The sequence below is a fragment of the Chanos chanos genome, chromosome 1 (assembly GCF_902362185.1).
Source record: "Chanos chanos chromosome 1, fChaCha1.1, whole genome shotgun sequence".
NCBI lineage: Eukaryota > Metazoa > Chordata > Actinopteri > Gonorynchiformes > Chanidae > Chanos > Chanos chanos.
This window is the reverse complement of record NC_044495.1, coordinates 18,648,122-18,792,300: the sequence shown is the minus strand read 5'-3', so window position 1 is coordinate 18,792,300 and position 144,179 is coordinate 18,648,122. Positions and strand designations below refer to the sequence as shown.

The window sequence follows — 144,179 nt, the reverse complement described above, 5'->3', positions numbered from 1 at the left end:
AAGTTCTTTCACCTTATTACAGGTGAATGACTTCAATCATCGCTATTATGAACTGTGAAAAGCACTAATATGATGAATCCCAAAGAAATCGTGAATTGATGGCTATTGATAAAAATATAATTAATTAAAAAAAGAACCATGCTTGGGTTTCATATACAAGGGGAAATGTTGCCATTTCAGTAGAGTGCATTGATTTGTGTCATTTGAAACCTTAGGGATAAGGATGTGGGAGTTGATGGACAGAGAGAGCCCTACACTGCTGAGTTGACTTGACTTAAATTTGTGCCTTTTTTCACACTGATTTCAGAGCAGGCTTATCATCTTGCCACATGGGCCCACTGCCTGAAATGCATGTCAGTGTCATTTCCACCACTGTCAGGCTCATTCTGTTACCCTTACCACAGTTGCCCTCACATTTTACGTGACATATACAAACAAACAGTAAGTCCAACCAACTAAATATTTGACTTTTAACACACTTGTTTATATATGTTACAGAAATGTATGCATCCAGAATGCAATGCTCTCTCCACAAACAAATTGTCAACAAGTAACCATTTTTGCGCTTATTGGGTAGGGTGCGCTTTGGGACTTCTTCAGAACTTCACAACATGTATGCTATTTCAGAATATAGCCATGGGCCTCACTGCATCTGTTCTTCATGTCCTCCTTTACATGTGACCCCATATGTTTCAATTCTAACGGAAAAAAAACTCAAATAGAAGAAACCACTGCAGGTGTACAGCTGGAATGGTGCTTCTTTTCTTTTTTTCTGTTTTCTTTCTTTTTTTTCCACGTTGCCTGTGCCCTCAGGCATTAAGATTGACGTGCGTTTAGAACTATGAAGATAGAAGTTCATTTTTTTTTAAGAATTATGGCTTGTTACATCAACACTACTTCATCAAGCACACCTGAGCAGATCACAGTTGCTTTCATAAATCATAAATTTGCCTCATTACTCAAATAATACTGGAGATAATTAGGATAATGAATATTGAGGCTGCTCAAAACCTTACTTAAACTGGGGAACTTGTGCACTTATTCCAATTTGCTGATGCAACCCTTCACTATCATAAAAATTTACTGTAATTAATCAACCATCATTCCTTTTAATGCTCAAAACTGAATAAGAGACCCCTAGATTAAATGAAATAAATAACTTGTCCATGCCATTGCCATATAGCAGTGAAGTCCACACTATGTCTGAGATGGTGTAACAGGGTCCAGATGGCAATGCTTTATAGCTTTAGGCAGCAGTTGACTTTGCTTGAGAAATGTACTCATGAGCAGGAGAAGATTCATATGCTGGGCTCATGTACCTTTCCTGTCCTTCTTTTGTGTGTGTGTGTGTGTGTGTGTGTGCTCAGGAATCCCCCTGTCCCTCTCATTTTTTGTGTTTTTGTAATGAAGTGGAATATAATGAAGTCAAGATGACATGGAGAGAACAGCACCAGGCTGAGGAAGACCTAATTCAGTAGCTCTTACTCCATCACACAGTGTCAGAGTACACACTTCCTAACCACATGCTACATGCCTGACAGAAGTGCTTGTTTCATTTGCCAGTAGATTAGTCAGGAGTTTGCCCAAGGAGGCTCTGACCAGACCAAAGATGAATAATTAGTCCCCCTAAGAGGCCCCACACATTTTTCTCCCTCTCTTTCTCTTGACATTCAATAACTCAGGACTTCGTTTTGTTCCCCACAGTCATTCTACCCTTTCAAGATGTGAACAAATGAAGCAGACATGCCCTGTTCATCTCCATGGACAAAGACATTTTAAAGATGTACTATGGATGAGCGGTGCAATGTGTCTCCTTTCTCATCTTCATCATCATTATTTTTCTCTCTCTGACTCAGCTGTGCGAACCGTTTGTTAGTCAGCTGGGAGGTGATTTCATCTGGAAGTTTACACTTTTAAGCTCAGCACTGTTTCACTGAATATGATTTTTTCTGAAGTCAGTAATATAATGAAATTCTGCAAATGTTTGTGTATGGCATCATTTCTTCCCATTGTTAATTTTATTTAAAAATAAAAACAAACTGTGTCACAAATACAGTGATAGTATTATTACGATTCTGTCATGGCATCATTAAAATCATAGAATTCATGTATGACTTTTAGAGATTTGAATCTGTAAAATCTTTAGAAATGCTTCCTCAGATTATGCGTAATAAAGCAGCTTCCATCATACTGAGATACTACTTCACATTGAATAACAAATGGAGAAAAAAAAATTTATGCCAGCAATGAATAGTTAATATACGTGAGTGAGTTCAGTAACAGGAGGTTGTCCAAATGATTTGCATCTCTGGCTGCCACTCTATCCACACCACACTGAAAAAAAAGAGACAATTGTCTGCTTTTTTTTATTTTGCGCAACCTATTAACTTTTGTGGGTACAGCAACTCTAAGAACTGTCAACCTTTTTAAAAAATGCATTATTTAAAAAATTCATCAGGGAAACCAGTTCTGTGCCACTCTACTGATTTTTGCCTCAGGTTTCCTGTTCTTCAAGAAGCAACAGTATTAAAACATTCAGCCATTCACCCAAAAAAGAAAGAAAAATTGCAAAACAATTTCTCCCCTGCCAAGACTTTATAATTGGGATCTGTCGTTTTAAGTTTAGAAAAATGGGCCTTTTCAAATAAGAGAGAACAAACTAAAATGATCATATAGGTGGTTCTAGATTAAAATTTCCATCCTTTAAGAGTTAAACACTTATGTTAGACAACATGCAGCAACAGTAGGTTTTGAATATTGATTTGACTTCACTATCACAGATATTGTGAAGTTTTTGTTGTCACCTTCTCTGACATCTCCTTTAGCTCTCCCCTGCTTTCCACATGACATTCTTAAAAAAGACCTCTGGATGTTCTGACAATCTGGAGAAAACTAGACTGATGTTTCCCCGAAATGTTAATCGAAAACACTGGGTAGCTAATCTATTTAGCTAGGTTCTAAGCTAAGTTCTCTTACAGCACTTTGTAAGCACTTGAATATTTTTCACATGTTGCATTTTGTATTGGTTCCAGAGTGTCTAAAGGGATACATACTGCTTATTTCAAAGGAAGAAATATGATGCTAGACCACAGTTACAGAGTTTAAGGAAAGGAGCAAAGCAAACACATTCGTGGAAATGGACTTCACATGAAAATGAGCTGCTCTTGAATCAACGGACCTTATTCTAAAATTCTTTCCTCCGTGGACAAGTCTGCTATGAATCTGAATCTGGCACGCACAGACTAACTCGTATGACCCATAGCCTTTACACTTTAAAATTTGAGCTACCAGGGGATCAATTAGCGCCTCTAAGTCTGATTCCCAGCCCCCTTATGTGTGCCTTTGCCTCTGTCATCCTCCTATCTCCTATATTTTCTTTTATATACTGTCTCCTCTCTCTTTCACCCCCACTTCTCCTCCTCGTCTTACCGTTGGTCCTGTATCAGCCCTCTCTTAGTTTGTTTTTCTCCTCTCTGTTTTCTATTTCTCTCCATGCCATCTCTTTCTTGCTGTCTCCACCCTCTTCCAAATTCCATTCCATCTCTCTCATTGTCTCCCTCCTGTCCATCTCTCTCTCTCTCCCTCTCCCCCCCCCTCTCTCTGTCTGTCAACTGTGATCTAGAGGGCTTAGTGACATCCGGCTGTAATCCTCAGTGGTCAGGGGAGATAGACACACTCACTGCACTCTCAGCAGCTCCTAATGATGCTTGCCCCCTGAGCACCAAGATCCAGACAGCCCACCCACAACTTCCAGTCTCTCTTCATCAGTGTGGATTCACGCACTGCACACTGGTAGGGCATGCTGACTATGGGCTGCACGGGGTCTTAATTTGACATGACAAGAAAAGCAATACAGTAAACAGTGCAAATCCAAGTTCAGCAGGAGCACTTTAGGCCTGAGTTTGATGAGATGATGGAAATTTGTCACAGTACTGAATAATTAAACAATCCCATTGGGGCTGATTCACTTTACTGTTATTGTTCTGCTCTGTTGTGCTGCACTTTGCTTTCATGACCATCAGTGAGAGGCACTTGATTCCAAATGTAACAGATACATTTGTGTAGGTAAAGAAATGCCGCATCACACCATTGTGTACTAAACAAAAACAACAGGACTCATACATCATCATTTCTAAGATGGGAAATGAAAGATTAAGAACCCATCGCAAAATCAAAATTCTGCTACAACAAAAGTTGTTTGGAAAAGGTGGAATTTTGCTTCTCCGAGTGAAAACGGCCCAATGTAACTGATTTAGCAATACCTGCACATGCTGTGTGGCTTGTGCTGCCTCCCAATTACTTCACTCTTCTCCGTAAACCTCTCAGGGCCGCTAACTTTGAGAACACACAGCGCTCTCACTGTGAGTTCTGCAATGGTGTTGAAGTTTGCTGGTGCTGTGTGATCACAAACACATGCACACACACACACACACACACATACACACACACACACACACACACAAAATCTCTCTCTCTCTCTCTCTCTCTCTCTCTCACACACACACACATACACACAGTGAGTGCAATCACACAGTCCACCTTGGCCTTGTTAGGACCCTAACTCTTGACCACCCAAGATTCCTGAGCAGCAGCAGTGATTTATAACGAATGCACCTAAATGCCTATCAGAGACTAGCCAAGCACTCATGTGGAAACCACATTCTCATTCCCTGAAGTCTTGGAGAGAGAGTAATGAGAGAGTGAAAGAAGTGAAACAGAGGTAGGTGGAACAAGAGGATGAGGGGGCATTGGGCTCCTGTCAATCCAGAGACATATATCTCCACAGACCCAGCAATCTTCCAGACACAGAGATGCTTATTAGTGAGGAGCATTAGTTTTCAATGCTGTGGAATGGCTGGTGTATTCTAGAGAGTAAGAGCTGAGCTGACATGACAAAGTATCGACTTATCTGGCACCATTTAACAAGTTGGGGCAGGGACCTTACCATGATTTTTCATGTTGGAAGAGAAGCTGAGATTGATGGCAAAGACAGTAATCGTCCCTGTAGTACGTGATACAGCTGTATAAATGCCACACTTGGGATCAGGCACAATGAAAACTGTTCTCTTTTGCAGATCATTTCCTCAGCTGAGTCTTACTTTGTTCTCTGGCTTATGCAGTCTAATTCCCAGTTTGAGTGTGTTACCTGATTTGCATCTGCGTTAACCTTTCCCACAGGGTCTACTCAGGATTGGACTTGTGCTGCTGGGCTGTTCGATACAACATACATCTGTGAAGGCCTTTTGCACACAAAGCACTACTCCGGTATGCAGCCCATTAATATTTGAATATTCATCATTATGGCCAAGGGTGCTGGAGTCTTTTGCTTTGAGTTGGCATTCAAGAGGACTGCTTCCATGGCTAACAACAATGTGTTCTGCCTCATAACACTGTACTGCTGCTTTGCTCTCTGAGCACTTAGGGCTAAACACGGTCCCTTGCCCCCACTCTCTTATTCTGAGTTCAAAACCGGAGCAGTCAACAACTAGTTTAGTTCTTTGTAAGAAAATTGCACTAAAATTAAGGACTACCTGAGAAGGTGCTGAATTCTCACCAAGGTAACTAACAGTGGTACGACCACATTCCATGTGAAAGTTGATTGTTTACTGTTCTGTTTGTTGAAAACTCAAAGCTTGTAACCTTCAAGGGAACATGGAGCAATAGACTCTCAGAATGTTCCATGCTAGTAGTAATAGCCTTGTTTCCCTTTTTTGTTTTTTGGAGCTTGCGACTTCTTCAAACAGCCATATAAAGAGAATACTGAATAGGCCAGTTGCAATTTAGACAAGCTTACAGTTTCCATTGAGTCTTATCATATGTTTAAAATATATTTTTTTGTATATATTTTCATCGTAACATTTGTACCTTTGTAGATTAGTTTTGTAAATAACAAAAATATTCATTTCAGTAATGACTGACCAACTCTTGTCCTTCAGTCTTTAGAGGGAGTAGTAATCTTAAAAAAAAAAAAAAAAAAAAGTTTATCAAAGTTTCTATGTTTTGACAAAGAGCAAGTTCTGCTTGAGTGACCAATCAGTGCACAAACATTTCATGTTCGAAGAAACTCAGGCCAGGGTCTGGCAAGTGTCTTTTTGTAGCCGTCAGAAAATCAGTTGTTGCTGCAGGAATTGTCAAAGCTTTGTTCCGTTCCTCTGAAGCAGTGGAACAAAATGAATGTGTGACTGTTTTGTGAAGATGATTAAAGCTAGCAGGGGGGCGAGGCTCCTAATTTGCAGTTAATTGAGGGACTTTGATGGCAGATAGATGTTTTTTCCTGCTTTTGAGTGGTGCTTAACGAGCTGTGTTGCCATGTTACTGTCACCAGAGTGTTGTTTCATACTCAGGCTAATAAAGAAACCTCTGGTTCAAGAATATTTGAAAAATGAATGAGAACTAATCATCTTTAAACACCCTATGCAATTTACATGACCATTGTGAGATATGTGGTGGAAATGTCAGTAAGTATATTCTAGTCCTGTATCATGAAGAAATTAAGCTTTTATTTTGATATTGAATAATGGCTTGTTGTCTATCAAATTAGTGTCTGTATATTCAAGTTTTTCCATTCAGGGAAACGTAGGCTATGAAGTGATACAACCCCATGCTGTTCTGTGTGATTTGGAGAGGTTGTTGGCTGTTTTGGAGTGCTGTTGTGTTGGCTGTCAGCCTTAAGGGAAGCCTCAGCGCAGTAACGCAGCTGTCAGAGCTGTGATCCTGCACCCTGAGGGCCAGGCATCATAGCCATTGCATCATCTTCCTCAACAGCTTAATCTCTGCTGTCTATACTTTCTATATCTGCTGTCTTGTGTGTCTGTCACCATAGGATATGGGGATCCACGTCACATTATCTGTTCATTTACTAGGAAGTATTTCCAGGCTTCTTGAGTGTTCGTAATGAATCATCTGGACATTTATTGGCACTTTAGCTCACCTATTCGATCCTTTATCATCTTGAAAACTTTCTTTTACTCTTTAAAAATCTCCCTCAAAGATCATTCAGACAATTGAGAATAAAAAGGAATTAAAGGTGCTTTTTCATTATTATTGTCAAGTTTCAATAAGGTGTGTTCTTATTCCAATAATTGAAACCTCAAATGAACACTCAGCCAAAATAAATAACTTATGGTACCTGGCAAGACATTTTGTGGCTAGCTTGTTTCCCTGAACAATTTGTGTCTGGAGGCCTTCTGTTTTTATGTAGATTCAGGATTCTTTATGTACCACAAGTTCCATTTATGAATGATATTAGTGGAAATGACTAAAGAGGGTCCACATAAGATTAAACTGCTTTACCCAGAAGTGCAGAAATGGTTCAGTGAATCATTTTTACCAGTTGTTTTATCAAATTAAACTTTTCATAGATTGTCAACCCATATTCAGTATCCACTATGACTGTGGTAACAATCAGCCATCTGAGTGTTCCTTAGGCACTATTATATAATCAAATCTAGATTCCCTCTTCCACTTAGGAATAATGAGTATTGTTTCCACACTTCGGCAATGGAGAAAGGCAAATTGCAACTTGCTTTGTGTGAATTAGTCAGTCATCGAGCATCTCTGATGCTTCATGTATTAGAGATGAAGCCCTCCTGGTTTATTGAACATATTGTATAATTTTTATTTGATTTAGCCAGAAGCATAACACAGCTGAAGAGGCTGGAAGAAAAGCCTCAGTGGAAAAAACAGTCTCCTTACCATGGCAAAGCATTTGCACAATAGCTGTAATAAAATTCTTGCACATTTATCCATACCCTATTTCAGTGTCTTGAAATAGTTAGAAGACTGTTTGTCTGAAGTTGCATAACTGACAGCATGAGTAAGACTGGCCCAGATGTTGGCTGTTTTGGGGACAAATATGGGGACAGATCTTTTAACATTGCTTTGTTTTATATCAGCTTGTGGTATAGGGTGCAGCACTAAAGTCTGTGCCGAATTACTCAAAGCTAGCGGCAAGTAGAAAGAACGTTTTTGCAGACCATTTTTATCATGGGTGAGTTCACTGTCTCGCCAGCCATCCGTGTGTTTAAAATAAACAGAAATTCAGTAAATGCCGATGCAGACTTAAAATACTGAATTTCTCAATCCTTGATTTCAAAATGATATGGGATATAAATCACTTATGTTTACATCTTTCATTTGTAAGGACAAACAGTCCACTAGAGACACAATTCAGGCATCTCTTTTGAAAAATATACTGGTAAATTTAGGTTAAGGATTATTTTAGTTAAGAAAGACTTAAGCTAGCCCATAGTTTCTGGTATCTCTGTGTATATGAAACGATTATATAAAAAAAAAAATATTGGAACAGAGGAAAATTTTTTAAATAATTTGCATTTTAGAAAGGGTAATGTTTTGTCTATAGTATTTCTTTGTACCTACATCGTAAGCCTATAACGAATGTAAAGTACATCCCATAAGGTACAGTGCATCACTACTGTGAATGTGCTCTCCTCTTTTTGAAGAGAGGAGACTAATACTGACCAAATATGAAGCATGTTTGCCACGCACCCTCTAGTCTTCTGAAACATCAATAACAGTTGACCTATTTTTGGGCAGGTCTATTTTGAAGGACTTTAGATTAACTCTAACCACTGATGTTGTTGACCTAAAACCTTGGCAACGGCTCCTTATAATCGTTACTGCGTTCTGTAGGTACAACATTTCGTATTTCTTATGTTCGTCCACCCACAGCATCCCTCCTCCAACTGCAATTCATCCAACCCTCTCTTTTGCACCAACTCCATTTCCGCCATATTAAAATGACGGGAGCAATAAGAGACCTGATCCATCATTGGGCCTTGCTCTCTCCAATCAATGAGTCTGCATGCTACCCTCAGCTTGCTCTCCAAACAATGCTGGCTACTGCACCACTGCATGTCTACACAGTGTTTGGCCATCAGCATGTATACTTACCAGGGCTGTTTTTCATTCTTTCCCAGCTCTCACTTCATTTGCGCTCTTTCACACTTTTCAGGGCTGGTCCACCATCTAATAGATCATAAATCACGACAATTTGGTGTTGAACTGTAATTTAAAATGTTACATAGGACTCTAGTCATGGAAAACACAATACTGAAGTGAACATCGATCCTAGTTTATTTGACAGAATTTTAGTGTAATAGCTGGAACTGAAACACATAGAGACTAATAGCTTGCTCAGGAATTTGAAGCAAATTCATTAATCGAAAGCAAATGTTTAACTGTGACCATGTTGGGGGAGGGGAGGGGGGGGTGTGGGGGGTGGGATTCAGTATTAATTTTCATCAGCTGGCAAATGGACAAAAACTCCCAATAACTTTTCCTGTTATGGCTGGAATCCATCTGTACACTTCTGAGCTCACTCACTTCCCTGCTTTCAGAGGCATCTATCACTGGAATCCAGACTCCTGTCACCTCTCTGCCCCCTTGAACCTTCATCCAACCAATTCCAAAAAGGGACTTGACTCTACAACAGCCACGACAAAGAAGAAAAGAGCTTCAGATGAAAGCCTTGGCAAACATTCTCGTTTTTGGCACCTCCTATTTATTGATTTCTTCATCCATCTCAATTTTTTGTGCCCGGAGAGCAGGAGTGAGCTGAGGCAAATTTGATGGGCTCGGGCTGGAGTTGGAGTCTGTTCTGATTGAAGAACCCCTGCATCTTTCTCCAGCTTGGAGTATTGATCACGAGACGGCACCCTCTAATGAGATCCTTTTCCGTGCCATGGTTGTGGAGGAGGAGATTGAATGTGTGTCACCCAAGCTGGTTACAGTCTGACTACTTCTGAATTAAAGGATTAAATGGGAATTCTTGTACTTATGTTAATAATAATAATAATAATAATAATAATAATAATAATAATGTTTAATACGTGTAGGTTGATAAAAACAGTTGTGAATGTGTATGTGTATATATATATATATCAATCAATCAGGGTTTCCGTTAGCCATTGCTTACCGGTTTTTGTCTGTAAAATTGATAAAAAAACGATAAATTAAAAACTTGCCCGTCAAAATGTCTGGTAATAATGCTCATTCAAAATGGCTTATGCGCATTGCAAGCTGCAAAGACACATTGGAGACTTTGCAGCAATGAAAAAAAGGAAAAAATAAAATGTTACTTGGTAGCCTATAGGCTACATTTGATGCCATGTAGGCCTAGCCTTTTTTAAAAACAGGCTACAGATGTTACAGGTTACAGATATTTCGCAATAGCCTACATTTTAGCGGCTAATGTTGAGGTTTTGCTCAATTGTTACTGTTCGTTTTTCTTAATCGTTACTGTTTGTTAAATAGTCAAACTGATTTGAGGTCGTTGTTATTCTTTCATCAGCCTAGGTGTACATTATATTTGCGTTTGTAACATAGACCGTTACTGAAACGTGACCTGTGAGTTTCAGATTTGTCTGGTAAAATAAATTCTTTCCGGGCTCCAGACCGGCAAGAAATAATCCTAGCGGAAACCCCGATATACATACATACATATATATATATATATATATATATATATATATATATATATATATATATATATGTATATGTGTGTGTGTGTGTGTGTGTGTGTGTGTGTGTATACATATATATTTATGAATCTATCTAGCTATCATATCTTATAAATATATACTATATACATTTTATGCATGTATGTATGTATGATGTATGCATGTGTGTGCGTGTGTGTGTGTGTGTGTGTGTGTCTACGTGTGTCTACGTATATATACACACATATATACACACACAGAGAGAGAGAGAGACAGAGAGAGAGAGAGATACATACATACATACATACATACATGTATGTGCAAATATGCACATTGATTTTTTTAAAAAAAACAAAACAATGTATTTATTTATTTATTTCATTTTATTTCAGTATTTCAGCAAAAAAGAGTTATATTGGTTTGATGGAGCAGCACAACTTACTGCCTCTTCATTCCAAATGCAATGACAGTATATGCCTCCCAGTGTTCATTTTGATTTGGCTTTTGCTGTGTGCTTTTGTCCTGTTCCACTTATTTACACATCTAACAGTGAATGCTGTTGTGATGTTCTGTTGAATTTCAGCAGCAACTTTCTTTGTTTTACAATATTTCTACCTGTGCTGAAGTTCATTCCCACCCATGACTCATAATGATTTTCAGAGTATCTGACTGACTGACAGTCAATTCTTTTGCGCTTTTTTTCATCATCTTTTTTGTGATGCATCTTTTCACATTTTTCTCAGTCCTGCTTCTGAAGCCCAACAGCTCTTCTCATTTTATATCTCTCCCTGCTCTAATACAACTGAATCTTTTCATCAGCTTATAATCAAACCTAGTGCTTAATCTGTAAATGGTGCTAGGGCACAAATTAGGTAATGCTATTCCAAACCTCCAAAGCCACATAATTATTTTACTGCTATGTTGGAATCAAACTAAAACAACAACAAAAATGTGAGTTCTGATTACAGTGACTACTGTAGACATGTCACAATCACAGAAAAAAAAAACACAGTTAGTGTAATGGAACACAGTATATTTTTAGACCCCGATAACATCATAGTTATACACTTCAGACCAAATATATGAGTATCATTAAGAATTTGCTCCTAACACTCACTGTCCCTTCTCTGTGTGGTGGCCAGACAGTGGGACTGGATAATGGAACAAGCTGATGTGCTTTACCATCGAGTCTGTCGTCTCAAAGGAGAAGAGGTTCTCCAGCTGGTGTTGCCCATGTCGCTCAAGAGCCAGGTACTGCATCAGCTGCATCATGAGATCAAGGCGTCAACCGCGCACCACTGATCTGGTCCATCAGTAGTGCTACTGGCCAGGAATGCACCATGACATCATGCAGTGGTATCAGGAGTGTGAACATTGTCAGGTAGCTAAAGGCACTCAACCTGCTGCCCATGCCTACGTGGGCCAAATCAAATTGCTTCTCGTCCAAATCAAATACTTGCTGTTGACTTTACCATGCTGGAGCCATCAAAGAATGGGATGGAGAATGTCCTTGTCATGACACATGTCTTTTTGAAGTACACTCAGGCAGTTCCAACCCATGATCAACGGGCTTCTACAGTGGCCAAGGTGTTTGGAGTTTGAGGGTAACCTCATCCAACAGCTCTGCAGTGTGTGCGGCACCCAGAAAAGCCACACCACTCCCTATCACCCAGCTGGTAATGGCCAGTGTGAGTGGTTTAACTGCATGCTACACAACCTCCTACGCACCCTGCCTGTCATCAAGAAGAGGGATTGGTTGTGCTACCTACCACAAGTGATTTTTTTCCTACAACACCACAGCTCATTAGTCTACCCGTGAGTCCTCATTTTTCTTGATGTTTGGGCAGGACCCTCAGTTGCCTGTTGATTTCCTCTTGAGCAGAGTGCAGGAACCTGTTGCAGGCAGCACCCATAATTGGATCGTAGAACACCAGAACCGGCTCAGCCATGCTTTTGAGGGTGTTACCAAACATCTGGAAGCTACAGCCGATCAGTGTAAGAAGCACTATCTACATGTGCGAGATGTTCCCCTGCAAGAAGGTCAGTTGGTCTACCTCAGAGATGTTGGAGTTAGAGGCTGTCACAAGATCCAAGACATCTGGAGTTTGGTAGTGTACAAAGTGTTGAGGGCCCCAGCAATGGGAGGGTTGGTATACACCATTGCCCCAGTGGACAACCCTCACAAGGTAAAGCATGTCCATCGTTCACTACTAAAAAGTAAATTCGGATCGTGTGACTGACTGCCCCTCTAGTGAGGCACCTCAAGAGATGGAATCCCCTCCAGTGGATGGGTCTTTGCTGGACGGTGAATGGTTTGTACTGGTCCCTGAACCTACTTCTGCACCAGTGGACTGCCAACCAAGTTTGCAGGCTCAACCCAGCCAGAGGCGATGGGGCCACCTCCTGTGAGCCAGCACCAGGCAAGTCAACTGTGCAGCTGATGTTTTCCCTGGCAACAGCCGGGCATCCCTGAGAGGGACCACCCGTACAAATGCTGGGAGGCACCTAAACGCTCATCACCTGCCCCAAGCAGTAGGGAGTAGAGCAATAGGGGCTATGAACTCTCAGGTACCTGTGCCTAGCCCTAGGCCTGACTCCTCCCCCAGCCAACTCCCTAATTAGGGCTAGGCTATATAAAGCACCTGGTCTTATGTACTCACTCTTTTTACTCCTGTCCCTTTGTCTCTGCTTTGGCTTGTGGTGTTTGGTGTTCCGGTATTGATCCCTTGATTTGACCTGTTGGCTGCATATGTTTTGTGTTTGAGTTCCCAAGGTATGTGCCCTTTACAATATAGCCAGTTATACTAATAAGCAAGGGACTTAAACTAATGATACTGTCTATTGTAGTTGTCCTGCCCACCCTGGAGTGATCCTGTGTGTTGGTACTCATACCAGGTTCGCCTGCTGCTGTTTTGCTAGTTTTGCCGTTGCCCTTGCTCTTTTGCCGTTGCCATCGCCACTGTTTTCACTGCTGTTTTATTCTTTACTTTGTTTAGCCTTGTGGTGTTTGAGCTGTTGGCGTTTGGGCTGTTATTCCTCTGCTTTTATTTGCCAAACCAACTGGATTATTTTATTTGTGATTCTTTTTGTACTAGTTCTTTTTTTTTTTCTTTTTTAGTGAACATAGTGCCATATTGTCTGTGAGGATTGCTGTGTTGCACCTGAGGTGATTAAGGGTTGCAACCCTGGGCACTCCTCATCGTAGTCTGCCTCTCCACTAGTGGCCTCAGTTCGTTTTAGTTTTGTTAGTTTCTGTTGGACTGGCATTTTATACATTTTTATGGTTTAACTACTGTTTTAGATTTTGTAAAGGCCTTTCGAATTGAATCTGCAATAAAGTGTTGTTTTTATTCATTCTTACGTTTTTGTCATTTGGGTTATTTTGGGGTTTTTTTTTTCTTCCCCAGCAGCTCCAGTCCCTGCTTCTTTGATTAATTTGATCCTTTCAATAAAATATTTGGTTTATTTTGAAAACACGTCTCTGTCTTGTATCAGTAACAAGTCTGTGTGCCTTATTTATTTCCAAAACAATACTGAAGGTTCCTAGAACAGTATTTCCTGTGGTGTAATTCCACAGGTGGTCGAGTCGGTCTTTTCTCCATTCTCCCCTTATTGCCCTCACCACATGAAATGTCCATATCTATGCTGGCAAATTCAGTTCAGAGTGTTTTTTTATTTTTCGGTACTTTGAATTATCTCTTTTTATGAAAGAAGAAAACAAGTTTTTATGTTATGTGAACATCTGCTTTTTCATAAGAGACCATTACACAAAATTTGCTGGCTTTAAGATGCGGTTGCTATCAGGAGCTACCTAATGTTCTGTCATTTTTATAACCTTTTTCCGTATCTGCTGTACATCTAAACGGAGGTCACAAACACACAATCTTTACTGTCTCCCATAAAAAAATAGTGTGTGTAAAAGGGAATACAGTTATTTGATCAGTTTTACGAATCATAGGCCTGCCCATTTTACAGACCAGGACCCTGTTTTGGAGGGATACAGTGCTGTTTCTCTTGGAAGAATTTTTACAAATAAGTGACTGAAAATAAAATATTTGGGATTCTTTCCTTGGAAGGGAAAGGATCAGCTGTCTCCACTGGCTGGGCTTCTTTATCACATCTACGTTTCATTAACTAACCTTAAGCCAACCTCTTTGCATCACCGCTGGTCAAGTTGCTAGCAGTATGGCTGTTGAACTAATAAACATAATGTTTTCACATTCAGAGATTTTAAGCCTCAAGAACTAACTGACAAACAACATTTTGACCATGAAAATTTAGAGTCCTCTTTAAATAGTAACCAAAGAGTAAAGACGATAATTTCAATCACTGTCACTGCTGCTATCAGAACAAAACAGTCACTGTGAAGACTTCATCAAAAAGTCATGCCAAGCACCATCTGGAGCAATCAAACCAAGATAGGTAGCATTTTACAGCCATGCTTTTGTTGCACTGACATTCTCCTTCCACCCTGCTTACATTACATTTCTGCAGACATCAGTGCTTTTAAACAGTTTATGCCAACACAGTTCAGCCTGTGGAAGACAGAAGATTGTGCTTACAAATTTTGCTCTAATTTCTATTAGATCTGTGTGTTTGTTTTAAATAACTGCAGTAATTGCACCTTAGTCAACAGAACTATCACTTGGTGCATTAAATATTAACAGCTTCTAACACTGCAAATGCAAACCTATTTCTAAACAAACCCTGCCTAATCCAGTAGCAACTCTTACCTCAACAGCACCGTAATATGGTCTTCCAAAAGCACCTTTTAATTTTCTGTAGTCCTGATGTGTGCTCTTGACCCACTACAAAAAGAAGAAAAAAAATCTGAAACTCTTCCCTTGGCTCTCTGTTAGGTGAGTGTAGCTCTAGACATAAGTAAAACTTTGCTGTAGACTGTGATAAATGTTTTTTAGCTGGTGTTGGTGATGACACCTTGTTTAAAATAGCCTGCAGCACTTTAGAGCTGCCTAAGGGTGGACATAATATTCCATACCATGCAGATGTTCTTCACCTGTGTGTGTGTGTGTGTGTGTGTGTGTGTGTGTGTGTATTTTAGATATTTCAAACTTCTACTAACTCTGAAATTTATAATCGCCTCTGCAGTAGTTACAGTTTTTAACATAGAGATTAAACACACTGCGGTAAGGTATTCATAGTGTATTCCAGTATATTTTGATAAAACATACAAACGTATTAAAGAAAATGATCCTAATAAGAGCATTTGTTTTTCTGTGACTAAAAGAGCAAAAATGATCTAAGACAGAGCATTACTATCTTTTCTTTCCTGTTGAGAGAACCTACTATTTTGTACCCTCTTGGGCTTTGACATAAATGACTTCCCTGTGCACTTCTGCTGATAGGATTGCTCTCTCAAAGTTGTGCTGAAAGACTTTTTAGGTCATGAAACTAGGTGAATCTATAAGCAACAAAAGCTATTGTCGCTCACAGGAACATGTGACAAAATTCTGGAATGTTATTGTAGAGATATCATATCTCTCACAGTGAGAGCTTTTGACAAGGACCTCAGTCCCCTTTGAGGACTTTGGCTTTTGTTTGGTATAAAGAGGACAGCTTGATGAAAGGGTGATCATTTCATATTATGTTTTTTTTTTTTTTAACATTTTAGCTTTATGAGCTATTCCTATAATTAGTACCAATTATGAACAGTGCTTTTTGCTATACTTTGTGTTAAAGTTTTGTTGCACCTCTAAATAATTAGACAGATCCTGTAACAACACAGGTTGAGAGGATTTTGCTGTCGACAGGCACAGGAGAATGGAGTGTACATCTTTCAACAGTCTAATAATTAATGATGCTCTCCAATTAGCAGTGTGCTGTAAAACTTGATATGTCTACTGTAAATACAATTCCTGAGAAATGATGCAGTCAGTTTTGTTATTTGCATATTTAGTTTGCTCTTTGGATGGCAAAAACTGATAAATAACATATTCTTCTGTGAGACAGGGAGGACTGGAATGAAGAGAAGGATAGGCAAACTGGAATGCAGATTAGAACTGGGATTTGGAAGTCATCGAGAATATGAGTTGGTGGAGATGGCAGGCTAATTATCCTATGTCCCAGAGTGAGAGCTGTAGGACCGGTTAATTCAGACATCTCACTTAATTCCCTGAAGGACATAGCCCTCAGTTCCATGTAAAGTGAAACTCACTGGGATCATTGCTTGGCAGTATTAGTATTTGGTTCACATCAAAATGTCAGAGTCTATTTAGATCTTGCAAAAGATATCGTCTTTCTCAGTTTCCTGACAACGGCTCATGAAATGTGTAAAACAGATGGTCTAAACTGCCTCTGTCTGAGCAATGCAGGTGCAAGTATATAGGACTTTCTCAGACTTCTACAAAGAAAAGGTAGAAAATCATCACATATATAATACAGTGATGTTACAAACCCAGATGCTGCGTCCAGCCATACTGACAGTCCAGTTCTGTAAACAACGATAATATATCTTACCTGCTGTGTTGTGAAAACTGCAGTTTTGTCAGTTGCTGCCCAATTCTGATTCTACAAACCAATTATTCCCCTCTTCACACCTCTAGCTGCTTTGCTAAGATCAGAGTTCAGATGGTTGTTGCTTTTTTTTTTTTTTTTTTTTTTTGCTAAATCATAAAAATCATAAAAAATCATACAAATATTTATCAAATAATGCTCCTCTGATAGTTTTCTACTATTACAATCATGACTATTTGATGGTAATTCTCTGATCGTAATTAAGTCATATCTGATCACAATTTTGATCACAGCTAAATTATCTTTTTAGCCATTCCTGGGCCCACTAGACTCTGCATTTTGGTCAGTGCCTTGAACCAGCAAGACTAGTACAAGGGACCACAGGCTCTGTAATAAGTAGGTGTGTTTAATTAGGTGGGATTGTGCTTGGTTAGGGCAAAAATGTATTTTATAGCTCGCCAAAATGAGAACCTCTGAGATAGATGAACAAATGCTTGTTGTAGAATTTCCACTAGCTTGGACTGACAACCATGTTGTTATTAGTCAGCTACAAAATGTGCCAACAGACTTTCATCACAGCTGTGATAGCAGCTAGCTATTTAGATAATTTGAATACATTTAACCTGCCTGCAAGATGAAGAAGACTAATTACCTGAGGAAGGCAGGGGATGATTTTAGGTATACCACAGCCACATAAAGGGGCATCAGCAACATCTTGCCATGCAACTTGCCTCTTGCCTCTCTCCCATCTCATCTGTGGTCTACCTCTGGTCACTTCATAATCTTGTAGGAGTTGAAATCTTTCTGTAGCTAATCCATTTTTCCCTTGTTTCTTTCCTTTTGGCCGGAAGAGAAACCCTGTCTCTGGTCACTGTGAACCGTGTGGTTGTTTGTGGAATATATGTCAAGTTTTCTGAAAACGTTAACTTAAAATTCACAGCAATGAATACTATATGCTGTATCAGTGACTGCTACCTCGGTTGACTACGAGAATGGCATTGTCTGTGATATTGTATCTCAAGAAATCCTTCAACAGACAAATCCAAAGGAAGTGTAGTCCCCTAAATATGTAGGGAATTAAGACACATATGATATTTTTAATGAACTTTAATAAAAATAAAATGTTTAAAAGTACTGCAAATACTAAAATGTTGATGGCATTATACAGTTGTAGCATGTTGGTTTGGATCTGATAAGGAATCTCGGCTAGTTTTATTATTTTATCTTGTATGGTATGCAGGCAAGACGTATTAGCATGACTGTAGTTCCTGTATTTTCACCATTGTCACTGGTTGCCATCTTTCTGAATGCGTAAGATTAATATTGATGACTCACATAAAATGCCACATATATCATGTACAACAACAATGTTTGTGGCTGACAGTTTGCAATATTTAAGAGGCTCAATTAAACCCAGATATGAGCATGGAACAATGAGCCACTGCATTCAGAAAAAAAACTTAACAGACTTTATCTTTTGGATGTAATACAGCAGAATAATTCAGGGCATTTTAAATCACAGAGGCTCAAGAAGATCAGTGTGTTATAAATAATGATGCAACTTCACTCAAGTTCCTCTCAAAATGAATGTTTGGAGTAAAAGATAACTGTCCTTCAGATTTACCCTTAAAACATATTAAAGAGATTAATGTCCTTAGAATGAACCATTCTGTTGTTCTACTTGATGATGCACAGTGGTGAAATCAGCTGTCACTCAGAGAGACATAAGCAGGAATGCCACTTCATCACTGTGTTTTAGTTCATAACCCTATTGTAATAAGAGTGTTGGAAGAGTATTATGAGTCACTCTGTGATGCGCCCTGTGTCTTAGGTTATAAACTACCTCACATGAGGAGTCCACTAAAACTAGCCTTTGTGGAAGGAGACATTTTGGGAGCTTTCATGCTTCTTTCTTCTTTGTGACAGAGGACAAAAAGATATGGGAGCTATATAAAGGGTTGCAGCCACATGCATGGAATCTTGAGTTAGTTGTTGCTGCAATTTTCTCTTTTTGTTTAATGTAATAATCCTTCATTTCAGCATGTAAAACTCTCAGAACATCTATTTGGTTCACATTTCAAGTTTTGCTCAGCATACATGACCACCAGAGTGACTGAACATTTCACTCCATGGGGTTTATTACATCAGGAAATAAATATTTGATCACAATCCTTTTCGACTTATATAAAAAATAGAATATTCCCAGAGAGGGCGTTTTGTTTGGTGGTCTTGAATTCTGACTAACATCAATTAGCTGATTTAAGCTGGAGCTGGACATGTGAGCTGGATCAATAGAGCACCTTGACAAAAGCGGAATCTCAGCGAATTTGATGGGAGACATGTTGGTTTTGATTCTATTATTAATGTCAAACAAGTACTCCATGTACTTACCTCTTCTTTCAGTAAAAAGCATCTGTTATCACTGTCTAGAAATACAACCAACCAAATACATATCAAAATGTATGTAAAATTGTCTTATGCAAGTGTGTGTAGGATTTTTTCCCACATTTCTGTTCAATGAATTAATGTTAGCATGACATCAACTTGGTCAGTCTTTCTTTTTTATAGTACTTTGAACATGTGCAAGTAGTCTGAAATATTAAACTCCTTTGGATCTAACAGCAATTGATTTCATTAATCTTACTAGTGCCATTCTCTTTTTAAAAAATCATCAGTGTGATACAACCAGTGAAGGGTATAATATCTTGGTTTATTAGGAATACTGAGGACAATTGGCATGGAGAAACTTAGTGAAACTGAAAAGGAAAAAGAAACAAAGATATCTTTAGAGATTTTATTGGCGTGATAAGGAGCCTTTTATTTCAGAAAACAAACCTAAAACGTCATGAGAAGATGAGCACACATATTGAAGGGGAATCACATTTAACAAGCATGAAGCAAATTTTCAACATATAAAAACTGAAATTATGGGCTGTCTGTGTTCATGGAGTGAGTGCCAAGTGAACAAAACATGGAGGGGATTCTTAGGGACTGGAAGAGTTTGTATCTGCTTTTATTTTTGCTTAAAGTAGAGATACCTGAGATGGTCCAAGTTTCTACAGAGTCAAAGGTGATCCAATTTTTTAGCCAACTAATTATGCCTGGGCAGATGATTGGTGCTCTTCAAAACATGCTTTGTTGGGTATCTGGGTGGAACAACTCTAAATTACACAACATCTCAATGCTGAAGTTTTGAGTTTAGATCTCAGTGTCACTACAAACTGGGTTAGGAATAGCATAAAACACAAATAGATGTGCTCTGTAAAGTAAACTGGATAGGGTATGCTCCTTGTAATTGGCTATCATTGTCACTGCGCAACTCCTAGCGTCAGTGTGGAAACTTCACAGTTGCAGGGCAGATTCAGAGAAAGTCATGAACCTCAACATATGCTCCATCCCTGTGGAGATGCTTGTAAGCTGACAGGTGAAAAGATATAGTGTCTGACCTCACTTATATCGAAGGACCCCAGTGTTAGTCCTCACCATCCTGGATTGGTCCTGGAGTGAATCATGCCACTGTGGGGATTTATGATGGTTACGGCTCATATGATAGTTATAACTGTCTATTCCAAATGAGTTTAAATTGGGTTTAAATAAAAGAAAGTGAATGACTTATTGGTTTCAAAAGCATGAGAATCCTTTGATCAGATATGCATATTGGAGAGATTCAAAGCATGCAAAATTAGGGTATGACGGTATGAGAAACTGCAGGACACTGGTTATTTCATTGAGTGATGGTGAAGAGACATTACTGGGACACCTACCATTCTGTCAGGTTTGTAAGCTTTGTACTGAAATCAGTCTTGTTTTACTATTGACCTTCATAACCTGGCAGCTCCTGACAGATTTCATTGAAGAACAATTTCGCTCTCAGGAAATTGCTCCTCATAGATAATAGCAGGCACTGCATTTAATAGGAATGCTTGAGTGTAGCAAAAGCCGGCTTTTTTAAAAATATTTGTTCAGATATGACTTGATAATCATGGAAGACAACATTTTGCAGTTTTGATAGCAGTTTTTCTCTTTGTCTTGATCTCTTTTGAATTGAACATCACTCCTATTAAAAATTCTACTCTCGCTGCATGGAAGCACAGCATACAATTGAATTTCTCATAGTGACTGACTGATAAATTCTTTCATCAAAAGCATGATTGTATTGGTAGATGTGTATCCATGTTAGACAACTGTGGCATGATCTTAGTTCAACTTTGCCAAAAGTTGTGCAGTGTTCTGAAATTATCTGTTGCCATAAATATTTTAGAGTTGTCTGCAGGAATTTCGGCAATTTTAGGATAGATCTGGGAAAAAAAAAGTTTTGAACGAGGGAATAGACTATGTTGACCTTGTAATAGTTTCTGTGCCTCATACTACTTAGTTTCAGTTCTTAGACTCACAGTGTACCAGAGTTCTCTCTAATCGGTCCTTTTAAGGGAAACAGACCTCTTTCACACTCGTCATGATTTGACTATAAGCTCTGTTTGAGTTTGTGTATTGTTAATACAACCCTAGCTGTATGCAGGCTCACATTCAGTGGAATGAGGTTTTTTTTTTTTTTCATTTTGTCTTCAGTGCATTTACATTGTAGGGAAGTTCATAGAGTTAACTAGTTATGACCCCAAATACACTGTACTCACCTGCTTGTTTTCTCATACTAATTATGTATTTTTTAAGAAATGTCTGTCTCTACGTTTTGCGTCATCTGTCTGCCATCTGCAGTTGTTGACTGCAGTCTCATCATCTGGCCGCTATATGCATCCTTTTGGCTGTATTCTGCTCTTTATGTTCCTCTGCTAAGGGTTAAGGTGAAAGGGTTACGGCTCCCTCTGTTAGGATGATTCAAGGATAAACTTGCTGAGCCGATTAAGGTGGTATCAGATGGACTGAGAGTCAAACTACAAAATGTTTAAAACAGAAAGAGAGAGAGAAAGAGAGAGAGAGAGAGAGAGAGAGAGAGAGTACTGAGAAGAAGGAATGTAACGCCTTGTACCTTGTTCACAGAACTTTTATTAATGAACAGGCCTGTCTCTATCTACTAAAGCCGTCTGAGCTTGATCGTTCATCAGCACAGTCTAGCACCATTAACTCTCACAAGTTCACATTTTACAGAACAGCCACCTCAGTCTGGAGGTGTTAGGATAGCACACCGTTCCTCCAATATTTGCATCTTCTTCAAACTCCAAGCTGCTCAACATGAGCTAATGATGCAACCCTCAGAGAAGAGTCTTATTTACATGATGATAGTCACAGCTACATACTCACTGAACCATCCGTGATGAGAGGTGAGAGGGACTCTGGCCAACACATCTGTGTTCCCCTGGACCTCCAGCCATGTTTGAAAAGTGAGAAGAGTAACACCATTGCAGTTCAAATCATGAATCCCACATGTGAATCCCACATCTCTTCTACGGTTTCTTGGGCACATTACTTAGGGTGTCCAGTGAGTCCTTCTGAATACGATGGAGGTCAGAGTAGTACTTGATATTGAAATTTTGTTACTCTTTGAACTATCGTACACTACTGACTAGATTTTGAATCCAGATGAATGTATTTTCAACAGAGATGGTCAGAATTAATCACTAAGTTTTGCAATAGCCAGTTTAATTCTATTTAATTCTAACTCTAACTCTAGCAGGTAAATTTTGGAATTGTGAACTTTTCATGTGAAGGTAATTGCAGACCTGAAAAAATTGACACAGTCAGATCACGGACATGGAAAACATACCCAGTGTAAATACTGGTACAAATCATTAAATCAGCATTGCTGGAATGATCTCAAAGTTTATTATCTGTTAAATCAAAAACATAAAGAAAGATTATTTGAAATAATCCTGTCTAATGAAAACAATCCTGTCTGATGAAAGCTAACTGTAAGGATGCCAAAATATGTGAGACTGTAGTGATGGGGAACATGCTAGACTACATTCTTAGGATTCTGTTCTCAAAATGGATTTTGTTGGTTTTGATACTAAAGGAGCCCCCAGATCTGATGGAGGCCCTGAGAGGCTTATGAATAACATGTGAAGGGTTAAAGACTAGTGGTCGATTAGTCAAACAGAGCTATGGCCTTTGATAAACATCCATTACTCCAGCCGTGTTTTGTGTTGCCTTGGCAGCACATCAAAGCCCCAGACATGCTGGAGAACTGTCAAGGGCTTTTGAGGGGATCAGTTATATTTACAGTACATCTGCAGCCATCCGCATTGATGGTCCAAAACAGCATAGAGGAAAAGGCAGGATTTGCAGATTATTTTTGTTTAAAGAAGAGCCGAGTGCCCACTACAGACTTAGGTCTTTATCCTGATTCAAGACCCAAAGATATGAGAGATAAACACCAACACAAATTTGTGTAGAACCTGGCATCTATTTCAAGTCAGGAGAGAGCCCTAACTGAGCCTATCACTTCAGTGAGCCCTGTAAGAGTTGACAGCTGAAATAAGGCATGACATGTTCTGTTTAGTGGGGGGTGAGGTGGGGGGAGGGGGCATTTGTTCACATCATGTTTAAATAGACTGGACAGGAGATTAAATATAAATAAAGCAAGCAACCAAACTACATCACTAATAATGCAGCATGTTGTGCTGAATTCTAACTGTAGTCGAGCGATGAGATTGTGAAGTAAGCCTGGAATTTATTAATATTGAAGTTTCACTCAATAAAAGAGCAAGACAGTTTTATAAACACAATTCTTTTTCACCCAGCATTCAAGCTGAATTCAAATATTCAAGATAACTAGTTGAAAGTAGCTTCAGATTCTTCCGCAAATTAAATGTCATGAAGAGAAACTGCAAGATTTTTTTAATGGAAATTTGTTTTATCTTGTTTTAACCTTGATTTTTTTCATACATCAAAAATGTTTATCTTTTGTATGAAAGTATATTAGAACTTGGCAAATGGTATCCTCTCAGAGTGAAATTTGCAACCCAGGATGTATCAAACTGTCTTGTCTGAACTTAAAAAAGACACTCTGTTGAAAATGAGTCAAGGGGAAAATGGGGGAGATAATGAAAATTGGAAGATGATTTAGTGAAACAGTAAGAGATCACGTCTAAGTAAGGTATGTGTAAAAACAAGGCAAGATGAGAATTTTGAATTGTGCATGATAAGCTATGCTATCACTGGTTTTAAGCATGGCAGTTTTTTCATCTGGTATCCACGTTTTCAATTAAAAGTATACACTGATAAATTCACAGATGTATAAAAAATGAAACTGATGATCAATATGCAAAGCATAATATAACATCAGTGTGTAATAGGCCTATTACTTTTCAAACCTTTCAATTTTTTTTTTTTTAAACAGCAGCAAATAACAGCATCAATGACTCTGTCTTCAACTTTCTGTGTAATTATGTTTTAATAATAGCAATTAACGGCAGGAAGAATCTTCTGCCTCGCGTGTGAAGCAAAACGACCAAACAAATAGTGTAAGAACTCCAGGTGAAACAGGACACAGCGCTCAGAAATCCATTCGCCGTCTAATGGGCCAAAGCAGCAGCAACATTATCCTAAGGAGGGAAAAGCGATGGGGCTCTGTGCACCATTAAGCCCCTGGTGTGTGTGTTGATGTCCATTGAGGAGCCCAGCACAGCTCAGCTCCTCTATCCTCCCACAGGCAGTAATTGAGAGGCATTCATTTCAGGCCTGGCGGCAAGGCGTTTGTCCCAGAACACATACAGCTTTGCTATCCGGCTTGTCTGAGGCATCTTAAAATGTTTGAATAGCTCAGTGGTGGTGTATTTTTAAGGATGGAGAAATTCAACAGAGCTTCATATTAATTAGCTATCAGAGTGTGCTTATTGGTCTTATTAATTTTTCCCTCTTTACAATGTGATTCTTTCAATATCAGGATTTAAATTTTTGTTAGGCATTAATGTACTTTGATGATATTTTGGATAATTTGACAAGCTCTAATTATAAGCGCAATGTGGTGCCTTAATTTTGAAGTTGAAACCAAACATAAAGACTGACATCTGCGTTTTCATATCATACTGGGAACCTGTCATGTTCCAAACAGTACCTCAGAAAATCTTACTAATTTTTTATGATGAGATATGAGGCCCACATCACATCATGAATCCTCTGACAGATATTCTCCCCCGAGGAAACTACACTATAGACTAACCCAAGGACAATTAATTCGCACAAAGCAAAAATTAGCACAAATTAAAGGACATTTGCTAAAACAAAGCACATTTAATGGAAAAAGTTTTGCTGCACAGTGTTTTCCTCATAGTGAACACTGAATACTATCTGCTAAATATGACCTTTAGTGTCAAACTAAAATAGGATTCTTAGCTGTTCCGCTTGTTCCAATTTACTCTGCATGAATATCTTAAATTTGTACTTCTCTGTACATTATCTTGGCAGTCATTTTTGGCTGATTTAGGCTCGTTTACTACTCATTTATTCTTGTAGAATCTGCATATTTGTGTTTAATAAAAGATATTGCTTTCCAGGGAGAGTTCAAAATCTTACACGGGATTGGACATGGCACATTTTAGATTTGGAGCTTATTATGTTAAGAGATTGTTATATAGCTGTTTCTCCTTTTAAATGATTACAGCCTATAAAGTAATACTTGGAAATATTCTTGAAGCTACAGGTGAATGAATTAATATTATCTTAAAATCTCATCCTCTTCCTCATCTTCTTCTTCTTTTTCTTTGTTATTATTAATAAAGAACTGAATGACAGACAAATAAAAATTCTAATAAATCAAGGAAACAGTGTTGGTGTCCAAGTGAAAACAAAACAACATTGCCTCAGTGACAAAAACAATGGAACAAGCTAGATTCAGTTTTGCATAATAATTGTCATAGTTTCATCTCCACTGAACTCTGGCCCAGTGAAGTCTGATGCAAACACCTTACACTCAAATTTTCAGTAACTTGATAACTCGTTTATAATTCCTTCAGATTATGCATGATTGTCTTATGACTTAATTTCCATAACTATGTTTGTCAAGGGTTTTTCAAAGAGACTGTTTCAGTGACTCTGCAACACCCATTCGCAATGTGTGTGAGTGTGTTTGTTTGTGTGTCTGCCCTGTGATGGACTTGCGACCTGTTCAGGGTGTTTCCCCACCTTTCACCCAGTGAGGGCTGGGATAGGCTCCAGCACCACTCAACCCTAATTAGGATAAGCGGCTTTGAAAATGAATGAATAATAGTCAAGAATTAATAAACAGTAATGTTCGTACATAGTCGTCTGTAGGTTCCTCATGAACACCATAAAGGCAGTCATTTAAAAAGAAAGAGATAATTGAAAAATCTTATATTTTTAGGATAAAAATGCCCAATATGATTAATGTTTTCCATCTCAACAAGGACAATACAGAGAATGCAAGCTTCCCCCAAAGGGAGAACACCTATGTATCATTGAAGATTTCAATGCCCTCTCATTCTACCATATACCCAGGAGAGCTGTTAAGACTCATATCTGGGCTATATGGCCAGTGTATCTGAGGATACACAGCACATTAAATCATGGAATGCTCTTTTTGATCAGAAACAATACAGACTGTTGCCAAGTCAGCAAGCAGAAGATGAGAGCAGTGATAGCATTTAATTGACTTTGGTTTGGGGAATTCCATTGGGAGCACATGACTAATGGATCAAGATTCCCTCAGGCAGTCAATCTACAAACCCATAGAAATGACTCTGGGACAGACAACTGTAAGACTCACTTTGCTGAGAGATAGAGAGCCACGGCCTACACCAAACACAAGCCTCTTGTAGATGAATTGCTTTGGGCAAATTTATACCTGATTTGTTGGCGGAACTGAATATAAAGTAGCTTGAAATAATGATGGATCTCCTGAATGTTGTTATCTTGATGACCCTACAAATCTTGGTGTTCTATATTGAATCATTAAGTAATTGAGTTCAATTAATTAAGTGTTGTCCATCTTAAAAGGGAACTTTAAACTGATAAGCCTATTTTATAATACCAGTCCTCACGGACATCATTTGAATTATTATAAGAACATTTATAACAAAATTTACAACTGCTGCTGGCTATGATAATATTCTGCATCAGCATAACGGATATGAAGGTTACCTACCATGCTGTGACTCTGTTTCTCTCACAGTAACATTTGCCTTTCAAGTATTTTCATATTAAAATGGTTGTAAGCATTTTGACAAGTTATATTAGACAAGAACATGAACTTGAAGTTGAAAGAATGAAATAAAACCAGATATTAGTGTTATACTTTGCAAACAAATTGGCAGTATTCAATGAGAGGATGTGCAATTAAGTATTTGCTTATTAGCCTTTGTTATAGTAGGAGAGCTAATCACTTTCTGCCAGTCCTGTTGATGAATGTCTGAACTAAGGTAAGATCAGGTGAATCAGTGAGGACAGGAAAATCTGTTGGGCCATGAGTGAACTTTGAGTGCCTTTGCATCCTTAGAGGATGTCTCATGGTTTCCAGATGTTATCTCTTTCAGCTGTCATTTGAACATGCACTGATAATTTATGGTTACTCTCTGGGTCATTCAGACTCATAATTTTACAGTTCATTGACTCTGACTGACATGAGAGCTGAATGGAAAGTTTGTCTGTTCACCCAAGGAGATGCACTTTACAAGTGAGCCAGATTGAATCCATTATCACAACATTTGCCCATGGCGCTCATACTATGCACCTTTATTTAAAATATTTCTTTGGATCCTTGTTTCTTGTCTGTTTTGACAGGTCTTAGGTAATGTAGGCTGTCCAACAAGGGGATGAAAACAGATTTTCTACCTATCTATTTTTCATTTATTTGTGTATGCTGGCAAACAATTTGACAGTTAATTTTCTTAGCCTGGGCTGATGCTGTTTTCATAAACATATTAATACTGCTGAGCAATTAACTACACCAGTCACACACCTGAGAGCAAGGCACCTAACAACTAAACTATGAAAGCTCACTTTCTTTTGAAGACTTTGCCTGACAGTGCCTCTCCAAACAAGTACTGAAATATGTGCTGAAGTTGTGCAATGACAATTTAAATTAAGGCCTTCTTGCCTCTCACATGTTGTGGTATGCTCATTTACCCCTTATATATTTATAGAGCAGTGGTTCTCAACTCCAATCCTGAGGGCCTACTGTCCTGCATGTCTTTGTTTTAACTCTTCACTATCACAGCTAATTGAGCTAATCAAGGGCTTGATGATTAACTGATCAGTTGAATCAGGTGTGTCAGTCCTGAGCTCAGGACAGTTAAAACAATGATGTGCGGGACAGGGGGCCCTCAGGACTGGAGTTGAGAACCCCTGTTATAGAGCGCTCAAAAACCTAATGTATAGCACTATGAAAAAGGGAAAACTAAAGTTTTAGGATTCCTGCACTGAACTGTCCGTTGGCAATGCACTTAGGAACTATGACTTATTGATAAGAGTTGGACTAAATCATTGAGTAAAGTCGGTATTACATGAGCTCTCTAAGTATTTGCAAGTGCAGTGTACATAAATTATGCTGGGCCTAAAAATTTCTGTCATCTGCTTGTGTCATGATGTTGAAATGACAAATGTCAGCCTTTGAATTTTTTGCAAACCATGAACCCATTCAGAAGTATTTAAGAGCAGGACATTGTGCATCTCAAGACAGTCTCTGTACAAATGACTACATTTACATTACTAAAGGACACAGTGTATTTAAAGTGGCATTATAACAATACTGTTGCTCAGCCTCTTTCCAAGTTCTTTGGAAAGAGAGGACATCAGTGTGGAGATAAGTTAGATCTTTACCCATCTCGTCTGACTGACTTGAGAACATTCATCTCCATAGAGTTTCCTTGTACATTAGAGCCACCATACTAAAAGTCTCATATTTAAATCACTGTTAAAAAGGATTCCACAGGTTTCTGACTGGAACACTCAGTTCAGGCACTGTCTGTTATTGCAGAGGTTCAAATCACAGTTATGCCACACTTTCCAAATGTGGCTGAGAGACTACAGGAACAGAACTGTACATGTCTCCCTTAGGCAGGTAGACTGGCTGGAGCCCCTTTCCCTCTCTTGTTTACAGTGATGCCTGGCTATCAAGCACCTATATAATTGTGAGTAGAGTTTAACAAATAGAGCTCCTCTCCAAAGCCAAACTCCTACAAACATACTCTATTGATTTATGGTACAACACAGTGTGTAGAGTGGAAACGTGTGATTGGCTTTGCATGTGAGAGAAGAAACACACTCAGGTTCATTCACCTTGGCTAAGGTGACTGCCATATAAGGAAACACTTACAGGCTCATGGGTCAATACATTTTTGCAATTCACAGTAAAAAGGCAAATTATTCAATTTGTTGAGGGGAACAGTGTTGACGATCATGCAACTGTTGTGCCCTTCAAATGCAGTGTTCTCACTACCCCTTGTAATATGGAGTGATATGAAGTGACATGCCTGGGAAACATGTCATTGGTAGAGAGACTGATGTGGAATTGACAGCAAGTGGTTCAGTGATTCACTTTGATGCCAACCTACTTGTTAACAGTATATTGAACTAGGAGTAGTGTGTCAAGGTCTGTCACCGGTGGGGTTAGATGTGAATTTAAACAGGTGGAAAATAATCAAAAGTGGGTTCGAAGACATGACCGTGAGGAGCAGAAATTTTAAAGGGTTTCCTGAAAGAAAGATGGGTCTGTGGAAACATAAGCCCACTCTCCAGATTCCCTCAGACCCTTGTTTTGTTCATTAGGACGAGGGATTTGTCGGCAAGTTGCAATGCTTATGTATAAGACAGCACAAAAGAAATGGCTGTCAAATCAAAGCCAGGCATTTGGACAGCCATTAAATTACCACAGGGCTTTCTGTATGGTTCACTTTGAAGTCAGTAAACAACACCTCAGAGTTACAAGACTACAAAATGTTCTTAGTCTTGCCAGTTCCCAATTTGAGCAGTGCCTTAAACTGATGGTTAGGCATGCCCTAGGGCCAAAATGAAGGAGAGGGGGCTTTCTTTGGATTCCTGAAACTGTCTCTCACTTGCTGGCATTCCCTCATATCAATTACTTTGTAGAAAATTCAAAGTGAACACGATCCATGGACTAATTTTACTTCAGCAGTAGTTTCACCCTAAGATCTTGTTTGAAAATGAAAAATGACCTTGTTTTTTGCAATTGTAACAGCTTCTATGTAAGGTTGTTTTCTTCCTGCCTTAAAATCACCAGGTGCAGTGCATCTTTTTCTTTTTTTTGCGTTTTAATTTACTGTGACCATGGCAATCAAAATGAATCAAATGAATCAATGTGTCTCAAACTGCAGTACTTTTCAGCTGCATTGTGAATGCCGCCACATGAAGGTCAAGTGCATCTCTACATCTTTTTCTTCTCTAATGCAGCAAATCGTCTCAACAGCAGTATTGAAGTGGTTCTGAATTTTAAACATTGATAGTATGTTCCCTTGTGTCAAATCCATCTTAATGTGTTATTCTATATGTTTTATCATCATCATCATCATTATTATTATTGTTATTATTATTATTATTATTATTATTATTATTATTATTATTATTATTATTATTATTATTATATCTGAGTAAAAGAGCTTTTGCTTGTATCAAAGCTTTTGCCTTCTTTCCTTTTTTTTAAATAGCAAAACCAGCCATTTCACAACAATTTTCGACAGCAATGCCTCATTATTGTACACTGTTCAAATGAGCATTATCCCTCCCATCTCAGTGTAGTCAAATACATAGGATCCATTTAGTCACAGTACGGCTCCTTAGTGTTTTTGACCAGTGCTCACAAAGTGCTGAATAGTGACTGATTAGTCGTTACCCAAGTAAAATTTTGAGAAATGATTGTGTAGAGCTGGGGCGATAGAAAATGGCAATTAGGTAGGAGGCAACTGGTAGGAACTGTCCTCACTCACTAGGAAGAGCAAAGGAGTCATTCTTCAAATATTTGCTAAACAGTACACGTAACCAGTCTAGATCTCTAGAAGATCAGCATGTCTAAATGAGAAGGCACCTAAACAGCATGTTCTTGTACCTGCAGTTAGCACCTAAAGTAATGTGCTGTGGAGCTCACCATCTGAATTACAATCGTGCTGTTCATTTTTCAACTCTTCCCTCTGTGTTGTGAGGTTTTGTGGGTCAGTACACTGCATTTTCACTTTCTTTTGAAAAGCGGTTATGTCAGTGCACAATCTGATAAGAATTTGAGTAAAGGTCAGTGGTTCAAACCACAGTTCTTCAGTCAGTAAACTTTGCCTGGAAATGTGGAAAAATATCTAAGAAAAAAAAAAAAAAGTACGCTACATAGCTCAACTTGCCTCCATACACTAGATCAGATTATGAATTAGCCCTTGTGATATGATAAAGACAATGTCTCAGTGCCAATCGCACAACCTGATGTACACCTGATGGCTGAATTATGCTATTTGTCATACAGAGGTGTGCTCACATTTACTCTTTTTTGTCAGGTTAAAGCAAAAACATAGTCTTTGGAAACCTCTGAAACTTTGACAAATCTTATTCTAAAACACAGATGTCCAAATTCATGAAGAGGGACTTGTCTGATTGGAGAGATTGGAGAGACCATCTGTCTAATTGCAGCAATTTGCAGAGTGTAACCTTGCACTAGCTTACCCTGGTGTCAAAACACAGAACCCCTCATATCCCCATGAGTGCTATGATCACAAAGTATTGTCTTGCACCAGTAGTTGGAGATATAGGTGCACACTAAAGTCACCTTTCCCTGTCCAATTATTAATCTGGAAACTATGGCAGCCCATTTCTGAATCTAACTGAGGTGCATGGAGCTGAATTCTTAGTCTTTGACCGCTGTCAGTTCTCTTCCCATACATATCCATTTACTCCAGCGTAATCTGTGAGATACACTGCTCATAATTTACATAAATATTGCCCACTTAAAATAGTACTAAGAATATCACGGATATTCATACATGTAAATAATAGTCAGTTTGTGGGCTAATTGATGAAAATCTGCAATCAAAGTCTAAACAAGGATAAATAAATAATGAGGCAATTTGACATTTATTAATTCAGAGAGAGGTAATCCATCATTAGAGTGCTCCATTTATCATTTCTCCTGACAAATGATGTCTCACCATTAAGCTCTTATTATGCCCTGTAAAAGAGCAGAGGATCTCTTTGAATAATGAGACTCAAACATCAAACTTATATGCTGAGCATTCAGTGGAATGACAGCACATTCCTTGTGTTGTAAAATACAATATGTGTGTTGGAGATACGCCATGTTACCTCTGCTTTCTTGGCAGTCTAGACACAGCGCCTGCCCTCATTTAGTAAAGGAATATTAATGTGTTCCATCATGCTTTCTTAGTCCATTCTTTCTTTCATTTGTAGTATGGATCCCAGCATAGTAATATCCACAGCCATTAAGTGAAACCCACGCTTTGGTAATTTATTTATTTATTTATTTTTGTCCAGTGGAAAAAAAATGTCTCTGTACTGGGGTTTGAAAGAGTTTGAAAAGAGACTAGGAACACAGATTTGGATTGAGAGGCTAAGTAGAAATGTAAAATTGTCCTGCAGCCAACCAGTTCCCTTTAGTTTGCTTTTACTATTGGTTCACCATACTTCATGCATTCTAGTCAAGTATACAGTACTGAGCTATAATGTTTACAATATGATTTTTGCGTTCCATCCATAATGAAATAACATAACATGTGATAAACATGCAACAAACACCTGTCCAATACATAGGCCTACATTCCCTATTCCAATCACTGGAAGATGAAATTGGCAGCATAAATATTAGTCAGTTTGTCTTATGGTGTCCATTTGCACTGTATTGATTAATCAGTAACATAACTATGCTCATATGGAATCTAATTATTTTTCCAGGGTCTATTGTTACCAGTCTGATATTCAGAGACCAAAAGGGGAAATTCAGTCTGTTCTTCAAAAAAACATAAGATATCCACCATATTTTATGGAAGGTCAAATCTTAAGAGTCTGAAGTGCATGTGTACAGTTCACAGAAACAGGCAAATGACCTAATGTGTCAAGGGGAGCAGTTCTGAAAATCATTCCACTGTTGTGTCCTTTAAATGCAGTTGCCTCATATGTGGATTGGTCACATGCCTGGGAAGCATGTCACTGACAGAGAGACTAATGCGAAATTTACAGCAAGTGGTCAAGTGATTCACTTTGATGAGGATCTACTTGTTGACAGTATACTGAACTGTAACTAGTCTCTCAGTGTTTAGTGGTTGCACAACAAGATGTGCTTTAAAGATTTATGCCTTGTACTGGTAGTACAAGACGTTTGATGTAATACTGGTTCAATAACTGCCCTTTGATTTTCATACACGTAACATGGTTTTATCAGTCATTCCAAATTTAGTTGTGAAAACACTGCAGGATGGACTCACACAGAAATTCATACACCTGTCTATGACAATTTAAACATTACTTTCCAAGTATTTTTGCAAGTGTCACAGCCTGCACCTCCATTTTGTTTTGTTCTGTCTTTGTGCTCCTGCTCTGTTTGTCTCCGCCCCTCACCTGTTCCTGTTTGTCCCGATTATTAACCTTGTTAATTTGAACCAATCCTGTGTTGCCCTGTTTAGTTTCTCCTTCTATTTAAGTCCTAGTGTTTGCCTTGTCTTTTGTCTATCGTTGTTTGTGTTTTGTGCACACTGTCATGCTGCACCTTTTTGTTATCGGCTTTTGCTATTAGTTTGCACATGTATTCCGTTTGTCACCTTCTACCATCGTGTCTTGCACTTGGGTCCTGCACCACACCGCCAGCGTGACAGCAAGCAATCTAAATGGTGATGATTGAACGAATTCAGTTTAGCCTATAGCTTTCTAAATGTATTTGATATTTTGGTTCCTTTTGCATATAAAGGTGTGTCAAGTTTGGCACTTAGGATCAGTGCATGCACTTGACTTTTGAATAGGAAATGAAAACAACACTATAGAGAGAGCAGGCTTCCTGTTGTCACAGAGACTGGGGTGAAGATGGAGGACATATAAGATTAATGTACAGAAATGGATCAACAGCTCAGGGCTTTGAGCCTTGAAAGCAGGACACTGATTCCCTGATGCAACCCGATAAAATTCCTTTCAAATGCTCTCTTACTAGACACAGTGCAATTCACAAGAGTCCCATGCAAGATTGTGAGCTACAGAGGAAATCACTTGAGCATGTCTGCAATTACATTACAGGTTTCCAGCATTCAGTCCATCAGAGTTATGTAGTAGGAACACCCTCAAGGAGAATGACAGTAGCCATAGTTCCATAATGAAATGCCGAAATGTAAGAGTAAAAGGGCTTCTGAATTCACCATGGTATAACCATGCATATACAGAGCGTAGAGCCTGTCCTGAAGCACACGTGACTTGAGGACTTGTAAAATGACTAACAAAATGACAGTAAAATACCACAAATAACGTTCTAGCTGCTCAGACAATTGCTAAACCAAGAATAGAGGTATACTTTGAACAAATTATTACATTTCCCTATTCTATTACAAGTACATCATATTATCATTGGCCTTCACGTCAGTAATGCAAAATGTGTCAATTCAAATCAGCCTCTGTGGGTCACTTAATTTCCATGACCGCACAGCTGCACCAGTAGCACTAATATGATTCCTCCAGTTTAAGGGGTGAAATTTGATTGTACATTTAATCTTATAATAAACAGTCTCTAGATAAATTATAACTGGATAATTCTGTTCTCCACTGCTGTGGGAATGATGGCTTCCAGTCTATCGCTATACATTTTGCAGCAGTTAATGTAAGATTACAATTGTTCCTTAAATAGTGGTCAGTAGTGCACGTTTCTTCATAAAGGATGTACAACAATTCCAGTAAATTAAATATCAATTTACAAACATTCCCTTGTAATTGTTAAAATAAATAGATCAACACTGGCAAATTAAATCCTGTAAATATTCATTCTCTTTGTGTTTGAAATGGGTAGGGAGCTCTATTTAGAGTTCATAATAAAAAAATATGTCAGATGTGTTTTTTGTCCAGCTTGACTCCACTCTACAGTTTATATCTTTCTATTTCAAGCACTCACACGGTCCTATAATTCTTTAACAATCATGAAAAAAGGATGTAAAATTAAGCAAGCATCATCATCATACAGTGATATTTCTGGACTTATAATGGAGTCTGGAGGTCCTATTACTAAAACAAACATATAAGCACTTAATGTACACCTCTATCTAGAGACTTAAAATAGCTGTATTAATGCACACCTCTATCTAGAGACTTAAAATAGCCGTATTAATGTACACCTCTATCTAGAGACTTAAAATAGCCGTATTAATGTACACCTCTATCTAGAGACTTAAAATAGCCGTATTGGATTTGAAATCTGACCATTGAGCCCTTGGATGATATACAAAGTTGTTCCAGAAGATAAATGCTATTTCAAAACTAAACATTTCATGTACATGAAACAAATATTCCCCATTGGACATTTTCAAATGCTCTTTCAACATCAAGAAAAAACTGCTACTCTCGCTTTTGAAGTATTTACACTACTACCATGGTAAATTACCTAGGGAGAAAAGATGGAGATTATCTGAAGACTGTCTGAATAAAGCTATTTTTGTGAATTAATTTCCCAATTAAAGCATCTGTGTATAATGCAAATTACCTGGCAATTATATTGTAATTTCACTGTTTCATTCTGACTTTTTTTTTCTTTATTATTATTTCTGATCTTTTACTTAAAATTATATTAGCTGAGGGAACCATGAAGCAACAGAAGCAATAATTTATAAATATTGCGACTGAGAGAGGCTATACTCACATGGGCTACTTAGACCATTTTCATCGAGGGTACCATTCATTTGGACTTAAAACCCTTGTAAAATTCAACTGGGAATCCATCACTACTAAGGGATTTCCCATTTTGTAAATTATTGATGCCATTTGTTATTTCATATGTGCTTATCTCTTCACCCAAGTTCTTTTTTCAGTCAAAATCAATAAAAGATTGGAAATTTGTGTCCTTATCATCATTGTTTTATTTAGACTGATATAACCTCAGATAAAACATTTTGAGTGCTGAGTTAATCTATAATGGATCAGTTGATAAATCATTTTCTGAACTTCTAGTACTGTCAGTTTATCTCTTGTCCTAATTTTTATTTGTCATACTAATGTCTTGCCAACAGTTTTCCTATGCTGCACATATTTCTTTTTTGAATTTAAAATTGCAGTATGCTCATCCAAGGTTAATCAATTCATACTCCAGTTTCAGTGTGTGCAGTGGATTACAGGCCTCGGCTTTTGTCTGTACAATGTTTTCTTTTTCTTTTTTTCACTGATAAATGTAATTCTTTGTTTAATTTCTTTCTCCTGAATGCTGAGTAAGACATAATACCTCCTCTCACATACATTTTTAAGGCTTCCTATATCACACTTGGGTATGTCTTATTGTCTGAATGTGATTATTAAAATCTTTCTATTTGACATTCAGATTCAGCACTCTTTAGTTACATCTCCCATGTTTCATGCATGTCAGCTTTTCCTTATTTAGTTATCTAATGTAACGTAGAAGCATAATCATGTGTCAATTTGTCTACTATCATTTACAGTGATATCTTGCATAGAAATGTGAAAATGAGTGTTGAGCACAGAGGACAGCTACGGCCTTATTCTCATTAATGGGAAAAGTTGTTTGATAAAGTGTCGGTTGCCATCCAAGGAAACAGAGCACTGATTCTTAAGAGACACCAATCAGCCAAAGGCAAAAAAACTGTGATGTGATGCATACAGTGGATGAAAAATCAACATGAGCCGGTGACAGGTGAAACAGGTTTGGAGCTCCACACTTCCATGATGAAGATGGTTGAGATAAAAATCCTCCTCCTTTGTATTTTTATAATAATAAAGCATGACAGAGCAGTGCTACAGTCATAAAGATGATACTAAGGAACATTTCCCCTTAATGACAATTATTCCTCCTGAGATGTTAAATCAATGGGGCACGCTCAGTCATTTAGCACTTACAGGGAATGGATGAGTTTGGCCTAAATTAGCGACTTCACTAATTAGAAAATGCATTGAGCTCATTAGGACCAGGGAGTGTTTATGCTTTCAAAGTAATCATAAGACAGCATTCATGAATCATATGTTGGCAAGGCCAAACAAACTCATTAGATATCACACGCACACCCATTAGGTGGCTTATATTTGCGCTTTAGAATGTTGTGCACCTTTCCTTTTGCCACCTTTCCTTTCACAGTAGATTTGTCACACTGTCATGTGATTTAAGAGTGTCACTATGAAGGGGTCTTTGGAAGTGGACATTTGCTTTACCTCCTGAATTAAACAAGGGGACTGATGCTGATTTGCTACTTAAATGCTGCTGTGCCCAATGAGCTAAACGTTGCATGTTTCCGGATTGTTATCTTTAGCATTCCCCTGCAAGGTCCTGTAATGGTTACTTACTTAATGTGTTGTTGCAGTTTGTAAGAATGACGGATAGGAGTAGTTATACTGATGCATCTGCAAAATGTAATGTACTGTTGCTATTTTGCACTGCTGATGCATTGCAAGACTGGAGCCTGTCAAATGAAAACAGATGACGAGACACTCAGGAAATAGAGTCAGTGAAGTGAAAGGAGAAGTTTACCAAACTATAGAATACTACATAAAATTACGTTCACTTCTGTAAAGGAGAGGGAAGGGACCTAGCGGCCTTATATCTAAGGAAGAGAGGGAAATCTTGTAGAGGAATTTAAACCTAGAGTCTAATCTTTCTCTAGTGTCCTTAGTGTCTGGTCCACATCTATTCACGGTGAATGGAGATGGCCAACTGTTTCTGTTTTTCCCCTCCTTTGGTCAGGAGCATGGGACATTTCTCATTAAATTAGAAAACTGTGTTGTGCAGTGCATTTTCTGTACTACACAGGAGTAGAAAAACTAAATCCAATGCCTTCCTGTTCAAATCCATTTGGAGATTTTAGAACTTTCATTTATTTCAGCAGGGATCAGTGGCGTGTTTTGTTTTTGTAAACAGCAGCTGTTGCATATGAATTATGTTACCATAAATGACCCGTGAGATGAAAAGCGTTTCCCAGTCCGTTTGTTTAGGGGAGAGTCTGGACACTGAAGAGGGTGTATGGATTTTGAGAAACAAGATGCTAAAGATGGGATTGGATGGGGATCTGAAACCAATCTAATGTTTACAATCCAAGATGAACCCTGCATTTTTAAATGCCTCTGGAATTACACAAAATGAGATGAAGACAATCTCAGTTTTGTTTGATAGTGTGTAACAGCAGGTCTACACAGTACCAATTTAGAGGGTCAGTGTTAAGGATAGCATTTTAATAGGCTCCTAATCAAGACTTTCAGAGTCACATGAAAGGAAGCTAGTCATTTCTTTCAAGCTCTGGGCTGAATGCTGAGATTCAACAAAACTAAAAAACACTCCTTGTTGCTGATGCAAATTTGGACTTCCCTGGTATAATCTCAGCTAACAAGGGGTGTTTCATTTAGAAATAAATGAATATATTCTCTACTAATGTTCTTAAAACACTGTATTTGATGACATAAGGTCTCACTGGAGGACATTAACTCAAGTTATTCACGTTTTTTTAAAACTTAAAATTACTCACTGAGCTTGTATGTAATATTTGCCATACTTCTGAATATTTTAGGGGCTTTCTGAGACAAGCAAGTATTTATCATGTTGTTACACTAAGCCATTGTAGTGTCTGTCCCAGAAGCATGAACTGATTGCTGTGTGTGTACTTCCTTTGGAAAAATGCTAATGCAAAATACAGACTGTTCTATGCTGGACTTTAGGAGTGGGACTGCTGTTGTCTCTCATCTGCTGTCATTTGTCACTCGTTTGGGGTAATACAGGAACATTAAATGTGTTCAGTCTGAGGCAGAATGTGTGGATATTACAGGTCAGTGAGGTTTGGCTAAAACCAATCTGATAAAGATTATTACTTTGCAGATGAGTTACTTTATGGTATTGCAGAGAGCTATATTACAATATACCTCATTAAGGATTCTGGGACTGATTTTATTTTGTTTGTTTCATTTCACTACCACACATTCCTTGTGATGATTTCTTTTAATTATATAGATAAACTGTACAGAGGGTAAAGTTTGCCTCATGTAAAGGATGAGATAACGTCATATATATATGTGTGTGTGTGTGTTTGTACACATGCACGGTGATTGATACACACACACACACACACACACACACACATATATTATATATATATACACACACACACACACACACAGTCATTGTTACAATGATACTATGTTACCGTCATTTTTTCAAAGGTGCAGATTTATCCAGATTCATAAGTTCTTGATGACCGTAGGAAAAGAAAAGAAAAAGAAAAAGAGTGGAAAAAAATATTACATTAACCTCATGAATGGTTGTTGCTCTGAAGATACTCCTGTTGGGAGGAGATACTCAGAATATCAAAGCGAAATGAACTACGACATGTTGAACATTTGGCAGATGGGTCCCTCCGGCACTCAGAGGCTATTTCAGTGCAGATCTCAATTAGCTGCTTGGCTGCTTTTTTCATCTGCCATTATCTGAGCCTATTATACTTAAAAATGAAATGGGAGGGTACAGAAGCTACATACACAAGAAAAAAGAGCTACTGGGTAAAAATTAACATCATGGAGCATCACACCTTCAAAAAGTTAACAAAAACAGCCCAGTAAATTTACTCACCCATTCACAGAAGGTATTTCATGACAAGAACTAGTCATTAATCATATGTAACAGAATAACTTAAAGAACTGAAGTGATGTGACAAAGTGAGGTCAAAGTGAACACTCTGGGAGGGAGCTTTTAGGCATTCCTGAACATACAGTGATTCAGTGGTCTTTTCAATGCTATTAGGAGATAAAAGCTGTCAAAATTAACGAACTCCAATGAACAACCATACTTTGCTATTACCTCTACCACAACATTGGTGCCGCCTACCCATGGAAGATGGTGGTGATCTTGAATTTTCTCCATCTGTAGATAATCCTTTGAAGGACTAACTTGGACTAATTGTAGAAGGACTAACTTGAAATTGCTTTGAAATGATATTGTCATCTCTCCCAGACACATCATCTTTCATATCCTGTTAACATTTTTTCCTTTGTTGAATCAACCTTTACTTTACTAACCTTGATGCAATGTGTTACCATACACCTCTGTGTGGCAAGGTCAAAACAAACCATGGTTCTGATATTTGGACAAAGCCAGTCCCTCTAAAGTAGTTTTAATGAATTTACAAATTCACTCCTGTTTAAATGCACCTTAGATGACTTGTTATCTTTTAAGGGGGTATTAAAGCTATGGTTGCACTTACTTGTTCCACAACATAAAAACATCATTTCTGTTAGCTGTTGTTGAACAAATCATTTCAAGGTGTAAGTTTTCAGTGTGATTTGTTAATTGGCACCAGAGTTAACTGTTGATTGCAATATAACGTAGAACAGCTATACATATGTTCACATAAGACAAACAATAAAATGGTGTGCTTGATTCATCAAAGTAACTAATCTTAGTTATTCAAATGCAAAAAAGGGAAAAGGTGAGAATATGCCCCTTTTTGATGTTAAGATGTTAATGAAAATGCTATTTTAAACTTCCTTTGTGCATGTGTTAGTGAAGCAATAAATGTTGGATTTAAAAAACTCCTCATGTGGGTAGATATTTTACATCTAATTTGCACCGATTTAAAATTCAGAAAAGAAGAAGTCCTGGTGAAAAAAAACAAAAACAAAACAGGCCACAATAGTTTGACGATACCTCTTAAGTTTTTATCTTGTCTAGTGTTGGCATTGATGCACTCTACGTGTCAATCTGCAAGAAACTATTATTCCTCTAGAGGAAACCGTAACAAGTTATGTGTTACAAACAACACCTTGTTTAAGAGGAAGGCCAGAAATTAGCAGCATACACAAAATGTAGGGTTTACAGTAAACTGCAAATTATTTCAAGCTTGTTCCTAAGTATATCAAATCATCCAGGCTTTGCAAAGTGCTACATACTGAAGTGGCACACTTAGCCTTTAATGGTTCAAAACAGTATGGAAACATTTGATTTAACAACCCCCCCCCCCAAAAAAAAAACATTATTGAGCAGAACAAGAAAATAGCTTCATAACAACCCTCAGATATCTCACTAATTCATTACAGTGCACTGTACCGTAGAGACCTACATAGAAGCCCTCATGGACTTTGTTGATGTAATAGCTTAAGAGACAAAGTAAAGCTGGCCTATATAGTATTTTGCACATTAATGTGACATGTCTATGTCATCTTTAAGAAATTCTGATCCTGAGTACTGATGAGGAAACACCAATGAATATGTAGTCTTTCTGAAAATAGAAGATTAATGATAAAACTTGTTAGAGCCATGAGGATTCAGAGGTGGGAGATACTACAGCGGTCTATCCATCAGTACAGACGGCAACAATAATTGTGCCTGCTACTCAGCTCTACCCTGTCACATTTTGAAGAGTGTCTCTCAACTTGTCCAGGAAAACAAGCAATTTCCTTTAAACATTTCATTTTCCACCTCCAGGCCTTTGTGTCAGGAATGTTTAATTTGCTATGCTGCTCAGGCCATCAATAATCATTTTTGCTAGAATATTACACAGACTGAATTGATTGTACCCCACATTCTTCAAAGTATTCATGGAAATTGCACATGGATCTATGAAAGATTTCATCTGAATGAGATGGGAAAAAGGTTGATGAATGAATTCAGTATTGGTTATCAGTTTTTCACGCTTTTCACTAAAAGAGAAAATGCCGGAATAATCAACTGTTAACAGCATAATAGTAAAATAGCTACTTTGACCAACATTTTGAATTTCTGAAGATTGCAGAATTCCTGAGATAATTGCTTTTCGAAAAATTAGTGCCCAAAATAGTGTCTCTTTCTCTCTTTAGTCTGTACTGTGTCTAATTAAACATATTTTAGTGGGTTTTGACTGACCCACTGCAGAGATATAGCCACACAAAAATGTCTGTTCTGATTAGTGTGTAAGATACTCTTTTTACTTACTGCGTAGCTGTTGTATCATTCTGATATAAATTCTTGACTTAATAATAATAGTACCTTTTATTCTCAATGATACATTTGATCTGTTGTATGAAGAATAAGCAGCATACTTTGTCTGAATCATACACTTATATACTTATGATGTTAGTAAAAATAACAATGATTGGACATACTGGTAATAATAGCTAGAAGTCAATTCTGGTGATAATCCTTGGAGAAGTGTTAGTGTTGCAGTGAATTTTCACAGTGATAGACTGAAAGGACTCCTCTCTAAAGTCCAAACTACACATGACCATTAACATCCTCAAAACCACTAATGGACCTACCCAGGGTTATAAATATCAAAGGCAAACCATGAATGTGTTCTCCCATTCTGCACTTCATTAGGAACCAGTCTTTTTTGCTTGAATGTAAAGGGTGCAGTTTGAACGTTATGGTACACTCTGAGCTCATTAAAATAGCTGAGAAGGACTTAGGACATGCAATGGGGGCAAAGCCACCCTCCAATAATAGCTAGGCTTAGGCCTTTTAAACCACAGCCACTCTTTTGGTTTCCGTAGCCAGCATTTGCTGTGTATCATTAACATACCATTCAGTACAGCTATAGCAGTGAACCTGCTTGTAGGAATGTCCTCTCCTGTTTTTTTTTTTTTAAGAGTTTATGTAATTCAGAGATGGTTAGATCCAGAAATATTTTAAATAATATTTTCCCCACTTTTTTAAAAATTACATTTGTTACTTACTCTTTCATATCTAATCTTTACACTTTCTTATACTGCTTAACTATTGGTATTGCAACAGCAGAGAGATTTGAATAATAAGGAAGCATAAAAAGAAAAAAAATCTGTAGAATTTACAGTGTAAACAATCATGACTTAATTAGATTTATTTGTACATGGTATATTGTTTTGTAGGTTTTGAGTAGTTATCATAAGAGCAACTAACAAAATCACTATTTCCAGCACTTGTTGTCTGACCTTGGTATTAGTAACTGCAATACTTTTGACACATAAAACCATTTTGAATAACTCAGACCCCTTTACAATGATTGACTGACTGCTTTTCAAGGTTCCCCTTCATTCACATTTTTCTCATTGCATCTAGCTGGACTTTGTTTAAGTTATAGTTTGTTGTAGACTGAACTGATAACAATTACGTCTGGATGGGAATTTTTGGTGTAAAGCTAACTTTGCTCATTTCAACAGAGATGAATGAGGTAAACTTTCTTTATGGTCCACACCTCTGAACAATCTAATCAAACACCCAATTTGCGTCACTCAAAAATAAATAGCAAACTGTGAATGCTTTCTGTCATTGTAAGAAAGTAAGGAGTAAGGGGTCATGTTCTATAGAAAATGTAGATAAAGGAAAAGTTGTGTCCCTGCATATTTAAAGACAGCATTGAGCTCATTCAGTAACACTGACAGATCTGAAGTCAGTGTTTAGGGTAATCACATAAAGTTCTGTGCTTTAGATGGAAGCCATCTATTTGCCTCTATATTATTGGATGATTGTGTGCCATGTTGAATTTCCTGTGGTAAGCTGCTTTTTGTCTCTGTTGTGATCTTAAAATGGCCCTTTTGAAGTCTTTGTTTTTGATGCATGAAATACCACTACACATTATAGTTTAATCAATTGTGCTTTTGGGAGGTTTCAAACCATACACAGCTAGCCATGTCCTCAATTACCCACGTGTCTCTGTGACATGTGTGCATGAGTTTTGTTTGTAGCTTTACCGTGGCAGACACCATGGTCACCTTAACAGTGTGACTTTGTTCAGAGTTTTTAGAGCCATTTTAGTGTTATAAATAAATAAATAAATAAATAAATGCGATTGTTTTTATCACCCAACCATGAATTATATATGACAATGTGACTCTTTTGGCTGGATGAGTTGGTCCCATTAATCATGTATGGCCATAAATCTATTACCTCAGCCCCCACCCCTGGAAAACGAGAAATGTAATCTGAGCATGAATACTTCTGCAGTTTTACTTTCTGTGCAGTAAAATGATTTGTTAATGTTTTGATAATATTTTGAAAATACAGAAAGGGTTTGCTGGAGGTTTGTGAACACTATTTCATCATGTAGGTAACCTTTTCAACAAATCTGATAAACACCTGCAAAGTTTCAGGAAATATTAGTCAGGCTAATGCACTACAACTCATATACAGAATTCATAACTGCATGCCGAAAAGAAAAAAAAGAAGAAGAAGAGAGACGGACCCTTAAATCTATAACTCTTAAATCTTAAATCAAAGAAAATTTTACTAAACTCTATTAACGTATATGTCAGTGTGTTGCCAATAGGCTCAGATCAGAATCTGCATTAAACCACCATGTGAATACTTATGGGATATCTTTATCTGCGTGCTACACGCCAGTACACCAAACTCAACTTGGATGGACCAAAAAAAAAAACTACTAACCTTCTTTTCTTGTCATGACACAATTTTCAACAGATCGTGTCTGAAAGAGGAGAAAGCTTCTTATTTTTATTACGTGATTAAAGTATAAAGGATTAGGCTGGGGTTAGAGGAGGTTTGCTGAATTAATCACTGACTGAAAAAAACAAATTTCCCTGTTTGAACTGTGATTGAGCAGCTGAGAGCTCACAGTTGACGGCCATTTGGATGGCAAGCCTGTCAGAGCACTGTGTTGGCAATGGAGATCAGCGGAGTTTCGGAGCCAAAGGTGGTCTCCCAGCAAAGGCCCACTCATCTGGGTTGCTCTGCTTTCTGTCACTCTGCATTCACCACATACCGTGCATCTGCTCTCCCTATTCTGCATTATGCTCTTGAATTATTAATGTCACGTCACTGGTACAGCTAGTGATAATTGGGCTAACCCTGACTGTACGGCATGCTTGGTTAAAGCCCTCCCAGATGGAGCAGTGCACTGTAAATGGATACTGAGATGTGACAACAAATAAAGTTATGCTTATTTAATAGTTTGAGTCTTACTGTGTCAGATTTCTTCCAGCTCTCTCGCTGTTAACCATCATGTTCAAGGATATCTTAAATGGTTCCTTTTCACTAAAGAATAGCTGCTAGTTATAGTTTATTTATTTATTTATTTAACTGCTCTTTAAATCCAGACTAATGCTCCTACACCAACTCTATTTCTTTCCATTGATTGTGGCCATAATTGATAAGATTTCGGTCATACAACTCACACGGAAAATTCAGTCTTCCTTATCTGCTCTGGACTGCCTGTTTCTTTTTTATGTGGTTTCTTTCTAATGTGACTCAAATGTAACTTTATAATGTGATATGGGGTTTCTGCCCAGGCTGTTTTGAATTCAAAGGCCACTCTATGTTGAGGATTAATTGAGTTTCTCTCCCTTAGTATTTTAACACAACACGGATTTTGTAATCTTGGGACTTTGAGCACTGCTTCCTGTTGTGATGTGTTTGACTACAATAACATTTTTTAATTAAATCAGCTATACCAAGGAGGTGATTAGAGGTTTGAGCCTGCAAACGTGACATGAATGCCCATCCACCCACTTTTCTACCCTCAAAACAGCCAATTGATTGCTTGCTCTGAGAATTTCGCAGCCTTTGAAAATACGTACAGATATTGGATCAGCAACATAATCAATATGTAATTACCTTTATCAAAAGTGTCTGGCCAGGGCATTAAATGGAGAATACAAAAAAAAAAAGAAAAAGAAAAAAAGAAAATAGTCACTTGTGAACAAGTTTTGTGTCGCACAGCTTTTATGCATTACTCTTGTTAATGGTAAACTGATTTTAGAGGTAACCAGCTTTAAAATAAATAAATAAATAAATAAATAAATAAAATTGCATGAAAGAGAATCAAATCTGAGGTGAGTAAGCAGAAGTGTAAGTACTACCTTTCATGAGTTCCCCCACCACATTCAACTCTCTTGGGACTTTTCTCAGTTTTTCTCTCTCCATCCTGTTCGTCATCCTTGTAGCATGAGGGATCACTTAAGTGCCTGAGTGGGGTGAAAAGGTGGCGAGGGGCAGGATGATATATGACTCTTGATATGGTCTCACTGACCTCAGATCAATAGTAGCATTGAACCCCAGAGTGCCCATAATCACCCCATAGATTAATAAGAAAGATAAGCCTTCCATGAGTCTCACAGACAGAGCAGTTTCAGTGGGACTGTGTCAAGTACAAAATTGGAAGAACTTGGTCTACAGTACACTGAGTGGCCGCTCACTTTATTTCACAGGGGGAAAAAAGCATTGACCTACAGAAAGAGTTTCTTAAATTGTGGTCACTAATCTAATTAGTAAAATCCCATTAAAAAAATAAAATTATAGTGTTTGGATTATTTTTACCCGAGCCAACTCCTCCTAAGTTTAAATGTGATTAATTGCTGTAAAGTACTCATTATTTTCTGTTAATTTTACCTTCCTTCTGAGTCCCAGTGGGGAATACCATGGTTGACACAATACACATTACACTGTCTTTATATGGTACTGTGAGAAAGGTCTGAAGTGGATCCTGTGGATGAAAGTGTGGTCACCTGCACTGAAGCTTTTCATGGATAGGAATGTTTTCACCTATTTTATATATATAAAAAGAAAGGTTATTTAAAATTTTGTTTTAAATTATTCTAGTACAGTTTCATGTCTTTCATGTCTTATTCTTATACATTTGTGTATATGGATCATATATATGTTTTGGAAGTTCTTCGGCTCATGAGTGGCCACACACAGACACAGACACACGTAGACACACACACACAAACACACACACACACACACACACACACACGCGCGCGCACACACACACATGCACATGCGCACACACGCACGCACACATGTACACACACACACACACACACACACACACACACAAACATATAAAGATCATCACACAGGTTAGGCTGTTGCAAGGTATTGTAATGATCATCTGGAACAAAAAAGAATCTACTGCAATCCTTTTGTCATCAAAGAGTTTGATGAAGTCCTGGAGCATCCCTGTGCATACCATACTCTTTGATGTATCAAAATGATTACACCAAAGAGTTGTCAAAGGGACATTTGTTTGAAATGCCACCGCTTAGATTCTGCATAATGTTTTACAGTTTAACTTATTTCACTTTTACTGTGTGCTGCAGTTTAACCCAGATTATAAATCAAGAACGACTAAAAAAGAAATGTCATCCCTCAGTTAACACTAATATGGTGCTTTCACTGGAATCATTGCTTTGGAATCACTGGCTGGGCAATATTGCTATCCAAAGCTCAAAGCATGATGGAAACTCTATATGATACTTCCCATGTATTATTAAGCATTTAGTCAAATCAATTATTTGTTTGTGTTCATGTATTTATGAGCAACATTGATCCTCAGACATTTCTCTGCATCGCAGTCTGTGCACTTAGAAGAGGACTCTGGTGTGAACTTGGCAAAGAGAGAATCAGATGATGTGGTATATATATTCAGTGGGTAAGTGGAAATAATATTCTTAGTTTTACCCTGAATATGACGAAACTAACTAAATTATCCATCCATCATAATGAACTGCTGGTGGCAACTGTGTACTTGGAAGCCAAAATAATTTTACACTTATTTAATCATCCCCTGCAATGCAGTCCTCAAAATTTTTCTCTCAATTTTTGTGCCAATTTTTCAGAACATTTTGGTAGATTTTTTTTCAGTCAACTTATGTGGATTTCACTTCAGTTTCAGTTTTTTTATACTTTTATAGTGAGATCTTAGACTAAATGACACTCATTCTCTTAAGAGGGTAGAATAATCTGCTCAAAAGTTTTGCTTGCAATGTGACTATATCCTATTTCAGTACTCTGTGAATGTATCAAGAGGCATTCAGCCCAGATGTGGTAAGGAATGTAATTTTGGGTTTCCATCTTGTCTTTGTGGTGAACTAACAATGCATCCATTAACTAGAACTTTAAGTGGGGGAGGGGTGAGGTTTTAGTCTTGCAAGAGATAGCATGAACATGAGGAATCAAAGAAAATGTTTTAAATGGAATAATATTTTGAAAATTAGTTAATTCTGACTAAATAGATTTTTTGGGAATTTGTCTTTTTTTTCTAGTCAAGTACGACACTCAACAATGACAGTTGTTGAGATCAAATGGATTTTTTCTTTCTTTTCGTAGAAACATCAAATGAAGAGAATACTTGTAGGCTGAACATGACTCACCATTAGAAAATCCCCCCAGGTGATTTACTGAAGTATCAACCAACTCAGGTGTGGTGCACTGGTATGGTCTTTGGCAAGGCATACGTTTGGGTCCACAGATTATTGTGGACCCAGGTCCTCAGATATTAAGGGTAAATATGCAAACAGGTAAATAACAGGCACATACACGCGCATACACGCACATACATGCGCATGCACACATACACACTCATGCACATGGTTTGTTGTGAAAGAACAAATAAGAGCTAAATCTTGGGTTGTAAAGCTGTGATGTAGTGGTAAGGTCTAGAATACAGCTTTGTAGGGTTTTGATTCAAAGGCCTTCATCTTTAAGGTCAAATATACCATGTAACCACATCTAGTTATGATGGAGCTCATGGCTCAGAGGAAAATGTTGTGCCTAAAAAGTCAAGAAGTTGTGGTTCAAGCCTTATAAGGTCTCTCACACATGGTTGAAAGAGGGACTCCTAATTGGGGAAAAAAGACACCAGCTAATTATGGAAGATCTGAGTAGATGGGGAAACACCCCACTAAGATAGGTGGATGTAGGTAAGATGACAGTATAGCACTAATCTAAAAGTAATCAGTCTGTAAGTATTGTCTCCCCTGCCCTCTTCTTTTTAAAATCAATATCTTTGTCTGAGTTTTACATCACCTGCAAGGTGACATGTATTACCATTTCCTCTTCTTCGGGCATTCTGAGTTTTGCTTCAGGCTAAAACGCTCAATGTATTGGCTTTACTTTGGTTAGATAGCCATGATGTTTACACCTAATGGGAATCGCCTCTTGCAGTGCCAACTATACATTTATCAGCAATTCCATTTGTAGTTTGGTAGTAGAATGCAGTCATCAATCACACATCTCATTGGATGTAGACTTACTACATGTATCTGTACGTGCATTTATGAAATTAAATCCACAACCTCACAGCCAGGAAGCATTGATTTCATGAGTGAGCCACAGACCTCTTCTGATTACAGCTGGTTGGTTTGGGGGATTTCGAACACCAACAGCAGGGATCTAGTTACAACATTATACTTCTAGGCTTGAAGCTTAAACCTTGATCCTCCATGTTTGTAAGGCTGAACACAGTTTTCAAAACTAAAAGTGTTTCTCATTGGAAATTGTTGAAATTTGGCTTTGAAAATAGTGAAATCTGAGCCAAAAAAACCCCCCTTGAAATTTTCAATTGTCCATGTGCACAGAACATGCCCTGAATGTAGCCTGGACATTCAGGGCATGTTCTGTGCACATGGACAATTGAAAGTTCAAGGGGTTTTTTGTTTCCCCAAATCTCTCCATCTCTGCTGTGTAGAGGCAGACTTGGTTGAAACGACTTAAAGTTTTTTTCTCTTGCTGGGGTAAGAGGCATGGAAAGAAGGATGAAAGATAAAAGATAAAATGTAGGACATAGAACAGGCAAAATTCAGACACATACGATGCTAAAAACTCATTAATTCACTGTAAACCAACCTCTTTACTAGCACCACTATCAAAATCAATATCATTCAAAAGACTACTGAGTGTCCAAGTCGATCGAGTCTCACAAAATCAGTTACTTCTCCTATCAGTGGTGCCGCATCATGCACTTTGAGAAACAGAAACATGAGTAAAATTATTTTCAAACATAAATCAGCCAAAATGCAAAACGTATTGTATTTATAGGAAAGGATGCTTAAAGTATTGGACCAGTTTTATAAATTATTGTTATTTAGATTAGCTGTCCTCACGTTTTTACAATGATGGCTACATTTCACAATGAATTTCATAGACTTGAAATAGGCTACAGTATGACAGAGACATAATTACTTAGAGCACATCAAACAGTGAATTAGCTTTATACTGTAAGAACATACTGACAAAGCTGTCACAATCAAACTCCTCTTTTAAAAAACACAACATGATCATGCTTTTTCAAATTCTTCTTCAAGTGGGATAATTAACGCGTTCAAGATTCTAGAGGAAGGAGAAGATTCTTTGTTTGAAGAACTCCTGGAGTTTTGTTTTTCTTTCTCTTTCATGGACTTTTATCATCAATTACAGATCACCTGACATTGGCACTATTGCCAGCAGAAGCACATTGATCTGCTTGAGTAAATGGCTAACCTTTAAATGGCGGACAGATGCCCTTGAATCGCTGCGTCTGTACCAGGCCTCCCCCACATCGGTTTTGCTATGCTTATGTTTGTGCCAGTGATGAACTTTTTTGTTGCAAACATCACAGTCTTTGCTATGGCTGGCCGAGAGGAGCTGAAGAATCACAGAAAGTCATTTATGTTGCCCTCCTCGTATGCTTAAAGCCTGTGGGTGTTCACCAGTGAACAAAACCTAGAGATAAGGAGAACCCAATTCAAACCACCCTCATTGATTTGCATGTGAAAGAACTCTGAATATAGTCTCTATGAAACAAAGAATCATCCATGTGCATTTGTGGCTCACATGGGATTAAATCTTGCTTCTTGTGTGCTTTCTTCTGCAATGTCAGGTGTTAGGTTTGTTAGGTGTTGTGTATATTTGTTTATATGTGTGTGTGTGTTAGTGTGTGTGTGTGTGTGTGTGTGTGTGTGTGTGCGCACGCGCATTTGTCTTTGCTGACTCACTGAAAGACCACTATTTTGCTGGGGATGTCTTCTCAAACTAGAGTCAAAATCATAGTCCCCACTTGTAAAAAAAAATGAATAGGTGCTTTTTAATATATAAGATATTGTCATTGTGAGCACTAAAGTTGTTTTTGGTTAAGGTTAAGGTTAGGGTTAGGTTGTCACTATTGTAATGGAAGTTATTGGAGGGTCCCCAAAATCTAGAATACATGGTATGAGTGAGTGAGTGTTTGTGAGTGTGTGTCTGTGTGTGGGTGTGTGTACTTGTTTTAGGAGGGGATTTTACTGAAAGCACAATATTCTACAATTTCATGTCATAGTGGGGCTAAAGTTCCCATGAGTAAAAATATTTTGATTTTTTTTAAATAAAAGATGTTGTTATTAATACAACTAAAAATGTGAAAGTCTTAGCATACAGGGTGTGTGTATGTGTATGTGTGTGTGTGTGTGTGTGTGTGTGTGTGTGTGTGCGTGCGCGTTCAAGCGTGTGGTTAAACATATGCATTTCACAGTGATTCATGTAAGCTGAGTTACTCACTTCAGTCATTTTTAGAGCTATGTGTACATACAACAGATTAATTTTTTCCAGAGCAACACTGAAATTTCTGTGTGTACATTGAATATAACACTGTACAAATGAACCATTAAATGTAGTAACATGTAAGTATACTTTAGCCATATGAACAATTTCCCTACTTTCGCTTAGGGTCCAATCAGTCTTAAATGTTTATATATAGTGACAGACACGGTAAGACAGTGATGCATTACTGTACAAAAAAATTTATTATCAGCATTAAAATCCCATAGCTGCTCTGCTCAAAACACAGAGGATATTGTTTCTCATTTTGGAAAAAAGACAGATAAAGACCTTATGTCAAAACACAATATGAAAGGGAAAGGATGGATAAGGTTGGAACTTGAATGATGAAATTTACAGTATCACATACTGTTCACAAGTTTTAAAGAAAGTTGGTGTACTGCAGAATTTGTGAAATGTATTCTTTAGAAAATTCCCTTAGGATTTGCTTTGATAGCTGAGCATCCACAGCAAAATTACATTATAGATTTTTTTTTGTATCAAGTGCACATTATAGGCCTGTTGAGGGTACTACTGTCCTGTTTCAGAACTCAATGATACTACAGAGTCCTTTTAATTAGGAATATCGCACAAGTCCAAATGTACATGTTTACAGAATCGTAAAATTAAATTCATTTTACCCATGACAACCAAGTATATGAAGTCGTACAGCATACTTTGTTTCATAATCACACCATGGCTCATACTGACTAGCACTCAGTGTATCCACTGTATTGACCATTGTACATGAAATATTGACAGATTGGTTTTTTTTTTCCACTCAAACATCTATGCTGTTTACATCCAAGGACAACCCGGTGCAAACAGGACATTATAGAATAATTCTGATAACATGCAACCAAGTATAGTCCAGAGAACCACTGACCAAAAGAAAACTCCCCTGATTCAAATCGACTCCTCAATCGTCACTGGAACAGTGCTTGCTGGATGACCACTTCACTGTATTTTCTATCTGTTACTCAGGCTTCTCTGCTGGAGTCTGCATGATTAGGAATTTTTAGTATAAACATAGCCACATATATCACTTGGCAAGAACATATGACAATAACATTCTCTGCATTTCACTCCTTCTCTTTATGGCTTAAAGAAAGGTTACTGTTTTAATGTTTTTATATAGGTAACTGCTAAAATAAAGGACATTACAGTATAAAATATATTAATTGGATGTTGTGCCACTATAAGACACCAGGATACCTTCAGTGTCCCATGGGATGGACTCTACAAGTGTCTGGAATGCTACTGAAGGGATGTGACACCACTCTTCCCACAAGCAACTGCATTGTGTGGGATCTCGGTAAATATGGTGGAAAACACTGTCTCAGGTGCTTCTTAAGATTCCCGCTTAATTGTTCAGTTTGGTTTGAGATCTGGCGATTGAGACCGTGGTATTTGGTTTACATCCTTCTCATTCTTGTTGAAGTGTTCAGAGACCGCTCATGCCCTGTAGATTGTCATCCTAGAAGAGACTACTCCCATCAGGAAAGAAATACTTCACCGCAGGAAGGTGATTACTAAGAATGGCCTTCAGTTTATTGACACTTACCTTGTCCTCTAAGGGATTGGGCAGACCTTGCTCATACCAGGAAAATGCACCACACACCATAGCTGCCGGCTTGTTGAGAGCAGTGTGTAAGATGACACATCTGATCACATGACTTTATTAGAACACTTAATACACCACTGTCTGTCGGCTTTGCACCAATATACCAGTGAACATTCATTTTTGGGGGGTAAATAAGGGACCTATGTACTGCAATCTGATCACAGTATCCCTCTGTGAAGTTCTTGACAGACTTGATGAAACTGTGTCCTCCTGCCCTAGATTGATATTTACAGTCAGTTGATTCAGAGTTGCTGAATCTTCAATCAGTGCACAAACATCATGTTTGAGCAGTATGTGGTTTCAGTCATATTTGACCAGAAATGATGATGTATTTCCTTAAGATTTCACCACAATAACTCTTATTCTGAAACACTAGCTAGTCAAGCAGTCTTCATTACTTAAGACCCTGCTAAGTTAACCCCAAGAATCACTCCTCTTTCAAAGTTACCTCAATGCACTTTCCATATATTTTGTATTCAGTATTTACCCAAATTTGTTTCTTTTATTTTTTAGTTACCTGTACATACACTTAGAATATCAACCCCCTTTTTCCTTGTTTCCCAGTCAAAATACTGATTGTCATGACAGACAACTTGTGCTTTTCACAGTAACGTTGTGTAGTATTACCTCCTTATGTTGTTTAGGAATGAAAATGTCCAGTGGAATCAAACTGGGATTCACAGGAATCTGAGAGGGTAAAAGGTCAACAAATTGGACAACTGACTATAAAAGCAAAAGAATGTCAATGGGGGCAAAAGACAAAAAAAAAATTTGTGATTGGGGATGAACACCACCATGCAATACTTAATATCAAATCCCCTCTGTAATTGCAAAACAATTGTCATATCTTGGCTTTCCACTTTCCCAACTCTCCAGTCCTCTTGGTTGCCAGGGCTTTTCCTCTCTTCTCAAATTGCAGGGGGAAAAAATAATAATTTCAGTATTTTGTTTCTCCATATTTTGTTCTGTGTCCAAATGATTTCTTTTTTCTCCACCCATTTAAATGGCCTACAAATGTTTCAAGAGATACCATGCTATAGATAATCAGAAGACATGAATGTTAACCATTGGGAGACTTCCTCAGCCACTGGTAGAACTGCTTCTCGTAGAGACTGTGCCACTTCACATTGGCCTCCACTATCTCCACAGCCCTGGCAAATGCTGCTGCAGCTCCTCCACCACTGCTCTGAATAAATTCCTTCAGCTGGGGAAAACAACAGAGACATAATAATATCTGACATCCCATTTCAAAGTTTTACATCTTTGTCTGCATCTCCTGATTTCCTTTTGATCATTTGAATGCTAACCATGACCTGCACATCTTTCAGAACTCTAATGTTGGAAAAGACAAATGTCTTCATGGAGAACTGCATCATTGTTGTTGACTTTGAAAATGCCTGAGTTTGTGGAGAGTAAAAGCACTAATGGCAATAGAGGGGAATATAATGTTTCAATCAGACAGGACTGCTATGTTTTCTTTTTTATTTCTCTCAGAGATTGCAGAGATGCAGGCATTTATGATACTTTGCCATTTTGAACTTCAAAAAGCCAAGTGAACTTCTACTGCCAATTAGTGACAAAAACAGGATTAATCTGAATGAATAACAAGATATGGATATAAACACTGCTCCAGGCCAAAAACATTGCATAAATAAAAACACTATAAATAAAGAGAGTGATGCATGATTACTTCTAAAAAGACTAATTATAGTTTCTCACGATTTTCATTATGTCAGTTTCTCTTAGATTCGCACTGTAACAGTGGCTGTTATTGTTCAAACCATGTGCAGGAGTTTGGTAGTGATCCCTTTCTGCATTAAAGTGATTTTCATCAGGTCTGATTACAGCTAAACACACAGCTTATCACACATTAAATATTACTTATACATCAATTTATTTTCTGTCAACGCTGTAGTGTTCTGTTTAAGGAAACAGCAAGGTGTGTGTAATATTGCTCTGGAATGATGACAGAATGTGGTGTGTATCTCTACTGAAGCTTTCGTATGGAACAGTCTGAAATAAACATCAGCTTTTTGCATCCCAGAGGCAGTGTCTGAATGCATCTAAATTCATGAATAGAGGAACAGGTCCAGATAATAGAGGTAATGGGTGGAAAAAACAAGTAACAACATAAGTAAACGCAGCTTGAAATGATTCTAATATATGGTCACCTGGAGTTAACGTATTCAGGGATAAACAACCAAGATCGTTTGGTTTTTGCTCAAGTCTCTACAGAATGACAAACAGACCGAAAAGGAAATTGGAGCAGTACGGATCTTCTACTGTATACCATTAGCCAGCAGATGGTTCAGGAAAACAGACTGAAGATGCTCTGTTCTGAAAACAAACTCACCTCACTGAGCTCTGACTCTGTATTCAGAAATTCAGTCACTCCGCTGATTAATTTAGAATTCATGAATAAAGCCTCTCCATACCTGCACAGGGGTGATAGAGGAGAGCTGCTCAGTAAACAAAGCTGCTTACAAACCACAAAGCAAGCTCACCACTTCAAAGTCAATAAAGATTTCTGATTATCTACAAAATACTTTCAAAGCAAGTATGAAAACTAGACACAACAACCTCTAATATGCTTTGGATAAATTTTAAGTTACAAAATAATATTTTATTTTAATATAACACTGACTTTGGGGAATACACCATATTGCCAGTATGACCATACATCTCCTTGTAGTTGAAATTTACCTTGAATTCAAAATGTCCCACTTCTCTCTGAAATACCTCCAGGCTAAGTGTCTTCCATGTGGATTGCGACCCACGTGTATGATGACGTCTATCACATCCTGATCTGGCACCAAATCAGAACTCAGAGAAAGATTCAGCAGCCTGTACAATAACAAACAGAAAATCAAACAGGGAATATCATATAAATGCTCAGCAGTTAGGTTAACATATTCACAAAAATCACAGCTAAGTCTATAGTGGATAAGATGATGTTACAGGGATGGAATGAGAAAACCAATTATTAAACCATGTTTTTAATGCTTTGAGTCAGTGCCCTTAAACAAAAGAAAACAACCTGAAAAGAACAAATTAAGCTTAGACACATCTGCTTGCATCAAACTGGTGCAAAATGTCAAATTGGCAAAAAGAGGCAGAGAAAGACATCACAAAAAAAGACACTGCCACAGTATACAAGTTTTCCATTTGCAATTACTTGCAGGGTAATTGTTTTGTTGTGGTGCTGAGAAATTAAAGACACCCTGACTCTTTCACTATAACTCTCTCTTTGAACTGTTTGAGCTGTGTGAGTTCATATTCCAGCTAGCCGCCTCTGTGGAACACACCAAAGTTTATCACAACAGAGAACATTTTCCCAGTCTTTATACTAGGAACGGTCAATGTGACTCCTTTAGGGGCCTGGATTTTTAGCAAAATGTTCAAACAGTTTCGAATCAATGCACTTAGAAGACAACGGGATGACTGTCAAGCCAACCAGTTCTTTTTAATAATTAATTAAGTGCTGATACGCAGTAATCACACACACACACACACACACACACGCATGCGCACATGCACACGCACACGCACACGCACACGCACACGCGCACACACACACACACACACACATTTTATAGCTCACTGTAAATGAGGCTGTCCAGCACTCTTGATGCTGACACTAGCAACACCCTGAAGCTGTGACATCTGCTGTTCCGCACAAGTAAATGAATACATGTTCTGAAGAACAGAGCACTTATTAGCCATGTCACTTTTAGCAAGTTCCATCTCACTCTCTTTTACATGTCTCAGTTATGGAGTCACTCCTATGCAGTAACACCCTGTCATGTTATTGCAAGTGATGTTTCTGAGTTTGTAACCATATCGCTGTCATGCATCTCCAAACATCACTGTAACTGCAGATCACAGTTGTGTCCCCAAGCCTCCAGCACCCAAACCAAACACATTTCTCACTAGCTCATACGGGATGAGGGCTGACAAACCGGTTTGCAGAGGGACACAATTTACTTCCAGGGTACAGATGGGACAGAAATCAATAGAAAATACCAACGGCCTATCTATCCAAAGTCCTGAGCAACATGTGCAAGCAGTGGAAGTTTCATCCCCATGGAAAGAACAGAGCATTTTTCTGGAGGCTGAGCTGAGTAGGTTTTCCACTCTGTGTCCACCTAATACAGGGCACTCTATGAGCATGTGGTCCTGTACCTTCACTCTTTGCTTTCAGCTGGTTCTTGAGCATGCTGTGTGGCATTCAAGTCTAGCTTAAAATCAATGAACCCCTGAAGCTGTCTACATTCTTACCTTTCCTCATCTACCCCAGCAGGAGGTCATTGCAGAGATGCAATCTGGAATGTTAAAACCCCCTCCTTTCTTTTTCTGCCGACACTGCCCTAAATGGTGCTACACTGACACCATAATTGTGGGTTAAGCTAGGCATGCAAGTCAGGTTAAAGTACAGCCACTGGGAACTGACTGTAACTAATTTAAAGTTCCCTTGAAACAAAGAAAGTCACTTCCTCATTTTGATGTTGATTGTATCTTGGCATTGATGTCGCTCAGCTTGAGAGGAAGGTCTTGGCACATGACACACCAATAACCAGCACCTATGCTGTGAGAGTGTGACTGTATCTAATTAGTGCATGTGTCTCGTTAGTGTCATAAGCATCTAGTTTTTTTTCTTTTCAAACACTCTGTCTGGCACTACATAATAGCGTCCTACACCATGCATGCTACAATCCTGCGAATGTTCTCCTCCATTGTTCTTCCCTCATCTAATATTGCACAGACTAATAATGGTTATTATTTCACAATGCATAGCAAAATATTGCTCTTTAGTATTTCATACACTCTCTGCATTAACCCATTTGACACTCTGTCTAGATAGAAATGGTAATAAAGTGTGGCAGCAACTTAACTGTTTTGTTTATCATTATACCATTCCCTGGACTAGACAGGCATCGCAGAATCGCATCATGACTTTCTATCTGACAGTCTAGCAAATGGGTTAATCATTTGTGATGGTTTTACTGATCGATTACTGAGACCGTATCAGGTGCGTTTATATTACAATTGCCTGTCAATCCAAAGAGGATCAAAGATGACTGCAAAAAAAAAAAAAAGTCATCAGACCAGTACTGTATCAGACAGACAGTGGACCCAACCAACGTCATTACAACAGAAATATGAAACGTAGGCTCATTTTAAAAGTTGTACAATTTTAGAAAGGTTTAAATTAAAGTCATTTTTAGCACTGTTGTGAAATGACCTCAGAAAACCTGCCAATGGTCTACTTGGCCTCGGTAATAAAACATACCGTAAGCTTTGTTACAAGTGTCCCTTTGGTCTCCCTGATTAGCATGTTAGCATCCAGCCCAGAGAATGGGAAAGAGGGACCTATTTGTGTGGCAAGGATTCTTCTTAAGTCTAACACGTAGGAATTTGGCAGAAAAAAAATATAAAGGCCAGTGTTAAAGGTATTAATCTGTACTAAACCTGCTTTCTGGAAATACAGACAAGCTGTGGGATTTCCATCATTAGTCTCCATGGCGGTTCAGAATTTGTCACTCCTCTCATTCTGCTATTGAAACCAGAGAGGATTTAAGGCACTATGGGGAGTTTGTCTGAGCTCCCTCTCACACCACTGAGAGGAGCTGTACTGGCAAAAGTGACAGGAGGTGAATGAGTGAACTGGGACCAAACCAAATTATTCCTTAGAGATGTGCAAGACAGGCACAGAGTGAATTATAGAAATGATTGGTGGACTATCCAGACACCTCTAGAGAAAAAAAGGCAATGGTCTCTGTATTACTTGTGCCAAATTAAATCACTCCCATGGCACTGAAATCATATATTTTTGTAAATTACTCAGGAGTTGACTACCACAAAATGGATAAAGACTCTAAGAACTAAATGGGTTTTGAGTTTGCTGCCAGGATTGACAGTGAAAAATGATGGACCAAAAATACGGATGTGACTGTCCAATAATCAATAACCATTAACGCCGTATAGACTATAGAAGAAAACAAAGAATCCTGCACCCACCGATTGAGCAAGAAGGTGTTATCACTGCAGGTCAAGGCCTCCAGAAGGACCTTCTTCTCAGAAATAGCAGTGGAAGAGTGGAATTTCATCCAGATGAACTCCCACACATCTTCATGCATCAGGGACACGCCAGTGCAGTAGACAATATCCCTCACATTGGGAGGAATCCTTGGGGGAAACATAAAGATGTTATTGTTCTGTGATGTGAAATCGTACAATAAAAGATTAGCTGCGTTAATAGTCATGATGGAAGAATTCTAAATGATAGGAATGAAACCACATTATTCTGCTCATTTCTTTCCAGTGAAATATCTCTACAAAAAAAAATTATTATTGCATATATTCTAGTTTTTACAAATTATCCATTTATAGTAAAGGAGCCAATTTTTTTTTTTATTCAGGCAGAATAATCTGTTATTATCTACTACATCAACCTCATTACAGTGAAGGAATGGCTCCCTTCAGCCAGTAAATCACTGGCCCAAAATGTGACAACAAATGTGGCCTAGCTAATTCATGCATGTCTGAGCTTTGTTCTGGGCTGTTGTTAATGATTAGTTTATTGGGGCATTGTGGTGCGCAATTACATTTTTTTCCCCCAACCATTCAGATACTCAGTGTACAGTTAAGCTCAACATCTTGAATAAATGTAGTTTTCTTTCTGTTTCAAAGGAAAGATATATCACTCAGTTTGACAAAATGGAAATGATCAAATTATTAGTTAAGTGAATGAGATGAATGGGACGGCTTAGGTCATGTTGTAAAGCTAATGTGGCCTACTCAAGACACGTGCAGCTTTTTGCCTGTACATCTCCAGCTCTCTACATCATACTGTCTTTGTTATTTTATTTTAAATCAGGATTTCATTTGCATGTTTGTAGCCTACACTGCACGTTTTAATCTGCATCTTAATACGAGAGCCAATTTCTTCAGTAAATGGAACAAAAAGGTTTGTTGCCATGGTGATTTTGTTCTCCTCTAGTCTAAACTTAAACCATCGACTTGGACATCACGGTAGGGTCAGGGAAGCGTAAAGCTAAACGCAAACGCGAAGACGAGCACAGAGCTTCTTTAAGAGAGCGAGAGGATTTGTCTCTTTTTGTTTCGTTGTTGAACTCAGAGGGAAACCATTCTGTTCGATATACCAGACCTTGTTACTGAATTTTAAGGCTTTGTGTCTCCAGTGCCATTTTACCAAACTTGGGCCAGGAGTTTCCAAAAGGTCCTGAACTATGCAAGCTAGTTAAACACTTTGAGATGTCAGTCAGAAGAACAAACCCAGTTGTTCTGAAAATTTACCAAGCATTCAGACACTATAATGTTTGCATCATATGAGATGGCATAGAAGTTTACCCAGAGTAAAAATCCATTAAATGAAGGCACATTTGTAAAAAAGTACTAAGATAATACTCTCTCCAGAATCAGTTTCAACACAGCACACAGCTGAATACTGAATATAGGGAATAAATCATGCTGAAACAACTGTATTTTCATCTTGAGAAACGCCAATATTTTGCGATTGCATTGGATTAGTCCTCTGATGTTCAGGCCATAGCTGGGTAGCCTGTGTAATACTTGGATGGCCTGTGTCAGAATATCACTACAGATGGACACTACCACTACATGAGCACATGACAAAGGTATCAAGGTCAAGGCTGAAACTCTTATATGGGTGAATAATGTCATCTGATAACAAATTACAATAAAAAGACAAAGTGTAGCTTTTATTAAAGTTCAGCTGTAAATAAAGACCCCTGTGCCATAGAGAGATTGCAACACAGTGCAAGCAATGTTTCGACAAGGAAGGGGGAGAAATGACATTCAACCCCCCTGAGGACCAAGGCATCAGCAAAACTGAACTTTTGTCTCACGCTCAGAAAACAATAAAGACCCTCTGATTTTGTATTATTACAAAGAGACCTTTGGGAATTGTTGGATACTGCAATGCAGAAATTTTGAGCTCCAACATATTTTATCAAATGGAAAGAGATTATTACACTTTTCGGTCCTTTCGATTTCAAGTTTATTTTGTACCGGCATTGGTTTTGTGGCAGTCTTGGTGGCATTCTTGTTTCTGCTATAATGCTGTTTAAAATTAGACACAACATCTAATTAATGGACATTTACTAGGAATGCTCACAGGGAAATATAAAAGCATTCATAGCTGTTCATAGATATGTTCTGGTGACAAATTGTATTCTGGATATTTGCTGTGACAAACTACTAGCACAGTGACATGGTGGAATATTTTTGTGAAGCATAGATGTTACAAGAATGAATGAAGACCATAGAGGGGCCTTTGAGCCATTATTGGCTTGAGATGATAAAAAGTAGTTCTATTTGGAGAACAGGATTTTGAGACCTTTGACCTAGCACACAGTGTGTGACAGAGACTTCAGCACAGGGAAAAAACACCATTTGAGTCAACATAACAGACTAAAACTCTGTATGGACCTTTGTATGATGTGTTTGCACCTCTTGTCCTTGGATTAAGTGGGCATTCTGAAGAGTGGGCATTCTGAAACGGTCAAATACTTCACATAGTACAGCTATTTCCTGTGGCTTGGTTGAAGTTTGAAGGAAACAAACTGGAACATAATTGTGAATATATTTACTTTTATATACATTTCTGTGCGTATGGTATCCCTTTAAATCAATGAGGTGCTGTAAAGGCATGGGCACACCTGACTATAACCTTACAGTGAGTGCCTCAGCACTCAGAGTGGAGACCAGCTCAGGTTTCTTCCAGAGTTTGGAGGCAGATAAATGTAGAGGTCAGCTGCCACACATTATCACCTTTGCCATAAAAAGGAGGGACAAAAGCATTACATTTTTATTGGGTGCTTATCCTTGAATATTGAATGGTACTGAAGCTTAAAGTGGGAGGCAGCAGGTCATCCCAGGCTGAGGGCAGAGGAGGACACATCTGGCAGAAGGCAATTGCAACCGTGACAAAGTTAACACAGGACAATTCCAAAAGTGAAAAGTGTAATAACACTTTTGGCAAGTCCATAAAGTATAAGACCTACATTTATTGCATAGTCGATACACCCTCTCCTTATTACGTTTACCAAAGAAATATTCCTGACTGTTTTAATCTGCGTGCTCTTATGCTTGGGTATATTAGTGTGATCAAAGGGGATAAAAGGAGTGAAGCATTGCTTACACAAACAGATAGCAGCATCACTTATCATACATATTATTCTTACAGAATACATTTCAAAGCTACACGTCATGAAATGTTGGCCTAAGATCAAATAGAGAGAGAACTAGGAGTAACACTAACCTATACACCTGAGTTATAGGAGAAATTATGTCTCTCTGAACACCCAGTCTATTTTGTTAGATACGTGGACTCAACCATTAGCATAATCAAACATCAGCCATCGAGGTACAAGAGTGGAGATATGTGAGAGGTGACAGAGGCATAGACCATGCAAATTTGCATGTAAGATTCTTTAAGGTCAAACTGCTTGTGTGTATGTGAGGACTGTAGTTAGGGCCCCCCAGCTGAAACAGGTGCTTATACTAAAATATGTGGCTCACGGGAGTGAAGGGATTGTTGCTGTGGGGTAAACAGGGACACTGAGATTACTGCGGCACATCCCTTAAGCACCACTTCGGTCATTACAGTTTCCTTGTGGGGAACTCATCTGTTTGCCATGGATTAGCAACATCACCACAAGCCTTTTGTAGAGCATCAAGGGAACGAAATTAGATTAACAAATCCTTTGTTTCCACAGGCACTTGGCATTGAATGAGGCAGTCTTGGCAGAGTATTTAAATGAGCGCTATTGATCCAATCTTAAAGTAATGTCAATAGCTCCAAACAACAAAAGTCGTCATCTACCAACATGGTATGACTCTAATGATTTTACCAACATTGGAACGACAGTGTCAGTGCAGCTCCTCAGAGTGAAGCTTCATCAACCCCCACCTATGTATTCTTAAACGTTGCTGCGAATAACCTCCTGGCCTTCCATTTTGGGTGATTAGCTTTTGTCGCTGACACTTTCTGAATTTTTGAGATTCACCTTAAATTGCTGAAAAAAGAACCAAGATTTCCCATGTTTGCTCTTAGCAGACTGCTACTCGGATTTTGTGAGTATTTATGTTTGTATGAGTGTGTGTATTCACTCTCTACATACCTGTTCTTGTTGGAAGAGATCCATTCAGAGATGAGAGCCATAGCTTGCTGGTGACAGTGCTTGTTCCCAAAACTGCAGGCCAGCATGATCACCTCTCTCTGTAACTCTCTGAGAATGGAAAGTTGGAAGGATGGATGAGAAGGAAGATAGAAATAGAAATAAAAATAAAAATAGAAATAGAGGTAGTTACAATAACAGGGAGTAAGAGCCAGGGAAATAGAAAGTGAGAAAAGAAAAGGCTGGGGCAGTTTGCTTGTGTCACCAGAAAATGTGAGGCATTTATGGGGCAAAGCCATGGTTTTGACTTACTCAGTTTGATAGGCTGCTTGAATGAAGGAGCCGTCAGAGGAGGTGGTTGGCCAGCCCATCTTATGATACTTTGGAGCTACTTGTTTCAGCACATAGGCCTGTATGTAGATAATTGTAAACATATTAGTATTACAGTATATATCGTTCGATAAAACCGTTTTGAGTGCAACAACAACAACACTGGATTGATACTGGATTTAAAAATGCAATTAAGAAAGAAACAAACCCTCTGACCCCACTTAGCCTTGATTGTTTTCTGACATACATTGCCGCTGCATGAAATGGGAGGACAAAATAGCTGTAAATTTGCTCAGAGCTATGAGAACATATGATTGTCTTGCCCCTCACATTGGTCTAGAAACACCACAGCAGGTAATTCCATGGCTAATTTACCATGGCTTCTCATTGAAGTGAGGGAATGATTAAAATTAGGCTCTGCCACACGAAAATTGATTTCCAAACACACACACACGCGCGCGCACACACACGCACACACACACACAGACACACACACACACACACACACACACAAGAGGGTGTTCCTCTCCCTAGTGAGAGGTGACCATGTTCATGTTTTGCCTGTTTGTCATGCTAATGTTAGGCTGTTTGGATTCGCTGCACGTACTGTAGTATTAACATCCCACAGCTGGACTCTTAGCATATCCCTTACATTCATGGGGTCCGGACATGATACCTTTGAAACACTTCACAGTCACTAATCTCCCACAGCTGTTTCCTGTCCTCCATTACCCAACTAAACATCTGTTTGAATAGACACTGTCAACAGATTCAAATTCGGGAGGCTGGGAGGCCTTGAGGATTATGTACACTCAAAATCACCACATACCTGCGCTCATCATTTTAGAAAGGGCCGAGAAGTCCATTACGAGAGATGGAGATAGAATGAGTTATGCAAATCTTCTATATTTTTCTCTCTCGTTTTACTGAATGCTACTTGTATTGTGAACATGAACACAAGCTTCTAGCTTGTCTGGCTGTACCTACTGCTGTCAACAGATTCAAATTCAGCAGGCTGGGAGGCCTTGAGGATTATGTACACTCAAAATCACCACATACCTGCGCTCACCATTTTAGAAAGGACAGAGAAGTCCATTGTGTGAGATGGAGATAGAATGAGTCATGCAGATCTTTGATATTTTTCTCTCTCATTTTACTAAATGCTACTTGTGTTTTGTGAACATGAGTACAAGCTTCTAGCTTGTTTGGCAGTCCCTACTGCTGACCAAAAGAGAATTTCAGCCCCCTAAAAACTTAATTTTCTCTCATTGAGACAAACACAGCATCCAGCACCGCTACAAAAAGACATGCAGCCATTCCATGCTGGCCGAGAATGGCTACAGTGTTGCTGCCCAACAAACGCTTTGGATGCAGATCAGAGAGTGGTGTGGCTGGTGTCCCTGGCTGTGTAGAGCTCCAGCTGAGCTGAGGGCTTCACCTACACTAAAGAGGCTGTAGTCCTCGGTGCGATCCAGTAGCTTGTCCAGCTGGTACAGTGCTCGGCTGGCTGCATGCCAGGGCAGGAACTCCTTCTCCTGGGGCAGGTAGCGGATGATCTGCAGAGGCACATTCTGAGGCAGGTATCCAGCTCTGCAGACACAGAGACACAAAGGACGACAGATTACAGATTTTGCACAGCAACACTCATAACTGACATTGTCATTTGACAATGGTACGAGTGCTGTAAAAGATGTAAAAGATCTTTGTTTTTTGGGTTTTTTTTAAATGCTTTGAAAAACAAAACGTTTTTGTTACTGCTCCTCAAATCACTGAATTAATGCTACAAGCAAGCTGTGTTGTTTCCACCCCCCCCCCCTTTATCAGTGGAAGAGTTATTATTTCCAGGTGTTTTCTTGTGTGTACAAGGAGTGAAACAAAAAGCCACCGTGTGTTTTAAGGGGAAAACAGCCTTGTAAAACCACTGTTGTATTCATTCTGCATAAATCCATAAAACATCAGTGGGCTTTGAAATAAAGGCAGAGGCACCAAAGGCATTGATCAAGCCTTTGTGCTGACATTGAGTGCAGCATATTTCATACGGTCTTTAGGTGCTGCTCAAATAAAATAGGGGAGGATAAGGCCATGGAGTATGGCTGTTCTAAAATTAGATTCACTCGTCTTCAAAAAGAGCTCATCATCAATGTCTGTTCGGTTCAACTCATCCTTACCTTTCAATCTTTCTCCTGCCTTTGGAAGAACTCATAACTCCTACACTAATGCCTTCCATTAGGGCATAGAAACAGAACGATGGTCCACATCCCGCTTGTGATATGAAGGAAATGATCCACTTCTCTCACGTTCATAAAATATCCCATGTCAGCATCACTATATCAGTGTTGTGTATGTGATTTTTTTATCATCTGACATGAGGTGTTTGTTAGTTGCATTCATCTTTAATCATTTAAGGATCATTAACATGCGTAATGATACATTCATAATAACAACCACAAATTAATATTTTATATTGTGAAAATCTTGTGTCCTTGTACCTCATCCACCCTGCTAAGCGTATGTTAATACTACACTTAGACACAATACTATCTGTAGGCATCCAAAACATTTATTGATCATTAATGATGCAGCACTTGCAATGTTGCCACACACTGCAGACAACAACCCAATGAAAGACACAGAGTGAGTGCCTTCATCAGTCAGATGTTATTGAAGATAAGATGACTGATGCCCTTTCTCTAGCAAGACCACAATACCATTTTATCTTATTCAGACTGTTGGTTCCTCGGAAATACTAGTGAGAGGTACCATTGAGAATCTAACATTGAAGGAGTCATATCTTGAGGCCATGGACTTGGTTACCACTCTCTGTTGCCTTTTCCTGCTTCTCACTGTCTTTGAATTATTCAGTTTGGTGAGCAAGAGGGGGTAGTGTTCATTAAAAATAAAAGAATACAACATTACCATATTGTCATCACACTGTACTAAAGTTTCTCTATATTCCACACAGCTCTAGATGAGTTCATTATTTTTGTGTGAGACCCCCTCCTGCAACCTCAGAGAGCTTGCACCATGCTGACACGTTTATGAAGCATTGAAGTCATTCATCATTCATACACTCATTCCTGTAAATGGCGCTGTGGAAACATGACAGAGTATGTGGATTACCGCTTTTGGCCAGCCTCTTTTACAGGGGCCACACTACATGTTTGAGGTTTTGAGGTGTTTTAACAGCTGGCTGCTATATAAATGATACATGTTTGTTTGAGGTCAAACATTCAGTTGCTGTAGAAGAGAGTGTTCCGGGGTTAAATTTATCGACACTCAAGTGTTTTGGACTTCCAGTACTACAGACGTTAACCTCTTAATCAGCCCGTAATTGCTCATTTTAAGAGAGATTTGTAAATCTTTCAAGAAGGTATGCACCCTCACTTGATCAGCAGTAGAACAAAGCCTCTGTGTTTATTTAAACAAACTGAAATCAGAGTTTAATACTATGCTAAGGAGACTCACTACTTTATAAAACTGTGCCGTGTTCTCAGCTATAAGATCAGCTCAGAAACCCTTGGAAATTATGAGCATGAACTCTGCTGCCCTATAATCCCACTCATCATCAGAGTCTCTTATTAGATCAACCCCACACATAGTCGAAGTACTAATAGTTTAAATATAAACAGATTCAAGTGATATCCAAAATACCAGCCAACATAATGACAAAAGTGTCAACAGGGCACTGGGTTATCACAAACTGGCAGAACAGCATCAGTGTACCATGGCACTGATTCTATAAGTTGAAATGGGAATCTACTGGAAGACTGTGATGACATTCTTTCATTAGAAAATCTATTATTTTGTGCCTTCTCATGGTGATGGAAAACAGCAAGAAATATGACTTAGACATCTATTTCTCTATGCATGGCAGCCAAAATGACCTGAGCTTGGGCCCAAACAGTTTTTATACACAACCTTAAGCATGATGGGACTTTGACCGCTTAATTAAATCAAAACTTTGTGCAAGCACCTGCTTTCAAATTCTTTGTATTCCTTATTTTCATGTTTCTGTTATTTTAACAGCTACCTGTGCTCTGTCAGATATAGCACTGTTTGCAAGGTTAGCCTCTAAGGATTTTCGAGTTAATACCATTAAAGGCTGACTATGTGCATTTTGAAATAGTGTTACTGTATAGGTGAAAAAAGTCTCTTGTGCTGTAGGAGCATTTAATTAGGCTGTAACACTTCAAGCAACTGGGAAAAGAGACATGTTCAAGCTGCCTCTGCCATCATATTCAAACACTTTCATAATGTATGAGGAATGTTGTCTACAGACACCCCTGTGATGGACACTCTTGATGCAGGCTGCAGTTGGAGAACCGCATCATCTTAAAATGGGTTACAAATAAGGATTTGTAAACTGCTACGAAATAAAGTGCCTTGAGGTTGAATTAGTCAAGTTGCTAGCATTTTCTCATCTTCAACATAAGTGGATCCCACCCACACCGGGAACAATCTTTATGTCTACCATCAAATATGAGGAAATATTCAGGTATTAAGCATTTCACTCAAACCAAAGACTCCCAAAGGGGTTTTCAAACTTAAAAATTGATCATGTTAACTTAATCAGTCTGTTTGTGGTTGTCAAAGTTTAGCGGGCTGACGAAGAAACACACTCCAAAATATTTCTCAAAGCGGCTGTGATTTAACTGAAGCATCATAGAAAACAGCTATAGCGAAGTCAGAGCATTTTATATTATTCTAAAGCCCTCATAATGCCTGTTAAGCCTCTATCTGCATTCCTATATACGGCGGTGCTGTCTGATGTGTCTATCATTTGATGTAGATGAAACTGCTGTGGCATGAACTGCTGAATGTAAATGAAAGGAGCTTAGGGAATTGGAGAGAACTGACCGGAGTGGATACAGGGCACAATATGTTCAAAGACACGCCACAGGCAAACTGTCAGCCACACAGGATTGGCCCCTCGTTATTTTATGCAAAATGTGCTTTTCATGTGGGGGTTTTCGATGAATGGTACAGGAACATATCTAGTCTTCCAGCCCTTGTTCACAATTCAGTCCTCAAACTCCTCGCCATTCTGTATGACAGTAAAAGGCTCAGCATCAGCATCTGAGTTCAGTGACTAAATCAAACCCTTAATTAGTCTCAGATGCTTTCAGTGTAGAGCAGGTATGTGTAAGGGCTTGGCATCTCTAGAAACTGGATCGAGAGTTGCCGCCTTGAAAGAGAAGCTCATCATTAGACCACAGTTTGAGGTTGGCAAAAACATTCAGCTAATACTTCCAAACTGACAATTTTTCAATAACACTTCACATACTTTAATTCATTATATCCAATGAATTAAAGCTGTGGTATTAAAAGAGGGCTCCCCGGGGAGTACTACTGTTACTGTTAGTTATGCAAGCTAACGACAAACGGCAGCCTCTGTGGATATTTTAACAGAGAATATAGCTACAGGAGTCACCCTTCTCTCACTCTCTCTCACACTCTCTTCCCTTCTCACAGTCTTTCTCTCTCGGGAAGTCAAAAGGGACACAGATGAGACAGAGGCTAATGATAGTGCCATGTCAGAGTCTCTTGATGAGCTCTTGGTAAAGGAGGTTCAGAGAGAAACTGAAGCTCTGGCTCTGTATCCCTCTTTCCCATTATCCATTTGCACAGCCAGGGCTGAACGGCCTCGCAGTGTGTCTGGGTTTGACAGGGAAGCAATCATGTGGTTTTCTTCAACAATGCCCACAGGCTGCTGTGGAATCCCAGCATGTTCAGCTACCTCTGGCCCTGCTTGTTCTCAAGACAGATCTGTGGAAACCAATGATATTTCAAAAACATTGACGGGCCGCACAACTAACCAACCCACCTGGCCAGGTTGAAGACGTCGTCAATAAGACCAGCCCTGTTGCCCACAGAGATAATCTGTGGTGAGAAGGGAGAGGAGAGAGCATTTTAGCAGCAAGACAGAGACAAAGGTGGAGTAGGTGGGAAGCTTAGCAACAGAGTAAGGGGAGGAATAATAAAAGGATGAATGAGAGAGGCAGGAATAATGGCTTACCGTGGGATTGGTCATCAGCTGCTCGATAAGAAGTCTCCAGTTGTGGAGGTCGTAGTTCACCCTGAAGTAGCCTGTCTGATTGATGTTGCCCAGCAACCAAGTCTCTTCGTCCAGCTTTCCCACTTTGTGTGTCTCTAAAAATAGTCATAAAAATGCGTGGAGCACGCATGACAGCTCATTAGTACATCTTCTGTGTCAGCCCTCCACACATTATCGTTCAGATTAAATGCGAGACGAATAGAGAAGAGCTACACACTAAATACACTGAATCAGACCAAATGTAAATCTCTATGGACAAGAGGAGCATGATGTCTTTTATGTTTTACATTGTTTGGTGAGTGTCTGTCCACCGAATCTGTACTCTGTACATCATGCATAAAAGAGAAGTAGATATACATAGTTGTACTTACTCTGATTATAAGGCTTAACACCATGTTAAAATTTGCAGTGCTAGAAAATATTTGTAATTTTAGTCTTACAATTCACCCATTTCAAAGTGATAACAAATGGACTTGTTGAAAGCTTTAAAATTCAAAGTAAATACTTATTTAGAGTATGGACAAAAACTAGATGATACCAGGTCTAAAGGATTAGACTTTTAGAACCAGACCATTGTGTTAATGTATATCAAATGGTGCTAAAGTTGCCTCTTGGTTGGATTTTTCTCTGTGTTGCTTGTAATAGTCATTGTTCCCACTTCAGTTTTCCATCGTGTACAGAGATGACTCCATTGTTCAACTGACAAGGGCACATTCCAGGAAAGGTTAGCAAAGAATGGGGCCATTAAATGGTGTCACAGCAAAGAGGACTCTCAGCACTGCCTTTCCACCACAAATTCAATTCCAGCTCTATGAATATAGCTCTTCGCAAATGGTGTGGCTCCACCTGAAGACAATTCGTCACTCCCCCCCCCCCCACCCCCCCTCCAACCGGAGAGAACGGATTGTAATTAAATGGAACAACGGAGGACACAAGGCTCTGTGAATCGGCAGGATTCTATGGTTTCATTTGATCACTGTCTCTTTTTCAGAAATGCACATTCTGAAATTTGTTGGTAATAGACAATATCTTCCAATTTGTCGATCGGCACAAATACAGCACTTCATACATATATCTAAAAACTATTTCTAATACTGATCAAGAGTAAGGCAGTCTAGTTTGATACCCTTAGTTTTTATTGATTGCACATGAGGATATTAACTGGTACATACCTGTTTTATTAGAGACCCAAATAATTGTCTCAGAGGATATGTGACTGGAATTTCCCACAGCCAGCGTTAAAGGGATTTGCCACTGAAAGCTAAAAGAGAGTGAGAGAAAGAGAGAATAAAATTCCATGTAGAAGGGAAAGAGAAAAGGAAATGAGCTGCAAAATTAATGTCAAACTCTGCAGAGAGACTTTTGTTTTGCAGTAACATATTTACTAAATCAAAACTACACAAACTAGAACAGCACAGAAAAATCTCATTTTGATTCAGAATTTTATTCCAGAGTTCTTTGAAATTCCTCTCCCAGTTTCTTTTGCAAACTGTGAAAAAAAATATATACACTCATCATATATACATGCATTTGTATACATACATGCACACACTTGCTGACATACATACACACACACGCACACAGATGACTGCAAACTCAAAAGAATAAAAAATTCACAATCAAACTGGGGAACTGGATTCTTTTCGAAGATGTCACAGTGTCAACTGGTATTTTGCAGATCTGTTATGTTTAGCGCTACTTTACATTTCGATGTTTATGTGGAGTGGCTCCTCCTCCAAGGATATGTAAACTCATCCCATAAAGCAGTGTCTGACAGCTGGTCCAATGACGCCTACCCCCGCCCTCATTTAGCTCCTGTCAAAATGGCCAGAACCCAGGTGGTCTTGGTCTGTTGGCTGCCAAGTCAAATTACCACAGACAGTCGGACAGTGAGCAGCGTAAAAAGACGGACCGCTGAGCACTTAATATCCTCTGAATAAAACCAGGACTCCTGCAGCTCCTCAGTATTCAGTGTCCCTGCATCATGCCTCTTAATTATTTAATTGCATCAATTATCTGGTTTGATGAATCCAGATGCCCATGTGGTCACTGGGCTCGGTCAACAGGGACCCAATGGCCGGAGAAAAATGGCATTGTTAAGCAAGCTTTCATGCACCACAGAAAATTGAACTAAGCATAAAACAAACCATTACAGACATTTTGAAAGGAGAAGCAGAGACTTGGTCAGGATTGAATATGTCAGTCTTTTAGAGAGGATTTGCACCATTTATAACATTACACTTTAAATGGGAGCCATTAATGAGCCAATTAGGCAACACAATAAAAACAGCACCATATGTTTATGTGGAGAACACATGGACAAAGCAGCATAAAGAGTGTGGTACATAAAAGCACTGAAAACATGCTTATAAGTCGTTCTAATGATATCCCCATCTGTCTACGTTAGACAAGCAAACGCATCCAGATATATTCATCCATCTAAATTCATCAGCATGATGGCACAGAGGAAAAATGCAAGGCTATTATTATGTCATCCAAAAATGGAGTGATCAGCCCTTGAAGGAACAGGGATACTATTAAACTTCCTTAGTCTGACTCCATTTTATGTTAAATTGACAAGCATTAATATTGAGTTATTAAGAGCTGAGCTCTTTAGGCAGATGATGTTGAAGGAAGCAGAGTATTATTAACAATATTGTGCTGTTTAGACAGTCACAAATAACAAGTATGCTTAAAATTGACTAGGATTTAGTTCATGCGAATGTGTCATGTGAACATTGTTAGAATGGTAACTTGAAATACCACCATAAATGCAGAGTGAGGGGCAGAAAACCAGTGTGGGCCCATGTGAGAGACATTACACCATTTTGACCAGCCAGTAAGACCATATCCATTACCTCCTTTACCACACAAAGGCATTTAACCTCATCAAACACCAGCCTCACACAGAGAATGACGAGTTATGCTGTGGGTTCCAGCCTTCCCTGTAATCATTGTATAATTGCATAACTAGAGGGAAAATGTAACTGACAAGTAACTGAATTATGTAATGCAGAAAAAATCAATAAGTGCCAAAAGGCTTAATTGCTATCAGTTTATAGAAAACAGCGTGGTCTGTTTTATTATACTGTTTGCTCTACTGCTATTGTAGAACCACAAACAGACATACGAGCTATCTGTTTGTGTGTATACTGCAACTATATCTTGTTGTGTACGTAATTCAATATTTGTCTGGAGACTAGGTGATGGTAATGACTGGGTGAACGGCTAAATAGACCTCAATCACAGGTGATGGGCATTGGCACCTAAGCAGAAGTACAGTATACAGGTTTTTACACACACACACACACACACACACACACACACACACACACATTTGTGGTATCATGACAGGTTATCCAAGATAATTAAACATTGCGCTATATGACTCATTTTTACCATATCTACTTGCAACATCACAATGCAATTTACTGGATTCACTTTGCCTTATTACCTGCTGACAGAAAACATTCAATTTCACCAAAGGCACCTCATGACGACATCTGAATCACTTATCATTGTGCATATGAACCTTTTTATACCATAATGTAACTCACTAAAACCTGAGAAATCGAGGGACAGTCATTATACCTCCTGTTGCATGTGTTTCCTCATCATACCCTGAAGGCATGGGAAAGCAAGCATTTAGACATCCTTTAAATTAAAAAAGAAAATGCTATTAAAGAGACATAACAAAACCTCATAGTCAGATATTCAAGGGTTGTAATTTCTACCAAAAAACTGTGGTACATTTCATATCTTTGGCCAAGGTCACTATACCTCAGTAATCTACACATGGACAAGACCGACAGCATGAGGACTATCATCAGACTGGATTGCTGATGTGCTCACAAAAGCATTGTGCTTTCAATTAGTTTACTCTATTTGCCCATATTAGTCTATGGATACTTAGAGGAAAATTTAAGTCTTTGAACTTCATGTTTGTGTCCTGACCATATTATCAAGAGCTAGATTGCATTTTTGGCCTGCAGACAACCTCTGCAATAGCAATAATGTCAGCAATGGGAGGGGGAAAAAATGAGATCAAGTGGTCGATTCACTGGGTCACCTATTCAACGCTACAGACCCATGAGATGCTGTAATTCATTTAACTCTCAGAGGTTTAGTGATGCCAACGCAGTGTACGTTTCAAATGGAAGCAAAACCAAATGACCCTTCCCCACTCCGACTGATATCAATCTCACTAATCACATGGGGATTCAATACAATTATCCATCAATAACACCACCTGATATGGTTTGACAGTTACCTGCGCACAACAGGATATGCATTAGTCTAGCTGGAACCCACCTGGGGAGCCTAACGTAATTAGTGGGAGTAATTGCATCGCCCCCATAATAGTCATGCATCTCTGCAGGTGACGAGGAAATCAATTTGTGCCTCGAACCGCTAATTTCATTTAGTATTTTATTTTCTACGTGACTTGGGGGGATGGGGGGGGTGGTTTAATTTTTTGGTATAAATAAAAATGGAGGGCAGGAGCATTTCTTGGGAAAAATGAAAGTTGTTAAACACTGTGACCATTACACACTCCACATTAAAGGTGTGGCTTTCTGATTTTGGAAAGTGAATAATACTCATAACTCAAGAATGGCTTTCATTCCTTAAATTGGCTGTACTTTGCTGCAACTTACATAAATCAGCGTGATGTTTGTCAACAATTTGACTGTACCTGGCTTTTCTTTGATGTATTATAGATACTTCATTGGCAAGCATTGTTCCTTGCAATCCTCTTGTATAACTGATGGTATCTACTAAATTATCAACACCAAACAGCTCAGAAAGACTTCAGCCTGAGAGAAAACTTCAAGGAAAGTCATAAAGGAAAGTACAGCTATGGCTGCAGATAACTGCATGTTTAATGTGCTGATAAATGAATATGGAAATGTTTGCAGATGTAACACATTTCAGAGCTCTAATATATAGTTTTGTGAACATTATGAACCACTCTCAAAACAGGGTTACTCAACTGTAGCTCTGATGGTTGATTGCTTTAAACCAAAATAACACATAACTAAATGTAACTTAATTCAAACTGAATGTTTTGCACAGGTGCTTAAGTAGTGTTATCACAGACACACATACAGACACCAAACACACACACATTCTCTCTCTCTCTCTCTCTCTCTCTCTCTCTCTCTCTCTCTCTCTCTCTTTCTCTCTCTCTCTCTCTCTTTCTCTCTCTTTCTCTCTCAGACACACACCACAAAAAACACACATGGAAACAAATATACTCACACATTATTAAAACAGGACTGGTCTCAAAGCGGCATCTATAAGATACAGTTTGAACGTGTGGACATAGCTACTTCTGGCCAGTCTGCGTCAATATGATTGCTCCTATCAAAACCATTTCGTAGGGTAAAAATGCTGGTGTATACTTTCCATAGTTTCAACACAGCAGAGAGTTATAAATCACTATGTTCTCTCTGGTATTCTGCAACATTTTCGACTGTGATGTTGAACTGGTATCTGAGAGGCAGTAATGTGTGCATCAGTCAAACTGGTAAGGGGAGGTGAACACTATGAAAGCAGTCGACTGAAAAGCTGAGGCAGGCTAAGAGTGTGGAAAATACGTTTAAAATGACCTCTCTGTCACTTTCTTGACAGACCAGTCCCTTTGTTGCCACCACTGTTTCTGTTAGGTTATTCTGTGGGCTTCCATAAAGCCTCAGCAAAGCAATAGTGGAGATTTTAACCTCAGCAAAAATTCTGAACCTGACACTGGCAGGTTGTTTGGGTCTCAGCCGAAAACCCCTCTACCTGAGGGTTTATGTCAGAGAAGTCCTCCCCTCCCAGCATAGCTCTTCTGTTGATTCGTTAACTAGTGTTTATTAGCGCTCTTCAAACCTGGGCTCCTACATGGCAGCTGTGAACAAGGCAAAGTTAAAATCAGGTAACATTGTCACTGTTTGCCTTATAGAGATGCCAGAGTTGGAGGCAGTGAAAGTATTTTTGAGTCTTATTTTCCAACAGGTCTCATAAACAATTGATGAAAAGCAAGCTGCAAGAGCAATATGGAGTCATGGTGTGTGATTATCTAAATTAGACGATAGTGGTCTACCATTAAGTAAAGATTTTTTTTTTTTTACCTCACTGGCTTATTCTCTGCACTGAAGCAAACTTTTTCTACTCTACAAAAAGGCAGAAATAAGTTATACATGTCCTTCTTTCTTCCTTAAGCAGTGCTCTGTTACAGTTGTACTTGATGTAAAATGAAGAATGAAGGTACATCCGCATATTTAGAGGATGACACACATGGGATTCTCTCACAGACTTAATCAAGAGGACACAGACAGACAGGGCACAAAGCATGACCAGTACAGACTTGCCATAGAACTAATGTGTGAACACTCAATGTAATAAAAGTGTGAATTATCCTTAATGTTTACACGAGTTACTTCTGTACTAATACCCAGAAAGGAAAACACACTTTTGGAGCAGATCAAATTAACACTCTGGGAGACACTGAGAGTGGTTAAGATTCCAGGTCGATTTCTGTGGTGCTTGTAGTCATGCAGACTCAAATAAGAATGGGAGATTTTCCAAATTAGTCCAGAGGCGATGCTGAATTATTCATCTCACCTTAATGGGGGATTAAACTAATCTATCTGCGAGTGGCAGGCTCATTTCACCATGGCAACATGGCAAGCAGATAGAGGGCATCTGGAGGTGAGGGGTCCACGTGGGTCGCTAAATAATAAATGCTGGGCCAGATCAATACTTGCCTGTTAGCTCACATGCACAAACATGCTATGGTAGGCACTGACTGGCAGGCTTGCTCTGATTAACTACTGTTGTGTTCATGACAAAGGTAGTCCTTTACAGATTAGCAGTGCCTTCAGCTTATTTTCTTCCCGCCCAAATATCGACCTCTCCTCCAGAGCATGGCCTGTTGTAAGTCTGTACTTTTTCCTCAGCATCACTGTCTCACTCTTTGTTTTCAGACACACTTTTCAGTATATCTGATCACAAAGGGCAAGGTTTCTAGTGGATGATTTCATTGCGGGCGTACAATACAGGACGCAGTTTTTTTTTTTCAAATACTTAAAGTTCAGCAGAGATATTTTAATAATCAAAATTTTTGAACTGGAACCCGCAACTAAATAAAAGAATCATAATACCTTTTGTTGAACAGTTCTGGGTTGTGGAGTTTGGCATCCATGTCATAGACAAAGTGCTCTTGGGTAATGGTGACGGTGTTTTCCAGGCTTTCATTGTTGCTGATGGTGACTATGGGGTAGCCCATCTGCAACGTCCAGCGGTCCATCACCTCTTTAATGTTAATGTCCTTCCCCTCTTTCTGCATGGCCTGTGTCAAAGGACATCACAGACCATCGTGTTCAAACGTGGAAGTGGAAAAACACAATAACACAAATTAATAGCAGATATTATGCATGGTTATTAGTTAGATTAGTCAAATAAAACTACTTGAAAAAACCATATGAGACCTACAAAACCCTGAAAACACATCATTTATTTACAGCCTGACTATTCTTGTGCCCAAAAATCTGACCGAATAAAAGTTTTAAGAAATGTATAAATTTAAAAGTGTTTGCTCTCCATACTATGCTTTGGGTTACATAGAATATAACATCAGCGCTGAGATGAAAAAAAAAAGAAAGAATAACAACGGTACTGTTATTAGTTTTGCATTCTTGTAATATTTATTATTTAGGGTGTCATTACACACGCATACACGTATGTGTTTTCATTTTTCAAACAATTCTACATTTATCATATGTAGCCATTCAAAGTTATATATACATTATTAAATATTCACATCTGGTACTCATTTGAATAACCAATGCAGAGTCATAAAATCTGACAGTCAATCAGTAAATGTGTCAGATAGTCGGTAAACTCTTGTCGGTTCCTGTAGTCAGCCAGCAAGTCAGTCTTTTAATAAATCAGTTGGCCAGTCACATACGCAGTCATTAAGTGTGACAGTCAGCAGGTAAGACATTACTCAGACCTTACCAACACATTGAGTGTCTCCGTGAGTCTATCAATTATTTAGCAAATGACTCACTGACTTGTGAAGCAAATTATTTAAACTTGAAGTAAGTCGAACATTACAGATGGACTTGCAGAAAACACCATAGTTACTGCCTAAGGATTTTCTACACTGAAGTGCAATCAAGCAGCAACTTCTGCATGACGGAAACTGAGGAGAAATCTGAGGGGAGGGAGCAGGAAGCTAATCAGAGATTTATGGCCTGACTGAGCTACTCACAGCTGGAGTGCCCAGGCCTCTACAGAGCAGACAGCTACTGTGTACTGGAATCAGGGGCAGCCTGCACAGCACCACACAGCACGAGCATAGCTGGCAACAATCTTGTCAAATAACAGTACCAAAATTTAAGCGTATCAGACTAGGACATCAAATGAGAGACAAAGTACCAACCAAAATGTTTAAATTTTTTTAAGAAAGATTAATGGATCACAAGCAATGAAGGCATTCCTTTCACCAAAAATGAATTAAGAATAAACACCGGCTGGTTTATTTACAGTGTCAACATTCTGCTTTAACCTGGCACAAAAAGATGTGTGAACACAGAGTGGGTCACCCTGCTGTGATAAAGGAGGTACAAGTCTCCCTGAATTGTTCCCCTATACATCTCTGTAATTCAGTGTAACTTACCAGCCTACAGAGTCAGAAAAAGAGCTTCTATGGTTGATTAACAAAGATCCAAAATTATTCTTTGCTGGCAAGTGAGAATGTCCCAAAATAATCCTAGATGTGAAACACACCACTTTAATTGAAAAAGTATAAAGACCAGAAAGATAATCAAACTTTTCTCTGCTCTTCTATTACTCAAGCAAGAACTACCACAGGACATCAAACGCTGATTATTTCTAGCTACTTAATGTCTCCTTAGAATACTGAAGTACACAGCAACTGGGGCTAAAAGTGTTTTCCTACATGGACCAATCAAATTTGTTCTCTGCAAAGTTAACAGCTTATTAAGATGGACTTGCTAACAGGGTGGTGGTGGGGGGGGGGGGGGGGGGGGTTGTTGGAGAATACAATAAGCACCAGTTAATATTGTACTTTTGCTACTGTAAATCTACCAAATACTAAATAGACAATCCAACGAAAGGTGCCTTCAAAATAAATTAATGTTCTGGAGTTGAATTTGAACACTAAAATTTTAGTAGCTATTGGCAACCTGTCAAGTTTGTCTGACAATATACTTTCAGCATCCATTCAATAAACCTTCCTTTTATTGTCCAGTGTCCATCTCCATCTCTCCTAGTAGAAAAGTAATTTCATATTCATTGGAGCTGAGATGAATGTGCTGTTTGAAATGGAGAAGAATAACTGATGCTGGTGTGCCCCCCTGGAAAGACCTGAGTGCGTGTTGCTGTACCTGGTGGACCTGTGGTGTTGGTGGGGTGGATTGGGGGGCAGGCATCAAAGGGGACTGTCACAGTCACTTACACATGGCCAACATTAACTTGACCAGATCAGACAAGCATGTAGCGGTCCCACACCCACAACAAATGGGATATTCTGCCATGGCAAGAAAAAAAACAAAAAAAACAAAAAAACAAAACGAAATGTCTTTTTTTTGGGGGGGGGGGGGGGCAAAAGACTAAAAATAGCTCAATCTTAAACTTTCTGAGTGTTGCCTATGGGCTAGATATCAAAAGTTATATACATTACATCACATGTAACATGATCCTAGAGAATGTTCAACTGAAGCACTCTGAAAAAGAGTATTAAAGCATGGTGTTTCAGCATATATTCTGTCATTCATTTTTCAATTCTAAACAGGCTATTTTAAAATCAAAAAGATATTTCTAAGTTTTACAGGCAAAATTGAATTAAATGAAACAGTTGAGATTAAAACTCCTTTCTTACACGATTTGGACTCTGTTGTAGGATTGAGTCTCCTGACAACTATTTTTACTCAGCCATAGTAATAGATACTTATTTCAGACTGCAAAATGACGATAAATTCAAGGCTTAAATTCTTGTTTGAAGAACACTCAAACATGAATAAAACATTGCAGAGACAATTTCTCAGCATGACTAAAATTAGTCTAAGTAAATGTTTAAGTCATTTCCTAGGTGATGCAGCTTTGTCTAAAACATATATTTAAAAATGCTTCAGATTTTGAATGCTTCAAATTATTCAGTGAAAAATCAAATGTCACCATCCAACTTGTAACTATTTCCCATTTGAAATCAATACAAATGTCCCCTCTTGTTGACCTGCAAATAATGTGTCATGCCTGGAATCTGACAATTCATTTTTCAGTCAATATTTTTTATCTTCATTTTTCAATTTCCAACTCAGAAATGAAAAAAACCTAAGAGCACAATGTTCATGGAGGAACTCAATGCATAATACCCAATAATTTGTTTTAAACCCAACAAGTGTGCAAGAAGCTGGCCAGGGTTAGATCAGCTACACGCTTACACATTCCAAACTCCTTTCAGAGGAAGAGTTATGACTCTTCTAAGAGAAATGCTTAAAATGAAAAGAGTTTGGGATTGCCACGGTTTCTGGGCTTAACAATGGGCTTTATGTGTGTGAAGAGCTGACATATTGTTAAAGTAAATTGGATTTTGTGAATAGCTAACGAATACGGAGAATATAAGTATTCATAAAATGATGGCATGTCAGAAGATACTAATGCTGCGTTTGCCAGTGCGCCAGAAATGGTTATTGAGAACTGAAGGGCACTCCATGGGTCAAGGTCAGTCCCATGAAAAGATTTTCATTCTTGCGCAACGTGTGGAGAGGAGAATCAGATCAGAGTATATCAGTGTGTGCTATACTTACCCTTCTGATCTGGTTAACTGATAATAACTCTTTAGAATTTGTGCATAATCTTCTTAAAATGTGAAAAATTCAAAGTACACTCAATTCATATGCAGTCAAGCAAGTTAGCTCCCCACCTGAATTGCTCCACATGGTTTATGGCTAGATATCAAATGCCTAAGTTTAGCAGACTCAGTTGGAATGGATACTGTCTCTATTATTTATCAGCTGTACGTCTCATGGTCCCTGAGCACAATTTGGCGAGGCGCAGAGACAAACATGAGAAGAGAACAACACACCTGCTTTTTTACCCTGGAGAGGGAACATCCTTCTTGCTCCTCTAAGGTATTCACATGGCAAAAAAGAAAAAAGAAAAAAAAGAAGAAAAAAAAAGAAAAGAAACCCAAGTGACCTATTACTTTTCCACGGACCAACTTTCATTCCATGACATAGACGTTTGACCTGATTCGAAGCAATATATGTTCATCAGAAAACATTTTTACCAAAACTGCAACAAAACTGTCATAAGCTCATTACTCTCATAAGGCCAGTGCTGTGTTTGAAGGTGTAGAGGGAATCTGTACTGGAACAGTGGAGCAGTGGAGCAGCAGACATGAAGTCTTCCTCTTTTCAGAATAGCTTTTTCAAACACTTCCACTCAACAAAAACTCATAAAATCTGACAGGCATGTTAATTGAGGCAAACTCAGAATACACCTACTACAGGCCTCTCATACAGTAACTTTGTAAATATAACAGATTTTGAAAGGGATCCTTGCCATTGTGTTTAATCTAAAGAAGGAAAACTGGGCAGAAACATTTACCAGCCTGGGCTGAACAGATTTACCACTGATAACACAACCCCTGCTCAGGTTAACCTAAATTAAAAAAAAAAACAACAACTCAAAATTTGATGTTGTAATATGTCAGTTCCTGCTCAACAAATTTCCTTACTGGTCAAGTCTGTTCACCCTACTGTGTGTCCACGATTTTAAATAATGCCAAACAGATACCTAACACTTTTTTTAAAATCATTTTTATCTAATCAACATCAAACCTTGCACAACGAACTGCAGGTAAGTGCCACTCCTTAAATCCACATTGCATTTGGACTACAGGTGGGACTACAGCACACATGCAAAATTTAACATTTTGAAATAGCCTTACTCCACTCTGACACACAGATCCATGAAAACTGATATAAAAATATATATGTTCTCATTTAATACATTCTGCTGTTTGGACCTTTAAAAAAGGAAAATCCTCTCATGAGCCACAGATCCAAATAATGGGAAATAAAGTGTGTAGATTCTATAATGTGGACTGAATCAAAATGGTTGTCTGCAGTCTGTGCGGTCTGATCATACCGTAGTGTTTTTCCACTGCACCTATCAATACAAACCAGTTTGCTTGGCCCCCTTAATGGCTGCTTACCCTTGATCTGTATTCATCACTGCCTTTTCCTCGTGTCCAATTTAACATGAAATTGGTCAAACACCTAGATCCAAATCATGTTCAAACCTATGTATTAATTACACTCCAGCCAGTGTGCAATTTTCAAGGAAGAGTCCTCTTTATCTGGTTGATCTTGAACACATGTCACCAACTGGAGTCAAACTAAATGAGCATAAAATAGACTGTGTACCTAATGGCTGAGCAGTTCTGAGTACCAATGACTGAGTGCCACAGTGCATGACCTATATGTAGAAATATCTCAGAACTTATGGGTGTTAGGTCTTTCAGATACAGAATGTAAAAGAACAAAAATAGTTTTTGTCCCAAAAACTGCAAGTTTGTTCACTAGCTGGCCTTATTCTGATGTTTGCCAGTGGTCAGTACCTTCTACATGACAGGACTTAGAAGAAGTGGCATGTGAAACTCTTACCTCAGAGAACTTGTTCCACAAGTCGTCCCTCGCTGCATTACCATACATGTGTGTCATCAAATAATCCTGCAACAGACAAATGAAGACGTGCCAACGTTTTTGATTTTTAATGTTTTGGATTTTTTTTTAGTTCAGCATGAAATAAAGTAACGTTGACTTGTGGAACATGTACTTATAGTTCTATGTCAGCATTGATTTAATTAGTCAATGCATAATCAATGCAGTACATGATTAGGCATGTCTATTTTGGTGTGATTGGTTACTAGTTTGGAAAAGACACTAAATCAGGCCAGTTACAGGACAGCTTTTTGTGGAGTTTCATGAGTGAATAAATTTTCCACAAAAAAAAAAAAAACTTGAGCAGAATTTCTTGAAGGAAATGAAGACCAGCACACTGGATGAGCCAAATACATTGTAATGAAAGAAATACCCACAAAACATGAATAAAAAATTAATGACCTACAGAAACGCTCCTTCACTATTGCTAAAGTAAACAAGAGTTGCAGACATCCTTAGGAGTACTTTTTATAAAATACACATACACACACTAAAAAAGCTGAACCTTCAACTCAAAAGAAGACGTCAGAATCGGAAGTAATGAGTTCCCAGTGGCCATCTCTGTGATACAGCTTTCTCCAAAAACATTTGAGAAGCTTCAGGTCAAATAAGAGATAAATTATTGCAAAATATCATATCCTCCGAACTTAAAACGAGGTAACAACATACATGGTCATCCAGTGATTTACTAATAAGACAGTTAACATTTCAAAATAAAGTTTAACTCTAAAAAAAACACAAGAAGCTGAATGTCTTTATTACCATCGTCTAACACACTACTCCAGCCTCAATGACTCAGGTATGCACCAGTGACTTAAGTCAGAACCCAGAGTGTGCATCAGCATTCAATCTGATGGTGCAGCTGAGAATCCTTCCTTAGGCCAAACATGAGAGCCAGATCATGTTTGAAAGACCATGACTTCAGTCCTCAGACAAATACACTTCTGCCCCCTTATTCTCAGGAATTTAGCCACCTGCAGTGCGGATGCAAATCAGACTGTCATGACACAGTAGAGCATTAAGCCCCACAGAGAGACTTTCTTACTTCTTCTTTACCTCTTGCTGTTGTTTGAAACACTCAAAGAAAGCTTATTCTTAGTCTGACAGACTTTTACAAAGTGAAGGAATAATTTTAGGCTTCTAAGACGCAACCTTGGTGAGTCTTTACACAAAATATTAGTGACATGTCCCCCTGCAGTTACTATTAGCCTGAAATATGCTCTGTGGAGGTGACAAAAAACTAGAAAAATAGCTCTAGACAGGCAGCAGAAACCTGGTGCTCTTTCTGACCTATATCTTTGTTTATTTTGTCTTAGTTTAATTATAGATTAGACTGTGTTTTCTGGTCTGTCTTTCTCTCTCACTCTCTTTCTGTCCCACTGGTTGACAGCTGCCTTTAGGCTAGATGACTAGAAGGTTCAGTTGTGCCTGAGGACTGGCTATCAGTGGTTTTTGGCGTCATTTTGACAATGATGATTTCTGATAATTGGCAAAGAGTAAATTAAATCTAAACATCACAGGAGTTTGTATGAAAGAGGCATTGGGGTTCAGTTAACTTCACTAAGCTCAATTTCAAATATTTAGATAAAAATGTGGGGAGAAAACAATTCCCATATGACTTAACACTTCTCATGGAACACATAACATTAAGTACACTTATCAGAATGTTTCACTTAATCTCTTTTACTTAAATGATCACTACGTTGCCTCCATTAGCATAATGACAAATAAAGAGGCAATTAAATGTTATCTGGCTCAGATGTATGACACCAGGTGAAAGCATTGTCCTATTATCCTACATTAAAGATTATTTATAAATATGGAGGAATTAATGTTTGCAACATTAAATGAACAATAAACTTGCCTCATCTTGTCTGAGCGTGTTTTAAACAAGTGTCAATTACAGACAAAGAATAAATTCTGATAAAGCAGCTCTAAAAGTAACTGAATTAATTAATTCTTGAAATTTTCAGGCTGTGTTTTGTGTCAGTACAAATATATATTCACATACAGCAATAAAACTGATTTACAGTCGATCTGATAGTATAATTACATGCACGTACACCTCTTTTCAGTCACACATCATCTGTTCATACACATGTACAGAAATTTACTTGGCTGTTTACATGGAAAAGAAGTTGCTGATATCCATACATTTGCATAACCAGCAGAGAGGCATCCGAGCCCATTTCAGTTTTCTTGTCATATGTTTAGTGTATGTGGCCTTAGACTCTGATTCAGTGAGGGAGCCACTATTTGCTGCTGTGACCTAATGCCTAATGCAACAAATACGCAGCACAAGGCACAAATATTCTTTTTACAGTGTGAAAGCAAATAAACGCACAACATCCGCTCATGCTGAGATGGTTTTGGATTACTCTCTGGGATTGGTCATGAGTCTAATTTTTTTTTATAGTCTAATTTCAGCGGAGAGGCTGGCTGATATTTCCTTATGACACTCTTCTGGACAGGCGGGAATGCTATAAGTTTGGTTAATCGGATATTACACGCAAATCTGACCTCATCCCATGATGCAGCATATTCAAATAGCTTAGCAAGAAAATCAAAAGATTGATCGCTCTCTCCCCTTATGTAATTGCTTTTTGTGCTTGCAGCTCTTTCAGAACAGGCAGAATGCTGTATAAATAATTCATAATTCATCCATCTAAATAAGCTGCCTCCGAACTGATTTAAAGAGAAATATGTATACAGTTTTGTGTTTAGGAAAGTCATTTTGAGGCAATTGAGGTAAATTGTTTGGAGAGGTTGTGTTTACGTCCACTGTACATTAAAAAGCAAAGGAGAACGAGATTATGTTAGGAAGAGGTGAGAAAACGTGATGAGCAGGAGAAAGAGAGAGAGAGAGAGAGAAAGAGAGAGAAAGAGAGAGAAAGTTGACAAAGGACTGCTGTTGTGCTGTTGCTTTGCCATTTTTGTCAGTTGTAAGGGCTTTGATAATGTCTTTAAATTGAATTTGAGGAGCATCTGGCCATTTCATCTGTTTTTAAAACACATTATAGGCCCACAAAGCCAGAGGCAAACTCAGAGGCCTTCTGTCTCTCATTCATAGGGGATCTTCAAAGAGCTGACAAAAGTTAGTTTGCTAGATGGATTCTGTGGAGTAAGCACCCTGGAGCATACAATTGCATTCTAAGGATGATGATACATTGAAAACACTAAAGTTTCTGCATCCTTAAGGCAAGAAAAAGACTTGTCCAGATTTCCATGACAGGAACTTATGCTCTATCACTTTCGAATTTCATAAACAGTTCTACAAACATTATTATGATGAGATGTGGAAAACAATTTGCAAGCAATTGATTGTGACTCAAGACTGAAATAATGTCATACCCCTGTCACCTGAAATCAGACTAGAGTGCACAGCACAACACTTGGAATTATATTGTTATTGTTAGTAAATTATTATTCATTTATTTCTCGGGTCCTATTATAAAGCACCTGTATTTACAGCTCTGTCTCACATTCAAGTAAGGGAGAGAGAAAGCGCTCAGCTAGAAGACACCCTCGGCAGGAGAGAAAGCAGTAATTGAGGTCAGGGTGTCAACTACTCCATGACTTCTCCTTTCCTTAGTCTCTCATTTAAGCATTCTCCACACCAGCTTGTCTGTTGGCTTTAATTATGCAGAAAATCATGGGAAGAGAGAAGCTTAAAAACCCAATGAAAAGCCCCCCTGCCAGGCTATAGGGAGAAGACAGAAGAGGGAGTTTCATTTTTGCTGATATGGGTGAATTAACATGTTGAATATTTTTGCCTACACTGCTTCTTAATTCAGCAAAGTGCTTCAGAACTGTTGGGAACCTCTGTATAAACACAACGTCCCAAAACAGGAACAGTTTAAGAACTCTTTAGCAGCTTCTCAAGACTGCGGTTTAATAACTGTATTTAACAGTTTCCTGTAAACACAGGGATTCTCAATACCATCGCTATGCAGAGTCTTTCTTTGTCTGCCTTTGGCTTTGATATCTTCTTCATTCTCTTGTAATTATAATCCTTCATAGAAGAGGAACATATTCCTCAACACTGTCTCCTTTGCTTGATTGAGAATTCTCATGGCGTGTTGTAATTTGGCAGGACATCTCAGTCCGTTCTGTGGTTTAAGCGGTTGCCACTGTGTAGGGTGCACCTGTCTGGATAGAGGCACAGCCAAGTAATGGAGTTCAGCCAATCTCACCAGTGTCCTCACCAGTTTCAACCAGACAGTCAGTGTGCATGTTTATGTGAGTGGTTGTACGAGTGAGAGACAGAGGTGGAGAGAGAGGAGAACTAAGTCTTATTAAATATAAAATGAATTGTATATCACAGACACGTCTGAGAAAAGCAAAACAGCCCCGGTTCATAAGAGAACTGAGTTTAGTGCCAGCACCTAATTTCTTTTCAAAAGTATGTTGTCTTCTTAAAAACAGACTGGTTTTGTAAATAGCCCTCATCAATGAATGCACACCAGGGAATCAGAAGTGCAATCCTGACTAAACCAAAGAGTGTCACCCCCCTCTTTTCTCTAGTATCAAGGGCTTTTTTACTTTTGATCTCCACTCCAGTCGTGGTCAGAGTTCTAATCAGAAGCAGTGGACATTCATCCTTACACTGTAAAAAGCACGTTTTAATTCAAATAAGAGAGACTGATTTGCCAATCGTGTGATACATGTACTTCAGAATGGGACTGAAATTATAGAACAACTATTCTAGAGCTGGACCACGTAATAGAACACAATTTAGAATCTCCAGCAGTGCACTCAGGAAACGCTCTTAAAAACCTCTTTGATCTTAGGTGTTTTAGCAGGAATATCAGATTGAACCAGCTTTTCTTGTTGTATAATTCTCTCCATTTTTATGCATACGGTATAAGGCTCATGGTGACAAAGTACTACTAGCACGCTCATGTTAAAGTACTTGTCAAAACAGTATTTGGAACAGACAGATCAATTTATAAAGGCTAACACCTTTCATGTTTGTCAAGAAAATCATTTTTTCAAAACTGTCTATATCATACACTACTCATGCCCTGAGCTGCAATTACGTTGCTCCACTCAACAGAGGTGTGCATTCACTGTCTTCCATGAAGAAGATGTGGAGATTAAATAAATGAAAATAGGTCAGAACACCTTTGAAAAATTTATAAGCACGGAAGTCGGTAAAAAGTGTAGTATGGAACATCTTGTAATTCAATAAAAACCATAATTAAAATGTATTATGCATAATTCACAAACACAGTTTCCTCATATGCATAATTTTCTAATATACATACAGTACATACTACATGATTAAGCACAGTAAGCCAAAAGGTGCCGCAAAGTAAGAGGGAACATAAAAGTCTGTGCTCTCTAAAATGACTCAGAACTCTGTAGTTGAATGCCCCACAAGTCGGAGGCAATCTTTCATTTCATTTGGTCCACACTTGAGGGGCTAGATGTGAAACTCAGCAAAAGCTAAATAACATATACAGCAGAAAACAGTTTTCAATGCTGTTCTTATGGCTTATCAATCCACTGATTTTCTTAAAATCAAACATGTTTTCAAACAGAAATTTACAGAGATAGGTTGTATGTAGTCTCCTACCATTTCAATAAAACCATGTCACTTAGCCAAATGTCTTAATTAGCCTGATATATAATTATATTACATTATTTAGTGAAGTAAAAAATATTGGAAAGATGTGACATTATGCACTAATGTGACTGGGTAAGGGGGAGAGAGAGAGAGAGAGAGAGAGAGAGAGAGAGAGAGAGAGAGAGAGAGAGAGAGAGATTCAAAGACTCACATTCAGACCCCGCTGGAATACTAGTTGTCCCATGACATTAGCCAACATCCGGATAAGGGCCGCCCCCTAAAGAAGGAAAGTAAAGAGTAATTAAACAACACAGTAACTTCAGGTCCATCTCAGTCTGATTTCTTCTCTCATCAATGGTGTGGCCAATAAATGTTTAACAAAGCCAAGGAGGGATAAAGCTGTGCAATATTAAATTGGTAATATTAAAATGTTCTTCCTTCATAACAGTGACTTAGCACCGCTCCATAATGAACAAAACATAACATGACAGCTTCTTATACAACTATACTTGTAATGTAATGCAATGCATAGGTACAAAGGAAAGCTGCATTTACCAAAGCAAACTCTTGCAGACAGGATATGACAAATCCAGGTTTATGTCAGATATGTATTGTATGGAGTCTAAACACAAAACCCATCTGGTATCAGAGCTCAGCGTGAGGTGAAATCATATCAGTCCTAATGCTCCAAATCCTCCTACTCTTTGTCCCTCTCTCATCTCTACTCAATCTACAGTTGCTAGTGTTGTCCCTTCTTAGTGTGAGGGCACAACTGATCCTGTGGCTGAGTTGGAGTACTCAGGGTCCACAGAAGGTCTAAGTGAAGAGAGATAAGTGAGCTCCGGGCTCCGAGTGAGAGCCTCACCAACAGCACCGTGACTGACATGGCTGGCAATGCGGGTGGACTTTTCAGATGGGTGGGCTGCTGCGGTGTGAGATAGGTCAACTCCAAAGAGTTTCCGCCCTCACACCACAGTAACAAAGGAGAGCGTTTCTGAGATGGATATCTACCAATATTTTGAAATGTTGTACTCCTGATGTGGCTGATTGAAACAATGAAACAATGACAAAGATATGTTTGAAGTAAGAAAACCAAATGCTGCCATGCTATAAATGGACAAGAATGGTTGACCAGCATTTTTAATTACTATCCAAATCTTGCATTAGTTCTCAGACATCTGGAGTCTGAGGATAAGCTAGCTTGCTTCAGTGGGTTACATAAAGTTGGTTATCTTGAGACAGAGATAATTAAAGAGATTTGAGCTGTTATTGTGCCACCACTCCCCCAAGGCTCATGCTTCTTAGTACCTTAATTCAAACCATTTCTCTTTCTTCAACTGAATACAAAAAAATGTTTTTATTTAACTGTTTTTCTCTGCAGGACAACTTGAAAGTGAAGTTGTTTCATTTTAGATAGCCTGCAGACAGAGTAATTCAAGGTTTATTCCAGGAACTTACTTGCGCTTTTACGGAACCTTGGGTGTTAATCAATTTTGGGGGGGCGGGAGGCATGACTTTCAAAAGCCCTATTAACTACACAGAAATATACCTATCTGAAAACAGTGACGGTGCTAACATCAGTCTCAGTTTCAACTACTGTATTGAGTCCTCAAGGGGTCAGATAAGGAATTTCATTGAGGAGTATATCAGAAATGAACTTGCTTTTTTATAGGCAATCCAGTCGAAGACTCTATCGATGTCTGTGGCCTCAAACACCTCCTGAGAGATAGGGTGGGAACTGGCCAGCCCATCCAACAACATCACCTCATGCAGGACATCAGTCAGAAAACGCTGCTTCTCCTGAGGAAGAGAGAGAGAGAGAGAGAGAGAGAGAGAAAGAGAGAGAGAAAGAGAAAGAGAGAGAGAGAGAGATTTGACACATTTTCTTTGTTGTTTTCCACAGATGTGCAATCTCTGAGCTCTGAAAGAAAACAGAATATTTACTCTGACTTTAGGGTCCTTCTGAGCATTTTTCAGTGAAGTACAGGGAAAAATAAATGCAGAGGAATAACCCAGCTGGAAATTTTTTTTTTTTTTTTTAAAAAAAAGCAAAAATTTTTTAAAATGCTTTAAAATCATAGGAATTCAATCATTTTAAAGAACTTCCGTGCGCTTATACTTTCAGTCTTGAACTCTAAATCGCATCAGGTTTAAAGAAAAACAAAACAAAACAAAACAAAACAAAGAAACAAAACAATACAAAAGAAAAAAAAAAAAAACAAGAAGCTTTTGACCTCCAAAATCCCACCACACTATGATAAAGTTTTACAGAAAAACTTTTAAGGGCATAATTTATCAGGAGAGGGGGCCTGCATGGCAAGGTTCAGGCTAGGTCAGAAGAAGGAAACAGAGCTGAAAGCTGAAGCTGCTCCATCTGGAGACTGTGTGCCCTCACCAGTCTGTTTTTAACAGGCACACTGAGAGCCAAAGGCATTTTCTCATAGCCGTAGTACTGTCTCCCAATGGGACCCACTCTAACGGAGAGGAGCTTCGGTTGTGCTAAAGGAAATACTAAATGCTCTCATCTTGGCCTTACAGGTTTGGGATCAACCATTATGCCATGGATAGTTCTATTCTTCTTTTTTACAGCCGTCTTACTTCAGAAAAACCACTGACAACACTGAAACTGCCGTTTGAGTCTTAAAAACAAGTTTGCGTTTGATGCTATAAAGTTCATTATATCCTTTGTATGAAAAATTCCTTCTCATTACTGTATTGGCAGCTTGATTAAAAATCCAGTTTAAGACATTAATCCAGGAGAATGGTATGTTTTAATCAGGGGATTTGGACTCAAGCAAATAATTTACCAAATGCATCCCGAAACAAATATGCCATTAATTAAATCACCAAGCACAACAAAGTTATTCTTTCAATAAAAAGAGACTACCTCGCCAACCCCTGAGGGCAAAGCCCATCCAGAAAGACTCAGCGCGTGATTTGACTATAAACATTTCGAAAAAAAATATTACATCCTCTAAGGCATAACCATCTAATGATTTCTCTGTTACTTAATAAATGTGAGATAATAACTTTGGATGCTTTGATCTCTATGAGGTGTTGTTCCTGTTTCTTAGGCACAGGTGTCAGAAACAATTCTTGTAATCAGAGATGCTTGAAAATGTACAGGTAACACCAGGTGCATCTGAGCAATGGATAGCACACATCATCAGCAGTCCCTACACTAAACAGCATATGAACAGTAAATTCTACAATGAGTCACTAGATCACCTTTAATGCCAACTGATATCTCCAGGTGGTTCTGACATGTGTGATGACGTTGGAGTTGCTCCAACTTAGGGGATGTTCACTTTTTTTGATACAGTATATGGGCCAATTATAACAATCACCTAAGTTCCATGCTGATACCTTATACATTTTTGTCAATTAAACACTTGGTCATTTTTCCATATTTTTCGTCAAAACTCTCCTTTTCCATAAAATGCATTGAAATATAACATAGATTACTATGTCTTTAATGGGGTGGCTCTTTTGAAATTGAATATCCAAATAAAAGCTGCCTTCCATATTGTGTTAAATCTGATTGATACTTCATCATTGTCGTTTCATACTAACAGGAGCGAGACCAAGTGTTTTCCAAATAATTGTGTCCTGTCTCTGTACTGGCAGAAGCTAAGTTGCCCACGTCAGAGATTTGTAGCTTAATATAGGGTTCCTACTGGATTTCAACAATAAAAAAGTAAAGATTGTATACTGAGAACCTATAAGAAAAATCCCTCTAAATATTTCAAGAAGAATATTTTCAGTGATAACACATTCAATATAACGAAGCTTAAGGGTAAGCTTAAGCCAGTCAGAGGGTTAACATGTGTTTCTCTTGTGACTCATGACTCTAAACCCAACACTCCAATACTCAAAAGCAATATTAGACATGGTCAACAACCACAAAAAAATAAAGATGTACTACATTTATCCATAATATCTAATGTATGTTACATCACAGATTTTCTTTCAAGCAAATGAGATACCAAAAGACAAAAAATACAGAAAAAAAGAATGACCATGTCTGCTCTGACAGAGGGCTAAAATATAGAGGGAGAGAAATATAATCTATACTGATGAAATTAGATGAACAGCACAAAATGGACTTAGTAAATCAACAGGAAGAACACACAAATCAATATTAAGGAGGTTTACTTTCCATAGATCCTAAAATTGATCCCTAGTTGTTGGCTCCCGTCTCACCATATTCCCTCGTGGCACGAAACACTCTAAACTGGCTCTGAAATAAATGAACGAGTCCCTTGGTATGAATCATCTACTTTTCATTACTTTTAAAAAAAACAACCAGCAAATGTAGGGTGAAATAACTTTTAATGGAAATATTTTCAAGGTACAATTACCTCTGGATAAAGCAGCAATACAGAAAGAAATTACAATTGCTTAATGGTCTAATACAAAACCAGTTTCTCTTCAGCTCTCTCTGTCGGTCTCATTCCCTCTGTTTCTCCCCCCCCCCCCTCTCTCTCTATCTCTCTGTATTTACAGTAGCTATTCAAGTGCAATTACCAAAATCATCTGAATCAGTTTGGAAGTCTGTGTCCTCATTAATAAAAATCAAACTGTCCCATATCAAACAAGAACACTCGTTACAAAAATCATGCTTGATGGATGCTCATTTGATACCAAGGTAAGAGTAAGTTGCATTATCAATTTTTTTTTTAACTTTACACATTTTGCTGTATTTCCATTGAAATGTTATGAGTATGAACATGATTTGCTTCAGCACCCTAGTGCTTCTGCTTAATAAGCGCACGAGTGAATCCATCCAACACACAATGAAAGGCTTGCATGAGACAGAGAGAGAAGAAGAAAGAAGGGCTATGGAAATGCACCAGCTGGCTAGGCAGTGTTGATGCTATAGAAGTCACATAACAGCGCTATAAAATTAGTGCCATTAGAGGAATCTCCATCTGGACCATATGTGCTCTCAACAGGCCTCTCAACACTGCAACTGATATTTCATTTGCATTCTATCTTACTTGCTACTGAACAACGTCAACTCCCTGCCTTCATATCTTACAACGGTGGACAAGGGCAAAGATCACAGCTCACACTGACCAAAGAGTCACAAATGAGACACAATTTGACTCCTTTTTGTGCTGAGCTTTAGGACCTGCTCAGTGAATTGGCAAGTTCCTCTAAGGGGCATCAAGGACAAACTTATATGGCATATGTGTAGATGAGGGCCAATATATCACGTAAAAAAAAAAAAAAAAGTACAGTGCAGATGTTCATGGGAGATGCAGTCACAAACAAGTGAGCAGACCTTCAGCCCATTAATCGTGCTGACAGATACACTCAGCCAAGTGAGCATTACACTCCTTCCATGCCCTAACTTACCTCCCATTCTGCTCGCACTCAATATCATCAACAGCACAGAGCCAGGGGATCCATGATAACCTCTTATCTATGTGCCAGTCAAGTGTGTCTATTAGTGGCCCTCAGATGTGAAAGATTCATTCCTCCCCAAAATGACCTTTTTTGAGTGGTACTTTGCTTGGCTGACATCACGTGTCCAGATAGGCTTGCAGCACTGCACTCCACACATACAGACATGAGCATACGAACCAGGTTTTGTGAGGGTATCCTGTTCATTGTTTACACGAAGCGAAGATATTTTATCTGGCATCTGGCACTGCTACTGACTTGAAAGTGCACTCAACCAAATTAGAACACAAAGTATCAAGGGTAAAGTACATAGCTAAGGCAGAGATAGTGCCTCTCTATAACTCAAGAGTTTTGAACTTTCCTTTTCAGAGTTTGCCCGTATGCTGTCTGGAATCTCTCTGGGTGATACCAAGTTCATCAGAGTTATCAGTGTACAACACCGCTCCCTTGACAGTAAGACTAAAATCATTTAGTAGCATTTTAATGATGGCAGCTTGGCAGTTATCAGCACCTGGTTTATGATCCTCCTGCTTTTCGGCAATCCTTCATCTTCCAGTCACCCATACAGCGTGCACTGCTAGCCACAAAAACCCATGTATTGAAACTTCACCTAAACATTTGTGTGTGAATATGAGTATGTGGTGTATGAGGGTTGAGGTGTATCTCTGGGACAGAAATAGCGCCCCAGCTCAATGTAAGTTCATTTCATAAAATAAATACGTAATTGACTGCAGTTACTACTGATAGCCAGAATATGGAACTGGTCGTAATGTGAGTCTAAATCAAAACTCTACAGTAACAACACAAAGAAGTGTGTATCATAGATCACAATGAAACCAAGCTCAAGTCCACTGAATGAAAAAACAAAAACAAAAACAAACAAACAAAACCAGTGATGTTGAATAGTGAGCCACTCTGTTGTATTTGTTATTCTGATGGTCTGCCTGTATATTTAATTTCATGAGCTAAGCTACAAGTACCCACCCCCCTTCCACGCACACACACACACACACACACACACACACACACACACACACACACACACACACACACACAATCCTGCTGCATTAAGTACTGGTACTCAACCAGATGGGTTCTTTGTCTCTCTTGGAATAGCATTATGTTGATTGCTAGTGTAGTGTTACTCTGAGACAGCACTAACACAGTGAAGAGGAACCGTTTGTTCACTTGCTGATTTCATGATGCTGCTCTCAGACCAGTGACCTAAGGAGAGATTTCACGGAGAGATATATAAGCGATAACTGGATAAATACACATAAATCCTTAAATAAATAAATGGATAAATAGAGGAGGACAGGGAGTACATCGTGTTACCATGTGCTCAGCATGTTGAGGTCAGATTGTTGTGTTGTGTTAAATAGTTAAGAAAAAATGCAAACAGTGACACATCATTTGAGATTTAAACTGAGAGTTATATCTACCAAATGTCATCTGTTTGAAGATGCTTCGCTGTAAGGCTTGAGAATTTCCATCAAACCTTCAGATGTTCCCACGATCTAACTTTCTGGTTATAGTTTGGTACATCACAGCCACATAGTGCAAAATAATAAGATACTATTAAAGTACATAGGTGATATAATTACATGAGGGAGATACAACAAGCTGAAGAGGCACAATGTGACAGCACTAACTCAACTGTTTTAGCTATCAGCAGATAGGTGGAATGTCATCTAAATATGAAGTAAACATAGATGTAACATTTGGCTGTAACAAGAAATTGCAGTACATCCTGCTTTTCAACACTCATAAATGCTTGCAGCCACTTATAAAAGATGTCTTCTCAGAGCTCAGTCCTATTAAATAGCTGGGTAATAACACAATCTATAAAGCTGAGCTTAGACAACAACGGAGAAAGACAAAGTGTTAAATGGAAAATGGAAAGTTCTTAATAAAAACTACCGAGGGGCTCTATGGGGGGGGGGAATGATGTTCATTCCTAGTTTTTGAAATTAGGTTATTTTCTTTATTATTTATTATAAAATGACACCTGTGAACTTCATCACAGGTGTCATTTTATAGATTTTGTTACAGTCGGAATGTGAAGTCAGACTACAGACTGCTCGTAATAAAGATTTAAACAGTTGGAACAATTTGTTCTTTAAAATCCCATCACAGTCCGTGCCACGCATCTGTGCCTCTGTTTGGTGTGCTAATTCCCTTGTGATGGAACCATCAAACATGTGTGCATTTCATTAACCCGTCACATTAGTGTGTCTCTTATTCAATCATGACTGTACAGAATGGCTGAGAGTAAAATAGAGGAAGACCTGAAGTGTTCTTCACCCCATTTGTAAAGGTTGTCTCAAAGCACTTCATTCCAGCTGTCTAAAAGCTGCAGATGTGAAAATGGTATGAGTCAGGCATTTCATAGACAAACAAACGATGTGCAGATTAGGTCATCCCAGTTCATAATCTAAGGAGGCAACACTGACGCTAGAGCATACCAGGAGACTTTGTCACAACACTGTTCTTCTTATTCAAATGGACAGAAATGTCCTGCTGTACAATGATAGGTACAGCAGTGTACATTTTTGTGAACATGTGATGCATGAAACGAGGGGACCAAAATAGACAGTATCCCCTATGGGCAGAATTGTATCCATGGGCAGAGGTGCCAATAATGGCTTTTACAGATCCAAAGACTAGTAACTAACAATGGGGATGATATGTAAGTGCACGATCCACTGGGTGACGACAGACCAGGCCATAAAATATCTTTTGACACCACACCAAACCTCTGTGAGGGCTGGTCAATATTTAGCCCGTAAAAAGTCAAGTGACTTCTGATTGCATCACGGCCAGTTTTTCACCAAACGTGCTACAGACAAGACCAGAATTAAAATGCTGTCAATAGGTAATATTTATAGAGCCTGTCTATGTTGTCATCAGTATCTCTTAACGTAAATTGATAATTTGAAGAATTGTACTTTCATATCAGCATATATTATACCTCAGTTATCAAAATGAAGTATGGGGAAAAATCATTAGTCAGTTGAAAATGACCAAAATTCTCAGTATGACCTCTGCTATCCAATCAAACAAGAATGTTAATCAGTCAAATAATTTTGAAATGGATTTCATGTTCTTGTTCTGCAATATTTTATATCTTGGAATGTCATAGTGGTCAGGTCAACAAAATTTTTCAGAGTGTGCACCACTAATTTGTTATGGATGAGCCGTTAGAAACTTACCATATTCCACTTTGGGAAAAGGAAGTCAGTTCCAACATACTCAAAGAAATGGGCAAATCCTTCCTTCAGCCACACATCCTCCCACCACACTGGCGTGACCAAGTCTCCAAACCACTGCAGAGGAGAGACAGGGGAAAAGAGTCTGTTAATAGCAGTTTTAGGAGGGAGCGTTAAGGTAATTTCATACACTTTTTCACAAGAAACCTCATTTATTTCTTGTTGGCTATTTCCTTTAAAACTGCCAGTTTATCAAATGATAATGTGCACTAAAGCACAGAAAGAAAAATTTCCAATTTTTCAATTTGTTGTTAATATTCTCTGTTCTCAAAGCACAGTGCCCTTGTAATGCAAAGCAGAGAAACGTGTCATGTAGCAAACTGTTATGTTCACAAGTGTTTTGAACTATGACTAATAGGAGTTAAAACAGTCCATAAGCCACAGTCACACAAACAGAACTAATTTCTCCATTTTAAGCTACTTTACATCATGGCACAGTGCCTAGTACAAATATAATACTGGCAAAAATAAGAAAGCCATTTTCTATTGTGAAGTACACAATCTGCATGCATGCAATCTCCAAACGATAGATCCACTGGATAGAGCAGATAGGGCACACAACAGGGCTATTTGCTGAAGAATAGGAACATTTGTAGTCCCTCATAGCACCTCACAGTCTGGGAGTGTTTTGACAGGCTGTCATGCTGAGGTGGGATGAGTGTTCTACCCTGAGGTGGGAGTCTTTGTGACCATACATGGTCTTGTGCAGGAGCTTGAGATGCTTTCATCCAATGTGAATGTGCTTGAGTTACTCACAGCAAGCTCTCAAACAGAATATTGGAATATTCATCAGTGAGGAACTCATGCCAGTTAGACCCCCTGTCACTGTTGTCACGGAAATGAAGGCCCAGTCATTCTATTCTCAGAAGAAGCTTGTCTGAAAGAGACCAAATGCTCTCCTTATGTTTCATGGCTGTCTTCTGTTCTGCTTTGTCTGGTGGTCTGATGCTAATTTCCTCGTGCCACAATTGGGAGCCAGTTTCACATTCACTTTGTTGAATAAGGCAAGAGACATGGAATCAGCAGAGAGTAACTGAACATGTGGAATTTAAATGGGCATAGATAAAGCTGATCTTAATTTTCAAAGAGCTGAAGGAAATGCTCAGCGGTAAACATACTATGGTGCTTGGATTAACAAGTTTAGTGAAGTGCAATGTCAAAATAGCAGGAGGTTAATACAGTCTCTGGATGTATGCCATACAGATGCACAATTAGGTATTATGAAATGATGAACAGTATCTATGCATTTCCTTTAACTGAAATTTATCCAGAAATGGCATAAAGAACACTTTAGGCAGAAAGCTGACAAATTAAATCAGTGCAAACTCTGCTCTCTCCTCCTGACCCCTGAGTTGAAATTAGAGGGGGGGTGTGGGGGATAGTGTTGCTTTGATGGAGCCGTTATTACTGTTTCCTATCGCTCTAACCATGCTCCACATCCAGAGGTTGTTAAATATTTATAGGGTAAAACAAGCAAAAGCTTTCTGTCTTTCTCTACAGTAGTGGGCTAGCCTTGATCATTCCAAGAATGATGGGTTGCGGATTGTAATAATACTGTGAAAGCACACTTTAGTCATTAATTATACTTAATTAAGTGACACATCTCGCTAGTTCAAAGCCCACCCTCCTTGAGTGCTTTTCCTTGCCTTCCGTGATATGTTAAGATTTTAAAACATTCAAAAGAGCAGAGCTAACAGAGATAAAGTGGTCATTTTTCTACATCCTAGAAATGCATGCCTTGCTGAGTTGAAGTTAATCTCTGACAGTTCATGAGCTATGATGTGTCAGGTGAGAGAACTAGACCAGTTTCATCTGGATTTTCAACAGTCTGCTCTTTGTCAAAGACCACAGATTCATTCTACTTATGGAATGAAGATCTGTGGGTTTGCTGTGCACTGAAGACAGCAAACCCACAGATCTTTGCCCAATTTTAAATGAAGTTTCTCCAAAAAAAAAAAAAGAGAGGGAGAGAGAAGAGTCATTAGAGAAGGAAATGAAAGTGATGCATCAAGGGCTCAGTTTGCCCCTTATTATTTCTGAAAGTTATAACTGTAAAACTGTAATATGGAGGACATTTCCACTGGGGCATAGTAGCCCTATTTTCACAAATACCTTTAAATGTGAAACTAAGACATAAAACTCAAGTGCTTTCATCACTGCTAAGACCTACAAACCTTCCTGAGTTGTATTCAAACATGTGCGTGTTAAAAATACACAAGAGTTTTGGAACCAGACTCAAACATTTTTATGAATAAATCACGAAGCATCGACTCCTTGTACTGATATTTAGACTGATACTTAGGCAAGCAGTTGAGGTAATGCAGGAGAGCTGTAGTGCATCTCTAACCCCTGGGTAAATTGACGTGACTTTCTCCGGTTGGCTGGTGCCTTAGGAAAGTATCCTGCTGCCCACATGCATGTGGCACAGGTTCTAATTTGAGGAATTAATCATTCCCTCTGTGGCTGTGAGACTCTGAAGTGTGTGACCTCTAAAAGGAGCCGATCCTAGTTTCAGCCTACACAGCAACATCATTTGTGATGCTCATTATAAAAAACAAAAAAAACAAAACTGCAGATAGTATTGCACTGCAACTCATTAGTATTGTATGTACTGAAAGATCTCTCATCATCATATATTTAAAAGGGTGGTTTACATATTGAATCTATGAAGTGAGAAATTTATCAGGTATCATTTGATTTCATCAACATGAAGTTACAAAACAGAGCTGAAGATCCACAGAAGGAAGCCCACCTATTCTTTCCTGTTGCTGTACTCAGTTGGAATTATGAGGTAACAGACTGAAGGAACATGTAATTAGTTATATGAAGAACAAAACAAAAAAAAGTTTAAGGAAAGTAGCCTAGTAATCAGGTAATCCCGGGTCTGATTCATAGGCATTGCAAGAACAGCTTATTATGTAATGGAAGGCAGGTGGTTTTGGTTCTCCACTTAAAGTTTCCCTCACATGTCAGTGTGACCTTGAACAAGGCAATAGTGGTGTATTACCTTTGAGACTGGAAAATATGTAAATCACCCTGGAGTAGACAGTAGGATAAATGAAGAACTGTGAACTATGAATAGATGTATCCAAAATCTGTCTTCCAACTGTCTTCCAAACATTTTCTGAGATTCATTCAAGGTTAGTTATCAATAGAGATTGAGTGAATGTAAAATATTAACTATGTCGTCTTGTCATGGGACAAATTTAGCTGCAGTCTGCTAAGCTTTTACGTTACAAGTTAGCTAAGAATCACAAATGGTCGCTCTCCCTCTTGAGGGTGGCGGATTCTGATCCCAGGTGGTGCACTGGATGAACTCGTAGACGATTGTCAGCAGAATACTAATCGCTGCCTTGTAATCAATTCTCTGCAGTATGTCTGTGCCAGTTATTTGGTACAAATGTGATTTATTACAGAAGGAGCACTTTGTGACTGGCCTGAATTATTGGAGTGAAGACAGACCTTTTAATGTATGACAGAATAAGTGTTAGATGAAAAGTGATCTAATGCATTCGCTGTGGATGAACCAATCAATATGTCAAATGAACCCCTGCTACCCTAACTACCCTGCTTATATGAAACTCTTAGCTGGAGTGCCTTTTTCATTTGCAAGGGAAAAATGATTACAGAGGTGTCATTAGAGCTTTACCATACAGGCAATGATAGGCACAATGATAAAAACACAGGCCATTATAGAGGAGGGGAGTACGATTAGAGAAATGGTAAGAAATTAAAATTATAAACAGGCATGGAAACTCTTCACTGAAGGGTTCAGATGTAGTGTAGCCTGGGGTAGCTTTCAAATTAGCATTATGGGAAATATTGTTCTCTGTAGCTGATTATGCGGAATGTCAGGAATCCTGCCTGTTCTCACTGCATGAATTGACATTTTAAGTCATGTTTGATTAACATGCGTGTCTTCACCGGAGTCAACATTTCAAGAAAAAGTTCCTACAAAACTGTTTGTGTTTTTCAACAGAATCAGCTTTCAAAAATTAAACCAGTGGCATTTCTTCAAACGTAATGAAACTATACAGTTTTTTGCACATGATTAGACTTGAAATCTTAGAAACTAGTTATGCAGTAGTCATTATACAAAATGCTCGATAACTGCTCGATGACCAAATTTCTTCCCTTCTTCTCTGAATATTCTAGTCCTCCAACCAGATATAGCACAAGAGACAGAAGAAATGTCAATTGTTTAATGCTGTCACTAGTTCATTACATAAATGCAGCCCATTGTTTCTAAACAAAGTATAATTAATGCTAGGTGAAAACTCCCACAATATTTGGCTTGCACTAAGACAAATATATGACATACAAAATGTAAAGATATGTGTGTGTGTGTGTGTGTGTGTGTGTGTGTGTGTGTTATGTAATTTACAACATGTATATAACTGAATATGTATGAGGAAGATTTGGAGGAGGGAATTCTCTAAAATATCTACCATGTTGCTTTGAACTGAGGGAGAAAACAAGTGTCCAACCATATGTTGCAGAACACCAACCTATACACTGTTAATATGCCTTGCCACCCACAGACAATGTCACGAAGATGGTAGAATCATAGACAACACATATTCCACTGTATGTTTCAATGCTTAAACTCTAAATCTGGGCTTAATACTCAAAGACCCAAAAGAAAACTGTATTAATGCACAAAGCCAAATCCTGTCCTGATAGGACTACTTTATCTGGTGGAGAGATGAATGCACAAACTCGGGAGCATTCCATCTCTGTCTACAGAAGATAAAAACAAAGAATAAGAATTGAAGAGAGAGAGAGAGAGAGAGAGAGAGAGAGAGTGTTGGGTGAATCTGCCATGTAGCCTCTACCAATTGAATATTTTTTATCAAAGCGGTACCAACAAGAACACAATGCCACCGCACACTCGAAAAGAGTAAGAGAGAGAATCTCAATTCAGGATATGAATCCACTGGAACAATGCTAGCTTGTAGAGTCAGTCTCCAACAAGCTGATAAATAATCCCTCTCAACAAAGGCAACTAAAATCCCAGATGCTCCACAACATTGGGAAGCACAAAGACGGGTGGAAAAATGGGGACATGTAGTGAATAATTTTTACATTTTGAGAAGGAAAACTGCGGGGATAAGAGACTATTTAACCACTCCCCTACTCAAAAAAGCATGAATGATGGACTTGCCTGGTTTGTTTGATGTCTCTCTAATTTACTATGATGTTGCAAATCCTTAAAATAGGTTACTTAAGAGAAGCACACGAGCACCAGTGTGCAACTCTCAGGAGCGAAAGAGTAAGTGGGGAGTGGGGGGGGGCACAGGGTAGAGTTGTGGAAGGGTGGTAGAGAGAGTGAAAGAGGGGCAGAGAGAAAGAGGAAAATTACAGAAAGTAAAAGAGATCTGCTTGAGTGTCATCCAAGCTCAGGATTCTCTGTGGACCTTGCACGGTGCAGTGGTGCATGGAGTTATTCCGTTTCTGCTCTTCCAGTTTCAGCCACCTCCAGATGTCCAATTACTCCTCCAGCACAGCACTGCTTTTTACACAATTTCTCTACCTCTCTCTCGTCCTCCTCTAAAATGAGGAGATAAAAAGTGCAATCAGATCGTCCTGGTCTATGATAAATGTGACACGAGGGCATAAATCTGCCCTCCCAAATCGTTATTATTGCATGTTTTATGCCTCCTTGATGGGGATGAGATTGCTACATCTTCTTTGACTCCACTCTGAAATTATAAACACTCTCTGACAAAATGCTGAGTCAAGGGAGGAGATGGTGTAACGTGTGCGACAGATAATGAGAAAGAGGAATCAGATTTAACTTCAGTCCAACACACAGAGTATTAAAAGGAAAATAATCTGATACTGGCTTGAAACACATCTATCAAGAATGAATATCATATAACAGGGATGTGTTCATAACAGGGATGCAGTCCAGTCAATTATCCAGTCAAATGTAAGTATGCATGTATCTCACAGGTATTTTGCAGAAGGCCACATATATGAAAATAAACTGAAACATACATGAAAATAAACTGAAACAAACAAGTATCCTGTGATTAACCTGAGTTTAACTGACCTAATCTATTTTCTGATGTATAAACAAACAATTTCCCCTCAACACAACCATATTCATATTGTCATGTAAGACAATATGAATATAAAGAGACCCTTCGTGTGTTTTGGGGCAACATATATTAGTTCACGTTCACAAAGTAATGCATTCTTACACTTAGACCAAAGTATATGTTAAATGATTTTTACCAAATGATCCTTTTGGAAGTGTGGGAAGCCCCTTTATCTCTTCTTGCTTTTCAGCTTTGTTCATAGTAAGAAACATTCTTGTTTGAGCATTTTCTGGGATCTGAGATGCTGAGAAGTGATCTGTACCTGATGGCAGATCTCATGCACCACCACCATGGTGAGCTCCATCTGGTAGGAAGAGGAGGAGACCTCTGGGTCTAGGAGGATCTTCTGTTCCACAAAAACACTCAGGCCCCAGTTTTCCATGGCTGCATATGGGTGTTTTGGCACAGCTAGGAGATCTGCACACATTAACAATGGCCAGAGGTCAAAGAATAGGTGACGGAGTATCAGAATAAAGAATCAGAAATGCAACATTTACATTTTTCTTCATCGGCTTAACAATGGGACCAGCATTGTATCAGGACTGTGGGGTAGTGTTTTATTCATGAAAACAGAAATAAACAGGAATATTTTTCCCAGAGAATAATGAAATATGAGTATGTATACTGTAGAATTTCAATAATTCTTCATAAAACTGTCATTATTCACAATCATTACTTAAAATCAGACCTTTTACATTCACTCACATAAATGGAATTCTGACACTGGTTGCTTTGTTACTGTTTGTATGTTAGACCATACTCATAACAAGCTAGTAAAATTATTTTTAATTGTATGGAAACCCCCCCAATCACTCATGAATTTAAAATCATTTTAGAAGATTCATGCATCAAGAAGTAGAGCAGTTTGTAAATCGCTTTTTTGTGAGCACACATCTCAAAGATTAATCTCCTGGTTTTAGAGTCCTGCTGTGCCAAATTCAGCCTGTAGAATCCTACACCCAAATTCCTTATCTCCTCTTAAGAGTACACAAAGAATTCTTTCAACCCAACATATACACCTGCCATGCAGTGTCGTAGTACGATTAAGACGGGTTGTAAAAAGGAGAAATGAGCGCCACTTTCTTTGTACATTCCTTGAGATATCACAGCTAATTTACGAGAAGGGGTCACGGCTTCATGTGTCATGACAGAGTGGGACATGGAGACCCTGTGCCTGATGTGGCTACGGGGCTGTGACAGATGAGAGAGTGACATCATACAGTATGTCAGAGGCAGCCTTTTCAAAGCAGCAGGCAAGCCATGCCAGAGACAGTGGCAAGTTTGAAAAAATACAAGGAGGAAAGCAAAGTTTTCACATATTCAGACACAAGTTGAACTTTTAACCTATTTTATCAATGTAGAGTGTTATATTTTTGGGAGAGTCAGGAAGTCAGCTGTGTTTAGAGGGAAAAGGGAAAAACACCACGAAATGTTGAGATCATTTGTTCTATTAAATTAGTGTTTGTAAATTAGCTCCACTGAACAAATCAGAATCGAACGGTGAAGATTTAATTGGCCATAGTAATTGTGATTTATGAGTGAAGGACTTGATGTTCAAGCTAATTATGTTTTTGTGTGAGTTCACAATGTAATCGAGAGCCTGAGGTTACTATAAAGGGTAAAAAAAAAAAAGTGATAAGCTTTGTAAAACCTTACACAAAATGAAGGTAATTTCAGTGCTAAACACATTAGTTTGTTGTTTGTTTGTTTGTTTGTTTGTTTTGAGCTGTGATTTGTTGCTGCTTTTAGTATGCATGGCACCACTAATGGGGTATCAGCATGACGCAAAGTTAAAGGAAGTACACTGTGCTTTGTCTATACACCAGTATCTCTTTAAAGTCACTCCCTCCTCGTCAGAAAAGGCCGGCAGGAAAGGTGAAATTCAGTGGGTGGAATGGAGATGAGGGAGAGGTAAGGGGATCAGAGTATAGTCAGGCAATAGTGGGAGAGCTAGCCTTGAGAACAGCGGGGAAAAGATCAAAACAAACAAACAGCTTGTGTTTTCAAAGGGGAAAGCCTCACTAAACCAATTATTAAACACACACAGACACACACACACACACAGACACACACACAAGCACAAATGAGTGTGCACGCACGCGCATGCACAGCAGCGAGGGTGTGAGGCTTGCTACGGTTTATTTTTGGATGGGTGGATTTGGAACCCACCTCCGTGTGATTGTTTATGGAACAAGCAGTCTTGGGGCAGCGTGAGGAAGTGCCACTTTGGAGAAGCAGGAAAAGAGACCAAACCTTTGTTCTCGGTGTGGTCTTGACAAAAGCAAACTAAAAGATGAAAATATATCAGCTATTATCGCAAGGCCTTTGAAAATTTGACCCCCACCCATTTGTTGAGTTTGAGATCAATAACATTTGGCCATGATAGCAACAGCAGTCCAGGGTGACTATAAAACATCTTAGAAAAGCCCGCTGACAAACATTAGCATTATCTTACTGACTCAGCTTGAGAGATGTGTTGTTTGCTGCTCTGGCACATAAGGGTCAGAACAGAAATCTGCTCTGTTCAAAATCTATTAACTGGGCCGCCATCGAATCAATATTAATAGCACCAGGCACGTTATTTGCCAGGCGGTCCCTTTGTGACTGAATTAAAGATGGGTGTGAGATAGGTTGAGTGCCTTCAGGCGTTAAATGCTAACACATTCTTCATTTTCTTTCAAAATTAACAGTATCCATTTCTGTGAAAAACTAATATGGCTATAGAACAATGAGAATTGATTTCAGGATCTAAAAAACGAGTAACTGTATCAATGCAAAAATGGCTGTGGAATTGCTGCCCTGCTCTATAACAATGACCCGTCATTCCACCAAAACTCCATTTCGTATCAACCCATCAGTGATATTCACTACAGTGTAATCTAAACCCTTATCTTCATGCGGAGGGAATTAACTGAGTAAAAATTAAAAACAGATATTCAATAATCCCTCGTGCAACACATGTTTGAAATGTGCCCCTCACGTGAGAAACTAGAGCAAACTGCCTCCCCCTGGGAAAACTCATACTCATTAATAATACCTTTATTAGCTGCTCCTGAGACCTGTGCTATTGTGACAAGACTGTAATTACATTGCGTTTGTCTCAGAGGGACCTCCACCGTAAGAGAAATGAGCTCACCCTGCACACCGAGCCCAGTCTAATTGTGTTTCTTCATTAGATTACTGTACTTAATGACCACTGAGAGTTCTCTGTTTGAAGTAGAGAGAGACTGTTTTCATTATTAGGGTATCCATATATTTACTGGTGCAACTACGTTAGCCATGTGGATGGCTATTTATTATCAGCGTGATTCCCAACACTAACGGTTGTCTTGTGCATAAGAGTTAAAAATGAGTAATATTGAAGGTAAACGGGTGAAGATTGTCCCAGGGAAAGGGATGAGTTTATCTTGCTAAGTCGCCAATCACTAAATAAATGAATATTATTTAACATGACAAATAGCACTGACAGTTAAAAAATGAAATAAAAATGTTTGTAAGAGTTCGTATCGGTTATGGAGTCCAAAGGATGCCTGCTTAAAAAATAATAATATTATTAATAATTCTGTGTATAAATGACAGACAAATGGTACAAATGCAACACAATCACACCCAGAGCAGCCTCTCATGGGTGTCAATTTATTAGTGCTTCACAGGATATAAGCATGGCATGGCTAATGCTCATTGAGGTGTTGTGAGGGGGTATGAATAGGTCCTAATGGCAGCAGGATATGCAGATTGAGACGGAGTGGGCCACACTCCAGATTCAGGGTTTAGCAGGGCCTGCCCAATTAGCTACGTCCCCACAGTGCTGATGATGGTAGGAGCAGCGACTGAGGCAGAGCAGGTGTTGGCTTTCACACCCTCCACCTTTCCGTCATGCTCACTTTTCTCCTGCCCTTCCTGGTCTCCTTCTCATTTTTTCAACAGCTTTTAGCCTTTTAGCCTCCCGTTCTCTCTCTCTCTCTCTCTCTCTCTCTCTCTTTCTCTCTCTCTCTTTCTCCCACTCCCCTCTGTGAATTCTCTTGGCAGTGCATCTCAGACACAAAGCCAAATTTAAATATCTAAAAGAAGGTTATCACACCTTGATATCACACATTACTGACTCATTGGAGAGGTACATAGTTAGGTCATATGAGACATGTTCTGTAGCAGAGCACTAAATGCACATTTGCTTTTTATCTGCAAGAATTCGATCCTGCAGAATAACGGTTTAAGCAAAGCCCAGAAATTCAGTTTAGAATGTCAGATAATGGGACAGCCTAGGTCTCCTCTGCAAGAGAAAGGTAGAGAGGTCGCTTAAAGAGGAGTAAGCATTTCAATCCATGTAGCACCATCAAACCCCGAGGAGTGTTCCAAACCTTTATTTTCCTATGGCATGGATGAATCCAGTGACAAAGCAAAGTTTTTTTAGAGTGAGCCCTGCAAGTCAGGACTTATCCCTGCCCCTTAGGCTTGCTTTCAACCACAGTCCATCGGGCTAACAGCTTGTCCACACATGTGAGATCTAGCATAGGAAGTTGGGCAGAAAAGAACAGGGTCACGGTCTCAACAGAGTTCCTGCCATCCTCTGTCGACTGCTGTGCCTGAGGACAGCCCTTCCAGAGGAGAATAAAGCAGATGGTCTGTGTGTATTGACCCAACTGTGTGCACTAGACAACAGGCTGAAATACAGCAGCCACTGAACGTCACGAGTTTGATCTTGGTTGGGGACTGACTGTGTCACACGATTTAGACATGAGGGATAAAACTGCGCTCAGTCTCTACCTCTCTTTTACTTTTAAATGCATGTACGCATGCAGGTACACACACATACATGTGCGCGCGCACACACACACACACACACACACACACACTTAAACGGATCAAGACACACACTGCGCATGTTTTTCAAACCTCGTTACTTGCAGAGAATCGCTGAGTGCATGACATTAAACACAAATGTTGTATCAATTACATGTGCATCATTCATAAGGAGTACTAAGTTATTTCATAATTCAGGCCTTATCTGAGGCAGAAGGGTTTCGATTCTGCTCCAGGGTTTGCTGTAGCTTACAGTAGTACACTCTGAAGGAAGTACAATCATACCTATTCTATGAACCTTATCCTGCTCATTTAGCCTGTCCACAAATCACAGCAGAACCAATGTAGGTATAATGGAGAGCCTGGGGACCTTTAGGAACTCTTTAGTGAGCATGCAATAAAAGTGAGAAGTGGTCAAATATTGCCCAGTGCTACAAATCAGCTCTGCATTTGGACAATAATGGAAGCGGCCAAATGCCATTTCTTTCCAGTGAAGGGAGTTTATAGAGCATGACACACAGGGAATATTATTACAAAACATATCAGGCAGCAGAACACAAAGCCACGAAACACTCCAATAATTTTCTCATCTTCATTTCCACTTTCTCTTTATCAGTAATTGGAAACTGGAAAGGAGAAAGGCTTTTGACTTTTATCCCTTTTGTGAAATTCAGTTCGACACTGCAAATGGAAACAGCATGTGTAAGCACCTCTGGAGATGTCCAAAGCTATGTTAAAAGTGCACTGAATGGCTAAAGATGTAAATGGCAGTAAAATGATTCCCTTTCTTGGCTATAAACTGTATGAAGACTAAGCCAAAGAAACACCAATACACCCGTAATTCAATTCATACAGGAATTTTTGTAGTTTTTCAGTGTAGTTGCATATTATTGACTGACGACTACAACAATTCACATAGACAAAGGAAGAAGGTCTTTAATGATCTTAATATGGTGGTAATTAAAAACAGTAATCTGATCTCATTCACTGTTTTTATCCACTTACAGTCACTCTATTTTGTCATTAACAGAATAAAACAGAGTAAAATCAAATATAATGTGTTTAATATTGTAGTGCGTGGCAGAGACTCTCTCACTTATTCACAAAACCTGCTCTGATAGCTCATTCAATGAAAAAAAAATGACAAACCGTCGAAGTCCCTGTGCTAGGGAATGCACCTTTCTGTTCTTGAAGAAGCTGTAACTAAAATTTTGCCGTCCAAAAAGGTAATTCATATCCATCTCATTTGTCTTTATGATACATAAGAACAGACTCAGAGTAGCACTACTGTTAACTCAAAAGTTCTGCATCAGTCAGGTCACATATTTCTTTTGTTCATAAAAAATGTGCTGGAAAAACAATACATTATTTATATGCATTGGCTCCTCCATATTTCCTTCAGTCTCACAAAAACTATGCACACAGTTCTCTGTCTTGTACCTGGAAACAATGTGAGCTAAACCTCAAGATAAGGACAGAGAGCAAAAATGAATGCATTGAGGAGGAAGTTAATTATGAGAGAGTAGGATGGTGGATATTGATTAGTCTATAGCTACAGTGTTCTGCCTGAGGGGGTGAATCACTATACCCTTTGCAATTATTTCAAGTCTCACAGAGAATTTCTGATTTTCATTTTCAGGGATAAATTCTGTTTTGCTTTCTTTTGGACTGTTTTGTCCACTGAAAAGGTAAGATTTTGTTTTTGAACACTCTCCTGTCCTGATCAACCTGCTCTCATTTGATTAGCACTCTGTGGGAAACAGGCTGCATGCTACACACAGCTCAGTGTGTCTCTGCCACTGCTTTTGAGCTAAATGTCACAGACCTTCTGCCTAACTGATGCTTTAAGCACCTTAAATCCATCTATTAAATATTCAGACCAGTCACGTAGTCAGATAAGGGCCCTATTAGCAGTACAACATATTTTCAAATCAGTGTGTCTCTTGCAGTTACTCCTTAGATAGAGGAATTAGACTGTGTCTAATGTTGTACTGCGTGGCAGACACTCTCTCATTGATCCACTAAACCTCCTCTGAATGTTCATTCAATCCTCACTGCAACTCCCAGTGTTTTTGCCCATTGTGTTCTGCAATAGGCATTCTCAAAGAAGTAATTAAAAGTAAGCTGCACAGCGGGTTAAAATTAATCATCTTAGGGACTTGGTGAGTACACTGTCTGGCACAGAATTCCCTCCTCTGATCTGTCTACAATGCTGCTACGAAGTCACACAATCAAACAGAGAGTGAGGGAGTGAGAGAGAGAGAGAGGGAGAGAGAGAGAGGGAGAGAGAGAGGCTTGATTAGTGGAACATCCTCAAAAGGTCAGACTATTTTTAGGAGAAACACAAGAGCTTCCCATAACTTGCTCAGCCATTAAGCGCAACCATTTACAATAAGAGGGAGATGTCTCATGCCCCTCAAAGGAGGGGAATGTCTCTATTTAAATTATAAAGTAACACCCAGCTTCCAAATGAAACCAGGTTTTTGATGAAAGCAACACGCACCGTATCATTCACTTGAAATGAGAACCTTAGTGTTACTCCCTTTTTGAAACGGCAAAATTGGAAATAACTCACCTGCAAAGACAAACAAGAGATGAGAGAGTCTGGGGGTAGAGGTTCACAAGCTCCCTATCTTTAAAATGTCTCTAACAGAATAGGAGAACGTGATATCTTCATTTTGCTCTATGTTTCCAGTGACAGCACAAATCCATTACGTTGGAACATTTCAAGTCTCTTCGACCTCACGTGCGGTTCTGATATCACACAGAGAGATATATTTCTTAGGTGTAATAAAAAATGTGCCACACACCCATCCACACACTCACATGCCCATGTAGACACAGACACACACTCACTTACCCACACAGACACAGACACAGACACACACTCACTATCTCTCTCTCTCTCTCTCTCTCTCGCTCTCTCTCTCTCTCTCTCTCTTTAAGTGACTGTGGAAAGAGACCCCCTCCTCCTCTCCTTTCCCAGTGTACTCTCACTTTCCTTTGAGTGTTTGATCATGAACTTTAACTGTCACAGTGTCTTGTCAAAAAAGATAAATTTTCTTTCCCTCTGTTTAAGCTCAGTAGCACACTAATCCAGCAATATCATTTTAAGTCAGTTGTTTTTCTGTTCCATTTAAAGAGAGAACATGTGAATGTGTGTGCAAGGTTTCTTTTTTTTTTTTTTTTTTTTACACAAGGAGGAATTGTTCCTGTAATTTTGTCAGGGAGTAGGACAGGCCCTTTATTTCCCAACCTAAACGACTGTGAGACATAAGAAGTCTTGAATATGATTACATTTCCCCAAAGACCGGATTGCCTTGTCAGATTGAGAACAAACCAAAAATAGATGAGGGCCATCCACTCATCTCTGTGTTGATATTGTTCATAAGACCTATGTCTGTCTGTGGACAATCCATACTGGAATAGGTGCTCCCTCCACACAGGGCACAGGGCTGGTGACTGAGGGTTTATGATGTCAATATGATACACCTTGCAGACCAAAATACATTCATGCACTTTAACCTGCGGTTTCAAAATAAGGGAAAAACCTTAGCAAGCAAACTGTGAACTTGAAATCTGAACATGGTGGGAGGAATTCGACAATGTTCTGAAGAGTGATGGTTAAGTTTCCATTTCATAGCTTACTGCCAATATTACCTTGGCTGAGACACTTAATTCCAAGATCACTATAGAAGCTTAAATCTTCATAGACACAAACTCTATACATGTTTCTTTGGAAAGGAAGTGTGAATGCAAGTGTTAAAGGACAGTTCCATCAATTTTTTTAACTTTGTCACCATCCTGCTTTCATTTTAAAATAGGTCTATGTATGATAGTCTGATGCATTCCTCCATTGGTTATGGCACTGAATGCCAAGACGGTAACAAAAGCAGTTTACAACGTCAAGATTTGCAAAATTATTCATCAGTCAGATCATTATGCATTCATTCAAGAGATAAAACATCAAAAAGGTATACATGGAGTGGCCACTTTAACAGACATGCCTGCATTATGGCTGGTGGCACTCTTCTTTTGTCCTAAGAAGACCCAGAATTTGTCCAAGCAGGAACTCAGTAATGTGTCAGAAGCACACCACAGGGATATTGGCTCACGCTGCCTTAAATATTTGCCACAGTTGTTGCAAATTGGCTTGTGTTTTAAGGAGCTTTTACATATCAGCCCACCGGTGATCCACTGAGCTAAGATTTGGTAACTGGGGAGGTTACTGTGGTAAACTGAATTATGGAACCTTAGAGGGAGCCATTATCCTGCTGAAAGAAATCATTAACAGATAAATGCATGACTGTTATGAAAAAGATGCACCCGAACTCAGCAGACTTACAAATGTCGCTCTGTTTGATTCAAAGGAGGAAAACTTCCCACAAAAACATGCTGCAACATATCTCACCACCTGCCAGCATTGCTGATGCCCTGTAGCATGGATCCATGAAGAAAGCATGCCTTTTTTGAATATCATCATCCTCCTAGCAGCATGAAACAGCAGGAATTTCAGATTCATCAGACCAGGTGATGTTTTTCAAATCCTCTAGTGTCTACTGTTTGTCTTTAAAAGCACTCTGGCAGTAGTGTGACTCTGCTGACAGTAATGGAACACTGTCAGGCCATTGTCCACCATATCCAATCTGTGACAAGGTTTCATGAGTTTTGTTTTGTGAAAGACTTTTTTTTTCAGGCACCACTGTAGCTCTCGGTTGTGGACTGACAGTAGACCACCTGTGACTCTTTACAGGATGTGTCAGCCTCTGTTGGTCTCTTTCATCATCAAAGTGTCTCTGATAACATGTGTACCGCTGACTAGAGGCTTTCTGGGTGATGGGCCACACTCTGCACACCTATGACACTCTCATGCATGCAAAGCCCAGCAGGGCTGCTGTTTCGGTTATGTTTGTGTTGGTGCAACTTAAAATGATTTCTCTCGTCCACCTCCCTTTGAATCATACAGAAAGATTCCCATGGTATCTGTCTATCAGCACTAAATCACAGCATGTGAACGAACAATGCTGTCACTGACTGAGCCATCCATTCTATGGAAAAGGGTGATGGACCTTATAAAGTGGCCATTAAACATATATTTTCAATTTATTCATTAAACAGTTATATTTACACATACCATTATGGCAGGACAATTAGGTACGTATGTCACCATAAATCTCTCAGACATTCACTGTAAATACTGCAACAATATTTTGGTAGCTTTCAGAGATGAATGAAAAGGTTTTTAACACTGATATCAAATCTTATGGTGTACCTTCTTACTTTGACTGGAAATGCAATAAATGGCATGATTCTGATGGATAAGGCTTCTTCAAATCTTGGTTTCATATATCATCATTTCTAGTCAGAGACAATCACATTACCATTATATTACCACTTTCTTTGATATTTTTTTCTGTATCATAAACCTATATTATTAAGGTAGGGAAGCGAATGCTAAAAGATTCACAGAAAAAATGTTGGACTGCTGCACTTGAACCTGAGGACGCAAGATGTATCTATTGCTCTATACTGTGTTATTGCACTGTGGTTTAAGACAGAAGTTCTCAAACTTCTTGGGGCCAGGGACCCCTTACAGGAGAGAAAGTTTTTCCGAGGATCCCCTCATAATCGTAACACAGATTATGCATATGCTTACTACCATTTGTACTCTTAGACACCATTGGAACTATTTGTATTCTAAAACTTTTCAATCTAAATACTTCAGACCTGTTTCATAGTGATAAACAGAAACACATTTCAATTTGAATCATGTTAATACCACTTGTATACTTTTAAACAGAGGGTCATTTTATTCAAATTGCATTTGGACCCAACTTGACAGCATTTAAACTTTTAAAGTAATTGATCTTAAAATCTTTCAGAAAATGAACAGTAGCAAGACTGGCTTAGTCAAAATAAACCCAGACATTTAAAATGACTAGTTTAAAGCTGACTTTCAGTAAGTGCTTCAACTTCAAAACAATGAACTTATTGCTCCTTATTCAAATCACTGGCAGAAAGCTCTGAACAAATCACAACAAAAGTTATCATAACAGTGTTACAGAACACATTATAGTAATTAAGCCTTTTGCTTCAGAACATTTTGATTGGAATATTTGCATTAGGATGATACATCACATTCTTATTTCTTATTATTACTCTTATCTGGACATAATATGCTTGTTTTATTGGCGCAAATGGTTCCCATCTGTAGATATGCATTTTAATGATACAGCTCAATTTTATAATTTATAGCAAATTATTTCATGGACCCCTGGCTATGGGTTGTGGATCCCCAGGGGTCCAGGAACCCCACTTTGGGAACCACTTGTTTGAGATATATAATGCTAGATGCTGGGTGGTGTTCAAATCTACTAAAAATTTACTTGTGTAATCTTTTATCTGGATCTGGTCTTCAGTCAGGCACAGTTACAGTTTGCTAATGAAAAATAAAATTTTGTCTCCTTTATTCTCCAGATTCATTATTTGACAGCACGTCTCAGAGGACCAGCAAGTAAAAAGCATTTTGAGCAAAACAGCATCAGAAAATCAAAAGTAACAATAATGGTTGAAAATTACAGTTTAAAAACATCTAAGAAGATGTTTTTTTGTTGTTGTTTTTTCATTTCCATGGATTTATTGCATGACTTGTAATGTTAATTAAGCACTTTTAGCATCACACTTATGTGTTACCTATTCCCAAACATATCACAGAAACTGTCCATATAGCTCTGTCCAGAAATTGTCCATAATTGTCACATAACATCTATGTAAGCATGGAACCTATAAGGGGAAAAAAAAGCCTTTTTCCTTATTGCATAGCTAAGAGCAAGCGGAAACAGGCTTTATTGCTTACCACATTTTTAATTATGTTCTTTTCTCAGGATATTGTGCTGCTTAATCTTTCCCTCGTATGGCTAATTCTCTAGGCCAGTTTGACTCTACTGTACTGTAATAACTTTGTCCTAGCTTTTTAAAACATGTTGTAATATAACCGCTCTAGGACTCCATGAGATGTCACTTTAATATTCTTTGGGCAGCTAAGTAAAGCTGAAAGACTGGAGAAGCCCACTGTCTTTGAGCCCATGTTAACCATTCACATTTAAAAGGCCCTACAACAGAAATCGGATACTGACTGGAGAAGCCCACTGTCTTTGAGCCCATGTTGACCATTCATATTTAAAAGGCCCTACAACATAAATCGGATACTGCACTGACCGCTACACGTAACGACATGTTGGTTCTATTCCATTTATATCATCACATGTTTTACAGCTTAAAGAGAAGTAATATGTGAAATAATATGTGGAAAAAAGCTAGTGTGATCAATAACTTCTACATTTGACAGTGTTTTCTTTCCTCTTTCTCCCTGCTTCATGTCCAATAGGCAATCAAGGCACTGCTTACTGTGTTCAGATGGTTGATGTTTAACATATTGACAAAGCTCTCTTATATGTTGTTAAGGAACCACTGTAAGCAATTTCAAACAAGGATGAATGGGTTATTGCCAAGTCTTTGTGTCTAATAGTCTATGCTTAACTGAGCCAATTTGGATAAACCTGGATTAGAAGGCACTCACCCTAGTCTGAGGAGTGCAAAGTGAGAACTGGGGAAAATATTGTTTTGTTTAATCATTCAACCAGGCTGCTGCATTAGCCACTAGCCCTGTGGAGATGAGTAAATTGAACCAGCACCCTTTCTCACTGAACGGGCAGAGTATTTGGAACAGCTTTGTTTACTGTTCACTTTACCCTTGATCAGTGAATCATCTAAACTTTAGGAATGCATTGCATATCATTACATTTAAATGCAGACTCAGCTCTGGGTGCCTCTACAGAGCTACAAACAAGTTTGTTTCATTCTCCCACTCCGTTTTAAATCCCCACTTTGGCCTATCGTGACTCCCATCATGCCATACTATGGAAGCACCTTAGGTCTGTAGCCGCCTAAAACGGAGCCAAACACATTTGGGACAATCCAGTGTAGTCAGCAGAGGATTTGTAGCACAACGGGATTTCAGTGTGGCTTTGCTCTCTGCATACTGATAAGTCTGAGGGGCCTTCGCTTGACGAGATGGCGGTCAGGCATGCCACCGAGAGAGCGGGAATGAAGTACTGAGTTATGCAGGCGTTGTATTTGGTTGAACAACGTGTAACACAAGCAATGGCCGGACACCAAGAATGCCACTCCCGAGAGCGTGTGTGCGACAGATGCATTCAGGCAGTGTATTCAGCCCAAATTATGGATATGCACAGAATAACGTATGTCAAAGGGATTTTGGTTTAAGCTTCCCGGAAATGACAGCTGAATCATATCTTTTACCTCTCCCTCCCCCACTCATTCCGCGGCACTATAAAGGACTTTGATGTGACTTTGATCTGAGCCAGTTCTGTTAATTGGCTAGGATGTGTTGCTGTAGGTGGCAGGTACCTGCAGGAACCCGCCCAACGCACACGCATTATTTCGGCTTCGTCCTTCCTTTCTTTGGGCGCCCTCATCAACTGTACAAATGATACAGTGAAAAGAGGAGGAGGGAGGAAGAGACTATTTAAATGTGGTTTTTAAATAATTACGCCTTATACCCTCCTTTTTTTCATCACAAAACAAAGTGCTTTAAAAAGGAGGTGGGAATTGTAAAATAAGCAGTGAGGATGTGAATTTCCGTTCTTGTTGTTCCCAACACTGTTGTGCTGTCATCCGTCCAGGTGACGCTGAAGGTGAATGAGCTGGAAAGGAAATACCTATTGAGGTGTGACAAAAAAAAAAAACACAGAGTAGCTTTTGAATGTGTCGCTTGTGTGAAGACAACCATCCCTCTGTCTCTATGTGACAAAGATGAGGTTTGACAAGTCATGAAAACAAACAGTTGTCCCTAAGTCAGATATTTAAGTGTGCAGAACTCGGAAAAGACAGTTTCAGCTGCTATACAGAGCTGTACAATGTGCTAACAAAAGATCAGACACCAACACATATGTCTGACGACACACCATGCTGTGCTGAGCACGATTTCCAGACAAATCCCAATTCTAAATATACAATTGCACACCGCAAGGCTCCAGTCGACTCTTTAGACTTGAGAACACAATGCTATGCCATATAAAGTAAGACACACAGTGGGATGAGTCCAGTGAAGGGGAAAAAAAATCAGGTCTTATGTGAAGTCAACCACAGTCAGGGGCATTCAGCTGTATGAGAACACAATGGCTGCCTCTCAGCATGGCAAAAGCCAGAGAAAAGCGAGAGAGCAAACGGTTACATCACTGAACACCTGTGTGTTGAGGCTTTATTTATCCTGGCTTTTTTCCTGAGTTCTGATCGCTGAACCCTTAAAACACAGAGGCACGTGGGATGCCAGGCGGAGCCTTGGGCGATGACAGAGGGAGAGAGAGAGAGAGAGAGAGAGAGAGAGAGAGCGTGAAATGGAGTGAACCAGTGGAAAGAAAAAAAATGAGCCACACAGGCATCAAAAGTCTCAGCACCAGTGAAAAATGCATTACATCTTTGATTGCACTTGAGGAGAGAAAACAGACACAGTTTGACGCTAAAAATGACCCAAGTGCCATTTCACTAAGGTTATTGTTTTCTCTCTCATCTCTCGCTCTGACTTTGACATGACACCGTCCCCTGCTAGAGTGAGAGCTGTTCAAAGTTACAGCCAAGAAAGTTGGTAGAGAGCAAAGTTCAAAGTGAGCAAAAACCCTGAAATATGTTTGGATTTTGCACCGTAATAAGATTACAATTAACATGTGTGCATTTGTGTACGTGTGTGTGTGTGTGTCTGTCTGTATAAGACAGATGGAGAAAGATCCAGGATTTGAGATCCATCTTAACAGTGTCCTATGCAGACAAGTCCTCAACGTTTGCCTAGCTTGTGAAACTGGATAAATGTAATCTGGATAATGTACTCACAGAGAAAAGCAATGTGATATTTGAGCATCACACTACAGTGGATGAATACAATTCTTATAATTGATTTTCAATAGAGACTCGTCAGTCATAAGCTAGATGAAGCAGATAACAGTGGAATTAGCAATGTAAAAAATATCAACCATAGCAGTACAGAATGCTAATCTGACGTAACAGGAAGAAAGCAAATCTATATGGACAGACTTCTTTAAGATACTGCTCACAGACAGAAAACACAATCTCCACTCATATTTAAAGTAATAGCAGTTTCTTAAATCTGGTAGTATACATATATAGAACTACTGTAAACACACTGGCTGATGACAAGAAATCCATTAAAACTTGTCTCTTGTAGTCAGTGATGCAGTACTCAATTCCTGAACCTGGATTCGAGTCCCAGTGTTTTCGAGTTGCAATTTTCGTGACTTGTACCTTGATTTGGACTTGCTTATTTATGACTTGAGACTTGGCTTGAACTTGAGCTTATTAGAATCAGACTTTGAGTCAGGCTTCAAAAATCTGAGTTTTGCATTCTCCAACATGTGTAAATAGGCTGTGTTTAAAGAACTGTTTCTTCATCATTTAATAACTCCTACTACTAAAGCCTCCTGTGACTCATAAAGTCTCCCTCCTTCTTTAACGTGTCTGAAATTAGTTTCCTGCTTTTAAGCACCCCCACAAGAGAGAATGTACAAATACACACACAAACACACACACACATGCACACACAACAGGAGAAAATGTGGGCTGACATCTATAGCTCCTTGTGTCCTGGAGAGAGAGAGACACACACAGACAGGGACAGAGAGAGATGGGGGATTAAAGGGAGAGAAACAGAACAAAAGAGAAAGAATAAGGGGTCAGAGAAAGAGACCTGGTCTGTCGTGCTCGGCGACTGACAGAGGCATTACAGTCGCAGAGCTGTCAGGAGGCAAGGGAGCAGAGAGCCAAGCTCCAGCGACCCACACAACCCAGACAACCTCAGCCTGAGCAGTTGACAGAGTGGGAATGAGAGCTCCATAAAGCCAGTGAAGTGCAGAGCAGTCAGAACTCTAGCCTGGCCTTCAACCCTGCGCATGTCATAATAACCCAGCTCGCTGTTACTCCAATATGATCAAAACAATATGTGCTACGTGACTACTGAGATCCGGGCACATCTGCAGGTTTAGAAACAACAGGTGAGCAATGGAGCAGTTGTCTGCACTTCTGCATTCATTCTGAGTTTGGTAATTATGTGCATGTCTGTGCATACATTTGACAGCGTTTCATTTTGTCACACAATTTCACATTGTGTCTCAAATCGGTTGTTTTGTTTTCACCTTGCTGATTGGTGTTGACAGCACTTTCATCAGCTGCTCGTAACCAAGCTGATCAGAGTGGGAAGTGAGAAGGTTTTGAGGGGGTTCCTGTGGTGCATCTGGTTATGACACTGACTGTCTAACAGCACAGAGGTTCATAGTACATCTGGGATTCATCTGGGATCATTAAGCATTCCACATTAATTGACTGTAGCTGGCAGTGCACAGAGGCACAACTGGCCGTGTTCCTTGGTCAGGTTAGTCAGTTCATCTTGCTTAGAGCTGGTCCCTGATGGTGAGTCAAGTCAGCGGCGCTCTCCTCTGACTGCATTGCATCACTCAGTGATACGAGACAGCTCATGATGTGTAGAGATTGTGTGTAATTGGGCATTCCAAATTGGGAGAAGAAAAAGCAGAAAAAGATTTCAAACAAGAGTCCAAGAAATCGGCTCCAGAGTGAGTGAGTCAGCAGCAATGTAACACATTTTTGGCTGTGTACTGATGAAATTCTGTTCAACACAACTGTTAACAGAAATCCTACCTGATATTTAAGTGCACACCGACATTAATTTACATCAGAGTACATGATGACAGTTGGCATAACCAAATGTCCACACACTGATATGGTTTGCGACATTTTTCTGTATGGAATGGCCAGCCTTTCCTGCCCTTACTCAATATGTCCCCTTCCGTCTGCATGTACAAGCTCAACAACGTGCATGGTTTATAGTCTTGATTTGGTATTTCCTCATCACTTCCCGGTTTTATTATTCCTCATTAAAATGCATTTTTTTGGGATTTGTTAGCTCAAGCAAGGTTTGGATATGTTCCTTGACCTACTTATCAATTTCCATATACTTCTGTTTCTCCATTTTTGATGTGCTGTAGATCTAAGGAAATCGCTGTTTCTGTGTGTCATCCCTGCAGCGTCGATTTCCCTAACAGAGTTGTGTAAAGTTATTACACTCTTTTTTTCACTGTTTTGCAGTAATTATTCAGAGAGCTGGTGGAGAATTGTTTTTTTTTCTTTTTAACACACGAGTAAGGTGTCCAGATCATTCCTCAGTTCATAAATGTTTTTGTCTTTAATTGACTGATTAAGTAATCTACGTTATTGATTTACATTGTTATTTTTGTGTTATCCAGGTGTCTGTGTGTCAACCCAAGCTCTTATGCTTTAAATGGGGCTCAGCTTGCATGGTCAACACACATAGACCATTATAGCCTTGTAACATATTTAGATAGCAAGAAGAACCACAGAGGTCCTGGTCACAGAATCACATAAGAAAACTGCATGCAAATATTCTCAGTGAGTGAAAAGGAAAGGAGAAATGTTTTCATATATCATATATGATCAGCTCTGAAATTACCACTGACTGGTCAAAATAAGGAAAATCTTAAAACATGTATTACAACTAAAAATGTTAATTTCTGAGAGACAGTATAAAGTACTTTACAGTCACTATAATTACACAAAGATACTCCATAAGATTTAACTGCAACAGTTAAACATTTATGATGTGTTTCAGTAGGGGGGAATTGAGCACAGTTGCTTATAATACCAGCTGCTGCTGGTTGATTCATGAAATTGTTTCACTAAAGCAGGCCAGGGACAAGGACGCTGAGTAGCATTCCATTCAGCAAGAACTGTGTCAACACTATTAATACAAAAGTGGTAATTATCTCAACTAAGAAGATTATGTCAAACCACATTGGGGGCTAAAAAAAACCTTGTGTCAACTTATACGGCAGAGGGGAGAAGAGGGTTCAGTCCGTTTGTGAGGTGTCATAATGTTGTAGACAATCATTATGATCTGAGAGAATGACTCATGACAGAGCTCCTGCCCAGAGCTAAGGGCCGAGATGAACCTCGCTATAGGAGTAAAATGGCTAATTACCTATGAAATCAAAGACCTGGAGGGAAAATGGCTTAGCACACCAACATGTTCACTGGCCTGCTCTGGCCTGAGGGGCAAAGGGTCAAATGTTTGTAGGAGAACGTGTCAGTGGAGAGGTTAATGGAAGGAGATTCATCTGTTCTAATGATGATCTTTATGTCTAGTGATGCTGCTGTGTCATATTAAAGCATGAATGATTAGTAGTCAGTGTATGTCTGTATGTAAGAGACACAGAGACGAAGAGAGAGAGAGAGAGAGAAACAGAGAGAGACAAAGAGAGAGAAAGAGACAGAGACAAAGAGAGAAATAAAGTGTGTCATCAACTCGAGTATTTTTACACGTGACTTTTTAAATATCATCTTTAAGTCTAAACAACTTGACAGTGTTCTCAATCAATGCCCCAATGAGACAGACTCATCAAAGCGTAGTTTCAACTAAAATTGTGTGCCACGAACTGTATTCAAAGAACTGTGAAAAAAAACATGACCATATAAAGTCTCTAACTGATTTTTGATTAATTTTCAATGAAGTAAGGCTTTAGCATACTCTAATAAGGCTTTATTCCAAAATTATTTCAGAGTCTGTTAGAAGAATTTTGATTGCTTTTGAAGGCAGTGGGGTCAATGGAAAAATCTCATCCTTCCAAGACCTTACATGGCTTTGATATAAAAAAAAACCCCTGAGAACTCTTATATGTAGAAGAGTTTTGTTGGAATTCATTTTGGTAATACTAGTGTGTAAAGTGCTCTATCCTTTAGTCCTGCTCTATCCTTTACTCCTTAAGTAGCTTGTTCTTAGACTGGCCAAGCAAGCTAAAGATTCATAGGATGTTTAATGACCAGTTCTGTAAAATATTATCTCTAACCTAATAGCACATAGTCATGGCATTTCTCCAATGGAGTGTCCCCTAGTACTGTTTGGTGTATAGTGCATTTCATGGCTCTTCATCTGTGAAGTCATTTATTAGGGATTAGGGGTCCATAATACACTCAAAGCAAATTCAACATGCTATGCATTATGGACAAAGGTATGGTTAATTAACCACTTGCTGATGTCTTTTATTAATCACGTAATATCAGCTAAGTGGTCAATTATTCATGGGCTGTTTGAGTCTGAATTATAGTGTGGGAAATTTCTGGGCGACTAGCTTTCGACGAATATCACACATAACTTCATTCTCCCCCAAGTTATCAACGTTAGATCTAAATCTAAAGCATTAAATGCTGGCCCACAGTATGACCCTCAGTTTCTATGTTTCTTCCTCTGAGAGAAGATTTTACTCTAAGCCTGATCTCCATACTGCACTGCCACTTACATTCAGTATATACAGATACAGACACAGATACAGGTCTGATTGATGATAATTCCGCTGTCAAACTGGGCCCACTGCCAACAATAAGCAACGCATCAAGTGGTCAACACCGTGGAATGACTGACGGCCAGTAGCCGCACGTAACGCTTCTTTAGAAGAGCAGCAATGAGTGCCTCCAGTCAGAGAGACTGCACGCCTGGTTTGTATTTTGCGTCTTGGACGCCGCTTTGGACAAAAGCACCTGCTGAATGAACAAATATAAACGAAAAATGAGTGACACTGGGAGCATGGAAGTGACATCACCAGGGGGGTGTGTCCTGTTACACATTAAGTCAGGTGCTGCCGGCAGATGTATGGCAGCTTTGTCACCACCCCTCTTCTTTTTTTAGCAGTGTATTATGGATTTTCCCTCAGTCAGTGGCATGGCATGCCAGTTGGATGCAGCCGGCCTGTCTGCTTGCTTTCCTCAGGCTCTTTGCAATTAAAAGCATAAATATGCTGTGAAGCCTCCTGGGCCTTACCCACCTCCCCCTCCTTCCCAGTACTCTTCAACATGAACGCACAACTTACCCCCTAGCATTCTCTCTCTCTCCCTCACTCTCTCTCTCTCTCTGTCTCACTCCCCATCACAGGTTTGGGATTGTTGCCAAAGGCCTTCCTCTGCTCTGCTCTACCCCCTATCCCTTGCTCCCTCTCTCCCCACTCCTCTGGTTCACCCTCTGGTAATCAGTAGGCTCCCAGGACACAGTTACATCACAGTGCAGCAGAGAGCAACAGATGAGGCCTGAATCTGTGCTGGGAATACCTGATTGATTCTGCCCATACAGACACACACGCTCGCGCGCACACACACACACACACACACACACACACTCACACTCACGCACAGAGCGATCAACAACCCCCTCCACAACCAAATATTCTGAGGCCAAACAAACACACATGAACGCCTGCACACCCACACACACACACACACACACACACACAAACTCAAATACACACACATACACGTACACATACACACACAAGAAAAAGAGTAACAACTGAGGAAACTTTGGAAAAGGGAAGGAGAGGAGAACTTTTTAGAAGGTCAGCTTCACAAGAAGGGAGAATTTCGCTTGGATTTCACTCACAACACTGTACATAGCATAGTGATGCTGTACTTTATATCTCAGTTGAGTTAGAACGACATCGAAGACAGACTCAGCTGACATTTGGTGTGCACAGACAAAATCAAACAGGCTTTAGAAATGACATGTGCTGATAGCTGCCAGTCAGCCCTGATGAATATGTTTTGACCTTTGTCTACCCATGTATTAAATGCGTAGCCTGTATAGGCAAAGAGCAGACGCAAAGCATTTGTTCTCATGGCTGTTTGGTATTTGTCTATATGACCTATATCTGAAAATCATAAGCTAAGCATGTCCGTGAATATACGCTTGATATCAAGCCATTTTTCTCACTCAAAAGTATTCCAAGATCATCTAAAGATGGGACTAAAAATACGAGATGTTTGACTTTAGAAGATAAATTTGCCCATAGAGACCAGTGGATGGTGAACAGTGGGTGTGCATAGAGTTAGACAGGTGATAACTCAAGCCACAGAATGCAGGAGGTGTGAATGAATGATAGAATCTTCATTTGTGTGTGTGTGTGTGTGTGTGTGTGTGTCTGTGTGTGCTTCCTCCTCTAAGGGGAGGAAAGCTGACATACCATATTTAGAGGAGAGTGGAAGGTAATGCAGCAATAGGACACTGTTTTCATTAACAAAGAGAGTGATAGAAACTGGTCAATTTCTCTTTCAGAAAATGGCCTCTGGTCTCAGTCAATTTTCATTCTAAATGGGAAACATGCAAGAACAGGAACAGATCTCGCCACTACATCACGGTAATGTTTCAGTCGGAGATTTTTTTTTACTGTCCAATAATCAGAATCTAAACACAAGCTCATTGTGCAATCTGGACATCAGATGCTTTTATTTATTTATTTATATATTCATCTATGTATTTTACAACCCATAATTACAGACATGTTTCCCCTATATACTAAACATGTACACTATTCTATGCTCATCTATTACAGTCCAGAATCAATGAAATTAGCAAAAGATTTGTTTGAAGTACTACTGTGAAAATAGTGAATAGTGAACTCTATAGATAATTTAATTACACGGCAATCTGAAAAAAGCTATTTAACTAACATGTTGCGACATGTCATGACATTATGTTGAAAATGCATAACAGACGTAATATATGAACGTGGCAGGTAGATAACCCATTCATAAAAACTGTGTATCCATTATGGCTCCTCTCCCTCCAATCATGGCCCACTGATTATGAATGTCACAAATGGCAACTGAGACGAGAATACGCAGAGAACTAAACCGCCACACAGAGCCGCCATGCAGCAGCAGGACAATCATGTTGCATTTAGTTTTTTTTCCACGAGTAAGACCAACAGAGCTTTCAGTCAGACCGTAAACACTTGAGCCCTAGGACAGTCCCACTGGACTCTCTCAAAAAACGACAGTCAGCTGAACACTCAGAATCTGTCTGATCACAGCGACAGGGGAATGCTTGTCATGGTGATGGCTGATGGAGTGTAGAACTTTACACACAGGCATCTCACTTCCTGACAATGGGTTTTGTAAGTTTCGTGTTCACTTGATTCCTAAAGCCGAGAGACAAGAAATTCGCCTTGTGCTAGATAGGCCAGGAGACTTGTTGGTGGCTTCATGGACGTTGTGTTCATTTGTCCCTGTGGGCAAGTCAAAGTGTGGAATTTCACCCAGCAGCCTGTCTCCTCTCCCTCTCTCGTCTTTGTCAATCCAATTATAGGATTACATCACGGATTATTGACCAGTTCTCTGGAGTGCATTTTGTTCAGATTAAATCCCTGTTACAAAATGCTCCACCATTGCTATTTGCTGCTGGTTGAACTCTCAAGATTTTCTTTAGTGGTGCCCAAACCCTTTCCCAGAGCACATCACCTTTATGTGCATGCGCAAGCAATCAAAGTAAAAACCGAGAACCACTGAAGAAAAGCGGTTCTTGCCAGCATGCTGTGTGCCACTGAAACGCCGCCCGTCAATTGACACAGACATACACCCCATGCAAGAACTCAGTGGCACAGTGTGCAAGACAGGCTTTGCAATTAAAAAGATGAATTTATTAATGAACGAGGTTCGCTGAAAAAGCAAACTCCACTCTCATTTCAGCCACAGAGTTATGGAATTGTAACAAAATGTCCAATTTGCTGCTGGCCCTCCAACGGTGCCAAGCATGATGAATGGGGTTCACCAAGAGTCTCGACAAAACCAGCTGACAGCATTAGTCCCTAAGACAAATGATACTGATTTAAGCCTCAAGCTGGTGGAGAATTACCACCTTTAATAACATTGGGAGGGAACCGCTAGCATGTAGTTAAGTAAGTGAAATGTCTCACTGTACCACAAAGCAAACTCAACGCTGTCATCCCCACATGGAAGCATTTATTGGGAAAAGAGTGTACTGGCCAAAGTTGGCATTGCATCACCTTTCAAATGGCCGGAAATATCAAATTGCTTGGGTGATGACACAAATCCCAACCATGTCAAAACGAGGATGGTTCATGTTCCGCTATAACCTTTCAATAATTCATGAAATTCACAGTGTGTGGTTTAATGTTCTACCAAACAATGCATAAAACTGTGATAGTTTATATTCTCTTCTATCTGTAGACAGCAAAGGTTTTCCCTCCATTGAACGTCAATACCTGCTGTCATTGTCAAGTTAAACCATTAAACTGACAACATTAATTACCAAATAATAATCTTCTCACTATTATGAACCTTTCTATCCTGCTCATAATTTCTTTTAAGGGACCATAATTTATTGAAAAAGGAAGTGACTTTCCCACAAGAAAAGAATGTGTGACAGACCTTTTATTTTCTGAATGAATTTTGTTGCTCATAGCCTTTCTCCCTCACATGGGAAGGAACCGCGGAGGGTGAGCAAGTCAAACAGTTTCTTTTCTCTCCATCTCCACGCTAATAACCACCCCTGATGAGTAATGACATAAAGCCAAGAGTCTGACTTTCTCTCCCTCCCTCACACACACACACCCTCTAATCCTATTAGGAAATGCCAAATGAGCCTCTGAATTCCACTAGACTATAATAGTAAAATACAGCAATCTCCTTGGACTGATGTGGAATTGTAGGATGTCTCAATTATCACACAGCGATATCTGAGACCTAGTAATCACTGGATGGCACACGTACAGCTGAGGTATGTACTGGGATATGGATTTCCAGTTTAACCAAACCATACAAAGCTGTTGGCCCCAAGATTCAACCTCGAAATATGTCAAATTTGACATTCTCAAAGCTGTTTGAAGAGGCTACAACAATTTACTTTGACAAGTATGTCATTTGTGTAGGTCTACAGGATTTGTTAGGGGTCAAATTCTAAAGATGTGCTTGACATTTCTTTGGTGATTTACCTCTCAGACATAAAAGGGGAGAGAGGACCAGAGCCTTTTAACCTTCATCAGACAGTCCAGTAGCTTTTTGATTCTTTTATCAAGCTCCTTTTCAGTTGCAGTGCAATAGCCTGTTTTATGACTGTCAGCTACATATACATAGAGGGTCTTTGAAAATGCCCCCTGTCTAACCTTGCTCATGAAATACAATGAATTCAATAAAGGATTACTATTATCCTTGGTTTTTTATTAAACCCATTCCTTGGCAAACTTTAAAATGACAGTGATCATGCTTCTGTAAGTCACAACAGAGAGAGTAGGTGAAAGCAAATTGAATATTAGCATGGCTTATGGACTTGGAAAAGCAGTGAGGCATGGTCAGAGTCTTCCCAGCATTCCAACCCAGAATGAAAGGCAATGTCACAATTGTCTGCCATGTTTATGACAAATAACTTTGATGATAAGTGGGACAGTGCCAAGCCTGCTGACTGTGGAGGTGACCTTGCTTGAGGCCACTAACTGAAATGATAAGGAGACGAGGTATGGCAGATAGTTCTAGACCACACCAAAAAAGGCCTAACTGTGGACTCAATAAGGTTGGTTCCAGTATACTGCTGATTTTAGATAGTTGGGAGGGCAAGTCCAGCCAGACTCGAAATAACAAAACACAAGTTACTGTTAGAAGTATATTGAAGGCAGATGGTTGCACACACGTGTGGCTCCTGAATTACTGAAGCAGTTAACATCCCAACGTGTTTAGAGTCATGCATACAACTGCTCGACACGCTGAATCAACCTTTATTTTGGCTACCGTGGCAAGAGGATGAAACCTGTAACCTTGAAACTCCTGTTTTACTTGTATTACAATTTCACTTTTTTCAGTGACAAACACTGTTCAGCTTGTTCTGTTTCATGAGAAACAGTGGCCAAGATGATATTGGAGTGGAAAACTGAAGGAAAGACGTGACAAAACAGGGTCAAGAGTGGTCAAATGAACATGCTCTTCTTCATATCAAAACATCCATGAGTGCTGTTCTAATCAAGTGTAAAAAAAAATGCATCTGTGGACCATATACAAGGGCCATCTTAGTAACCACATTTCAAGAAAATAGAACAGAGATTGTGGAATGTTTTTCCCCTTTACCAATGAGATATGCACTTCTATCTCAAGGTATCAGACAATCTTAGACATCAGTTTTGACAGTAAACTATATTTTGACTGTAGCAGACAAAAGGGATATGGTATAGAGGTGCTTTACTTTACATTTAATGCAAGCAGACGATAGCAGTTTTGAGTTTATGCTTTGTGATGAACAACACCAGTCTACTGTAAAATATTCATCTTCTAACCAGTCATGCACATGAGATGTGCACTGAGATTTGGTGGCAAAAATATAATAAATATTTCATCAAGAAACAGTTCAAAAAAGAAAGAAATGTTTTCAAATCAACCCATCATCTAAAATCTCTGAAATCTATTTAGCAGAGTAACGTCACAACACTGAAAATGCCTTTATTAATGTCAATGTCTAGCATGTGAGCTGCTTAAAATGTTATCCCCTTTTAAATAGCCACTGCCTGTCTGCTAAGAAAGACATTTTATACAACCCATCCATCAATTAATTATCTTTGTTAATTTGTATTCTATCAATACTAAAGTAAAAATACTGGAAACTGACGCTCCATAAACTGACGGAGCATGTTATGCTAAGTTGGGTATAAGGTGACCCAGCTCTGTGATTTCTTATTCCTTCAGATTAACGGACACAGCTTCATCTTCTTGGCTCTGGGGTTCAGGGTCAGTCTTTTTCACATCAGCCCAGCTCTTGTGTGGATCAACTCATTTTCAATGTCCCAGAATGCTCTCTCCTCACCCAGTTCCACTTGCAGACCATAAATCTGTCAAAATCACCGTGAGTCTGATGAGTGAGTGCTCGCCCGGGCTGAAGTGAGAAGGGTGGTTTACAGCGGCAGAGAGAGGACCGGGATGGTCTGAGTAGTCACAGAGTAATCTCTCTGCAATCATTTTCAGGAAGTGTATATTTATGAATTTGAATGACAATTTTTACCCAGCAATAACTTCCAGAATGTCTAAAATTATTTTCTCTGAGTTGGCACAAGTTTAGCAAGATCTAAGCCTCTGATGTCATTGTCTTATGTATGAGGAAACAGATGACATTGTTCAATCGATGCATCTGGCTCAGTAAGCAATCTTATAATGTGCACATCACAGCAAATATCTTCATTTCAGTTGAACTGTTTCACGGGGTTGCTCTGGTGCCATATCACCGCTTTAGTTTTCTCTTGCTGTTACATCATGGTCATCAGTTTCTGTCGTTCATGCACTAATGTCAAGACCCGGTGTCTCAATTTATTCTCATTGGACACAGTGGCTCTCTGTAGCAGGTCACACTGCTTTGACTGTTCATCTATCTCTCTTTGAGAAGCGCTTACTGCAGATCGATGGGCAGGACAAAGCTCTTCCCTTTCAGACTCATGCAAATCTCCCTCACTCACATTGATTCCTTTCTCCACTAATCTGGACTTCACTGCTCTGCAGATATGTCACAGTCAATGGCCCAGCATGTGCTACGCTAATTCAAGTGCAGCCTTGTTAAATGAGGCTTGTTTATGTCTGCATTGATAAAGCAGATGTTGTGACAAAGCTCTTAAATAAAATCGATTTGTTGTCTTTAAACAATTGTTCAGGTGTAAAATACATTATCTTGCATCTCATTGCTTGCATCTTAAGAGGAAAGTCTTTCAGATGAATTCAAGAGTAATTGATTTGACACATTCCGAATAAGATAGAGTAAAATGCTCAGATGCATGACGAGTGAGACTGGAAACTGGATTACTGTCAGTGTCAAGCGTCAGCCATGTCATGTCAACCCAATGACAGCAGGAGAGAGACAGATGAATGCGAGAGGCAGCTGACAGCCCCCGTTGTATTTTGAGTGCACAAAAGAGACTGCTTCCCTCTACTCCCCAGATGTCATACGGACAATTCTTCACCAGTCTGAGCTGTAAATGAGAGGAACTCAGCGCACGTTCATCAAAAGAGAAACCAATAAGGAGAGATAGTAAGACTAAAATAGTGAGGGTGAAATAGGAGGGTGGGAGAGATGGAGATGAATCACTTCAGCTCGTTTTTTTTTTGTTTTTTTCATCTAAACCCTTTTTATCAACCCTTTTTTATTTAGTCCATTTGTGAGCCTCCTCTGTAAATGAGAATAACATACACTCCCAGAGAATAAAGCCTGAAAGGAGCCGAATCTTCACTGTCTACATGGTAAAATTTATCACACAGGAGTGATGAATGAAATGAAAAAGTACTTATTACAGTAGTATAAAAAAGGTCAAATTTAAGGTAACAGGTATTAATCTTTCTTTCCACCTGCATGACTCAGGCCTGTTCAACATGCTGTTTTTATGTTATTACAGTAGATTTTCTATGTATCTCATTTCCCTTTCTTTTTCTTTTTCTTTTTCATTCTCTTCCCCCCCCCCTCTCTCTCTCTCTCTCTCTCTCTCTCTGTGTGTGTGTGTCTCTCATCTTCAGAAACTCTCATTCTCTCCTCCGCTCTCCCTGCATGCAGGCTGAGACTAGAGCAGCAGTGCTTAGCTGCTATATCGTCGTGTCTCACTGACTGCCTCTCGTTCTTCTGTCACTTGCAGGAGATGGAGGCAGTGATTAAGTCACTTTAATTGGAGTCTATTTAAGATTCGGTAGAGAACAATGGATTCTTTGATGAACGAGGAGAGTTAGGTTTTGTGTCGTCGTTTCTCAAACTGAGGGGACTCATTATACAAGGCCAAATCAATCACATAACAAGTGCTGACACAGGGTACTAAGTCAAAAAGAAGACACAGTAAATGCCCAGAAGTCATTCCATCTGCGCAGACCAAGGACATTTATTTGCAGTGCTTTCACCCCGAAGGTTGTACAGTATGCAGCTAAATAACCTGCACAAAGAATGAAAAAATAAAGATCCACATTTTAATCATGAGAATGAAGTACTACCCTTAACAGCAGAACTTTAAAAGCGAACTGGCCAAATTGGCACCGAATTTCGTACTAAGGACTACTTTTTAGAGCAATATCCAGAGAAAAATCTATCAAACAGAGGCTCTAGAGAGGTTTTCATGGAGATAGAAAGTGGTGTGTAACTTTGCATTTTTCAGCAACTAAAACAGGCACGTCATATGCTCATTGCATGCTGCTGGCAAACTTGATTTAAATGCCTTTTTTTCTGATAGAACAGAACAGAAATGTGTCCCTATATGGACCTCAGGGCTTGCAACTGCTGCCTTCTCTTTGTACCCAGATGGCATCTTTACATAACCACAGCAAAAATTATGTCCAGATCATTTCTTCATCAAGGCCTTGATTCTCTCGGTACCCATATCTCTCCTATTTTAGAAAAGCCAGTCAAACATATGAATTGCTACAATTTGTGTCAGAACTTTTCTGTAATTGTTTTATGTATATTGATCTACTATTTGAACTCTTATTCATGATGTGTTGCGGACTGCATATTTTGCCCCCACATGTATACATAGTTCTTTTAAACCAACAATACCCATGAATATCATTCTCAATGCTATTGCTTGGTAGGTCCCAGTTCCCATTGATTAAAAATATTAATAATTCAAAACATGAATAAAAAAATGGTTTGACATAATGTGTTACGGGTAAAGAAAAAATGACCCTGAATATATGAACAGATCTATTATCTGACTCAAAAGGTTTATCCCTATCCCAATCCTTCATGAAGACAATCAATAGTGTGTCCTTAATGACGCACCCTCATTAGACACACTGGGGAATATAAAGAGGGTTTTCATGACTCATTCTCAAGCATAACACAGACTACTCTAACAAATCAGGAGATTATTGATAATCTCTTAAACCGCAACACGTCTGGTTGTAAAAAAAAAAAAAAAAACGAAAGAAAGAAAAAAAAGAAGGAAAACTGTGTCTCCTCTCCCTGCCAAGCTTCACAAATGCCTGCGTATCAGGAGGATGACTGTGGGGTTTTATTTTGGTGGAACAGCATAGCCACTGCTTCCCAGGTGACACATTCCACAGCACACAGGAACGTGCCACTACAAGACTCCATTTAGGAGCATACAGACACACAAACTCACACATGCATTGGTAAAGGGAGAGAGAGAGAGAGAAAGAGAGGGAGAGGGACAGAGAGAGAGAGAGAGAGAGAGGAAGAGATGGAGGCTCAAGCCCAGAGATTGATGGGTATATTTAAATGAATATGCCGAACTGACAGAAACCCAATGGAGCGAGACATAGACAGAGCGGGCGTCTGATGTTAGGCAGCACTCTACAGTGACACACACACATACACACACACACACACACAACACACATACACATACACATTCATACACATACACAGATGGATACACAGGAGAAATCTCAACCAAATCAAACATTCAAACTCAATGCACACTGCCTGCTGTCTCACAGAGACAAAGCACTTAGTGTGAATGAGAAAGTAAAAAGACACTTGAAAAAGCACTACAAAACATATGGAACTTACATAGATACCTATCGGGAGATACACACATTATCTATCACTGACACTGAATTAGACCATTGAGTATATGCAAAGTAAGACATATAAGCAGGATATCTTACCTAATTTGGGCAGGGAGTATTTGACTTTGAAGTAATCCTCATAGAACTGAAGCAGTCTCTTTGTGATCTGCAGCGCGTAGTCTCCTGATCCACTCTCGATGGCGTTGGGCCTGGCGTATAGCCGGATCTTCGCCAATCACACAAAAGGAAGACAAAAAGAACAAGAGGGTGTCAGGAGAGGAATGGAGGCCCATTATTTGCAGTATTTTCCCCTTGAGTATTCCTCTCTGAATGCCGACCCATATGCAATACATAAAACAACAAAAGCATCAAAGCCATTCATTGGAACCCTCGCGTATTAAGCTCGATTGCACGGTTTTTCTGAGGCTGGGGTTGGGGGGTGGGGGGAGAGGGGGTAAATTATTCAATTGCAGCTGTTGCACACTAGAAATCTCTCCCAGGTATTTTGTTTGCCACTGAAGCAGCACCATGTACCAATTTCCATCAATCCTAAAGCTTGCTATGTATTGAATTTTTTTTTTGTCTTTGTCATTGGAAATAAATTACATTTCTCTGAGCAACCGTAACATTTGCGTCAACACAGAGTCATATTTTGCTATGGCGGACTCACAGACAGAGGGAGTAGAGAAGGAAGGTGACACTTTGTTCAAAAGGCATTCCCACCCTTAAAACAATTGTTTACATCCAACGAAAGACGGATGTATTGCTTTTTGCACATGGACATCCATTCACACAGAAAGCCCGTGGCCACAGTATCACATTATAAAACCAGAAAAGGAAAAGACATTGTTTCTGACTTTGAAAAGCAAACCAAATACACTGAATGATGTATTGTTTACCTCACATGTGTTACAATATTGATCACTGAGGCTGATATTCAGACACAAGAGAAAAAGTATTACCCAGAACGAGAGAAAACAATTTGAAGTTACTTCAGCACTAGTTCAAATAAAACAAATTTAGAGGTTGTTTATATTCAAATAAAAATACTGCTGGTTAAGTAAGAGGGTGCTGCAATCTTTAATTAATCAATCTGGCATCAATTGATTCCACTTTTGTAATAAGGACACTGAGCAAGAACTGAATGAGGTTAATTGTACTTGAATAGAGTTCCCCCTCTTCCAGATGCCGTTGAATATTGATCAGGCAGGGACGATACAAGACAAATCCTTCAGACTTTCCAAAGACGCTCGTGTGTACATGAGAGTGTAGCCTCAAAGCTCACTTAGAGCAGGATCAATCCAAAGAGGAGCAGATGAGGTAATGATTCAGTGTGTCTGGGCCGAAGGCTGACGCTGTTGCTGAGAGAGCCTGGCAAGATGATGAAATGTTTGCATGTGTAAGAATTAATGAGTCTGTAAATCCGTAGAGGGATGAAACTGGTGGAGACTGTGCTTGCTAGAGAGCAGAGAGAGCAAGCTTGTCAATAAAAGCATGACACAGTCCAGTGGCCCCTGAAACCTCATTCACAGAGTTAGCCTAGCAGAAGTCACGCACACGAACACTGCGACCAAGGTCGAGCTGACCACACCGCTCATCGACACCAAACATCGGATTTGAGGTAAAATCGGTAAAACTTAGACTGCGTAACTGACAAAATCATAAACGATCAGTGATCACAGGCATTCGTCAAACTGAAACAGCTTGAAAAAGTCTGGAAACGGAGTATGGGAAATGCTCCGTGCTCCATTTAAGCTTGCGTGCAGGGAAAGTTTTAACAGCTATAATAGGAAATTTACATAAGTGAACCGTGCCGAGAAGCCAGGCCTGCACTGAGAGTAAATCTCTGTGGGGGTGTGCCAGAGCTGCCACCACTTCAAAGAACAGCACATAATTGTTTTAGGCGAGTGCAGTGTTCCTTGCTTCCTGACATTGAGAATATAATGGTGTCCAGCCCACACAGCTTAAAACTGGATGTCTCTTCTCCTACTGCCTGTGTTAGCCTTCTTTTCAACACAATTTGGATTTAAGAAGCATCGCATAGAAATGTCTGTAAGTTATTAATCTGACCAGATTAGGAACAATATGTTTCATCCTTAAATTCTGGGAACTATGTAAAAAGTGTTGCTGGGTAGATTTTTTGAATCTCAAATCCCTCAACTTCTGTTTCGAAAAAAAAAAAAATTAAATGATGGTGAGATTTTATGTGTGTTCAGAAATTTGAAAAAACAATAGTCCTCAGAGTCATGTTCAGAAAATTTGATAGCTACTTGTTTTAGATGTCAAACATATTGTACAATATAAGGAAGACATAAGGAAGTCAGTGAACGTCCTGAGTAAAATTCCTCTAACGGAGGCCTCCTGTTCACCCTGTGACACTGCCCTTGGATGATGGATAGTGCGAGAGGACTAGTGTGTCATGCTAATGTGATTGATGTAGAGTGCCTATGTGAGAGCTCAATGTTATGAGGAGAAGTATGGAAATAAATGCACCAGATAGAGACGGTCATTAAAGATTTTGCCTAGGAGATGATTGGACAGTAATAAGGATAAGAGGGTCAGGGCATTGTTTGTGCCCGGCAGAGGGGAAGAGATACAGAATGCCCTTGGATAAGACATCACAGATGAATAGGAAATAATTGCACTGATGTGAAAAGGGAAGAATCCAAGGTCAACACACAGCTCAAAAATGTTACAAAAATGAAGCAACAAAAGGACAGCGTTGGATGGAAGAAATGAGTGACGCTATTAAAATGAAAGAGGCATAGAGAGTACACAGAGAAATTTTGTACTGATCTGTGGTATTTATATTAAAAAAAACTGTGTCTAACAGAGAATCACATCACGAAAATTTAATTGCTTCTGAAAGTGACCCGTAATTGATAATAAATGACTACTTTCAGAAAGGATTGGTAAAACTTACCACTACACCACTGTCTGTGAGTGTTTCTATATAAGTGAAGTTGCACACTGCCCATGCCAGGTAATATGTAGACATTCGGGGTGTCCTGGAGAAATGGTTTGTCACCCATCCATCCTCATCAGAGTAAGAGGCCTCCACAGGCATGTTAGAGAGGGACAGGTAGGAGCCTTCATGCCTCAAGGTTACCCTAAAGGTGGCTTTATAGATGGGCTCATCAAAACATGGAAAGGCCTTTCTGGCATGAGTTGGAGAGAACTGAGTCACCGCTAGGAACCTGAGAGGGAAAGAGAGAGAGGCAGACAGAGAGATGGGAGGGATTTTAGAGAGAGAGAGAGAAAGAAAAAGAGAGGAAAGAGAGAGATTACATATAAGTATCCATTGTCAAGCTCTGACAGAAGTGGCCCATCATGTACTTGCAAAAAGTGATTTTATCTTGCTTCAGCTTTTTAAAACGTTGACAACAAGCTCTTGATTCCAAGTGTTTCGATGGCTTTTTTTCCCTCGAGCACTTGAGATTGTGTCTGATTTATAACTAGTAATCAGCTTAATTTTTGGTGGTGTAATTCAAACAAAGCTTCATTTTAAATGCAGGAAAAAAACAAGCACAAAAACAACATACAACAAATGTATATTTTATCCAGAACCAAGTGCTCTAGAACTATGATAAGTGTGAAGCACTTGACACTCTCCTATTGTTTCAGCCAGCTAGGAATAAACACACAGCCAAAAAAAACCCCACTTCAGATTTCATAGCCACATCTGTTTGATGTTCAGGCTCACCATCAAACTGACACATTTCATATTAATTTTTTAACCGACATGAGCACTTGAGTGTGCTCTCTTTCCTCGAGCACAAGTTCTACATTTTCAACAGATGACAAAGTTTCTAATCGTCATAGAGCTGGGGGTGAAATGTGTGTGTGTGTGTGTGTGTGTATGTGTGTGTCTTTTCTACGAGACAGCCCTCCCACTTGCATGAGAGTTAAGGACATGGCTTTAGTACAAAGGGCTCTCTCATTGATGATAGCAATATTGCTGCTGTACAACATCCTAGGAACAACAGTTTAAATCCAGGCAGGTGGATTAGCAGCTATCAAAGCAAGTCTCAAATCTCTGAAGGGGAAGTACTGGCCCTGCCACCTACGGGTGTAACCTCACTTTTATCACCTAACACAGTAGTGTCTGGACTGCTGGGAAGGAGCCTCAGTACAAAAGCCTCCCCATGATGTTTGCTTTCATCAGTAAGTGCTAATGTATTCTTAATGATTAAAGAGACTATCTGCTAGCCCATCTCTCTACTTGACTTGATTGGTTCAGAGGTGGGTTTAGGTTTAATCTAGGGTTTCAGTAGAAATCCTCCCTCCTTATTCTCCCTCGAAATCCTTCCTCATTGATGGCAGGGCTAAAGAATATTCCCTAAGGGGTGTACATCACAGTAAATGCCCCCTTGGTGACACCCAGATCAGTGTTTCCAGCATTCAACTGAAAGAAGCGCCAATCAGTTTGATGAAGGTGGTGCTGAGGTAAGACTATGGATCTCCTCAACAGAAGCAAACTGCTTGAAGAACAAATGGCTAGAATTTGTAGGTCACAGCTGGGAGATTTACCATAGGACTGTCATCTCATTGGAAAAGCATTACAGAACTGCCAAAGAGGAAAAAGAGCGTGATAATGAAAGGCAGCTTGGGGACACAGACAGTGACTTAGGCCAAATTATAAATGGCTCAAGGCACTTTTTGTAGGCGTTATTCACCTGGGAACTAGAGGCTGACAGTCAGGTCTGCTTAGCGGCCACGGACGTTTTAAACTTTAGAATAATAACGTACATTCTTATTGCCACTATACATTTCTTTCTGGCATTACATAAAACACCCCAGACAGCATTGTTTCTGATAAACTAATGGTTCTTGATTTTTCTGAATGTTTTCCTAAAAGCCTCTGACTTATAATAGTTGCAGGTCTGGCCACTTATTTTTGACATTTGAGAACACATGTAAAAATTCCTTATTTGGCTTGCATGTACATCAAACTGTTTGCACTCTACTTTTCAGCCCACATATCTGTTCATTATTACAGTCTCACTTATCTGCCCCCAAACACTCCCAAATCCCTAAAAAGTTACTAATATTGTAATCTTATGATCTTAAGGAAGTGCTAGTTTCAGCAATCTATTAATTTGAGCTTTTTAAAATAAACTAATCATGACTGAGACAGAGTTTTTGTGACCAGATTTTATTAATGACACACTGATGTAATTTCATAGGACTTCTATAGCTATTCATGAAGCTTTTGTAAGTGAACTGTACGCATTGTAATGTATTATTGCAATCAAAATAAGTTACACTAAACATTATGACTGCTGTATATGACATTATTAGCGCATAATGATTTTAATAAAACTCCAATTAAATTCAGAACTGTGGTATTAGCTTGCCTCTTTCAATTCATTTGCCAACAATGTCCCCTTGGTTCTCTTCTGTGGGAACCACAGGAAGGAAAAACGCCAGCTGAATATAAACTTTTCAAAGGCAAAGTTTGCACAAGGTTTATGTGCCGGAGTATGAACAAGCACTATGTTGACAGCTGAAAGAGAAAACAGCTGGAAGCAGTACAAAGGCACAGCATGCCCTGGTTATTTCAGAGGTGAACGGGATAGTCAGTAGATCGAAGGAGATATTACAAAACTGTGGAACAGTGAGGAATCTCATGTGGTAGAAAAAGCTCTGTCTGTTTAAAATTCTGGTAAAACCTCAGGCTACACAGTCTTTAGAGAATCTACAACTACATATACTTGGAGTTGTTGAGGAGGCATGATGCTACAAAAATTAATGTTCTGGAAAGAAAAAAGAACTATATACAAACCTAACATAATGAATGTAGATAGGATAGGGTCACTTACAGGAACAATAACAAGCAACATGTTTCTTAACTGCAGCTTCATGCAACTTTATAATGAAAGAGAAAGCTGACAACTGAAATCCTGTGCATTGGTGCAGATTCAAAGTATTTAGTGTCCACAAGCCGTCTCTGACTTCATCTGCAACAGATTAATTTTTTAAAAATGAACAACTTTCTTGATGACTGTTACAGCCTATTCCCAGGTGAAAATCATCTTGCTTATCACAGTATCTATTTAAAAAAATCTATAAACTTTAACTAAAGAATATGGCCTTAAATTCACAAAGGAGGTGATTGCAAGCCGTGTACACCACAGTAATGTTGAATTTAAGATAAATATGGGAAACTACAGATATTTCAGGACTTTTATCAATTAAATGGCAAGCACGTGAAAGTTAAGCTAATGGCTGAATTTCATGAAACTGGTACTGATGAAAATTTATTGTATATGATGCTGTAGTTAACCTGCACTGGCATCTCTTAATTAAAACATTTGAACAGTACTCAGATCTATCGCGTGTATTTTACCCACTGTTTCAAAAATGTTTTCTGCTGAGCTCTTTAAAGATTTTTGCACGTAAGTTCCAATTAGCTTACCTGGGATACCCGAAAACATATACACTTCATTTTTTTTATTATGAGACGTAATCCTACTTTATACACTCATATAGAACTGAGGGAGAAGCGGAACAGGAAGCGCAAGTGCGTCCGTCACGCGATTAAATTGTATAATTACTTGATTTCATTTCACTATTGTTAAACACGGCTCTGCTCAACGGTATCCGAACACAGATCAACCTAAACCACCAAGCTGCCTCAAATTTCTGTGAATTTTTATAATTCTTCATGAGGCAGAACTTTGAAAAAACCTAAGTTTAGTTATTCGTCTTGTTTAAGCAGAGGGTCAAAACTTTTGGCAGTGATAGCATTATTAGAATAGGCTCTACCACGACAGACATATTACACATAAATTAAGTGGCTGAATATTGAGTATAGCTATAATATATAATTACCTTCTTTCCCCGTGCAATAAGTATGAGCTACGGAAAAATCCCAAAAGTTCGTTTTCAATTTGTGCTTCGAATGTTATATTGACTTTGTAGGTTCTGTGAGGCTTCATTTCTCTGTGCAAAGCAATGACATAAACTTGGTTGGACGGATAGTGAAACTGACGATGTATTCTCATGACGCCCGGCTTTTTATTATCCGAATAAACTACAACTTTCTCCACCTCAAGCCTGTCAGTATGCAGCACGACAAACTTAGTGGAGTTCACGCACTCAAATTCAATGTTAACTTCCCCGGAGAAAGTGAAGTTGTCCATGTACACTGAGAGCTTGAGGTCATAGTGGCGGGGACGCAAAGACGTTGGTAATCTCAAATGTCGCCATGGCTGGGCATCTTCATCTTTGTGATTGGAATTACTGTCCCGAGACTGATTAGACTTGGTGTTCGACCCGTTGCTAGCCCGTGAGCCGCTCTCCCCGGCGCAGTTCTCAAACCTGACGCTGAGTAACACCGCAACGGCCGTAACGATGATAAGCGTGAGTATGGAGATAGCAAATCCCAGCACCAGTCTTTTGTGCACGGTGATGTGCCGTTCGGTTGTCCTGGGCCGGACCACTACGCTGTCGGCCCATTGATCAGACAGGCCTCTGCCGTTTCTCATGTTGTTATCCTCAATTCCCATCGGTGTGAACGATAAGCCTTTTCCTCGTTTATCCTCCAAAGACATACTCTGTTGAATATGACGTTTGGTCAGGACGCAACAGGAAAAAGCAAGTCGTTACAAGAGACTCAACCCCAGTAGTAACAACTGGAAACAGTCATAGATGGATCTAGACGCAGCGTGCATTGAGTGCTCAGAAGTATACAGCCACAATAATGATACAGTGGGCTAAAACCACGAGATTGTTCAAAAGAACTTTCTTGGCACGAAGCTCGCGGGAAAGGTGGTCTTTCCAGAAAATAGGATGTCTGATGTTTTATGCTCTCCCCATGTCCATCCATTCTTTAAGGCGTCTGTCTCCTCACACTTACATCGCTGCGCAGAACGCAACCCATCCTGAGGACTGATGCTGATGCTGCTACTGCTGACGGTCCTCTCCCTTCGAGCTGTGCGCGCATATTGAGAGCAGCTCCCACTGCCAGCCACTGGGGTGCCGAGCAAGAGAAAGACTATGTGCGCCCAAAACAGCGCTTTAGGTGCATCTGTCTAATTATAAAAAAAAATCAAGGCGTTTCGTGCAAACAATGCACAAAAAGGGAAATCAGGATACAACCGAGGCAATACAACCAATGATTTCTCCAGCAGAGCTCCCACGTCCGCCGGTGGTTTCCAAGAGAACAGACGAATGAGCTTGAAGCTCTGCTACGAGACACACGATAAAATCTGGAGCAGGGCTACGTCGTGCTTTGGCTCTCTGCACAGCAAAGCATCAAGAGTTTTTGTTCTTCCTTAGGAAGTTGTCTACTATTGTATTTGCTGAAAGCCACATCTTTTCTTGGTCGTAGTACACTGGCTCTGACCGCGCTTCACAAGATTGATGGAACTTTGCTCCTCCTACAACTAATTTTATTTTACGGGAAACCCGCCAGACAGCTGTTTTTATGCAATGATCTGTTCTCATAAATTTTGAGGACATTTTACTACCCTCCTTGTTCATGCCACTGTCTATAATCATATTAATCTGGCACCTGCGTAGTCTTTTAAGGGCAACAATAAGTTATGTAATTGAATTTATCATCATAATGGACTGGTTCGATTTTGAAACTTAAATACCGTTCAAATACGTAACACTTTCACTTCAGTGATTTATCATGGTGCCACCATGTGGAATATATAAAAAGCTGCAAGTTTTTAAGTTGGAAAAAAAATAATAATTTAAAATGGGCTTTCAAGGTACACCTGTTAGCAAGTTTAATTAAGTATTCTAATTACGACAGCTTTTTTTATGAGTTTATACTTCTAAAATGGCAACACAAAATTTAAATAACAGCCTACAGTAATGTGTTATGAATGGCTATAATTTGGTTTTGTTTGCTGAGCTCACATTTGGACGTGCCGATCCATCAGCAAAAGGCTACAATGATCAGATATCTGTTATGACCAGATACACTGAACAATACTGCCTGGGCTAACCAAGAGACCTGTAATTAAGGCAGTGACTAATAGTGTTTCACCATGGGGAACGCTTTCCACATGGCATATCCGTGCTGGCCTTCAATAACGGTTTAACTCAAATGAGACTAAGCAGCCGAGCCGAGCCACCAGCGCCCATAATTAAGATGCGGGCCAATGCTTTCACTTCGAACATAATCAATATGATCCCTAATGGAGGTAGTCACTGAGGCATTTCTCCAGGAAGCATCTGCGTTCATTTTCGTCTTGTGCGGAGAAGCACAGCAGTGCGAAATGCCAAGAAATGTAAATATGTTAGCTGCCTTCCTCAGAGGCAGACTTTGTGGTTCCATCGTATTCTACCTGACAGTCATTCATAAGATCAGAGCCACACCAGTGACCGTTTGTCAGGAGGCAGCCTCTTCGGACCGAGTAACGGTGTGATGAAAGCCAAAGATCAACTGGGTGAGACATGTGAAGACTCAGTGATGAGGGCTTATTTCTTTCATCTCATGTGATTTTAAATTATATCATTCCTCAGTTTCAGTTTCCACAAACAGTACTATGTGTTGCGAAATTAGAACGGCCATATTGTATAATAGGTGCTCACAACAAAATTAGACGTATCGCTGTGGATACGATGAACTAGCGTACTTTACGTTTAGGCGGATGTGAGTAGCGAAAAATTACTTTTATGATCATTTATCTAATTGTGCAATGGATGGATCTATCCATAAATAGTATTTTGATTTTCATAAGAACAACGCTGCTAACAACTATACTACTACTACTACTACTAATAATGCTCTTGAAATGACAGTTTGGACTAGGGGAGGAACTGTCACAAGAACACTTCACAATTAAGCAGAGGGCTCACAGCTTCTTCAACAGTTATGTCCAACACAGAGGCATTGCCTGTGCACAAAACTAACAGAAATTTACCCTTACACTTAGTCATTTGGCAGACACTTTAGTCCAAAGTGACTTACAAAACTCATTAAGGCTGCAGCTTAACTTGATTAGAACAATGTGTTTCTTCACAACACTTTATAAAGGCAAACAGAAAGTAACAAAATGGCTGTTTTGAGAAATTAGTCAGAAGTGTGAGGTAAAAAAACTGGGTACCACACAGGTACAAGTTGTTAGTGTTTAACAGATTATTATAGATGGAGGAACCCCTGTTACAGACACTTGCACTCCTGAATATGTTTTGTTTAGCTCGTTAAATGGGCTTTCCAGACATTTTTGGAGTTTCTTGCCTGCCAAAAAGCCCAGAATGTCACATAAAGGACAGTGAAGTGAAAAGGGAAAAGCATTGCGTCTTCTTACAAGGAGACAAACAATTTCCTAGAGGTAAAAACACATGGAAATCACAAGCGGTCATGTTAGGACCAAGTGAAATAGCATGTCCATAACAAATGCAGTACTTTTAAAAACTTAGACTGAGACTGAAATTGTGATTTCATGAAAAGAGCTAACACTGACTACTTTGGTCAAAATTATTCCTTATGCTTTCTGACACAAATTATTACTCTCAGTACATGAGAAAATACTCAGACTCTCTAAAGTCACAAATCTGAAGCTACTGTCATTGACATAAAAATTTCACATAAGTCTCTGGAGATGCACAGACATTGTGCATACTTCTGTACCTATTTTTGTGTTTTGCTACAGTATGGATTCACTTTAGCTTACTGTACTTTCCTTCTTCAGAATGCTGGACAGTCTCTCCCTGGTGGTCAAATAAATGATGAATGATTGGCGCATTTCCCTCAAAGAATTTCAAATATTAACAGCAGCTCAGGATGTCAAGATGGAAAGAATAGCTTTTAAAACAACCTTTAAAAGTGACCTTGTTTTACTGCACTCATGCCCAAATTTACGTCACAACCGTAAGAAAAAACATGGAAGTAAGCACTTGCCATGGTGCTTGTGTGTTTTTGTGACTCTCAGTGTCTCAGTTTGTATGCACATACACAGACCTTATCACTTGCTCATTCAAGTATTGTCCATACAGCCGGTGCTCTTATTGTGTTCAGTGGTTTGTGCTCCCTTCATTACACCCCAGTTGCTGACATTGCAATCTGTACTAATACAAACAATTGTATATCCGACTATCACCATCAGCTAGGCAGCTATGTTATTTCCATGCCTATATTCATCAGGTTCTAGTGCAAAACCAGTCTAATCACATATGTAATGTGTGTCAAAAAAAAAAAAAAGATAGAAAGATGGAAAGAGGAGAAGAGGTATTAAGGTTGCGCTGAATGACAGAATATGGAAGCAGTTCAGTAATAAAAAATGCAAGGCACACAAAACCACCCGGAAAATATGACTTCCTCGTTCACCCTGTGTTCGACTCGTCAGAACTCCAGGCTGACAGTGCTCGAGGCAATAACCCTCAACCCAGAGCCTGTTCCCGTGTTTGCAGATGTTGGTCTAGGTAAGGTGAGAACTAGAATAGGAAGTGTAAATAGTCTGTTGGATTCAAAGCCAGACTGCAATACCCTAAAAGAACCTCACTGTCTGCATCAGCCAAGTGGAAAAAGAGGGCAACAACCGTACTCAAATCCACCACACAGGCAGAGTCACAATAGCTTTGCAAGCCAAATCAGTGGGCTAAGTCCCCTCCCACTCTCTCATCATATTCATCTCATTCTATAGAGCATATATTGTCAAGAATTCAGCTGACTGCTTTATGCAGGAGGATCCCAAAGGAAAAAGAAAACACTGAACAACATGTCCACCCACACGCATAAACATACATTTACATATGCTTGTATCTTAATGACCCTTGACAGTGGTTTTCAAAGTTGTGTCTCCTTGAGGGCAGTGTGGTAGGATAAGGGGAGATTGAAATGCCCTCTCTCCAGACCTTGCATTCTGTTTTTTTAGTGTGCGTGCACAACACACTTCATTCTGGCTCATGACCTCTGAGACTCTCTGGGAGGGGCTAGAATTCGACATCCATGACTTTGCGGTCCTTGAGGGAATATACTTTCCTCAAGTGGAGAAGCCGCTGGCTATTGTCAAACTCATTTGAACCACGCCACAAAAAAAGATATGAGCTTAGCTCTGGGTGTTTGGCAATGATGAGATGTTTGTAGGGCTTAAGCCTTGAATTGAAATATGTCCCTCACAAACTGTTGAAAAACAAACTTTTTTTTTATGGTTTCTTAGATGGTAAGACAAATGAAGCACTCAACTTGCTGGGCCTTGAAAATGAAGGGGGAGCAATGGAATACCTCTATCCAATAAGAATAAACTCAAACAGGCAATGACCAGATGTGAGCAGACAGCTAAGACCCAGTTTCAATATCACTGTGTTGCCAGCACAATATGCCATGCCAGTTGTTCCATCAAGAGGAAATGTGATGCCAGAAGCATTCATTCTCAGATGGATAGCACTGATTTTGCTTTTGACAATCTTTCCTTTAACCAAAATTAGAGGTAGAAAAACAAAGCTTCATTACCACATACT

The 144,179-nt window shown here is 39.1% G+C and overlaps 1 protein-coding gene across 1 annotated transcript; it reads right to left on the bottom strand.

Moving 5' to 3' along the window:
* Positions 1–53,945: 53,945 nt before the first annotated feature.
* On the bottom strand, positions 53,946–139,267 carry LOC115821812 (thyrotropin-releasing hormone-degrading ectoenzyme-like). Its single transcript, XM_030785601.1, has 19 exons — positions 138,591–139,267; positions 134,680–134,953; positions 131,856–131,982; positions 102,784–102,938; positions 96,361–96,474; positions 89,402–89,539; positions 87,951–88,016; positions 82,114–82,179; positions 76,579–76,766; positions 70,606–70,694; positions 69,395–69,528; positions 69,203–69,258; positions 64,821–64,968; positions 63,361–63,458; positions 63,052–63,159; positions 58,904–59,071; positions 55,589–55,729; positions 55,239–55,320; positions 53,946–54,089 (listed from the first exon to the last, which is right to left on the bottom strand). The coding sequence occupies exons 1-19, from the start codon at positions 139,265–139,267 to the stop codon at positions 53,946–53,948; spliced, it is 2,973 nt and encodes a 990-aa protein (XP_030641461.1).
* Between the last annotated feature and the right edge of the window lie 4,912 nt (positions 139,268–144,179).

Bases quoted from the DNA above. Each gene is read 5' to 3' on its own strand.
- LOC115821812 (XM_030785601.1), bottom strand. From the start codon at position 139,267: ATGGGAATTGAGGATAACAACATGAGAAACGGCAGAGGCCTGTCTGAT. The intron at 102,939-131,855 runs GTAAGATATCCT...TAATGTGTGCAG, and splicing joins ATACTCCCTGCCCAAATTAG to ATCTCCTAGCTGTGCCAAAA. The intron at 69,259-69,394 runs GTAAGCCATTAT...TTCTCACCACAG, and splicing joins AGCTGATGACCAATCCCACG to ATTATCTCTGTGGGCAACAG.